Consider the following 144179-nt stretch of genomic DNA (forward strand, 5'->3'; position numbering starts at 1 on the left):
GGAGGCCTGGACTATTGAACCAGTGATATATATCTGAACTCTACCATAGTCATCAGGTAATTTAATTTCAAGTAATTAAACAAGGAACGTTTTTAAAATATCTATTCTCAGTGATTATGACCATGCAACTTTTAGGGAAGGAAATTTACTTCCTGAGAAGTCTGTATAATATGTGACTCCTTCCCCATCAATGCGGTTGACTTTTGAACTGTCCCCTAAAATGGCCAAGTGACAATCTGGGATGGAGAAAAGATATATGAACAATGTCCACACCCTGCAAACAAGTAAGTATATTTCAAAAAAACAATTCCAGTTAATATGCAATATGCCTGGAGGGTTTCAACGAGTCCTCTATTTAACATTCCTTTTCTATTTTTCCCAGTTCCAACATTCTTGAAAGCAATAAAATCTGAAGACGCTGGATCTGAAATAAAAACATAAAGTCCCTAGCAGGAGATTACTTTGCAGCTCAAAGTCAAAATTGAGTTCATTGTCATATGTACAACCACATCTATGCACAGGTGCAATGAAAAACTTACTTGCAGCAGCATCACAGGCACAAAGCACCATATTAGCAGCATTCACAAAAACATAATAAACATAAGTTATACACAATTTTTACAAGAAAGAACACAATTAGATCAATAAACTACCAAGTCCATTGTAGTACAAAGTGATCAAAGTGGTCATAGTGTTGCTATACTGGACACAATATTCAAGGTGCAGCCTCATCAAGATCCTATAACATTGCTGGGTTGATTAACTGGGAACCAATGTAGACCAGCAGGAATTGGTATAATGGGTGAGAAGAGTGTGGTGTGAGTTAGGATATTAACAGCAGAGATTTGGATGAGTTCACTTTACAGAGCGAGGTTGTCTAGGAGTGTGTTGAAATGGACCAAGAAGTATCAAGATAATTGGTGAAATAAGTGGTTTTGGTGATGGTGCGAATCCATTTTAATGGATTCAAATGGATTCACACCATCCATTTGGAGAACAATATGTTTAAATAGCTAACTGTTGACAGGAAGAAGGATAATGGCCAGAAAATATGTCTTTCAACGATGCTTGAGAGAGATGAATATTAGCCAGGTTGCCAAGGAAAACTACTATGAATATTTTAGGACATTTGAGATGGTGGCTTAATTTAGTGCCAAGCCTGGAGGATAGTAATCACCTCATTACTGCACAAAGATGTTGCCTTGATGGGGTGACCATGGTACTACTTGAACCTGGAGCATTCATCTCACAGTGAGACTGCCACCCACTGGATCACAACCTGTTACCTGTTTGGAAAACCAACTCCAATGTTATCTTGTAGTTTTTCTAGTGGCACATGATTATCACTGATAATCAGAGTTTGGAATAAGATAACTCTGTTCATGACAGAAAGGTGGAGCTGAATTAAATGACCACGTTCATTACTGGATCCATCCCTGTTAATTTAAAAATAATGAAGATTGCAAGTCACTCCTTCAAAAATATGTGCCGTGCCGTAATAAATATAAAACATGGAGATAAGTTATGTTGTTTAATCATAATCATTGTTACTATTTAATTTACGAGGGAGGAAATGGTATACAAGGTCACACAACGTGCAATGATCTAACCTACTTGCAGCTCTCTCCCTGCACAGTCCTTCCTTATTTTCTTGGAAGACAGTGGCTGTTCGATAAGCCTGATGAAAATTATTTTTGCCTATAGTAAAAATGCTGAGAATATAAAGCAGCATCTGATGAAGGGACAGACAGACTGATGTTCAGGAATAGATTCTTCTTTCTATTGTACTATTTAATTTTGTGGTGTGTGGCACGCTGACTAGTTTGGGACAAAGAAATGAAACAAGTGGAGTTAACTGATTTATGTATTAATCCAGTCCGAAAGAATGAATAATATCCCAAACATTTTCTGCAGCAACATATTATTCTGAATTTTAGATGAATTTTTCCATTCAGATCAATATTCTATGGTTAACTACTGACTTCACCTTGCCTTGTCATCTCTATAAGATATCTGGCAGGCACAGTAGTGTAGCAGTTAGCGCAACGCTATTACAGCACCAGCGACCCAGGTCCAATTCCACCACTGTCAGTAAGGAGTTCGTATGTTCTCCTCGTGTCTGCGTGGGTTTCCTCCAGGTGCTCCGGTTTCCTCCCACATTCCAAAGACGTATGGGTTAGGAAGTTGTGGGCATGCTATGTTGGCGCTGGAAGCCTGGCGACACTTGCGGGCTGTCCCCAGAATATTCTACACAAAAATGCATTTCATTGTGTGTTTTGATGTACATGTAACTAATGAGACTTCACCTTGCCTTGTTATCTCATTTAATCCTACCCTGTTTGATGTTAGGATGGTTATTTACATTGTGTGGGGTTTTATCCAGGCTGGATATTTTTATACTGAGGTACATTCTTCCATGTGTGAGTTGCTTTGGAATTGACTGTGTATTTTGTTTTAGTTATTCAACATCTCCTTTCAGCTGTGTGCAAGTATTCATGTCTGTCAGGAATCATTGACATCTGATACTTGCACTGATATTAGTTTACTAACCCTAATGAAATGAGTCTCAATGGATTCAAATGACTAATTTATCCTTCTCCTTACTCCCTTTCTTCCTTAGTTTCAGACACCATACACCCTATATTAAATGATTGTAATTAATGACTGCTTTTCAACTATGTTTTTACAGAGAGTGGTAGGTGCTTGGAATGAGCTGCCAGGGGTAGTGGTGGAAGCAGATATGATAGTGGCATTTAAGAGGCTGTTAGATGGACACATGAATATGCAGAGAATGGAGGGTTATGGATCAAGTACAGGCAGAAGAGATTTAGTTTAAGTCGGCATTGTATTTGGCGCAGACATTGTGGGCCGAAGGACCTGTTCCTGTGCTGTACTGTTCTATGTTCTATACATTTGTTGTCCCCATCTGAAGATAGCTAATGGAAACCAGAGAGTCAATTATATGTGCTTTTTTTTCAACATAATTTTCAGGATCTGGACATTACTGGTAATCCCAAATGCCCTTGAGAAGGTAGCAGTGAGCTGTCTTAGAACATAGAATATAGAACATAGAAGAGTACAGCACAGGAACAGGCCCTTCAGCCTACAATATTTTGCCAAACAAATTAAACTAGTAATTAAAAGCCTACTCAACTACTCCCTTCTGCCCAAACAAGTCCATATCCCTCAATTCTCTACACATTCATGAACTGTTTCTGTTCATCTGGTGAAAGTGTTCCCGCAGTGCTGTAGGGAAGGGGCTTGCAGGATTTAGACTCAGTAATGACTGGATGGCGTGTAACTTGGAGAGAGACCTACAGGTGATGGTGTTTCATGCGCCTGGTGCCCTCAACCTTCATGGTGGTAGAGGTTGTGGGATTGGGAGATACCATCAGACTAGTCTGGGTGAATAATTGCAGTGTATTTTGTGAATAGTACACACTGCAGCAACAGTTTGCTGGCCGGGGGTGGTGAATGGGGTGCCAATCAAGTGGATATCGTCAAGCTTCTTGAGAGCTGTTGATACTGCAAATCGAGGCAAGTGGAGTATATTCCATTATGCTCCTATTTTATGCTTTGTAGATGGTGGAAAGTCCTTGGGATGTCATGAGGTATTAAACCATTGTTGACCTTAGGAGCCAAACATAGTTTGGAACTAGTCCCAAGTCAGTGCCAATATATATCTTAGGAGTTATCAATCAGTTCAATGGTGAAATTGGTCAGTTGTTGCTGCCCATGTAGTTGCTTGTACAGAAAGTTTAGGCAATGTTTTGATTGACAGATAAAGCTTGGTCATGCTGCCAAGATTTAACAGGGCAGGCACAGTAGTGTACGGTTAGCGTAACACTATTGCAGTGCCAGCGACCCGGGTTCAATTCTAGCCACTGTCTGTAAGGAGTTTGTACGTTCTCCCCGTGTCTGCGTGGGTTTCCTCCGGGTGCTCCGGTTTCCTCCCACATTCCGAAGACGTATGGGTTAGGAAGTTGTAGGCATGCAATGGAAGAGTGGCGACACTTGTGGGCTGCCCCCAGAAAACTCTACGTAAAAGGTGCATTTCACTGTGTGCTTCGATGTACATGTGACTAATAAAGATACCTTATCTTATAACTCCCCTGCTCTTCATCAAAATGGAGTCAGAAGATCTTCAGGGTCGTCGTGAGAGCAATCAGGCTCTCAACTTAATACTACAGCATTTCCAACAGATCAGCAACCCATTAATCTTGGCTGGAGTCAGTCCAGACTAGACACTGCAATGAGCCTGTTATGAAGTGCAATTGACATGTGTGGCTTAGATTTAACTGTGTTGTTGCCCAACACAGTTTAACCTCACTAAGAAATAATTCTAAATGAACAGTTCCTTGTGAGAAACATTTGGTTAACTTTCTTGTCTTTGGTTTTTGAGCTAATGATTGTACAGTTAGGTGGCTTCTATGTAGCAAGGTGTAAGAGTATAGTTTACTGCTGTTCTCATGCAATTCAAATACAAAAATGGCATTTTGTATAAATCTTTGTAGAAGACGTCTTTAAAGCTCTTTGTTTAGAATAAAATGAGGTCATCTTTTTGAAACACAAAGGGCTTGATGCTGAGGGCTTGCTTCCCCTCGACAGTCTTGAATTATCAGTCACAGTTGGGCAGGCATGGTAGCATAGCGGTTAACATAACACTTTACAGCGCCAGCGACCCAGGTTCAAATCCGGCCGCTGTCTGTAAGGAGTTTGTACGTTCTCCCCGTGTCTGCATGGGTCTCCTCCGGGTGCTCCGGTTTCCTCCCACATTCCAAAGACGTACTGGTTAGGAAGTTGTGGGCATGCTATGTTGGTGCCGGAAGCGTGGTGACACTTGCAGGCTGCCCCCAGAACACTATGCAAAAAGATGTATTTCACTGTGTGTTTCGATGTACATGTGACTAATAAAGAAATCTTAATAAGGAATTGATCAACTGCAGGTGAGAGAAAGAAACATTTTTTTTTACATTCTCTATCTCAGGGAGCCCCGGTATGAATCTGGAATATTGTTCATAGGTCTGATCTCCCTGTCTCAGGACAGACTTAGTAGCAGTAGTGGGAACTAAAGCTTATTCAGATTAGTTCCTGGAAGATGTGGGGAAAATGAAGGATTGTCCCATGATGAAAGATTAAGCAAATCAAGCCTATATTGTCTGGATTTTTTGACGAATGAGAAGTGACCTCAATGAAGCATACACTGTTCTTACTGAGCTTGACTGGATGGTGTTTCTCCTGGTTGGGGCATCCAAAACCAGGGTTCACAGTCTCAAGATAAGGGGGTATCCATTCAGTATGAAGATGGAAAGAAATTTCTTCACCTTGAGTGTAATGAATCTTTGAAATTCGCTAGCCTGAAGAGCCGCAAAGGCTCAGTCAGTTAACTATATTGAAGACAGATGAACAGATCTTTGCATTTTAATCAAATCAGAGGTTAGGGCTGGAAAGGGGTGCTTAGGTAAAAGATGAGGTGTGATTTAAGTGAATACTAGAGGGGTTGAATGGCCTACTTTTGCCTCTTTACCTTGAGTTCAGAAGTGCCAGAATCCTGGCTGATGTTTATATTCAAGACTGAGATTGATAACTTCTATTTGGGCACAAGGAGATTCATTGGAAATATGGATCAAACAGGAATTTGGATTGAGGAGGTGGGTCAGCCATGGTCTCATTAGTTGACGGAGCAGGTTTGAGGGTACCGCTTCTTGTCTTCTTACGAAGTGAGTAACAACTGTGGTGAACTGAGTTTCACTAACTGGTTTTTCTAATTACAAATATTCACTTTTGGTTTTATCTTAGCAGGAGGAGTGCCAGTAAATTGAGTGAGACAAGACAGGTCAAGACATGCAGGCAATTAAGGAAAAGGAGGCAATGTGAAAACAAAAACAACAATGAAAGTACTTAGCAGGTCAGAGTCATAGAGCACGAAAACAGGCCCTTCCGCCCAACTCATCCATGCCAACAGTGTTGCTCAGCGAGCAAGTCCCATCTGCCTATGTTTGGTCCCTAGCCCTCTAAACCTCTCCTATCCATGGACTTATCTAGATGGCTTTTAAATGTTGCTAATGTGCCACCTCGACCATTATTTCTAGCAGTTCATTCCAAATGTGCACCACACTTTGCGTGAAGAAGCTGCCCCTGATGTCCCTTTTAAATCTCTCGCCTCTGATCTTAAACCTGTGCCCTCTCGTTTTTAGCACCCCTTCCCTGGGAGAAAGACCATGTGCTTTCACCCTGTCTATTCCCCTCATGATCTTATACACCTCTATCAGGTCAGCCTACAATCTCCTACATTCTGGGGAATAAAGACCTAGTCTATGCAACCTCTCCTTGTAACTCAGGCCCCCAAGTTCAGGCAACATCCTGGTAAATCTTTTTTGCACTCTTTCTAGTTTAATAACATCTTTATCATCTGTGGTGAGAGTAGATATAATTTTAGAGCTTTATCAGAATGTCTGTCTACAGAAGTGGGAGGAGGGGGGTTGACTTCCTAGTGTTTACAGCACTTTGTACTTCCAGATAAAATACAGAGACTTGTATTTATATCGTGTCTTAGGACAGTCGTAGACTACAGAAACAGGCCCTTTAGTACACCCTGTCCATACTGTCGGATCCAGTTATTTTTGAATCCACAGGTTCTTTCAGGAGTCCAAAGATGAGTTGAAAATAACTTGGTGCTTCACGAAGTTTTATTGGAAAAGTTTAAAACAAAGAAGCAGTCACAAAGCACATGGCACTGGCTTTACTCCGAGACAAAGGAACTAAAATGAGCTAGGGGGAGGGGAAGGAGAGCAAGAGAAGCAAGAGAGCAAGATAAGTGAGAGATAGAGAGAGAGAGAGAGAGAGAGAGAGAGAGAGAGAGAGAGAGGCGAGAGACAGACAGAGAGAAAGAGAGACAGAGAGACAGACAGAGAGAGAGAGAGAGGCGAGAGACAGACAGAGAGAGGCGAGAGACAGACAGAGAGAGAGAGAGAGGCGAGAGACAGACAGAGAGAGAGAGAGAGAGAGAGGCGAGAGACAGACAGAGAGAGAGAGAGGCGAGAGACAGACAGAGAGAGAGAGAGAGAGGCGAGAGACAGAGAGAGAGAGAGAGGCGAGAGACAGAGAGAGAGAGAGAGAGAGAGAGGCGAGAGACAGAGAGAGAGAGAGAGAGAGAGAGGCGAGAGACAGAGAGAGAGAGAGAGGTGAGAGAGAGAGAGAGAGAGAGAGAGAGGCGAGAGACAGAGAGAGAGAGAGAGGCGAGAGACAGAGAGAGAGAGAGAGAGAGAGAGAGGCGAGAGACAGACAGAGAGAGAGAGAGGCGAGAGACAGACAGACAGACAGAGAGAGAGAGAGGCGAGAGACAGACAGACAGACAGAGAGAGAGAGAGGCGAGAGACAGACAGACAGAGAGAGAGAGAGAGGCGACAGACAGAGAGAGAGGCGAGAGACAGACAGACAGACAGAGAGAGAGAGAGGCGAGAGACAGACAGACAGAGAGAGAGAGAGAGGCGACAGACAGACAGAGAGAGAGAGAGGCGAGAGACAGACAGACAGAGAGAGAGAGAGAGGCGAGAGACAGACAGACAGAGAGAGAGAGAGAGGCGAGAGACAGACAGACAGAGAGAGAGAGAGAGGCGAGAGACAGACAGACAGAGAGAGAGAGAGAGGCGAGAGACAGACAGACAGAGAGAGAGAGAGGCGAGAGACAGACAGACAGAGAGAGAGGCGAGAGACAGACAGACAGAGAGAGAGAGAGAGGCGAGAGACAGACAGACAGAGAGAGAGAGAGAGGCGAGAGACAGACAGACAGAGAGAGAGAGAGAGGCGAGAGACAGACAGACAGAGAGAGAGAGAGGCGAGAGACAGACAGACAGACAGAGAGAGAGAGGCGAGAGACAGACAGACAGAGAGAGAGAGGTGAGAGACAGACAGACAGAGAGAGAGAGGCGAGAGACAGACAGACAGAGAGAGAGAGGCGAGAGACAGACAGACAGAGAGAGAGAGGCTAGAGACAGACAGACAGAGAGAGAGAGGCGAGAGACAGAGATAGGCGAGAGAGTGATTAACAAAAAGAACACCTTTTATACCTGAGATAAGAGGTACTCCTTAGCTAACAATAGTCCAAATCAGGAAACCTATTAGATACCTGTTGCAAAACCAAGCAATGAGAAAACACGTATTCACCTTATGGACAAACCAATGAACTGAAAAGCAGTTATACCTTATGTAGCCACTTGAGGTGTATTAAACACTATAAATGTTTAAAAAAACTACTTAAAACAGTCAAATCCAACAGTACCATCTGTGCTAATCCCATTTACGAGCACTTTGTTGATGTCCTTCTATGCCTTGGCAATCCGAATGCTCGTCTCAATGCTTCTTAAATGTTGTGAGAGTCTCTTCCTCCACCACCTTCTCAGACAGTGAATTCCAAACTTCAACCATCCCTCTGTGGGGATAAAATATTCTTCCTTATAAATTGGTAATAAATTGTTGTCACATGTACCGTGAAAAAAAAGAGAGGTAGAAAAAAGGAGAGATAGGCTAGGAAAGATAAGAGGCATGGTTGGGGATGTGTTTGTGGGGATGACTTAAAGTGGGAGAATTTAGTGGGAGTGGAATGAACATTGAATTCTTCCACCTTAAGTAATCCCCACACCTCCCCCCCCACCATGCCTCTTCTTTTCTTCCCTTTCCTAACCTCTCTCTCTTTTATTTTACCCTCCTTCCCCCACTTTTTTCCCCTTACCTTTGACCCATCCCCCAGTGGATCTGCTCTCCCCTCCTCCCCTGCACCTGCCTATCACTATCTCTTACCTGCATCGACCTATCACCACCTTGTGCCCGCCCCCTTCCCATCTTTTGTCCACCTATCACTGCTCTGCTTTTCCCTCCTATATACTGGGCTTCCCCTTTTCCTATCTTCAGTCCTGAAGAAGGGTCCTGACCCGAAACGTTGACCGCCTGCTTTTCTCCACGGATGCTGCCTGGCCTGCTGAGTTCCTCCAGCATCATTGTGTTTTTCATCTAGAGTCCAGCATCTGCAGTCCTTTGTTTCTCTAGCAGCTCTACTAGCTGCAACAGTATTCTGCCCAATGCCATTTGTTTTAGATGATATAGATTGAGTGATAAATGTTAGTCAGGACATCAATAGATACACCTTTGCTCTTCTTTAGAATAAGCTCATTGGATCATTTTAAAAAGCCTCATCCAATAAATGAGTATGATACTCTCTCAATGCTACACTGATTCATTAGCCTAGATTTAGTATCCAGGTTTCAGAAGTGAGTTTTGAACCCATAATTTATAAATCATAGTTCTTGCAACTCATTTGTTACTGATAATTAATTATGGGCACACAACATTTCCTACCCTAACCTGCGTGTGATAGCTATTGAAATATTCAACTTTAGAATGTGGCATTGCTAGCAAGGACAGTGTTCATTGTCCATTGGCATTGTATCAGAATTGGCCAGTTCTGCTTCTATTCAGCCTGATTATTTGGTGGTAGGGCACTTTCTTGAACCGCCATTGTAATAGCTACAGTCATATCCAAGGGACAATTAAGAGCTAACCATGTTGGTGCAGGAGTCAGACATGGATCTGAGCTGCTGAGAAGATTCCTTTCCTCAATGGCCTTGTGAAGGTTGGGGATTAAGTCATTTCAAGAACATCATGGGGATTTTAAGCTCATGAACTCTTACCTCAGAGTTTCAAGTCCCACTCCAGAGATCTGAGCACAAAAACTAAGCTGACTCTGGTGTAGTTCTGCAGAAAGTTTTTATTTAGATGATATTTTAAACAACAGCCCTGGCCATTCTCCCTTGTGAGGGGATTATTTCAAAAAAGGCCAGAGGAATTATTCATGAACTGACAAATAGTTTTCTCTCTGTCAATACCACCGAGACAGATTACCTGCTCAATCTCATATTGCTGTGTGCAGGAGCTTCCTGTTTGTAAAGTGGTTGCCATTTTTCCTACATTGCAATAACATCTACATTTTAAAGTTTCTCATTGAACACAATGTGGTTTGGAATGTTCTGATAGAAACAGAAAACCACATGAAATAGAAGCAAGAACAGAGTATTTGTCCCCTTGAACCTGCTCCACCTTCAACAAGATCATGGTTGATTACCTGCTTCAATCACCATTTTCCTGAGCTGACCAGCAAGTCAGGCGGTGTTAATAGAGAGAGAAAAACTGAAGCAATATAGCAAATGGATAGTTGGCCACTTTCAATGCAATGGAGAAAGCGAGATATCTGAATTTGTAGAATTTGATACTGAACCCAGAACGGTGCTGCATACCCAAATGGAAGATAAGGTGTTGTTCCTCACATTTTCATTGGCCTTTATTATAATTCTGCAGGAGCCACAGGCAGATAGGCTGCAAGAGTGGGATGGAGAATTAAAGAGGCAGGCACCAGGAAATTGAGGGTTGCTTTTGCAGACTGAACAGGTGCTCAGCAAAGTGATCACACAATCTGCATTTGATTTCTCTAATGCGGAAACTTTATGATGATTCAGGGGTGTCCAGGAGCTCATCTTAGTCTGCATTTTAGGCCCATTCATGATCTTCAATGGTGCAAATGTCATTTTGAAATATTCAAACTGTAAGTGTTTTTCCTTCCTGTATTAAATCATTCCATTCAAATTGAATCTGAAAGATAGAATGTCAATACATAAATTATAGAAACATAACCAAAGAGTAGTCCCCACCTTCAAATGTAAATACACTTTATGCAGAACACTCGTTCGGAAAAGTTGCAAAGGCAATCCTTACTTGTTATGACCTTGTACCTTATTGTCTACCTGCAATGCACTTCCTTGTAGCTGTGACACTTTACTCTGTTATTGTTTTTACCTGTACTACCTCAATGTATCTGCACTGTGTAATGAATTGATCTGTACAAACAGCATGCAAGACAAGTTTTTCACTGTACCTCCGTACAAGTGACGATAATAAACCAATTCCAATATGACCTGTAATTCCAGATTCCTTAGCCAGGGCAAACAAACTCCCTATATTTTCCCTGTAGGTGATATTAAGAATGTTGCACGGTTCAATGAAGTTACCTCTCGCTCTTCAAAACTCAGATAATTCGAGAGAAGTAGAAATGCAAAAATAAAAACAAACTCAATGCATCTATCAGTATACATCCCAAATATATATATATAAAACACCGAAAAGAAGAAGAGCTCAGCACAATTTGCAGCAACCACGGAGAGCCTTCTCACCTGCATTTGCACCCAGCTGTTTGATTGACATGTAGCAGCAAGGCAGCAGGTGCGTTGTATCGGAAGGAGGCGTGGTTTGTGAAAGGCACCACCCACTCACTCCCATCAATCATAAAGCAATGGGGGGGGTAGGAAATAGGGGTGGGGCCAAATGCTCCGAGAAGCCCCGCCCCTTGCGGACTCTACAGCCAATCCAGCGGCGCAAACCCGCCGCGCGGTTTTCCATCACGTCCGAAATGGCAAGATGGGGCGGGGCCTGGGCCAACTGTCAATCGGCATGGGGGCGGGGCCTGGACCGGGGGCCGATCTGCGAGAGGACGGAACGGCGGCAGGTGGGGGCGTGGCCTATGCGAACTGTCCTGTCAATCCAGATGGGGGCGGTTCGAAGTTTCACGCGTGAGAGGGGCGGGGCCTGGAGCTGGTGTGGGGGCGGGGCCTGGTCCAACTGTCAATCAGGATGGGCGGTGGGACCTGGACCGGTGGCCGTTCTGTGAGAGGACAGAACGGCGAGGGGGGCGGGGCCTGGTCCAACTGTCAATCCGGATTGGGGGTGGGGCCGATCTGTCAGTGGACGGAACGGTGAGGGGGCGGGGCCTGGTCCAACTGTCAATCGGGATGGGGGCGGGACCTGTACCGATGGCCGATCTGTGAGAGGACGGAACAGCGAGGGGGGGCGGGGCCTGGGCCAACCGTCAATCCTGATTGGGGGAGGTTCGAGGAGTCAGGCAGCAGGGACGGGTGGGCGGGGCCGGGTTGCGGGGGCGGGGCGGGGCGGGGCCGGGTTGCGGGGGCGGGGCGGGGCGGGGCCTGGAGCAACCGTCAGTCAGCGAGCTCCTGGGCCGCCGTCATGTGAAGCCGGTTCCTCCGGCATCGCGAAGTAGGCGCCCTGACCTCCGTCTTTCATCGGAGATATTTGTTGACGGCGGCGGGGGTGGGGGAATGTCTGCCGGTCCCTGAGGCGGGGTCGTGGCGTGGAAAATGGCGGCGCTGAGGGTCAAGCTGCCGGGCTGCGGCTCGTCCGTCGATCCCGCCTTGCGGCTGCCGGCGGTGGATGGCGAGCGGCAGCAGGCTGCCGGCGACGTACCGGCGCCCCCAGAAGACAGGGACTACCAGCTGGATGACCTGGAGACGGTAGCCACCGTGGGTGAGTACCCGGCCCGGTAGTGGCCAACCCTCTTCCCCAGGGATCCGGAATTGTGCTCTGCCCCACTCCCATTCCCCCCACTCCCTCCTCCCCTCCTCTTCCCCATTCCCCCACCCCCTCCACCCCTCCCCACCCTCTCCTCCCTCCCCTCCCCACCCCCTCCTCTCCTCCCCATTCCCCCCAACCCCTCCTCCCCTCCCCAGCTCCCCTCCTCTCCCCCTCCCCCATTCCCCCCAACCCCTCCTCCCCTCCCCCCAACCCCTCCTCCCCTCCTCTCCCTTTCCCCCATTCCCCCCACCCCCTCCTCTCCCCCCTCCCCCATTCCCCCCACCCCCTCCTCCCCTCCCCCATTCCCCCCACCCCTCCTCCCCTCCCCCATTCCCCCCACCCCCTCCCCTCCCCCATTCCCCCACCCCCTCCCCTCCCCTATTCCCCCCTCCCCCATTCCCCCCACCCCCTCCCCCATTCCCCCACTCCCTCCTCCCCTCCCCAGCTCCCCACTCCCTCCTCCCCTCCCCCATTCCCCCCACCCCCTCCCCTCCCCATTCCCCCCACTCCCTCCCCCATTCCCCCCACCCCCCTCCCCTATTCCCCCCACTCCCTCCCCCATTCCCCCCACTCCCCCCCTCCCCTCCCCCATTCCCCCACTCCCCCCCTCCCCTCCCCCATTCCCCCCACCCCCTCCTCCCCTCCCCCATTCCCCCCACCCCCTCCTCCCCTCCCCCATTCCCCCCTCCCCCCATTCCCCCCACCTCCTCCCCCCCCACCCCCCCCCACCTACCTCCTTCCAATCAGTTGCCTCCCATCCCGTGACCATTTTTGCAATTAAAAACATATCTGCTTACAAAATGCAATTTCTCCATTGCATTCAGCGAGGTGCATTAATGCAACCTCTGCTTGTTCATAGTTTTTCTTTCGCTGCAGATCTATTTTTCTTAAAACAGCTGTTAATTACACTCTCTGTCAACATTGGAAGTTTGTGCAAGTGATGTGTGTTCGATCGTTCTACTTATTATTAAATATCTGTTATTGCACGTTTGTATAAACTTCCCATATTTATCATGAGGTGTTTTAATTAACCTGTGCACGGCAGTATTTGTTATCAATTACTTGCACAGACTTGTTCTAATCAGGTACGGATGTATGTTTGGTGTTGGGGAAAGATGGCAAATCTTTTTGTGTTCCTGAACTTTGTATGTCGTCTTGGCTTTCCAGTCAAATTTATGCCATCAAAGTGACTGCTTTCTTTTCGGAGAGCTGTTTCTGCATTGATGGGCTTTATGGATGCAATGCAGCCATAAATCAAAGTGGCTTTAATTTGATCTTTACGGGAGATCGGTTTTTGATGCAACGTTTCCGTTGTCGCGGTTGTATGTTTTAAGCTTTATCTTCTTCCTTTTTATTCGTTGAATGTGATGCTAATGGTGTTTTATTAGAAGGGCTCACAGACGTGGAAGTAGCTATCGATCTCTTTTGGTCATTTGTAATAGTAGATATCGTGAATTACTTGGGTATTTAGCATAATCAGTGGTGTAATCAGTATTATGCCCAATAATATAGTTCGTAGAAAAGTCATGCTATCAGTTATTTTAATTGTGGGGCAATGATGGATTGGATTTGTCATGATCCAACTGAAATCATTGGTTTCTTTTTCGAGCGCACCTTAATTACGACTTTGGCATTTGTTCAATTGTAATCCCGTTTACTTTGAAGGTTAAAGTTCCTCGGTGTCATTCATTTAATTTTTTTTAGCTGAATTTTAATGGGTGAATTTTAAAGAGCATATTTGTTTTTGTAGAGCAGTTTTTAACCGTTCCGGAAGGATGAGGGGGAGATCTCATTGAAACCTACCGAATACCTAAAGGCCTGGATAGAGTAGACATGGAGAGAATGTCTCCATTAGTAGGAGAGTCTAGGATCCGAGGGCACAGCCTCTGAATAAAAGGACGCCCCTTTAGAACTGAGATCAGGAGGAATTTCTTCAACCAGAGGGTGATCAATCAATGGAATTCCTTGCCAAGGAGGGCTGTGGAGGCCAAGTCATTAGGTGTATTTAAGGCATAGATGGGTTCTTGATTGGTAAGGAGGTTAAGGCTTACGAGGAGAAGACAGAAAAATGGGATTGTGGAAAAAAATCAGCCGCGATTGAATAGCGGAGCAGACTTCATGGGCCAAATGACTTCTGATCCAAACTTCGTGAGCTGTTTTGGGTGATTTATTACTCATTGGATGACATATTGCCACAAGCATATCATCAGTTGGAACTAATGAAACACGTTAGAAATGTTGAATGTTACCTTGTGTAATAATACAAATTTACTTGATTATGGGATATGAGTTAAGGGAGACCAATCCGCTTTTCCGCTTTTATTGCTACTGCATAAACTGGCTACAATATTGTGAATTTGCGCAAGTTGAAGTGTTGAATTTTATGTTTGTGTTTATTGCAGCAGTTGAGATTTAACTAGATGAAAAGATCAGTTAAAACTAATTTATTCTGTTGCAAGATAAAAACTGAAAATGCTGGAAATACTCAGGTCAGGCTGTGTCTGTGGGATGAGAAGCAGAGTTACTGTTTCGGGTCAATGGCACTTTGTTAGAACTGGGGAGGAGATGAAGCTTGTTAAGTTGCAGGGAGGGTGGAGGGAGGATGTCTTTGATAATGTAAACCTGGGTGACCATGGGGTTAAGTGCTAAATAAAGTTATCCTGGTCAGTGAGTGAATGGGAGCAGTTAGAGTGAGAATGTGGACAAAAGAACATAGGACGTGGACAGAGAACATTTTCTGTTTCTTTTAGACTTCTAGCATCTGGAGATTTTTATCTTTCACTGTTCTGTGGCAGTTAGCTTTGCAAACTAGGAACTTGGAGCTTTCCTCCAACTGGAATTTTTTTTGCATTGTGTGGGTTGGTTTTGTGTGTGTTTGAGTGTGTGTTGTATCTAATTTAGATCTTGGAGATTTTTAATAAAATAGAAAATGCTGGAAATACATATACAAAGTGAGAAACAGTGAACATTTTCAGGTATCTAATTTTTACGTCAGATTACGTGAATGGTCATGGATCTGAAAGTGTAAATTAGTTTTTCCCTCTATAGATGCTGCCTGACTTGCTATGTCTGCATTTCCTGCATTTTCTGTTTTTGCTTCAGATTTCCAGCATCTGGAGTTTTATTTTTGCATTTTGATTAATTATTATTAATTGAATAAAAACTGTAATTGATCTGTTGGACCACAAAAAGTGAATATTTATTTACAGGGTGAAGCCAAGGTTAGTGTCAGGTTATCAATGATGGCCCACTATGAATAACTTGCTGTCTAGACTTGTGAAGTTTTGTTTCTCTGTGATCCAGCATCCAAACATGGGTTGCAGCCTTAATGTGGATAAGGGCATCCAAAAAAAGTCAACAATTACAGGCGTTAAATTGAATCACCTAATTTGGCTAATTTTGTATTTCTGCTTTCTTAACTTGATTACTGCAAATACATCAGATACCAGATGGAATTTTACTAAATGCTTCCTAGCCAGAATGGTGCTCATTTTTCATTTGCAATAACTTTCAACTAACATGGTTAGTAGACAATTCGATGCTGTCTTCACTGAGTTTTCATTTAGTGAAGAGGACATCAAAGGTTTTCTGATAACCTGGCATCTTATTGTTCAGGAATCCTGATGGTCCTGAATCTGGCTTATTCATTGGTTTAGAAGGTGAGACTGGTGTTCAGAATGCACTTGGATTGTGTGGTTGGGGTCAGGATCTGGATTGTGGAGCAGGTGGTGTCCAGGAGTTGAATGTGGGTAGGTTTGCAGCTGAAACCGGGATCTGAAGTGCTTATAGATTTTCCACTTCATTTAAGCTCATGGGGTAAACTGGAAAAAAATTATTATACTACTGTGCAAATGCTTAAAAAAAGAACTATTAGGAGCAACTTCCAATTATCTGGAATTTCTACTGGTTTGAGACTACCAATATCCCAGGGGTGCCAGATTATTGAAGTTTTACTATATTGGTTGTGATTATTGTATGCAAAGTCAAAGTTGAGTTTATTGTCATATACACAAATACATGTATGCACAGGTGCAATGAAAAACTTACTTGCAGCAGCAGCATCACAGGCACATAGCATCATACAAGTAGTATTTACAAGAAAAACAAACATAGATGCAATTTTTACAAGAACACAATTAGAATAAAAAGTCCATGTTAGTGCAAAGTGATCGGTGGTCATAGTGTTGCTAAACTGTAGTGATTAAGGTTGTGCTGGTTGGTTCAAGAATCGAATGGTTGAAGGGGAATAGGTGTTCTTGAACCTGGTGGTGTGGGACTTCAGGCTGTCATGAGAACATGTTGACACTAGCTTTCTTCACTTGTTAACCCAAGAGCTAACAATGGGCTATCAGTTCTGAAAATGGTATTCTGTATCCTAATACAATAAAAGAATTATTAGACCTTGCAAAGCATTTACTTTATTTTGGCCTGTTGTAAGATGAAATTTTAACTAAAACCATTATGTACTAGGTATCTCTGTTAAGAATCTGAAAACATGAGTTGCATTGTATTCAGGGGACATGGATCATACGTGTGGGAGCATATGGTGTACTTCCCAGTACCCATGATGATGGTGATTCATCTCTTGAGGATTTCGAACATTTTGACCCAGTGGTGAGAGGAGCAGCTGTGCAGTTGGACAGAATGATGATGGAGGGGATGGTGCTGCTGTGATTTTAGTACTGTATGCCACTGACCAATTTAAGTTAAAAGCGTTGTATGTTGTCTATTTTTTTTTTTAGTGTGCTTGCTTTTTGTCAGGCTTGTCTAATAATCCTGAATTTATTTTTGGGTTACCTTGTGCAGTGTTGTCTCATTTGGTAGGTTTATTTCAACAGCTAAATAAATGGTAGCCTTACCTTTATCCCCCTGTGCCTGCACCTCAACAAGTTCTATGCCTGCCATGACGCTGAGCTCTTCTTCTGCCGTCTCCAGGCCTCCTACTTCGGCTAGGATTCCCCACCTATGGCTGACCCCTTCTCCCTCCATAAGCCCTCTTCCTCTTCTTGGACACCTCGTCCTGGCCTTCTGCCCGCTGTAGATCTCTTCATCTCTAACTGTCAACACGACATTAACCGTCTCAACTTCCCACTCTCGTAACCCATTCCATCCTCACCCCCTCTGAATGCACTGCTCTCCACTCTCTCCGTACTAATGCTAATCCTATTATCGAACCTGCAGGCAAAGGTGCTGTTACATTGCCGAGGCCAGACATCAATTCTCGGACACCTCCTCTTACCTCAACCATTGTCTCCCGCACTATCACTGACCTCATCACCTCTGGGGATCTCCCCTCTAATGCTTCCAACCTCAGTTCCCTTACCCTCCTGCGCTGTCTGTTTCTACCTCCTACCCAAGATCCACAAACCTAACTGTCCTATTAAGCCCATTATTTCTGCCTGCTCCTGCCCCATTGAATTCATGTCTTCATATCTTGACTCTATTCATCCCCCTTGGTCCAGTCCCTTCACACCTACATCCTTAACACTTCATGTGCCCTCCATCACTTCAACAATTTTCAGTTCCCCGGCCCTGACTGCTTCATTTTCACTATGGGCGTCAAATCCCTGTACACTTCCATCCCCCGTCAGGAAGGCCTTAAGGCTCTCTGCTTCTTTCTTGACAACAGACCCAACCAGTTCCCCTCCGCTGCCACCCTCCTCCATCTGACAGAACTGGTACTTGCCCTCAACAACTTCTCTTTTGGCTCCTCCCACTTTCTCCGAACTAATGGTGTAGCCATGGACACTTGTATGGGCCCCATCTATGCCTGCCTTTTCGTCGGGTATGTGGAACAGTCCATGTTCCAAGCCTACACCAGTAACGTTCCCCAACTCTTTGTCTGCTACATTGATGACTGCGTTGCGTCTGCTTCCTGCACCCATGCTGAGCTCGTCAATTTCATCAACTTTGCCTTCAACTTCCACCCTGCCCTCAAATTTACTTGGTCCATCTCCAACACTTCTCTCCCCTTTCTGGATCTCTCCATCTCCAGAGACAGATTAACCACAGACATCTTTTACAAACCCACTAACGCCCACAGTTGTCTTGACTACAATATTTCAGTGAGATTAAATTTTCTTCAGCTGATTTAGTATATCCCTTTCTGACTAAGCGATATCAGAGCATTGATAGTTTATAATAATGTAGGCACATTAACAGTTTTTATACCATGGAGCATAAGTGCCTATGAAATAAAATATCTAAATTATTAATGTTTTCAAATACACTTCAATAAACATCACTACGTTATTAATGAAGTTCTCCTGACAAGTCCGAGATGATACATTTTGGGAAGTCAAATAGGGTAGGACATGTACAGTAAAGGTTAGTGGACTTGAACAGAGAGACTTTGGGGTTCAAGTCTGTAGTTCCTGAAAGTGGCAACAGAGGTTGATAGAGTGGTAAAGATGGCATATGGCATGATTGCTTTCATAGGTTGAGGCATAGAATATAAGAGTTGGGATGTTATGTTGCAACTTTACAAAACACCTGTTCGGCCACACTAGGAGCATTGTGTGCAATTTTGGTCACCACACTATCATGGATGTGATTGCACCGGAGAGTGCAGAGGAGATTCACCAGGATGTTGGCTGGATTGGACAACTTCAGTTATGGGGAGAGATTGGATAGGCTGGGCTTGTTTTCCTGGAGTGAAGGAGGCTGAGGGGGGACCCTGATAGAAGTATATAAGATTATGAGAGGTGCGGATAGGGTAGATGGTCAAAATCTTTTTCCAATTGTCACAAACCAGCAACAAAAGAAACACACTGAGCATGATTCAGCGTTAAAAACTATTTTATTAATCACTACTTATGATAATACGTAAAATAAAAGTAAAAATGTTAGTATGTTAGAATTCAAGAATGTTAAACCTCGAACGTTAACCCCAAAACTAAACTCTTCGTGTGTGTGTGTGACAAAGTCCAAAACTCCCAGTTCCTGAATGGTTCTTAAAGTTCAGTTCCGCAAGCCATAAGGTGAAACATGAGCAAGGGCTTCTTCAACAACCACCGTTGTCTGAAGATAAGATGTAGATGTAGAAAAACATAGAGTACATACGAAATCCAAATGTTCCACGATGGAACCCAAACGACACTTCAGTGTTTACTCGGTAGTGACTTCCTCACCCCGAAAAGCATCCGAACCGTGGTCGTCCACATACAAATACCTGTTTCCTTCTACAGGTCAGCAACAAAGTGAACTCCACCGGATTACTTCCAACTTCCATACATGGATTTCAGTGGCAAACACAGTTATTGTTTCTCATCCATCGATAGAGAAAACAAGCAGGCTGGTGTCTCTCTCCCTTCTCTCTCTCTCCTTCTTCTTCTTCCTTCTTCAACAACGTCATTACGTCCTTTATCTTCTATTGACGTAAGCACACCCCACACACACATACACACACTCTCTATCTTAAAGGGACTTTCACTGAGTCCGTAACACAATGGTGAGTGTTTTCAAAAACACGAGGGTATAGGTTTAAGGTTAGAGTAAGGAGTTTCAAAGAGGGTTTAAGGGGTAAGCTTTTTACACAGAATGGTTGATATCTGAAACTTGCTGCCAGAGGAGATGGTGGAATTGGATATAATTATTATGTTAAAGAAGTACTTAGGCAGACATTTAAGTAGGCAAGGCATAGAAGGATGCAGGCAAATGGGATTAGTGTAGATGGACAAAATGTTTGGCCTGGACATGGTGGGCCGAAGGGACCTTTACTGTGCTGTATAACTCTTGATTCTTTTCTTGCAGTGATATTATTCCCAACAAACAACAACATTGAAAATTATTTGCATATTCTAAAAGTTTTTAATTTGTACTGAATTTATGAATTGATGTGGAAATTTTAATAGATCTCTTGAGACATTGGTTATCTTTTGCTGCTTTCATGTACAAGCTGTGGCACATAGTATATTCTGCTTTTGTAGGAGCAGGGGTTGGCCATGTGGCCCCTTAAACCTGTTGCACCATTCAGTAAGATTATGGCTGATCTTGGCTTGTGCTCCACTTTCCTGATTTGTTTCCTATAATCCTCGACTCTTCTATAGTCCAAAAATCTGTCTTTGTCCTTGAATATATTCAATGATCTGGCTTTCTTAGTTGTCTAGGTAAAGAATTCCAAAGATTCATGATCTCTGAGAGAAGAAATTCCTCCTCTGTTTTGAATAAGTGACTCTTTTGTTTCGTAAAGAATCAGAATCAGGTTTATTATCACTGACATATGTCTTGAAGTTTGTTGTTTTGCGACAGCAGTACAGTACAAGACATAAAACTGCCTATAAGTTACAAAAATAACCAGTGTGAAAGAGGAATAATGAGGTAGTGTCATGGACCTTTCAGAAGTCTATTGGTGGAGGGGAAGAAGCTGTTCCTGGAACGTTGAGTGTGTCTTCAGGTTCCTGTACCACCTCCTTGATGGTAGTAACGTGAAGAGAGCGTGTCCTGGGTGGTGAAGGTCCTTGATGATGGATGCTGCCTTAGGCACCGCCTCTTGAAGATGTCCTTGATGGCATAAAGGAAAACATCGTGTAGATAGTTTTTGGAAAAGATGCATTTACGTGTATTATCACCAATTAGTTACTGATAGCTGGCGTACTGCTTTGCCTCAAATTAAGGTGAGTTATTGTATGCTTGTATAAATTTGCCTTTCATTCTTCTAAACCCCACTTGGTATATGCTCATGCTTTCTTAGTAAGGCATTCCATTCATCACAGGAACCAACCTGGTGATGTTTTGACTTGCCTTCAGTGCAAGCCTATCCCTTAAATGAGGAAAACAAAACTGGCTACATCAAAGATGTATATAGTTGCAGCAAGACTTTACTACTTTTACGTGCCAGACATTCTGCAATTAAGGCTAATATTCTAGTGGAACAGTGTTTCTGCAACCTGGGCTTTTAAGACCAGAATATTTAATTACACAAATGATGTCAGTTTAATTGTTGGCAGTCTACAAACTGGTTGCTTCTAAATTTCCCTCGAGGTTAAAATGCAAATTGTTCATTGGAAATGAAAGAACATATAAAATAATACAAAATTAGCATCTTTCTCTGGATTTGTAGGCACTCGGCTCTATATCTAATGAATATTTAAAAATACATCTGTGGTGATTGATGGGTTTATTTCAATTATTCTGCATCTTTTGTCTTTTAGTTCCCTGATTGAAACAGTAAAAGAGTGAGGAGGCATCTTATCTTGAGGTGCAAAATTGTTTCTCGGGTGTTTTTTTTTAGAAAAAATGAATATTTATTGCCAGTGCTGATGTTGAAGTTGTTGACTGATCACACTTGATCAGATTATCTAAATATTTCCTCTGTTTCCTCCTACCTCATTAAATATATTTAAGATAGGTTTTTGCATAGTAGGGGAGTTAAGGATAATGGGGGAAAAAGCAGGTTGGTGGATCTAAGTCCACAGCCAGATCAGCCATGATCTTATTGAATGGCGGAGCAGGCTCGACGGGCCAGATGGCCGACTCCTATTTCGTATGTTATTATGTTTATGTTCAATAAAGCTGTGACTAATTGATTTTGAAAGTATGACATTTCTGACTTTGATATCTTCAAGATCCTTAGAGCCATGACGGGGTAGATGTCGAGATTCAGCCACTAGTGCATACACCCCAAATGAGGGGACATGGTCACGAGATTGGGGGACAGTTGCTCGGGGCTGAGTCCCCTACTCTTCCACATAAAGTTTGCATTATTTGCTTGTTGGCGTTATTTGCTGGGTTTACATTATGTAGATAATCTAGGTATACATGTTTTTAATTGTTTTGTGAATAATGCAGTTCATAATTTGGATATTTAATATTAATCAGCAGATCATGGAGATTGCTCTGTTATACTGAGTAAATTATTGACAGTATTTTTGGGTATTAAGATTTTATATTCCAGTTTTCTGTTAGGTGACTGTAAAGTATAGGCATTGGACCACATGCTAATTGGTTCCTTAAAAATATGTATACTTCATACATTATTCAGTTTGAACTGAAATAGCTCGTTAAAATCTCTGAGATCATATTTTAAAACATTATTTTTGCATCATGTCCCATTTAAATTGGGAATGTTTTGCCTTTTGCGGGTGTTGCATGCAACAAAAGTAAATGATTTGCAAGCTTTGCCCCCAACCCACCAGCCCCTACATTAGAAGACTGTGGGATCTCCTACCCATATAAAGAGTATGATTTTTCACTTATCACTAGCCCTTCTACCTCTCTTCAAACACTGGAAAAGTATTTGTAATCAATCAGCTCTTAAAAGCATTCCTTCATGTAGTGTTCTTAAAATGAATCTGTCTGCTGCTGGAACTGCTGTACCAAAGGATGCTTTCAAGATTCAAGAAACATTAACTGTCTTTTTCCACTGTGCCCATGTTGCCTGTCAAGTACTGATCTATATTGATCCATGAGTGTTTCCACCATAATCTATTTTTATCTTTGGAAGGTTTCAATGCTGTTGAATGTCCCTGAATTTTCACAAACATTTACAAAAATTACAAAAAGATCAAAACAATTTGCTGAATATTTTAAACAAGTATTTTTAAAAACAATTTAAAAGCATTGAAGCAAAATTCAAGTTGTCTTTTAATTGGCTAGGTTCCTTTTGGATGTTTCCCACCATTCAAATGAATGGACTTGTTCTTCCTCTCATTCTACCTGGGGCACGTTCAGTTGGCAGATTCCCCAACATGGCATCTGGAGAATTGCAACAGGTTTCATACTCTGCTGCTGAACCCTGTGATGAGTCCAGCAACAGAGCACAGATGGGAAATCACTGTCTAAGGATCACGACCAAGTTCCAGACTTCAGCTTTCATGTGAGAATCCTGAATTTGATATTACTTACTGATGAGTGCCAGTAGTTTGGCACAGAACTGCTGACATTCCCCAGCAAGTTCCAGGCTGTCATACTGGCAGCAATCGCACTCAATAACATCATAAAATGCATTTGTTTGCGGTATTTGCATGTGATTGCAATCAGAAAATAAAACATGAGCTGTCAGATGACATTAAAGAACATGCTTATTTAAGTCCCTTCTCTTCTCTCCTCTCCTTCCCTCTTTGTAGATCGAGGATGACTTGCTTCCACTCCAATTCTGGGGTGACTGATGAGACCACTGGGATCTATAGACTGTTCTACTGATGGGACAAGTACCACCCCATGGGATGGGTTAGTGGGCAGTTTGTGAGGTAATGTGGTGTTAATGTTGGGCTTCCATGTGCTCCCAAATCACACATGCTATGTTCTCAGTGCAATCCCAAATGCCTTTTGTCCACTTTATACAGTCACAGGCTAAATTTACTAGGAACCTATAAAGATGCTGCAATTGGTTCAAAGACCCTTTGATAGCATCCTTCAGTCTTTTCCTCTGGTAATCTGTCCCCTTGATAGAGCTTGGAATTGGGAGGCTTGTGATGGGCTTTCAAACAATATGGCCTTCCCAACAGAACCAAAGGAGTGTAATTAGGGCCTTGGTGCTAGTAACGTTGGCTGGTATAGAACAAAACAGTACAGCAGGAGAAAAGGTCCTTTGGCCCACGACGTCTGTGCCGAGCACAATGCCATATTAAACTAATCCTTTCTGCCTGCACCTGATCCATATCTCTCCATTCTTTGCATATTTATGTTCCTATCCTAAAGCCTCTTCTGCTTATCTGCTTCCACCTCTACCACTGGCAGCATGTTCCAGGCACCTTGTATACAGAAAAAAGCTTGCCCAGCACATCCCCTTTTAAACTTTCCCCTCTCACTTTAAAGCTATGCCCTCTAGTATTCAACATTTGTACCGTGGGAGAAAGATTCTGGCTGTCTACCCTATCTATGCCTCTCATAATCTTATAAACTTCTATCAGGTATCCCCTCAACCTCCACTTCAGAGAAAACAATCCAAGTTTGTCAAACCTCTCCCTATAGATAATAGCCTCTGATCCAGGCAGCATCCTAATAAACCTCTTCTGCACCCTCTCCAAAGCTCTCACATTTTTCCTATAATGGGGTGACCAGAACTGCATGCAATACTCCAAGTGTGGCCTAACCAAAGTTTTATACAGCTGCATCATGGCTTCCTGACTCTGTGCCCCTAGCGATGAATGCAAGCATGCCATATGCTGCTTTTACCACTCTATCTACTTGTATTACCACTTTCAGGGAGGTAATACAAGAAGTACAGAGGGACCCCAAGATCCCTCTCTACTGACAGCTAACCTTGCAAAATGCTATTTCCATAAAAGTAATAAAAAATTTTTTTTTAGGTTGAGACAATATGCTGAGAACTTCTTTTAAAAAGAAAAATTAAGTACTGTGTAAAATTGAACAAATCATGGTGGCTGACATTCCTTGGTAGAAATGTTGGTAGGGTAAAACTTCTGTTAGGAGTTTACCCTTCTGAACATCCTACTGGTTTCCATTCTGTAATGTAATTCTACATTTACTGGACCTCTTTTCCTGCAAATAACTTGCTTTTCTTTCTTTAAAAAAGCAAAGCTATAATTTTGTGTTCCAGTGAGTTCTTCTCCTCTGTGGTTAAGAAGGCATATGGTGTATTGTCCTTCATCAATCGGGGAATTGAATTTAGGAGTCGAGAGGTATTGTTGCAGCTATATAGGTCCCTGGTCAGACCCCACTTGGAGTACTGTGCTCAGTTCTGAAAGGATGTGGAAGCCATAGAAAGGGTGCAGAGGAGATTTACTAGGATGCTGCCTGGAATGTGGAGCATGCCTTATGAAAGTAGGTTGAGGGAACTCTGCTTTTTCTCCCTGGAGCGACTGAGGATGAGGGGGGACCTGATAGAGGTATATAAGATGATGAGAGGTATTGATCAGGTAGATAGTCAGAGGCTTTTCCCTAGGGCTGAAATGGTGGCCATAAGAGGACATAGGTTTAAGGTGCTGGGGAGTAGGTGTAGAGATGATGTCAGGGGTAAGTTTTTTACTCAGAGTGGTGAGTACGTGGAATGGGCAGCCAGCAACGGTGGTGGAGGCGGATATGATAGGGTCTTCTAAGAGACTGTTAGGTAGGTATATGGAGCTGAGTAAAATAGAGGGCTATGGGTAAGCCTAGTAATTTCTAGGGTAGGGACATGTTCGGCACAGCTTTGCGGGCCAAAGGGCCTGAATTGTGCTGTAGTTTTTTGAAGTTTTTTCTATGTTTCTATTTCAGTAAAGTTACACTATTTATTGCCCTCTCAAAAATACCTTTGGTGATAAAAGCCTAAATTGTGATCTATCCCATTTGTATAGAGCCTGACAGAACTTCCTGAGGAAAAGTAGGTAACGATGCTATCTAGTTCAAAGGTGGATTATTTGAACAAAAGATGTTGATTCTCTTTTCCCATTATCTAATTCTGTTATCTTTAATTATCAGCACCTCAATAACTTCCCCTTGCTGTACAATAGTAATCTTATTTTCATTTCAGTACACGCTTGGTGGAGTAGTGGATAGTGTGCACCTTGTACTTGCAGACTAGCTCATGCATGCTTATAAACAGAAAATAAGAGCAGGAGTAGACCGTTCACCCTTTTGAGTCTTCTGCAACATGATTACGGCTGAACAACTATCACAATACCATATTTTGGCTCTCTCTCCATACTTGTTTTGCTCCTGCAAACTTTTTCCTTGATAAAAATATTCAGTGACTTGATCTCTGCAGTCCTCTTTGGTTGCAAATTCCAACTTCTAAGTGATTTTTTTTTCTTATCTCAGTCTTAAATCTCCTGCTCTGTAACCTAGACTGTGACCCTTTGATCTACACATCCTGGCCAGGGAAACATTCTCTGTCCAATCCTGTCAAAATGTTAAGTTTCAATTAGATTGCCCCTCGTTCTTCTAAACTCTAGTGAATCCAAACAGTTGACCAAATATTTTCTCGTATGGCAATTCCACTATCCCAAGAATAAGACTAGTGAATCTTTTTTGGCAAGAAAGCAGACCAAAATACTTGTGGTGACAAGGCCCCAGATAATTGTAGTATGACATCCTTGCTCCTGTATTCAAGTTGACCCTTACAGGAAGAGGATTTGTCATTTGCTTCCTTAGCTGCTTGTTGAACTAACATGTTTGCTTTCAGTGACATGGACAACCAGGTCACTTTTTGCAGAAAAACTTTCCGATCCAACACCACTTAAATAATGCTCTTTCATTCTGTCTTTCTTGCTGATAAGATAAGATGTTTATTAGTCACATGTACATCGAAACACACAGTGAAATACATCTTTTGCGTAGTGATTTTGGGGGGCAGCCCGCAAGTGTCGCCACACTTCCGGCGCCAACGTAGCATGCCCATAACTTCCTAACCTGTACGTCTTTGGAATGTGGGAGGAAACCGGAGCACCCGGAGGAAACCCACACAGACACGGGGAGAACGTACAAACTCCTTACAGACAGTGGCCGGATTTGAACCCCGGGTCTCTGGCACTGTAAAGCATTATGCTAACCACTATGCTACCGTGCCTGGATATGTCACATTTATCCGTGCTATATTGCATCTGCCAGATTTTTGCCCACTTGCTCAATCTGTCTAAGTCGCCTCTTTGCATCCGTCTCAAAATTTATAATCCTTCCATGTTTAATGATGCCGGTAAACTTTGAAATATTATATTTGGTTCCCTCTCAAAAATCATTGATAACTACTATGAATACTTGTGACCCAAACACAGAACCCCGTGGTACCCAAATTAAATGCCTGCCACCTAGAAAAAGACCCATTTATTCGTAGCTATACACGCAAAATGCTGGAGGTGTGTTGCTCCAGATTTCCAGCATCTGAAGTCTCTCTCGTGTCTCCATTTATTTGTGTGCTGTTTACTATTTGGAAAAAAAACTTTTCAGTCCATGCCAATACATCACCCAAGTACAACATTTTAATTTTGCACACTAAACTTTTATGTAGGACTTGATCAAAAGCCTTCTCAAAATCCAAGTACACCCACTTGCTGGATCTCTCTTGTCTATTCTACCTATTATGTTCTCAAAAATAAACAACAGTGTTCCCAAACCTGATTTCTCATTTAGAAATCCATGTTTATTTTTGTTGAATTCAGTGGTTATTTTCTGAGGTGCCAATTTTAATTTCTGGCTAACAATCTCTAAAATAAAGCAAAGGATGCTGCACAATCCCACACGATTGAGTCAAAGGTTTTTGTGAGGTCATAGGAAAACGTGTCTACAGGCCATCCCTGGGTTATGACTCCCCAACTTATGGACACCCTTGCATAAAAACAAACTTCCATAATATTATTAAATTCAAAAGTCTGACATAGGTACATTTGTTCCTATGAATTTCCTTCACTTTTAGTAATTTTCTTATTAGTCTAGTGTACTTATGCCATTCATTACATTACTGTGGATGTATGGTTACCATATTGAGTGATTTTTGTGTAATTTCTGACTTGTGGACAAAATTGACCCATGGATGTCTGTACAAACGGAACCCGTTTGTTATCCGGGGTCAGCCTATAGTGATTGATGCTGCTCCCTGTATTTTCCTTTGAGTTGTTGTGTGATGAAGATGGTGTCTGTTGTGCCTCTGGGTGGATGGATCAATACTTGATTTGTGGAGGAGGCAATTGAGGAGGAAGGTGATGATGATTTTCCCTGTGGCAGAGAGAAGGGAGACACTTCTGTAGTTACCACAATCAGATTTGTTTTCTTTCTTGAAAATGGTCACAATTTAAACATCTCTGAAGTCCCTTGATGTGTTCTTCCTAGATATGTGAATTGATGACTGAAGTTCTTCTCAAACAAATTATGGAATTTCACGAGGGATACAGTCTGCAGTCAAGCCCTTGTTGTTTTTCAGTTAGCATCTAGCCTTATCAATGACTGACCTTATAGGAACAGTGGTGAGAAATGAAGAATGTACTATTAGGCTATACCAGTACACTTAACTGAAATGGATTTTGATACTTAGTCTAAAGTCTCTCGGTTACTGCTTCCTATGCTGAAATCAATATATTTAATGGTCATAGTGCCATGATCTTTAAAATGGTGATCAACCATCTACCTCCAAGGATTCAATGCATACTTAGTGCAAGTTCTCTATTATAAATTAAACCATTTTTGTCTACATTTTGCAAACTTTGGCCAGTTTCTCCTATGTTTGTGCTTATAAGATTGAGTAAAATAAGTTTCAGTTTCTTTTAGGTTGGGTTTTGTTGTCATAAAACAGAATATCAAGAATAGAAACTGTTTACTAGTTTTATGACCTTATAGATAGAGACTGGATATGATTTTTTTTGATGCTTGGAAGTTAAAATGTGAAGTGACATTTGCAGCAATTCCAGTGTTTCTGATATAAATGCATGGCTGTGGCTTGAATGCTGGCCACTTGTAAGCAAAGTTGATTTTACTTGAATATTTCAATTTTGTATACGGTTTCAGTAACTGCAGTAGATGTAATTTATCTAGTCTTTGAGAAGGCCTTTGCGTGCAGCTCCAACAACACTCAAGAAGTTTGACACCAGACAGAACTCGGCAGCCTGCTTTATGGGCACCCATCCACAACCATTTGTTCACTCCACCATCGACTCTCAGTAGCTGCAGTTTGTACCATCTGCAGTAACTCAGCAAGACTCATTAGACAGCACCTTCCAAACCCACCACCTCTACCAGCTAGAATGACAAGGGCAGGAAAAGCAGAGGGACCTGGTAGTTGCCCTCCAAGCCACACGCCATCCTGACTTGGAAATGTATCGCCGTTACTTCACCGTTGCTGGGTCAAAATCCTGGAACTCTCTCCCTAACAGTGTTGTGGGTACACCCACACCTCAAGGACTACAATGGTTCAAAAATGCAGCTCACCACCATCATCTAAATGGCAATTAGGGATGGGCACTTAAATGTTGGCTCAGTGCACAAAGCCCATGTTCCTTGAATGAATAAAAAGAAGTACTCTGTAATAGGCAAATGGTTGAGATCAAGGAATGTGGATTCATGATACAAGTAACAGAATGGATTGCCAGCTGGCTTCAAGATAAAGCTGAAAGTACGGGTAAAGGATAGCTATTCACAGTGGAAGATGATATTAGTGGTGTTCCACAAGGGTCATTGCTGGGACCACTACAGTTCACGATTAACGTCAGCGATTTAGACTGAAATCAAAAATGCAAATTGCAGGTGATGCCAAATTATGGGCAGTGGTCAATGCTGGGGAAGATGGCAACAAATTTACAGACATTAGAACTTGCAGAATGAACAAATGGTCAATGAAGTTGAACACAGATAAATGCAAGGTTATACACTTCGATACGAAGAATAGGGAAGTCACAATCACTTGGGAGGTGCAGGCCCAGAGGGGTAATGAAGCAAAGGGATCTCTGAGTACAAGAGCAATAATCACCAAAAGTTGCACCAGCAGATTAGCAAGGCTATAAAATAGAATCCACTTTATTATCACTGACATATGTCATGAAACTTGTTGTTTTTGTGGCAGCAGTACAGTGCAAGACATAAAGGCATAAAAAATTACTATAAGTTATAAAAACTAAATCATGCAAAAGAGGAATAACAAGGTAGTGTTCGTGGACTGTTTGGAAATCTGATGGCGGAGGGGAAGGAGCTGTTCCTGAAATGTTGAGTGTGGGTCTTCAGGCTCTTGTACCTCCTCCCTGATGGTAGTAACGAGAAGAGGTCCTTAATGATGGACGGCGCCACCTTAAGGCATTGCCTCTTGAAGATGTCCTCTATGGCAGGGAGGGTTGTGCCCATGATGGAGCTGACTGAGTCTACAACCCTCTGCAGCCTCCATACCAGGTGGTGATGCAAACAGTGAGAATGATCTCCACTGTACATCTATAGAAATTTTCAAGTCTTTGGTGACATACCAAATCTCCTCAAACTCCTAACAAAGTAGAACTGCTGGCATGCTTTCTTTGTGATTTCATCAATGTGTTGGGCCCAGGATAGATTCTCTGAGATGTTGATGCCCAGGAACTTGAAGCTGCTTACCCTTTCCACCGCTGACCCCTCAATGAAGTAAATGAAACACAGGAATTTATATCAAGAAGGATGGAGTTCAGAACTAAGGTTGATATTAGAAATATGAGGTATATCAGAAAAGGATGAATGGTGTATATCTGTTCTCTTGAGAGAAGAAAGCAAAAGGATGACCAGACAGGCCTTAAAAATGGGTGTTGAAAGAGGGATACAGAAGAAGAGTGTATTCAGAGGTCATCATTATAACATAGTCACCAAGAAACCTTTTAATTAAAAAGTAGTGAGAAAGTGGAATTTGTTGCCACGGGAGAGTGGTTGAATTGAATAGTATAAAATTCATTTAGAAGAAGAGTATCGAGGATTATACTGCTAGGTTTTGAGGAAAGGCTTCAGTGTAGCATTAAAGATGGAATTCACTGGTTGGGCCGAATGACTGGTTTCTGTGCCATATATCCTACATGACCTTAAGTAACTCTTTGTAACACTCTTACCACATTCCAAATACTTTTCTGACCAGTGAAGTAAACATTGCAAACAGAGTTAAGTACAGACTAGATTTGCCGCTGCCTTCGGTAAGAAGTCCTCTCCTCCTCCTCATGACCTGATCTCCCACCTCCAGCCCTCTTCTTCCACCTGGACTCCCCCACCGGGCCTGTTACCTTCCCTGGACCTATTCATAGCAACATCAGCAGTCTTGACTGTTCTGTTCCGTTCATCCAACCTTACCCCTTCTGAACGCTCTGCTCTCCACTCCCTCTGCATCAACCCTGATGTTGTCATCAAACCAGCCAATAAGGGTGGTGCCATGGTAGTGTGGCGTACTGACCTCTACCTTGCAGAAGCCAGATGCCAACTCTCGGAGACTTCCTCCTTCCTCCCCCTGAACCATGACCCCACCAAGGACCACCAGGATATTATCTCCTGCACCATCCTCATCACCTCAGGAGATCTCCCCCAGCTACCAACATGATAGTCCTGCAACGTAAGACTGCCCGCTTCTATCTCCTCCCTAAAATCCACAAGAAGGACTGTCCCGGCAGTCACGGAGCTCGTATCCTTGTACCTGGACACTACCCTGTACCTGTGGTCCAATCCCTTCCCACCTACATCCATGACACATCACATGCTCTCCAACTCTTCCATAGCTTTATTTTCTCCGACATGCACTATCTCATCTTCACCATGGACATCCAGTCCCTATATACCTCCATTCCCCATCATGTTGTCCTCGCCACCCTCTGCTTCTTTCTTGACCAAAAACAGAACCAGTTCCCTTCCACTCACACTCTCCTCCACCTGGCTGAACTTGTCCTTGCTCTAAACAACTTCACTTTTGATTCGTCTCACTTTTTACAGATCCAGGTGTAGCTATGGGCCCCAGCTATGCCAGCCTCTTCGTTGGCTATGTTGAACAGTCTCTATTCCAAGCCTACTCTGGCCCCATTCCTCAACTCTTTCTCTGCTATATCGAAGACTGCATCGGTGCTACCTCTTGTACCCGTGCGGAATTCAACAGTTTCATAAATTTCGCCACGAATTTTCACTCTGCTCTCCAATTCACTTAGACTGTCTCTGACACCTCTCTCTCCTTCTCCTTTCCATCTTGGGAGATTCCTTATCCACTGACATCTTCTACAAACCCACTGACGCCCACGGCTACCTCAATTACAGCTCCTTCCACATTATCTCTTGCAAGGACGTGATCCCTTTTTCTCAATTTCTCTGCATCTGCACCCATGATGAGGCTTTCCACTCCAGGACATCCAAGATGTCCAACTTCTTTTCTAACTGTGGCTTCGCTCTGACAGTGGTCGAGAGAGCTCTCACCCATATCTCTGCCATTTCTCACACCTCTGCTCTCACCCCCACTCCTCCCAACAGAGATAGGGTCCCCCTTGTCTTCACATTTCATCCCACCAGCCCACGTATCCAACATATCACTCCGCCACTTCCGCCATCTCCAATGGGACCCCACTACCAAGCGTATCTTCCACTCCCCACCCCTTTCTGCCTTTTGCAGGGATCTCGTGCTCTCGCTCGCTCTGCGACTCCCTAGTTCACTCCTCCCCACCCATGCCACTCCCATCCCAGGATCTTTCCACTACCCCTGCCATAGGTGCCACGACTGCCCCCTACATCACCTTCATCTAGGGACTCAAAACAGTCCTTTCAGGTGAGACATAGATTCAACTGCATCTCTCTTAATATCATCTTCTGCATTTGGTATTCCAAGTGTGGCCTCTACGTTGACGAGACCAAACGCAGACCAGGTGACCATTTCGCAGAACGCCTGTGCTCTGTCTGTAACCACGATCTGCATCTCCCCGTTGCTGGTCATTTCAACTCCCCCTCCCACACTATCACTGATATGTCAGTCCTCGGCCAGGAGAATTCTAAGCGCAAACTGGATGAACAGCACCTCATTTTCCATCTTGGAACCTTGCAGCCTAACAGCATGAACATTGAATTCTCCCACTAAGTAATCCCCACAACAACCGCACCCTGCCCTCCCCCCCCCCCCCCCCCCCCCCCAGCATGCCCTTCCCTAGCCTCCCTTTTTTTCTTACCCACCCCCCCCCCCCTTTATTTTTTTCTCCTTACCTTTGAACTCATAAACTTCTATTAGGTCACCCCTCCTCCCCTGTACCTGCCTATCACTATCTCTTACTTGCATCTACCTATCATCTTGAGCCCACCCTGCCTCCCCTCTTCTGTCCACCGATCATTGCTCTGCTTTTCCCTCCTATATATTGGGTTTCCCCTTTCCCTATCTTCAGTCCTGAAGAAGGGTCCTGACCGGGAACGTTGATCACTTGCTTTTCTCCACAGATGCTGCCTAGCCTGCTGAGTTCCTCCAGCATCATTGTGTTTTTCATCTAGATTCCAGCACATGCAGTCCTTTGTTTCTCTTTGACTAGATTTATGCAGCAAAATTCAGATCAATAGCTGCATAAAGAAGTGATGGCATAGGTCATGGACATGTGGCATTGGTAGTCCTTAGCAGCATTGTACCTGGTGTGGATTTTTCCAAAGTTTTTAATGTTTTGTTGCAAGTACTGTTGAGTTAACCTAGCACTGAAAATCATCAATAAAACTTTGTCAAAAGAAAACAAATAGCTACACCTTTAAAGGTAATGCAAGGCTTCTCTGTGTTGGAAAAACTGTCCAACTTGAAGTAACTGCAAATAAAATTAGAAACATCTTGCTGCAGACTTGAACATTGTGGATTTTAACAATCTGGCAAATTTGGGTAACACGTTCTGTGTCGATGTAATTTTAGTGACTGATCTTTCTTGTGCTGTTTTGTAGGGACTGGAACCTTCGGACGAGTTCTGCTGGTCAAAGACAAAAAGACAAGAGAATATCGTGCTTTGAAAGTGATGAGCATTCCTGATGTAATTCGCCTTAAACAGGAGCAGCACGTACACAATGAGAAAAGCATACTAACGGAAATCCATCATCCATTTCTTATAAAACTGTAAGTAAGCTTCATGTTTTTTCCTATTTAAATGTTACACTTAAATATTACTGCACTTAAATATGGTACTTGGGATTAATTTCTGCCCTCTTGTTTGCAGTAGCACACTGTCGTGTAACAGCACACTTGTGCCTTTGTATTGCCTATAGGTCCTCCCCAGGTTATGACAGGGTTCCGTTCCTGAAGACTGTTCATAATCTGAACAGTTCACAAGTCAGAGATGCAATAGTTAAGTAAAAACATTAACGCAGCCAAGGGCAAAGTGTAGTTGAACCAGGGTGTTAAACTCAACCATTCAGATATTGCTGCAAGCAGAGTTCCCACACGGCAGAAGATGCCTGCAGCAGCTGGCATTTCAATCCTACCGGTCTCCCAAATGTTCGTTCTTACGTACGGGCTATACGGTAGTCCGTAACCTGTGGAGGACCTGCGTCGGGTTGGATGTGTTGTAGCTGTGTCAGCTCCTGTCCTTTGGATTACAGACCAGGACATTATTTTCATTTGAATTTTGCTCAAGGCCACTGATCTGTGATTTAAAAATTGAACATGTACATTTCAACCCCAGTATATTTGGGGGTTTCATTTTATCATTTGATATATTCAGTGATAAATCATTGGTTTTGCCTAATGGTCATGCTCCTTCCTATCTAACCTTTTATTGATTTTTTAATCACAGGTACTGGACACATCATGACGAATGCTTTTTATATATGCTAATGGAATATGTGCCTGGAGGTGAACTGTTTTCTTACTTGCGTAACTTGGGACGTTTCAACAATAGTACTGGACTTTTTTACTCTGCAGAGATTGTGTGTGCAATGGAGTATCTACATGCCAAAGATATTGTTTACAGAGATTTAAAACCTGAAAATATTTTACTGGACAGAGATGGTCATATAAAACTTACAGATTTTGGATTTGCAAAGAAACTTGTTGACCGGTAAGTCCTTTTGCTTAGCTAATTGATTTTAAAAGTGGACAGTGAGAGGTTTTTTCCCCAGGGTGAAAATGGCTAACACGAGGTGATTGAAGGAAGGTATGGGGGGGATGTCAGAGGTAAGTTTTTTTTTACACAGTGGTGGGTGCGTGGAACGCACTGCTGGCAGAGGTGGTGGAGGCAGATACATTAGAGATATTTACGAGGTTCTTAAATAGCCCTCCATTTTTCTATCATTTGTGGCTGTGTTGGAGTGAAGAGTTGGGAAGGGTTAGATTGAGTAGGATAACATGTCGGCACAATGTTCTGGGCCGAAGGGCCTGTACTGTGCTGTAAATGTTCTATGTTAACCTTGATATTTACTTAGAATCTAGAAATGTTTTCTCCAACCAAGCAATTATTATTGTTTTTCTGTGGAGAAATAAGTTCTTGAATTTCAAGATATTTTAAATCTGAGGAAAATGAGAATTGACAACTTTTTTAGGAATATTGGTGGTCTAATGTCTAGAAGGTTAAAACAGGATCTAAATCAACTGAGAAAGTGGGTGAGGGAATGGCTGATAGAATTTAACTCTGACAACTGCAAAGTGATGCATTTTAGAAAGTTAAACCAGGTTCAGTCAGACATGTGCACGTATGCACACAGTGAGTGGCATGACCCTAGGGGAGTGTTAATGAATAGCAAGACCTTGGGGTACAAATACATAAATTGGTTTATTATTGTCACATGTACCAAGGTACAGTGGGAAAACTTTTTTAATATAGATGGTGGTGAAGAAGGTGTATGGTTGCTTTCGGCTGAGGCATTGAGTTTAGGTGTTGGGGCATCGTGTCACAATTGTACAAATTATTGGTTAGGCTGCACTTGGAGCATTGTGTGCAGTTCTGGTTGCCATGATCTAGGGTGGATGTGATTAAGCTAGAGATTGCAGAAAAGATTTGAAGAAATGTTGCCTGGACTGGAGGGCTTGAGTTACAAGGAGAGAATGGATAGGCTGGGACTGTTCTCTGTGGAGCAAAGGAAGCTGTGGGGTGACCTAATAGAAGTTTATGAAATCTTGAACGTCAGAGGTGATCACCATCTTTTTCCTAGTGTAGGGAGGTCTAAAACTAGAGGGCATAGGTTTACGGTGAAAGGGGAAGGATTAAAGGGAATCTGAGGGGCATGTTTTTCACACAGAGGCTGGTGGTTACGTGGAGCAAGCTGCCAGAAGAGGTGGTAAAAGCAGGTACAAAATGTTTAAAAGACATTTGGACATGTGCAAGGATAGGAAAGGTTCAGAGGGAAATGGGCCAGAAGCAGGCAAATTTGATTAGCATAGATAGGCATCTTGGTCGGCATAGACGGGTTGGGCTGAAGGGCCTGTTTCACTGCTGTGTGACTATGAAGCTGTGAATCTAAGTAATTGGCATGGGCCTACTGATTGGATAGCTTTGTAGAAACAAAAAATCTGATTTTTTTTGTTTTGTAGTTGCATAGTTTGGCTGCCAAAAGTTAACATTGATTTAAATTCAAACTAAAACTCAGTAATAAAACCTTGTATTTTTTTTCTGTTGTTACTTGAAAGTGAAACTTCAGTTATTCATCTGACACTTTTCCATTCTGATGTTTTAACACATTTCATTCATTAGTTCCCATCAACATTTGTTAACCCCTTTTTTAAAAACCTTTCCCTGTCTTGAGTAAATATCATCCCTTGCTGCTGAATTTAACAGGCTTGGACAAATTTAAGTTTTAGTTCATTGTTTTGTTGACTAAGGAAAAGGAATGTTGATGTTTCTGTTTGGTCCTGATTGATATAAAGACTGCTGCTGGAAGGCACTGTGGGTGCTATTAAAAGATAAGATTTAACTGTTTTGACTGAAAACATTATTTTTCTAATATCTACCAATTAGTAGATTGGATTTATGAGAGGACAATGATCAGGGTTAATTTTCTGAAGAGTGTGCTGAGGAGGAATCTTGGTAAGTGGCAGAAACTGAATTAATTACTGGGATAAAGCAGTGGGAATGTAAATGCTTAGCATTTACAACTTTTATAGTGCATTTGTTTTTTGAGAAATGTAAACATGGGTGATGAAGGGCTTAGAATAGTGTTCAGATGTGTTTAATCACATTTTAAGCAATAAATAAAATTGAGCAATGTTCTTCTAGATATGTACTCTGAATACTCATTTTCAAAGCACGTGTGTTCTCAGTTGCTGAATTGGTGTGTAAGACTAGTTTAAAAATTTGAACATTTGCAAGAAAACACAATTAGCATAAAATGATAAGAAATCCTGGATTGTGTCAGCTCTACAGCACGAGAACAAACAAGTTCCAATAATAACTTGCAACTTCAATGGAGCACCTTGCAACAAGGTTGGGTGGCATCTGACGTGTGAGTATGTTCTTAATAGTCATTTGGATGAAGGTACAGTGCGGCCGATAATTTACTCATTCACGGGATGTGGGAATCTGTGCCGAGGCCAAAGCTATCTCTAATTGCCCCTGGCTGAAGGGAACTGCTAAGTCATTTTAGAGTTCAGATAAGTGTCAGTCGCGTTGCGGGTGTCTGGAGTTGTGTAGATCATATTGGGCAAGGATGCCAGTTTTCTTTCCCTGAAAAATGTTAGTAAACTGATGGGTTTGTAAAACAGTCTAGTAGTTTTATGGTCCCATTACTCATTGAGCTTATAAAGAAACAATAAATCTGTGCAAACTAAGAATAAAGTTGGGAATCTAAATTAAAATATATGACAGTCAATGGCCAACATTTTTAAAAAAAAACATAGTTTGCAAATAATATATCCCTTTTATGGCAAAAAAAATGTGACAGGGTTAGTATTCTAGATATGACTATCGAGAGAAGTTATGCTATTGGATCAAAGGAAAAAGCTTTGGCTATTTACTGTATTTGGGTATGTTTGCAAAAAGCAGGAAAATTGAGGGTTTGAGCAAATTTCAGGATATTACAAAAGAGAACCCATGGCATTGATTAGGAAAGGCAAAGTAGGAGAATAATCTAGTGAGAGACATCAAGAAAAAGACTAAAATTTCAGATATGTGAAATGGAAAATTAGATAATGTTACTATGTTTCTCTTGTAGATGGAAAGGGAAGAAATATTAGTGGTTAAGTGGTAAGGAAACTTAACACACTTTTTGTGTTTGAAGATGCAGAAAACCACCCGGGTGGGGGAGTGGAAAACTGCAGATAAGTGTGAATCAAGAACTCAAAAAAAGTTAGCATTATTTTTTAAAAATGTAGTGAAAACTAGTTTTGGAACTAATGGACGATAAATTCCTAGGCTTCATGACTTTCATCCTGGGATTTGATGCAGGTGGCTATGCAGAAAACAGAAGCACTGATTATCATTTTCCAAAATTTCATAGATTCAAGAATTTGAGAAAGTTCCCTCTGATTGGAAGGTAGCAAAAAAACCTTTCTATTTAAGAAGGAAGGGGGGAAAAGAGAGAGAGAATAAGGAACATTAGATTTGTTAGCCTGATATTTGTACCAAGGATAATGCTAGAATCTATATTAAGGAAGCTTTACTTAGAAAATAATCTTGGACAGAGTCACAACCATGTTTGTTAAATCTTGGTTTTTTTGAGCTTGTAGCTTGGAGAATGGGCACAGGTAAACCAGTAGATTTGGATTTTCGGAAGCCCTTCAGTAAACTGCCAGAGTAGAGGTGGTTAAACAAAATTTAAAATGTGAGGTATTACAAGCACTATATTGATGTGCAATGAGGATCAGTTAACTACCAGAAAACAGTAGGAATAAACAAGTCATTCACAGTTTGGAAAGCTGTGACTGTGACAAGGGGTCTGAGGAGACTTGATTGCTGAGTATATTCAAGAAAGATTAATAGATACTTGAAGGTTATGGTGTTGGCAAAAGGAAAGTAGCACTCTGATAAAAGATTAGCCATAATCTTATGGTGAATCAGGCAGAAGGGGCTGAACAGTCTACTCTTGCTGCTTGAGCAGTAGTTAGATTATCATGTACACTGTTGTTTATTGCTGTGGGAATCCATTTGAAATGGCAGGAGCAGGTCACTCAGCCCCCGTTGCCTACTCTGCCATTCAGTTAGATCTTGGTTACAATCAGATCAGCCTCAATTGGGCATTCCCATCTAGCCCATGTAGCATTTCATCCCCTTATCAAGACTTGCTTTATCTCTGCCTTAAAAGTATTTAGAGATTCTGCTTCCATTGCTCTTTTGAGAGGAAAAGTTCCAAAGACTTGCAATCCTCCAAGATCAAAAGATTTCCCTGTCTGTCTTAGCTGGGTGACCCCCATATTATTTAAATAGTGACCCCCTACTTCTAGATCTTCCCACAAAAGGCAGCGGTCTATCCTGTCAAGACCACTCGATTGATTACTCCTCTGTACTCCAGTGATGCAAGCCTAGCCTGTCCATCTTTTCCTTGTAAGACAACCTGCCCCTTCCAGTTATCAGTTTGCTAACTCCCTTCTAATCCTTTTTACTAATTCATAGATCTGTGCCTCCTAGTTATTGACCATACTCTCCAAAGGGAAATGGGTCAAAGGCTTTTAAAAGACCTAAAGGATATCCAGAGTAGATTTGGTGGAATGATGCCAGCGGCTGGGATGTATATCTGATTTTATTTCACAAATTACAGGATGTATGACACAGAAACTGGCTATTTGGCATAACTAGTCCATGTTGTTGCTCGTGCTCCTGTTGAGCTTCCTGATTTCATTCAGTTAATTCTATCAGCATAACATTTTTCTCCCTTCTCCATGGTTGGCTTGTCTGGCTTCCTCTTAAATGTATCCATACTATTCACTTCAACCATGTCCTGTGGTAGTGAGTTCTACATCTCACCACTCTTTAGGTAAAGAAGTTTCTTCTGAATTTCCTCTTGAATTTCTTGGTTACTATTTAATATTGATGGCCACTGGTTAGACTCTTCCCCATAAGTGTGAACATTGTTATCCACTGTCAAAACCTTCAGTTTATAGATCATATTTAGGCCACCCTCTATCTTCGTGACACAGGAAAAGCAATTTATTCACTACTCCTTCCAAATAATATGTGTACCGTACCCTCACTTTTCTTGTATCATCCTTGTAAATCCTTGCACCCGTTGCAGTGCCTCTGTTATTTTGTTAACGTGAACAGAACTGTAAGTAGTTCTCCAAGTGTGGTCTAACCAAGGATCAGAACAAGTTGAGCATAATTTTCAATTCTGTCCCCTTGAATATAAAGACTAGTGCTTGGTTTGCTATCTTTTTAATAGCCTCATTAACCTATGACACAACCTTTAGTACTTGTAGATCATTTTGTCCCTCTGGCCCACCTACTTTGCACCTTCTAAGTAGTAAATGACCTCCATGTTCTTCCTACTAAAATGTATTATCAGTGTGGAACACCATCTGCCAACTATTTGACCTTTCTGCCACATTTAATGTCCAATTTGTAATTTATTTGCAGTCCTCCTCAATATTGACTACCCTCCCTGTTTGACAATATCTGTAAATATTTTTGCAAAGATAGTTAATAATGTGGTCTTTAAAATTCCAAGAAGCTGAAATAAATAACGTGACAATGTTGCCATGGTCGTAACATTACTGATGTAAAATTGTTGGGATATTTAATGCATTGCTGTAGTGCGTGACGAAGAAAGTAATTGCATGTCTGAAGGAAAATGGATTAATATTTTCATCAATGGAAGAAGCAAAGGGAAACAGCACAGGAGCAGAACATTGAAATAAAATTTGAATTGGTCTTACAAAACCAACACTGAACCAACGTGTTAAATAGCCATAATTTATACAGTAATCTTTGGCTATCTAGTGGAAAATTATTTGAATTTCATATTGATAAAACGAGAAGAAAAACCAGGGACACACCAGATTCTGCAGATGCTGGAATCTGGAGCAACACGCAAAGTGCTGGAGGAACTCAGCAGGTCAGGCAGCATCTGTGGAGGGAAATAAACAGTCGATGCTTCAGGCCAAGACCCTTCAGGACTGGAAAGGAAGAGGGCAGAAGCCAGAATAAAAGATCAGGGGAGGGGGAGGAGCACAGGCTGGCAGGTGATAAATGAGTCCGGGTGAGAGGGGGAAGGTAGGTGAGGTGAAGGGGGAGATGTAAGAAGCTGAGAGGTAATGGATAGAGGCAAAGGATTGAAGGAGGAATCTGGTAGGAGAGGGCAGTAGACCGTGGAATAAAGGGAAGGAGGTGGGGAATAGATGGGCAGGTCATGAGGGCGGGGGAATGAGAAGCGATGAAGGGGCCACAGGAATGAGGGAAGACAAAGGTGTGGGGGGGGGGGGGGGGGGGGGGTGGGAGGAGGGAGGAAAAACCAGGGCCATAAGATTGGCATTAGGCTACTTGACCTCCTGGAGTTTCTTCTACCTTTTTAATAAGATCATGCATTCTAACTCCTTCCCCTTCATACCTTTGGTTAATAGAGGTCTTACTAATGCAGGATTTAAAATTATCACATGGCCCATTTACAAATGACAGTCATGGAAGAGTTCAAAATTTCTGCCCTTCTCTGCATGTAGAACTATTCCTTAACTTCATTAATAAAACATGAAACAGTACAGCACACGAACAGGTACTTTGGCCTACCAAGTCTTTGCTGACCATGGTAGCACATGTAGAAACACAAACACACACACACATACACTCTTCCCTCCCTGTTCATGTGTCTCAATCTTACTATCCTATTTTCTTCTAACACCTCCCATAGCAGCAGGTTCCAGGCACCCACCACACTCTGTATTTTAAAAAAAAAACTTGCCTCTCACATCTCCTCTTTTAAACTTCCCCCCCTCACCTTAAAAATATTCCCTCCAGTATTTGACATTTCCACCCTGGAGAAGAAAGACTCTGAATATCTACCCTGTCTATGTATCTCATAATTTTATAAACGTCTATAAGATTGCCCCTCAGCCTCCACTCTAGAGAAAACTATTCACATTTGTCCAACTCCTTCTTATAGCTGATACTCTTGTTACGGACTCAGTGAAAGTCCCTTTAAGATAGAGAGTGTGTGTGTATGTGTGTGTGGGGCGTGCTTACGTCAATAGAAGATAAAGGACGTAATGACGTTGTTGAAGAGGTTAGAAGAAGAAGGAGAGAGAGAGAGAGAAGGGAGAGAGACACCAGCCTGCTTGTTTTCTCTATCGATGGATGAGAAACAATAACTGTGTTTGCCACTGAAATCCATGTATGGAAGTTGGAAGTAATCTGGTGGAGTTCACTTTGTTGCTGACCTGTAGAAGGAAACAGGTATTTGTGTGTGGACGACCACGATTCGGATGCTTTTCGGGGTGAGGAAGTCACTACCGAGTAAACGCTGGAGTGTCGTTTGGGTTCCATCATGGAACATTTGGATTTCGTATTTACTCTCCCTATGTTTCTCTACGTCTACGTCTTATCTTCAGACAACGGTGGTTGTTGAAGAAGCCCTTGCTCATGTTTCACCTTATGGCTTGAGGAACTGAACTTTAAGAACCATTCCGGAACTGGGAGTTTTGGACTTTGTCACACACACACACGACGAGTTTAGTTTTGGGGTTAACGTTCGAGGTTTAACATTTTTGAATTCTAACATACTAACATTTTTACTTTTATTTTACGTATTATCATAAGTAGTGATTAATAAAATAGTTTTTAACACTAAATCATGCTCAGTGTGTTTCTTTTGTTGCTGGTTCGTGACATCTTGGTGAACCTCTTCTGCACCCTCTGCATAGGCTCCACATCTTTCCTTTTGAGTGGTGACCGGAATTGAACACAATACTCCAAATGAGGCCTAACCAAAGTTTTGTACAGCTGCAATGTGACTTACCGACTTTTATATTCAACACCCTGACTGATGAGGCAAATATGCCGTATGACTTCTTTACCACCCTTGTGTTGTCACTTTCAGGGAGCTATGGACTTGCACCCCAAGATCCCTCTGTGCTTCAATGCTCCTAAGGGTTCTGCCATTTACTGTACACTTTCCCCATGTATTTGACCTTCCAAAGTGTAACACCTCTCACGTCTGGATTTAAACCATCTGCCATTGCTCTGCCCACATTTTCAACTGGTCTGTATCTTGCTGAATCCTTCTACAATCTTCCTCACTCTCCAACTATGCCAGTTTTTGTGTTGTCTGCAAACTTACTAATCAGCCCACCTACATTTTTGTCCAAATATATATCATAAACTGGTCCCAGCACTGATCTTTGTGGAACATCACTGGTCACAGACCTCTAGTCAGAGTAACACCCCCTCCAGCACTACCCACTGTCTTCTATTGCCAAGCCAAGTTTGGATCCAATCTACCAAGTCTCCAAGGATTCCATGTGCCTTTTACAACCTTTTAAATACTTTCTGAAGTGTAGTCTCTGTTGTAATGTTACAAAATGCTGCAGTCAGTTTGTCCCAAGTAGCACCATGATAATGGAGGAATGATGATACTCTGTGGTTCACTGGCGTGTCAGGCTAGATTTTTGATCTCAAGTCCCTGGAGTGAGACTGAATCCACAACTCTGACTCAGAGACGAGAGTGCTGTCAACTGAGCCATTTAGTACAATGTACAGTTTAGTTTTAAGTGAGACTTGATTTGTCGTTGATCAATATTTTAGCTGACTAGTATGTGCTTATTTATAAAGTTGTCATTTTAAGTCCCAGATCAGATACAAATATCAAATTCAGGTGGTTGTTGTCAAAGGCACGGTCTTTTGAATGGAGCATTTAAACTGATCTCTTCTGCGGTCTCAGCTGAATGCAGTAGATCCCATGGTACTTTGAAAGGCAGTGCTGTTCTCCCTAGTGATACTATTATCCCTCATTATATAATTCTGCGTCAAGATTAAGAAAAACAGATTATTTGATCGTTATCCAACTGTTGTTTTTTGTAGCCTTGCCGTGAAATTTGATGTTTTTTTCTGGATTAACCACTCATGAAGTAACTAGCCCTAATAGGCTATAAAGTGCTTTGTAATATCTCGTGATTGTAAAATTTGATCCTTTTGTGTGATACTTGAATTGCGAACCTGTTCTCTACAGCATACATTTCCCATTGTAGAGTATATTTATTCCTTGCAAGTATTTTGCTATAAATTAATAGCACTGGGAATTTTTAGTAAGATTCCCAATCTAGTTTCTGGCTTTCACACCAAGCTGCTGAAACAATCACTACCATTGTAGCAATGAAGGTATTCTACCAGGAGTACTAAACAACTGAACACTTACTAATTTCTGCTTGCTTTTTTTTTATTTGAGAGTCTCTGTGGCATACCCTATGCACTGCAAAAAAAAATTTTAGTTTTAATTTCAAAGTGAAAACAAATACAAGAATGTGGTTAATCTGTTGAAAAACCCACAAGGATTCCAAGCAATTTGTTTTCCAGCACTTAATATTCATGGTTTCTATTTATGCAACGCAGCTCTATTTCTCATTGATATCCTGTCCATATTGGATGTTTGATCTGGAAATTTGCATAAAAGTTGTTAACCTTTATTCTTTATCAAATCTTCTGCACTATGCATCTGCGAATGTAGGTGTCTGTCCAACCAAATTTGATGCTCTAAGTACAGTGAAACAATTGATAATCCAGCATCCTCTGGGTTTTGGTGATGACAGACTGGCAGCCTTTCTGGACCATTAGATTTTAGTCCTATTTATACCCCTAGCCTGTTCTAATTCACTTTCTTTAGTATAATGAATTTTTCAGTGAACCAGGTGAGTTTAAAGAGAGCAAAGGAATCAAAACCCGGTGAGTTTAAAAGGAACATGAGAAAGGGGCCCTGGTAAGAACCATTGGGGTTTCCAAACAATAGGATAGTGGATTATTAGAGTTTTGCAGTTTAGTTGACTAAAGCTCATTCCTGGACAGGTTGCCTCATTTCTGTTGTATGCTACTGAAACACCTGCAAGTTGTTACGGTTCTTCAGTATTAGTGTTATATTGTGTGTCATTCAGAAGTGCATTCAGTAGTGTTGTTGTTAATTTTAGTGTAGTATGCCTTTTTGATGGGGAATAAATGCTTTCATTTTGGTGAACAATCAAGTAACCTGTTCATTACAAGATCATTTTTTTTTGTTAACTGCATACATTTTGGGTACTATATATCTTGCAATCGTGTATTTATGTTATCTGTACGTATCTTATTGCAAAGTTTCTAATGTTGTTGGAATTCTAAATCTGCTGTAGTTGAACTGACATTGTTGTACCTTTAGTATTTGACACTTACAGAGCTATTACCCTTCCCCACATATCATTTGATTATTTTTGTGATCATTACATTGATGCAGATGAAGATATCTAATCATACCTCAGCTTTTACAATGAAAATGCTACTTTTCTAATATTCAATTAATCTACTGTAAATATTTTTTTCCCATTAGGAATTCTAGGTCCATAACCCAGCAGGTCATGAATGCCAGCATGAATTTGTGACTTTATCCCTTCTTATTGGAAAAGGTATGCCACTGCTGACTGACTCAAGTTATGACACAAGGCTCCTTTGTCGAACTTGTTTATTCTGAAGATTGTCATTTCCAGACCCACTGTCATTCACCAAGCTTCAAAGCAACAAATAAGGCCAAAGGAGAATTATAATACAATTCATCCCTGGCCTGATTCGTAACTGGAAACAGACTGGACCTCTTTATGACTTCAGCGGCAGAGTCAACGAGAAGAGATGTGATTAGCAAAAACAAGCAATCTAGAAATTAACTCCAACAGAGTCTTGTTGACAATAATTAGAGCACTATCTTGTAATCAGCACCTTGTTTTGTCAGAAATGTATACAATGCTTGTGGCAACACCCTCAACATAGGACATTGATAAAAGTCAGTGATAACCTGATTCTGATTGACATCTGCTGGATAATGTTATTATTCAACCTAGGGACCAAAGGATATCTGTATCACCCAAGCCATGACAGTCCTGAGGACTGGTGAGCCAACCACCTCCTGATACAATTCATCATCTCCAGCAACATGACCCCTAAATGGCAACAGAAACATTTGCTGCAGGAAAGTTTAATGTTGAAGGACTCAAAGATTCCACAAAATTCTGCTCAATCAGTTCCTCTCAAACACCCTGATGTCTGGCAACTAATGGGGACTGCAGTCTGCCTTGAAGTCCATCACAATCAGCATCCATGAAGAGACTCCTGGGTTTTCAATCAGAATACACAAAGATAGATTTGAAAATAACCAGGAGATCTAGGAACTAATTGAGAATGCAAGGCATTCTTGGACTCTTGCACAAGCATGTCTCTTGGGGAAAAGTACCCAGATCTACAGACACCTAAAGGCCAAGGCCCAATTTAAAAAAAAATTATAACCTGAAGAACAGATGGTGGGTAGGAATAACACAGGAAAGCCAGCAAAAGCCAATAACACCTTTTTATTTCTGGATTCTTCAGTGCTTTGAAGAGTGTTTATGGCCCAAACCCAAGGATAATATCCCTCTAAAAGCCAAAATGGAGGAGAACTTATCAAAGACAGGCCATTAGCACTGACTTGGATCTCTTTAGCTGAGATATTTTGATGTGAGTACCCTTGACTCTGTACAGTAGAGTCGAGCAGAATAAAATCCCTGCTGAAGTATTGAAACAGGTGGAGAAATACTTCAGTCTGCCACAGCAAAAGTCACTGCAAGGAACCTTCTCAATCTCTTGCTCCAAGTGGCTGACGAGCTGTTTCCCAAAAAGAGGTACAATGGGAATGATTTTTCACATGACAAATCGAAGGAAAAATGTGAAGCAGAGCACCAGCCACCATGCATGGTATTTTTCAACCTCACACAGATGCCTTTGGCCCCTTCATCTTAAAGGGATTATGGAGAACACTTCACAAATTTAGCTGTCCTCAGAAATGCATTGTTATTTTATATCTGTTTATGATTTTGCAAACTGAGTCCATGCTAGCTTTCTTTAGATCAAGCAGTCCTGTTCCCCAGCTCTTTCTGTAGTCTTGCAAGTTTATTTCTCTCAGTGCTAAGGCTTGCATTTGCCATTTGCTGCATTTTAAAAAAAACTTCTCCCTTGTATTTTCTTCACCACGCCTCACCACCACACCCCAAAAATCTGTCTAGAATGTTAAATCTGTGTGCCTAGTCCTTGTACTATCATCTTAAGAGCACATATCTAAATTTCTGCTAATCTTGTTTGTACCACTGTCAATTTCCTCAACTTCCTTTCGTCTATTTAACTTTATTTTCAAATTTATACCATGTCCTTTACCTTCCTATTCATGCAATTCCAACTGCTGAGCAATACTCAAGTCTTACCTCTAGTTTATCTTGGGTGCATCCTTAATTTCTATCATTGCACCATTTGTGGCCATGCCATATTTACAGATATTCCTGCATGTTGTACCTTGAGGGCACAGTTTGTGAATCAGAGTCAGTGACAGAAAATGAAAATTCTTTCAGTAGATTGAAATTATGGGGAGTGTTCAGGTAGTGAATGGAGGATGTTCATCCATATGGAGCATGCTGTTAACGTGATTGAATGAGCATCGTAAGCTTAACAAGTAGGAATAGAGTGAAACAGTATTAAGATTGGAAGTGTGGACCAGTTGGTAGAGAATGCATTTGGACTCTGAGCCAATCTGGAGATGCAAGGAAGGTATAGGACTCTATTTCTGAACTAACTGAAAGAAAAGGAACAGTTATGCATCGAAACTGTAGCCTATTCTGCATTTTTTATTGTGGACTCTGAAATCTGGATCCTTGGCTATGAGTACTGTTTTAAAAAAAAAATGGAGGACAGAAATAGAGCAAACAGCTTCATGGACCTGTTGAGTAAAATAAAGCACTTTGCTTAACAGATCCATACAGGTATTTGCTCCTTGTGAGCCCCCTCCCATTCAAACTCATCTAGCTCAAAGCACAATCCCCTATTCCCTACTGTTGGGTAAGGGGTTCCAGGTTTAGATTCCATCAGCAATGAAGGGATGGCCACTTGTTTCATGTCAGAATGGTATGTGATTTGGAAGAGAATTTGTGGATGGTTGTATTCCCATATGCTGCTACCTTCCTCTTCCTTGCTGCTAGAGGGCATCCTTTGGAGATGTCAGCAGAGTGGTCTGGGGAAGTAACTGTGTTGTGTTTTGTAGATGGTACACAGTGCAACCATGAGTGTTGATGGATGGGGTTCCAGCCAAGTGGGCTGCTACGTCATTACTGAATGTCATACTGATGCTGAAAGACCTAGATAGAGTGGATGTGGAGAGGAGGCTTCCATTAGTAGGAGAGCCTAGGATATGAGGGCACAGCTTCAGAATAAAAGGACTTCCCTTTAAAATTGGGATGAGGAGGAATTTCTTCAGCCAGAGGGTGGTGAATCAGTGGAATTCATTGCCACAGAGGGCTGTGGAGGCCAAGTCATTGGGTGCATTTGAGGCAGAGATTGATAGGGAAGGGGGTTGAGGGTTGCATGGTGAAGGCAGGAGAATGGGGTCGAAAAAAATCAGCCATGATTGAGTCTACTCTGCCATTCAATGTGTTGAATGGTGTAATAGGGCAGGCATGGTAGTGTAGTAGTTAGCGTAATGCTGTTACAGCGCCAGCAACCCAGGTTCAATTCCGGCTGCTGTCTGTAAGGAGTTTGTACGTTCTCCCTATGTGTCTGCGTGAGTTTCCTCCGGTTGCTCTGGTTTCCTCCCACATTTCAAAGATGTATGTGTTAGGAAGTTGTGGGCATGCTATGTTGGTGCCGGAAGCTTGGTGACACTTGTGGGCTTCCCCCAGAACACTCTATGCAAAAGATGTATTTCACTGTGTGTTTCGATGTACATGTGACTAATAAAGAGATCTTAATTGTGCTCCTATGTCTTATGGTCACGAAGGGGTGTCAAGCTGCTTGAATGGTGTTGGAGCTCCAGGCAAGAGGAGACTCCTAATGTGCCTTGTTGTAAGTGGAAAGGATTTATGATGTCAGGAGATAAGTCATTTGCAGCAAGATGGCCAGCTTGTGACTTACTCTTGTTATATGTGGCTGGTCCAGTTGAGTTTTTGATCACTGGTTACTGCCAGGAAGTTTATGATAGGGGACTGGTAGTGGCATTGAACATCAGAAGTAGGTGGTTAGACTCTTGCTTTATGGAGATGGTCATTGCCTGCCACATTTGCTATATGAATGTTACTTGCCACTTCTCTGCACGTGTATTAAGGGATCAGCGGTGGAAAGGTTGAGCAGCTTCAAGTTTCTGGGCATCAACATCTTGGAGAATCTATTCTGGGCCCAACACATTAATGCAGTCATGAAGAAGGCACGCCAGCGGCTCTACCTTTTCAAAGGCAGTACCTCAAGAAGGCAGCAACCATCACTAAGGACCTTCACCATCCGGGACATGCCCTCTTCTCATTACTACCATCGGGGAGGAGGTACAGGAGGAGCCTGAAGACCTACACCAAGCGATTTAGGAACAGCTTCTTCCCCTCTACCATCAGATTTCTGAACGGTTCATGGATCCATGAACACTACCTTGTTGTTCCTTTTTTTTCACTATTTATCTACTTACTTATTTTGTGATTTATGTAATTTTGTCTTTGCGCTGTACTGCTGCTGCAAAACAACAAATTTCACCGCATATAAGACAGTGATAGTAAACCTAATTCTGATTCATTGCTGCATACGGACATGGACTGCTTCATTTTTTTTCTGAGGAGTTGCAAATAGAATTGAACACTGCAATCATCAGTGGACATCTGTACCTTTTTATGATGGATGAAAAGCCATTGATGAAGCAGGTCATTGTTGTTTAATTCTAGGTGTTGAACTGAGGATGATTAACCTCCATTGATCTAATCTTTTTGAGCAAGATGCAAGTCCAACCATTGGAGTGTTATCCCCTTGATGCCCATTTACTTCAGTTTTACCAATGCTTCTGATGCCACACTTAATTAAATGTTGCCTTGATGTGAAGTGCAGACATTATCATCATTCCTGTGTGATGCCTTCCAAATGTTCCTCATTCAGCAACCTACACATTCCAGGATCTCGGGAGGAAGTTGAGTTTGATTGTCCACTTGGAGCATGAGGCAGGGCTCAGTCAAGAATGCTTCACCCTTGTCTTTAACACTCGCATGCTGGGCCCTGCCATCATTGAGGATGCTAATGTTCTCACTGCCTTCTCCTTCCCATGAAATATTTGATTTCCTACCATTCACGGCTAGGTACTACAACACTTGCAGTGCTTTTTAAACTGGAATGCCATTGATCATGTGTCCCACTCAAGGTTTTTATCATGAGCTTTTGGGCAAATAAATGCTGAGGGGCAAATAAGATTAATGTGTTACCTTTTAAGCTTCCTGTTCAAAACTGCTTTTGCAATATACTCAAATCAACAGGACATTAATCATATTCAAAATGCCTGGGTTTTGAAATGCTGTGATCTTAACAAAGAATCAACCATTCACACTTTAACTTTGTATTGGGTCACATTGGTTTTAGAATTCTCATTGCATTCATAACTTTCTCACCTGTTTCATCAATGGCTTTTCATCTGTCGTAAAAAGATAGAGATATTCACTGATAATTGCAGTATTCAATTTCCCTCCCTCCCCCCACCCCCACCCCAATAATCTCCTTTAGGTCCCTCCTGAGAACTACAATTCTGGCCTCCTGTTTCCATCACATTTAAATTGGTTCCCTCAGCTGCCTGTTCAATGCCTTTTTAAACTGATCTTTTCCACCTATGTGACACTAGGAAAGAGATGTTTAAATTTCCTCCAATTGATTTGAAGTGTCTTATGAATATTGTTGTCACAAATACTTTTCTGACTAAATTGTGAACTTGTTTGAAGGCTTGGGCACATTAACCAAAAGAATCAAAATGTGCCCATGGGAACAAAACAGTTTGGTTCTAATTTATTCTAAGTTTTTAAATTTAATAAAGAATAGACTGGTATTTAGAATTAGACATTTTGTTATTGGTTAATAGATCGTACAATTACATCATTTGCACACTGCTATGCTTTACCCCAGTTTGACAGCAGTGAGCTGTTGACTCCTGTCATCATAAAGCAGGTACAGATGTTAAAACAGTACAAGTTGTGTAAAATTAGTATTTATAGTACTTGGTTGCAAAATACTTGCTCAAGATTATGTTCTATCAAAATCAGTTACAAAATTCATAGGAAATTTCATGTGGAGTTGGAACTGGTAAAGTAACCATGTTTTTACAACAACCTGCCCCAGTTATAACAATGTAAGTAACCTGGCAATTTGTGACAAGCAAGAGATTCCCAATAACCTGCAAGTCACCATGTTGCTGGCCAATGTTATTCTGACATTCAGTTTGAGCATGTTATCCCAAATTCTCCCTTTTGTCTTTGAAGTAATCATTGCATTTGTACTGTTAAAATTAAGTTTACTGCAGAAAGTAAGAGTTGATGTTTACATTAAGGGCACCGCCGATGAGATTCCTTCTCTTGTAACATCACTTTTCAACCAAAAGGGAAATCTTGGTTTCAGAGCTTTCATCTTTCCCTCTGAATCTTTGTATTCAGTCATTTTCTCCAAATACATGATCTAGTTTTAATATACTCTGCTTAATTTTTCCATCACTTCAATTTTTTTTTGCTTTAATCTTAATTAACACATGGTAAAGTGATAAGCTGCCAGCCCCATCATTCTCAGATTGTGTCGTGCAGTTATCAATTTGCATTTCTGGTCCAAAATGTATTGTGTTGAAAGCTGGGGACAAAAGTTAGCTTGGAATGTTGTGTTCCAGCAAATTTAGGACCATTATTTTGGAATGATTTGTCTTGAGTTCAAGACCAGTCAGTTCTAAAGGGTCCTGACCTGAAATGTTGACCGTCTGCTTTTCTCAAGGGATGCTGCCTAGCCTCCTGAGTTCCTCCCACATCATCATGTTTTTCATTATTTTTGAATGATTTGTCTTGAGTTCAAAGGTGAATCCAAATATGTGACCAAGAGAAAGTCTAGCATGCAGATTGAATGCTTTTTCTTAAAATGTGTGAACTTTTCTGCGTCATAGCAGTAAAATTATAGATGCTTATGCAAAATATTACAACCCACTCCACTTTACCTTTTGAGGGATCATTCTGTGTTGACAGTATAGTTGAGAAGTCTTATTATTTGTTGAGATCTGCTCTGTAGATTACTTAACGTTCTGTATCAAAAGGTACGTTTCAGCTGAGGGAACTATTTTGATAGATGTATGGGTAATTAGATTAATTACCCACTGTAAATTGTCCCTAGTATGCAGGTGAGTAGTAGAATCTGGGGGTGATTAAGAGGAACCTGAGAAGAACTGGGATTGGTGTAGCTGGATGTTTAATGGTTGGTGCCAGAGGTCCCATTTCTGTCTGACACCAGGATTTGATGTTGCAAGTCACCTTAATTGTGAACATGCACTTTACTTATTCTAACACCAGAGGGTGATATACTCCTCCAGTGAAGACAGTCTAGAGTTGGATTATAAGAGCGTCACCCATAAATATAAAAATTCCCATGTGTTGTGATTGTTTGTCCTCTAATTTAGATATTTTAGTGTATTTTATGCTGAAAATTACTATTGAAGTCTCAGCCAAGGACTAGAACACACACACGCACTTTTTAAGTATCATCATGACCATGCTTAAACTGGTAAATACCTTTTCAAAAAAAAATACATGTTCTTTTAAGTATTGTGCCTAGTTAAAACCTCATTATACATGTATTTATATTTGGAAAGCATGCTAGATCTTGTTTAGAACAACATTGTTCAGTACCTGAGGCAGAGGTGGATAATGGCGGAGGTGGGGAAAGGGAATACAATTCTTAAATGTTTTGGGTCAGGGTTTAGCTAACATTGATCCATATGCAGTTTCACTAACAGTAGAACAAGTCTAGAAACAGACTTCCAAATATCTAAGATGTTCTCTAGTAAGTTCAGGATTTTTATTAATTGTCCTCTGATAGCCCAAAAAAACATTTTTTTAAGCAAAAGATATCAATAATCTGTAATATCCCTTGTTAAATGTTCAATCCACTTCCTTTTCCAAAATATTATTTCTCCTAATAAATAGCCTCAATTATATACATGCACTAAACCATCCTCGTTATGCATAGTTATGATTAACTGACAGTTGGTAAATAATATCTGCATGTAATATTGAGTTAACAGCTGTATCATATCTTCTATCATATTAATAATATATTCTTCCCTACTAGAAAACATAAGCAGGCATCTTAGTTCATGTATTAGCTCTGTACTCTGGTAGAGTACTACATTTACTCAGTGACTTTAACAAATAAACAATAGTGTATTGTATTGCATGTTAAATCTGGATTGTTTTTGATGTTTAGTGTTTTTGTGCACTGCATTCAAGTTCAAGTGTCGCGATAAAATATTGTGACTCGGTTGTTGCCTGAGGCTGCAGTTTGTGCCATCCTGTTTCTCATAATAGACCAGAACCGATTTGACCATTGCTGACCTCTTTGAGCTATTAGTTCTTAAAAGCTGAAAAATGTAGATAACTGAAAAATACACATTCAAGAGGGAGCAATTTCAGAAAGCCAAGATAAATGCACATTGGCTTAATCTGATGAATTCAGTGCTGTAAAACTCAAAGTTTAAAAATGGGGAATCTTGTAGTTTTTCTTATAGTTTATACAGTTGCATCTGTCACTTTGTAATTGTGCATAGTTTATAAAATTTTGAATTATCATTGATTTTCATAATTCACTAAACTTTAAGGTTTCCAGTAAGGAGCCACATCATTCAAGGAAACTTGACAATTATCAATGTATATAATTTTTTTCTTCACTGCTCACCAGCTTTTCTTGAAAAGTAATTAATGCTGCATTATGTTGTCAAACTGTTTGCCACCTTGATGTGTTCAAGAAGCACTCATTTAGGGATGCATTTTATTTATGAATCATAGTATAAAACAGTACAGCACAGAAACAGGTCCTGCGGCCCATGATGTTGTGCCGAACTGATTAAGCTAATAGTGCCTAATTAAACTAATCGCTGCCTGCATGGTCCATATCTCTCCATTCTCTGCAAAATCATGTGCCTATCTAAGAGCCTCTTAAACGTTTCTATCATATCTACCACCACCACCCCTGGTAGCGCATTCCAGGCACCCACCACTCTTGTTTTTAAAAGAAAACACTTGTCCAGCGTATCTCCTTTGAACTTTTCCCCCTTTCACCTTAAATGCATGCCCTCTAGTATTAGACATTTCGACCCTGGGGATAAAGATACTAGCTGTCTACTCTATCTATGCCTCTCATAATTTTATATCAGGTCTCTCCTCAGCCGGTCCAGAGAAAACAATCATGGTTTGTCCAACCTCTCCTTCTAGCACATGCCCTCTAATCCAGGCAACATCCTGGTAAATCTCTTCTGCATCCTCTCCAAAGCCTCCAGATCCTTATAATGGTGCAACCAGAATTGAATGCAGATGCAGCCTAACCGGAGTTTTATAAAGCTGCAACATAACTTCCTGACTCTTGAACTCAATGCCTACATATGATGGGACCTTTTACAAAATATAGGTATACTCTATGGAGGGAAAAGGATTTTAGAAAATTTTGAGCAGTCATGAAGTTGCAGTCATTTGGAACTCCTGGACTTGTACACATGATTTTTTTAAAATAAAAACTTTGTTGCTTCCATTGCATTCCATGTTGTTGTACTTCCCAGCATCTCTTGCCTGTGTATGTGGAATCTGATTTGCATGCATAGAAATGTAAAGCATTTAAAACTTATTAAATTTTGTGATCTGGGCATTGTTGGCAATGCAGGCATTTATTGCTAGTTTCTGTTTGCCCTTGAGAAGCTGCTGGTGAGCTGCCAACTTGAACTGCTGCAGTTCTTCTGGGGAAGATATGTCAACAAGGGTGTTAGTAGTGAATTCCAGGATTTGGTCCCAATGACAACGGATGGAGAATATATTTCCAGATTGTGTTGATGTGCAACGTTGAAGGGAACCTGCATGTGGTGGGCTCATGATGCTGCTGCCCTTGTTCCTTCCAGATGGTGGTTGCAAGTGTGGAAGCTAGTGTCAGAATAGCCTAGGCAAGTAACTGCAGTGTGTTTTCTTGATGTATATATTGCATGTACATAATGATGTACATAATGCCCCTGGGCATTAGTGATGGAGGTAATGAATGTTTATGGTGGTTGATGGGGTGCCAATCAAGCAAACCGCCGTGTCCTTGGTATCAAGCATCTGAAGAACTGTTGGAACTGTCCTCATCCAAGCATCACACTGACATCCTTTCCACTTGATAGTGGAAAGACTGTGGCATCATGAAATAAGTCATTCACTGCAGCCTCTGATCTGCTTTTGTAACTGTCGTATTTATGTAGCTGGACCAGTTGATTGTCCCTTTAGTAGTGACATCCCCTCCCTACCAAGGATGTTGATGGTGGGGAACTTGGCATTTTAAGTGACTGGGCTCTCTCTTTTACAGATGGTCATTGCCTTGCACTTCTGCGACACAGAAATTACCTGCCATTTATTAGCCCATGTTTGTAAGTTCTCTAGGTTTTGCTCCATGCAGACATAAACTTCGCTGAGTAGTTTGAAAATGTATTTGAACTTCAGTGAACATCCCCACCTCTGACCTTATGAGGGAAGGAAAGTGATGATACATTAGCAGAGCAAGTTCGGACCTCTGTGCCTTCTCTGAGAATTCCATAAAGGTGGGGGGGGGGGGGGGAACCCATTGTATAGAAAGAAATCAGTAGTCAATGGGTCACCCAGTTATTTCATGATATGCCACCTAAGCAAATATAACCTTCCATTTTCAGTACATTTTCAAGGTGTCAATGTATTGAATACTGTGTAAACTCAATTACAGAGTGAAACCTGGGTATTTTAAAAAAAAAATCTTAAATTTTAATAAAGAATAACTTTCAATTTTCTTAGGGGGTACCCCAGGATCAGGGTGACTTGTTTCCTTGAGTTCAGATGTGACTGATGAGAGGTTAAGTATTTTGAAGATGGTGAATCTGTGGAATTTGTTGCCACAGAGGGCAGTGGAGGTCAAGTCATTTTGGGGGTATTCAAGGCAGAAATTGATAGGTTCTTGGTTGGTAAACAGGTTAAGGGTTGTTGGGGGTTGGGGGGGGCTGTGGAGGTAAGAGGGAGAAATCAACCATAACTGAATAGTGGAGCAGACTCTGTGGGCTGAATGGCTCCTATATCTTATGGTCCATCCACCATTTTTTTTTGTGTGCTTCTGGTGCATAGACTTGAGATCCTCAACACCATCCCAAATATTCTAACACTTTGAGCAGTCCTGGGCCTGGGATTTGCAGGAAAAAGAAGGAATGTTGCATTTTTTTTCAAGGAAGTTTTGGGAATATCTTAACTTTTCCCTCTGTTGCCCTTTTAATCCACAAGAGTCTGGTGTCAGGTGTGTGGTTGATTTGGCAGCTATCACTAAGGACCCTCACCATCTGAGACCTGCCCTCTTCTGGTTACTACCATTGGGGAGGAGGTACAGGAGCCTGAAGACCCACACTCAACAATTCAGAAACAGTTTCTTCCTCTCTGCCATCAGATTCCTGAACAGATCATGAACACTACCTCATTATTCCTTTTGTTTTTGAACTATTTATTTATTTTTGTAATTTATAGTAATTTTATGTCTTTGCAATGTACTGCTGCTGCAAAACAACAAATTTCATGTTATACAAGTCGGTGATAATAAATCTGATTCTGATTAAATGGAGCTAACTAAGTGTAACTGATGCCTTAAAACTGGGGATTTTAGCCTAGGAGAATTCACTGAATTTGGTTTGCTAATCCTTACTGGAGAATTGGAGGATTTTGCAGCAATAGTGTCTAATGCTTTGAGGTTCCTAATGTAGGTGATCCAGCATATAGGAGGGCAGGGATCACTGCTGCTGATAGACCATTTGTTTTGTATTGGGTTTTGATCCTTAAACATCCTTTTCTTCAATCAACCAAAGACATGCTAGTTCATTGAAGTTGATAGTGAATTTCATCAATGTCCATCTCCATTGAGAGGTGGCTCCAAATAAAGAAGAGGTTCACTGTTTCCAGAGTCTCTCCATACATCTCTATTGCCAGAGGCCAGTGTTGTACAGAGGGGGCAGGTTAGTAGAACTCCATTGTCTTGCAGGCATTGAGTGTATGTGCTTCAGTGAGCCTATCAGTGATAGCTTGGCCTCCAAGCATATATAAATGGTAGCATTGCCTGCATATTGAACATCGTCAAATTAGGAAGTACATAGGCATTGAACCCCATCTACTGCATCTAATTTGATAAATTATTGAGACTGCAGCATGAGTTCCTTGATTTTTTTTCCAACATGCTCTTCATTGAATGTATTTTAAAAAGTCAGTTTTGTATTTAAATACTGAACTAATTGTATTCAGTATTTTGATCATTATTACTGACAAAACCATTGTTATATTTACTCAAGTTCTCCCTCAACATAATTCTGATTTTTTTTGCCCTTTCTAGAACTTGGACACTCTGTGGTACTCCAGAATACCTTGCACCAGAAGTCATCCAGAGTAAAGGTCACGGAAGAGCTGTGGACTGGTGGGCATTAGGTGTGCTGATGTTTGAAATGCTTTCAGGGTAGGTCCTCAGATTTTTCAGCTGACTTTTATAAGCATTGTTACTAAGGTCCCTGATTTTTATTGATGTTGCTTGGCAAAACAGAATCTTGGGGTTACTTTAAAAGTCACCTTTCCGAAATAAAAAAAATTACTGATAAACCTCCTTTGCACAGATTATTGGTACATTTGCTATTCCCACAGTTGGGATTCAACATTATTTCTCCTAGTGGTATGGAGTAAGAGAACTAGTAGAGAATGTGTAAATGAAAATGATCTTTTTCAAAAAACTACAAAACAATATTACTAACAAGTAGTGTTGTTTTAACAAGAAGTAGTTGTTGAAATAGTTCTGCACTTTACTGTAATATTTTTATCCATCCTTAAAGTGAAAGGAAGAAGTACTGAATCCCAGCTTTGGTCACCAACTCTCCACTCCCCCGCCCCCCCAAAACCATAGGTGAAGGCAAGATGGGCAGCAAGTGATCCTCTTATAATATTTTGAGCACGATTATTTGTTAGAATTTTAGAATTCAAAAATAACAAACAGGAAAAATGCTGACAATGGTACCCACACTCCTACCCATTCCCTTACCTCCACCAGAAGTTTCCCTTCCTATCACATATACCTTTTACATTCATCACGTTTTTTAAATGTAAGGAATAGGAGTAGGCCACTCGGCCCCTCGAGTTTGTGATAACATTATGGCTGATTCAACCTTGGCCTACACTTTCTGCTCTCTCCCCATACCCCGTAACTCCCTTGTAAGTCAAATGTCTGTCGATCTCCTCCTTGAATATATTCAATGATCTTGCCTCTTCAATTCCCTGGAATAGAAAGTTCCAACGATTCATGAGCCTCAGAGAAATTCCTCCCCATCTCTGTCTGAAATAGGTGACTTCATATTCTGAAACCATTTCCCCCTATTTCTAGGCACATCTAGTAGAGGAAATATCCTCTCACCAATCCCCCTCAGAATCTTGCATTTCTGTAAGATTACATCCTGTTTTTCTTGTAAACACCCTGTTTGCTAGAGCTGAGCACTTGCAAATTTGTCAAGCATGATTTCCCTTTCATAAAATCATGTCGACTCTAGCTTTTCTTAACATTACCCCCTCAATAACAGGTTCCTGAATTTTCCTGATGACAGATGTTAGACTAACTGGCTTATAGCACCTTGCTTTCTGTTTTGTTTCTTTCTCAAATAGTTAAATTTGGGACCTCTCCAGAATCTGCGGAATTTTGGTAGATTACAATCCACACGTCTACCATCTCTGCAGCCACTTCCTTTAAAATCTGGAATGCTGACCCATTAGGTCAAGGAGATTTCTAAACTTTTTAAATTTTGGCTACGGATCTTCTGGTTCCATAAACTGTAAATTTGGTTGTTGCTTTTCATTTCTTCTGCTTTATAGATATTCTTGTCTTCATTTATAATCAACATGTTATGCTATTTTACTGTAATGGTGATTTGTGCTTGTCTGTATTAAGTGGAAAAGTATTTGCTCGGTTAATGTGTTGTAGTGGGAATAACTTCAGCTGTCAATTATAAAAATTCACTAAACCACTGTAATAAAGGTTAAAAACATTTTTGGACTGGTTTAGGACCTTCAGCTCTCCATTTCATGTTTATACATTTTGAATTACCTCAAATATTTGCTAAAGCATGCCTAATTGCATATCAGTCTGCTTTTGTCAGTATAATTCAGCTTGTGCTGACAGACCTGGTGCTTTGCCCAAGAATCAATTTTTCATATCCAGACCTAAGCAACATGGTGGCACTCTAACAGATCTATAGATCCTTATCGAACGTGCATGCACAAGTCTGTTTAAATGAGAGGCATGAAAAATAATAGTGACTAATTTTTTTTCATTTTTCACCCCTCATTTCTGGAGTGTAATATATTTGGACCCAATTATAGAACTGTTGCAGGCAGGATCAATTCAGCATTGGTTGGCAATGAAGGCCAAGATATTTATTTTGTAAGGCTTAATTTCCTCATTTCCAATTGTCATGAAAGAGATATGACAGGAGTTTGAGGGTGGTAATTTTGATAGCAAGTCATAACAAGCAGGAAAATATTATACACACAGACTTGGAATCTAAACGATATAGATTTTGGTTATTTTCACTGTTTTAGCATCTAAGTAAACCTCAGTGCAAGCTTTAAACTTGTTTGCATCTTAAATTTTAAATTATAATACATAGTAAAGAAAAATGATTGTTAATGCCACAGATCTGATTAATAAGCTAATTTGATCATATGCCTTAAACTCCGATATCACTGGGAAAAATAGCAAGTAGAAATCAAAACATTTTTCTCGTTATTAGGAAATGAAATACTTCTGGGGAATAATTGCAAGGAATAATGACCAATATGTTGGATGCAAGTGGTACTCTCTAGTGTTTGATCCTGGCAAAGTATTGATTTTTCTTGAGGTACAGCACTGAGTTCTGAGTTTTTGATTTGTTTCTGGTAGCTTTGACATTTTCTTGGTTTCACCACCATATAAGGCAAAGTCACTGGATATTCTAAGATTTCAAACTCTCAACAATTGCATTTTCTGATCCTCATAGTTTTCCCATTTCAGTAATGAATGTGCATTTGCCATTTAGATTAAATGTACAACTTGTACAATTTACACTGTGTACCTGTACAAGTCTTCACTGAGCCAATGCACCCGCTGCAAGTTGTTGCTGTAACTTAAAGGAAAATGTTCAGTTTTGCTTGACAACTTTTAAAGGAGTTTAAAGATGCAGAATGCCAAGGTTGAAGAATGATTCATTTTGCAAATAGTGTATGCATGAAACTTTCCCAGAACAGATACTGTGAAAAGGGACATGGATGTTTAAAACCTTCTGTGCTTTGGCTCTAAGGTGTGCCACTAATCTTAAGCTTGATTTGGCCTCATCCTTTACCTCCAAGGAATATATTTTAACTACAGCATTGAAACATTTTTACTACCTAAACCAAATTCCCTTGCATCTTTTGTGAATGATATTGTGAAGTTTTGCAGATTTATGGCAATTTGGTTCTATGGCCTTCTGCTCACCAAGTGATGGGTTGTGATTTCCCAAACATGTCCCAATCTGTGGATTTGTATTTAGTGTAGAAAGGAGGAAGAAAAGAGATTTTATTTCCAATGGAAGTTCAAGCAGCCAAGGTGTAAAAGATATTATCTTACCAAGTTGCTGGCAGGAGTAATGAACAGTATTTAACTTTTCAAAAAGAAGACTGTTTACTGAACTTACATAAGGTGGCAGGGAAGACATTATGTAAAATGGACTATTTCCAAATCTATAAACATGCTATGTTATCTGATACTGTAAAACTTAATTTATAATCCACATTTTTGTTCTTTTTTTCTTTTTATAGTTATCCCCCATTTTTTGATGACAATCCTTTTGGAATTTATCAAAAGATTCTTGCTGGAAAATTGGACTTCCCAAAACACCTCGATTTCTATGTGAAGTAAGTTTGGTTTAACCATCTGACAGCTGGAATATTACAAGATAATTATGAATTGTTTGTGATAGCATACAGCTGTTAACTCAAATTTTCTCCAGTATTTTAGCAGGAGCTCTGTGTGAAGAAGTTCCATGTAGATTTGATGTATATATACTGCTTTGACATAGCTTTTACTTTTATTTTTGGGGTCAGATCTTGATGCAAAAACAAGTTTAACTTTAATTCATTAATTTATATACACTAATCAGTCAGTCAGGGAAAGACTTTTTGTTTTAAATTGTATTCATTAGATTGATCTTTGGAATGAAGAGGCCACCTATGAGGAGGGGGTCAAAAAAACAAAAACTAAGAATAGAGATTGAAACGCATGGTTTTCTAAGGGTTTGATCGTACAGTTGGGGAAATGGAAATGAGAAACACTTTCACTCAAGTTTATGAATCTTCTCTAATGTCAAGGATTATGGATGCTCAGTGGTTGAGCATATTCAACTATGATCAATAGACTTCTGGTCAAGGGAAATCAAGAGCACCTGCATTAGGATGGGGAAAGTAGTAGATGATGAGTCACAATCTTATGTCAGCAGATTCAAAGAGTTATTTAGCCTATTGCTTCTGTTTCATTTCCTGTAATTGATATGCCATAAATTGGGAATATTCTGAATTATCAGGTCTATTTATGCAACACAGTAATTTTGTTTTGCATAAAGAGTACCTTGCCCTCTCTCTGAAATACTTACTGTATTTAATTAAGTGTCCATTTAAATCACTGTTGAATGGGGACTGGATTTGAAAGCTACTTAACAAAAGGATCCTTTTATATTTTTACATTTGAGGAGTATGGTCTTTGCTGCAAAGGCATCATTGGTCTTTGGTCACATTGTCTGTGTGAACTGCCACATTATTGGATGAGGAAATCCAAAATTGCAACCCAATGGTGGATATTAATATAACACTAATCAAACATGGCTTATAAAGGAAATGATATGAACTTGTCAATCACATTCCAGCATATTGTCAAATAGAAAAGATTTTTCTCCCTCTTTGTTTGAAATCTGCATATTATTTGGCACATTCACCTAATCTTAATTCAACCACTTCTGCCACTCTTTCTTTTTCAAGCCTCAAATCTCTTTGGTCCTGCCGTTCACTGCTATCCCAAATGGTCCATAGCCCTTGGTCCCAGGCATCTGCTTGCACTTCCAGCCAGTTATGACTGAAATGTTTTTTGAGCTGCAGGATTCAGCATATGCAGGATGAAACCTTTCTATATGATCTTTTTCCAATATTCTGCACATGTCCTGTAGCATCACAAGATTTAACATTACCAATACCTGAAGCTGTGGCATCTCAGGAGCAGACCCACGGTTTGCTTCTGCTTGCATAGAGATAGCACAATTTCATGAAAAAGGTTGCTTCTGTTAAATCCCACTCTCCTGTTTAGTCTCTGCAGTGTTTCTCATCTCTGATTGGAGCCGAAAGTTAATTCTGATTCTTTTCTGGCTCCATTCTATTGCTTTGACAGCTACTCTGTCTTGGTGACGTCACTTGATTGCAGGAGTTGAGCTGTTGTTCAAACAGAACACTATACAGTTTTAGTATGATCTTGTTAATTTGCAAGTTTGGCCTTGCAGTTTAGCAGTCTATAGGTGTGACTGATTATGAAATTATCTTCCTGCATTCTTTGAACTGTTTCTTCTGATTGACAGGTCTAGAACCAGAAATCAAAATAAGGGGTTGGTCATGCAGGATAGAAATGAGGACAAATTTCTTCACCCAAATTCTAGTGAACCTTTGGAGTTTTCTATCCAAGAATATTGTAGAAGCTGAATATATTCAAGACAAAAATTGGTGAATTTTTGTATATTAAGGGAATCGTGTGATCTGGAGTTGGTGCAGGAAAGTGGAACTGGGATAAATTACTGAATGGCAGAGCAGTACTGGTGGGCCAAATGATCTATTCCTGCTATTTATTATTTGCACTTCGATTAAAGCTCCTTTGCAGATATGTTGCTCCTTTGTGGGTTAAGTATGATGAGCATCAAACAACTTCTCAATTTCTTTAACTGTTTCTACTCTATTGATGGACTTTGGCCATTATCCCTTCATACATGAACTATCCTACACTTTACTACATTCAATTTAATTTACAATTGTTCTGTTCAATTTATGTCTAACCTATTTTCAGAATTTCTGAGCCTCTAACCCTATCCTTTAGTCATATCTTTGTCACCTCAATCTAGTTTTCCTTATTCCCTAGGGAAGCTTCTATCTACGAAATATGACATCAGCTCATTGCAGTTTTACAGTTGGTGCTTTATTCCAATCATTACTTGTACTGTTGCAGACAGACTTGGTTCCTGGTGCCACATAGGCTTTGAATTTTAATAAAACCTTCATGACCTTGGCCCTTCCCATCTCTACTCCTCTCCGTTGCTGCTTCCGACATCCTCTTACACTCCTCCTCAATAATCTTATCTCCAGCCTCTTTCTCCTACCATTGTTGATAATATTCAACTGCTGATTATTTTGAAATTTTCTCCCCAAACCCCTTTGCTTAAATTTTCTCTTGTCCTTTAAATCTTCTTTTAAAACCCATCTGAGGTTTTGATCTCCCATTGCTCTTTTTAATATCAGTTTTAGTACATTGCAAATCCTTTGCTTTTTTTTCTATATTAAATTTGCTTTATAAATGCAAGCAGTGATGAGGACCTTCACCAATCCAACCCTATATCATTGCTTTCCCCTATTCTAATTCTCTATCTTTTCACTTTAACAGTCTCACTCTTTGTATTTCTCCCTGTGGATGGAAGCAGGTGTCCCTTCATTGTTTAAGATGGTGGTGATTATATCTCCATTTATGGCGGCCACCTTGTAGAGTATAGGTACACATCTCTCCTGATTAATTAGTTGGAAGAGGATATAGGCATGTTGAGAGAATTACTGAGAAATGCAGTCTGCCAGAACTAGCAGAAAAGCCCATTTTCCATGTCGTAAAGAATCATGAAACCAAATTCTGCAAGAATTTGTACACTTGGGTGGGACTGAGAAATACATTAAGTTTTAAATTTGTTTAGACAGGCTCTATTCTGTTCTGAGTAACAGCAAATCCAAAACAGTGACAATTTGGCAGAAACTTGAATAGTTTCATAAAAAAAATGTTGGCTCAGTAAGAACGTAGCACACCTATTTTGTTAACTGTCTGGAGCTTTAGGATGCATCTGATCTTCAAATGGCATGGGGAATGCTTGAAATTTGCTCCTAGGTGCCACTTTCAATAATTTGAAATATAATATGAAGTGCTAGATCCTTTTAATCCAAATGTTGTAACTGTTTTAAGTAAAATTTGTATTTGTACAATCCCATTAATTTGAACAGTCCCTGATTTAACTCGTTCATTGCACTGAATGCAAACTAATGTAACTAAATTTTAACATTTACTGTGTTCTAAATTGATGGTCCAGAATGGGATTAGTTGATCAAGTGAAAAGGATATTGTTATAGTCACTGGATTACTGAAGCAAAATGGGCTGATTTGTTTTTTTTTTAAATTATACAAAGTATCCCTTAAGATGCAGCATCCACTTGTTTCCAAGTGATTTTTGGGGGGTGGAGGGGTTTCGTTCCCTGGATCTGATAATGCATAATGTTAGTCAATCTGTGAGGAAAACTTTCTGATATCAGTCCTGATGTTTAATAAATTTTATACTACTAGTAAGAGTTGCTTTTATCCTAATCTTGCAATTTGTTTTGAGCAATATTGCAGGGTTTGGTCTATCCAGACCATTGACATAGTGTAAGATCAGCTGTCAGTTGCTATCTATCAAGGTTAGAGTTCTGACTTGATTTGTATTAAGGCAATTGTTCTATTTCCATTTACTAGTTAAAAATAGGTTGAGAGTAAAATATGGCTATGTCTGTGGTTAGAAGAAACACTTTAAACCAGCAGAAATATAGAAGACTTTAATGCATTTTTTTCTCTATTACTAGTAATTAGGAATATTTGTTGCCAATGGCAACAGTTCTATAATGGATCCATTCAGAAGTCTGTTGCCTTCTGTAAAACCATGGGCATTTACTATGCAGTTGAATCCTTGTCAAATTTTGATTATTGTTTATGTCGAATAAGAAATGCTCCAGGCAAGAAAGTATTCATCTTGCATTTACTGTCTCTCAGATAAATCTTAAAAGGCATTGAGATGGTTTTCAAGGCAATTCAAGTGCTTGACTTAAGACGTTCCATTTCACATATCTCCCACGTGACCATTTTCTAAATCTTGAGTTGAAATTCCTCTGTCCCCCTGGAATTTTTTTTCTTCATGTTTTAAAATGTACGTGTCAATGACAAGACTGGTATTTATTATGGCTCAATGTATTTTTTGTTTTGCATGGAGGTTTTAATTACTGCAGATTTTTTTTGTAAAGAAAATTTGAAGATTATAATTTGAACATGAGGCTTTGGCTTCAAGGTTAGTGCGTCAATCGTGCACTTAAAAGTAGAATTTTAACTCTCTACAAAGTCTCTATTTACAATTAGCAATAAGTTTAACGTGGTAACATTATGTAGCTGTTCCAGTAACTTTCATGACTGTATGTTGAATCATAGTTATTATAATATATTATTCATTATATTATAAATCTTTTTAATGGGCTTTTTAAATGCCCTGAATCTGAACTCTTCCATATGTGAGCTCAAGCTGTATCTTGACATATCAGAATGACGGCTAAGTTAAAGTTTAAAATCTTCAGTCAAGCTTGTCAACTATAACAACTCACCATAGCTATCTTGATAACCATCTCATTGCCCCTTAAGATTTATCTGATAAACAGTAAATGTAAGATCAATATTTATCAGAGAAAAGGTTAAATAATACTGAGTTAAAGATAATATGGGAAACTGAGTGACTGTTTTTGAAAACTATGATGAATTGGGGTTTTCCTTCCAAAATTATCTACTCCACTCATGAAGATATTTTTATTTATTCATTTGTCAATGTATGTGTTTCAATGGCAAGGCGTGGGCAAGGGCTATGCTGTTGATTCATAATTTGGTGAATTTTGTGAAGCCAACGTTAGCGGTAACTTTCCAGTGCTTTGGGGTGCCTGCTGCTTTGTAATCCAGATTGGAAGGTAGTGGTAGTGATCAGGCCAAGAGTCATGAGAGTTCTATTTAGCAGTGCTTCTGTAGCCAGCACTGTAGTTATAAAGTCATGTAGCGTGGAAACAGACCCTTCGGCCCAACTGGTCCATGCTGACCATATTGCCTACCTGAGCTAGTCCCATTTGCCTGCATTTGGCCCATATCACTCTAAATCTTTCCTATCCATCTATCTGCCCAGATATCTTTTAAAAGTTGTAATTGTACCTGCCTCTACAGCTTCCTCTGGCAGCTCATTTCATATACCCACCACCCTCTGCACAAAAAAACTCCACCCTCAGGTCCCCTCTAAATCTTTTTCCCCTCACCTTAAATCTTTCTCCCCTCTTTAAATCTATGCCTCTAGTTTTGGACTTGTACTCTGAGGAAAACACCTTATTTATGCCTCTCATGATTTTATACAAGGTCACAGCCTACCTAGTCTCTCGTTATACCTTGAGCTCTAATGCGGAAGCAATTTTGAGTCCACTGCACCATGTGGCATGTTATACCTTTATATCAAATAATAAGGGAAAGTGACTACATTCTTTATATAAAGGTATTTCAAACGATATACCACTACTACAAGCAAGAAACCACTTTGCAGTATATTCACCATCTATATTGGTTTATAAATTTGCATATTCTGCAGCAAGGTGAAATTAAGAGGTACTGCATGATCTTTCTCATGGTCAATGGCAGCATCTTAAAATTAACACCCTTTTTCCTCCTTCCCGTTAAGCCTAAATTTAATGAAAGCTAATTGCAATGTCCTAATTTGCAGTTCTTAATCTCCTTAGCTTTGATAGCTTTCTAAAGATGAACTCTTAATCTCTCAACCTACCTCATCAGGCCCTTGTACCTTGTACAACTACCCGCACTGCACTCTCTCTGTAACTGTAACACAATGTTCTGCATTCTGTTATTGCTTTTCTTTTTATACTACCTCGACGTACTTGTGTTAGGAATGATCTGTCTGAATGGCATGCAAGCAAATCTCAGTACATGTGCCAATAATAAACCAATTACCAGCATTCTGATGAGGTAGACTAAAGGAAGTATAGAGGCAGTGATGTAGCTTCATTTGGTGCTACCCTTTATTTAGATTAGCTCTGTTATAAATCCATTGGTTAGAATAACAACTTGAATGCCATCATGAAACAAACATTAGGTGACAGTAATTTACTGTGGGCAGCTAAATCTGAGGAGAATACTCCACAGTCCCTCCCAGTGATGCAGTCAAAGGCTTTAGTGTGGTCAGTAAAAGCCATTTACTGTAGCTGATACTGCTCAGAGTTGTTGTAGAATGAAGATTGTCTACTTCATTCATTGTCCTTGTGCTTTAACTCCCTCCAAGGTATTTCCTTTTCCCTAATCCTTAACCAAGACATCTTTGCTCTAATGTGGGGCTCTTGATCATCCTCAACTTTTGTTTGTTTTACAATTGATTATAATGTCTACAGTTCTTCTGTGCTGGCATTTCCTCCTCAAACCTCTCCACCTCTGCATTTTAAGTTGCTTCTTGAAAACACCTGTCTGACCAAGATTTTGGTAACCTGACCTTAATATCTCATAATCTTGTATATAAATAAGAGTTTTTAGCTGTGCTATGTAAGTGAATTGTTTGTCCAGGAATCAGATCGTATGGCACATTTTTGTATGCATTGCACTGCAGTTCAATTTCAATGAAAAATAAGGGACACAATGAATTGCAAAGTGATTTTTTTTCTTCGCCCTTCTCCACTGAGAAACCAGAGGAATGCAGTGGTGTCAAACATGAAATGTATGCCTAATACTGCTTAAGCCACTTTCATTCACATGTCACCCATGCAATAGCTATTCACACAAACTTGGTTTGACTTTCCCAACTCCAAAGCTCAGAACCTTCACCTAACCTACCAACCTCAAGCCAAAGGTTCTGAAGAATGCCAACTAACACACCTTTACATAGGCTGAACAATTTCTGGAATTGGAATTGGTTTATTATTGTCGCATGTACTGAGGTACAGTGGAAAAACTTGTCTCTCAAACCATTCGTACAGATCAATTTGTTACGCAATGTATTGAGGTAGTACAAGGTAAAACAATACAGAATGCAGAGTAAAGTGCAACAGCTACAGAGAGTGCAGTACAGGTGAACAATAAGTGCAAGGTCATAGAGTACTACAGCACAGAAACAGGCCCTCTGGCCCATCTAGTCCATGCCAACCTGATCTTCTGCCTAGTCCCATCTACCTGCACTGGACATTATCCCTCCAAACCCCTTCCCTCCAAACCCCTTCCATCCAAACCTCCCTTAAATGTTACAATTGAACCCGCATGTAACACTTCTACTGGCAGCTCGTTCCACACTCGCACCACCCTCTGAGTGAAGAAGTTCCCCATCAGATTCCCCTTATATATTTCACCTTTCACCTGAAACCTATGTCTTCTAGTTCTAGTCTCACCCAGCCTTGGGGGGACAAAGCCTGTATGCATTCACCCTTCTATACCCCACATAATTTTGTATACCTCAATAAGATATCACCTAATTTTCCTGTGCTCCAGGGAATAAAGTCCTAAACTATTCAACCTTTCCCTATATCTCAGGTCCTCAAGTCCCAGCAACATCCTTGTAAATTTTCTCTGCACTTTTTCAAGCTTATTGATATCTTTTCTATAGGTAGGTAACCAGAACTGCACACAATACTCTAAATTTGGCCTCAACAATGTCTTGTACAACTTCAACATAATATCCCAACTACTGTACTCAATACCCTGATTTATGAAGGCCAAAGTGCCAGAAGCTGTTTACACACCTACCTACCTGTGAGCCACTTTAAGAAACTATGGATCTGTATTCCCAGATCCCTTTTGTTCTACCGCACACTTCAGAGCCCTACCATTCACTGTGTAAGTCATACCCTGGTTTGTCTTCCCAAAGTGCAACACCTCACACTTGTCTGCATTAAATTCCATCTGCCATTTTTCAGCCCATTTTCCTAGCTGGTCAGGATCACACTGAAGCTTTGATAGCCTCCCTTGCTGTCCACTATACCCCCAATCTTGGGGTCATCTGAAAATTTGCTGATTCAGTTTACTACATTATCATCTAAATCATTAATATAGATGATAAACAACAACTGACCCAGCACCGATCCCTGCTGCACACCACTCCAGTCACAGGCCTCCAGTCAGAGAGACGACCATTTACTGCCACTCTCTGGCTTCTGCCACTAAGCCAAAGTTGAATCCATTTGGCTGCCTCATCCTCAATGTCAAGTGACTTAATCATTTGGAGCAGCCTCCTATGAGGGACTTTGTCTACATGGGCTTTAGCAAGGCCTTTGACAATGTCTGCTGCCTTTCCCCTCATCAACCTCCTTGGTAGCCTCCTCAAAGAACTCTATAAAGATTGGTTAGACGTGACCTACCACGCTCAAAGCGATGTTGATTATCCCTAATCAGGCCCTGTCTTTCCAAATACTTGTATATCCTGTCCCTTAGAATATCTTCTAATAATTTACCCACAACTGTCCCAGGGGATTTATCTACCTTCATTCACCTCAAGACGGCCAGCGCCTCCTCTTCCATAATCTGGATACAGTCCCTGACCTCACTACTCTTTTGCCTCAGTTCTATAGTCTCTGTGTCTGTCTCCAGAATAAATATGGATACAAAATATTCATTTAAGATCTCCCCCATCTCTTTCAGCTCCATGCATAGATGATCATGCTGATCTTTAAGAGGACCAATTTTGTCCCTTGCTACCCTTTTGCTCTTAATATAGCTATTGAAACCCTTGGGATTCTCTTTCACCCTGTCTGCCAGAGCAACCCCGCGTCCTCTTTTTTGTCCTGATTTCTCTCTTGTGTGTTCTCTTGCAATTTTTATACTCAAGTACCTTGTTTAATCGTAACTGTCTATACCTAATATGTGCCTCCTTTTTCTTTACTAGGGCCTCAATATCCCTCGATAACCAAAGTTCCCGAAACCTGTTAGCCTTGCCTTTTATTCTAACAAGAACATACAGATTCTGTACTGTCAGTATTTCACTTTTGAAAGCCTCCCACTTAGCAAGCATCTCTTTGCCAGAAAACAGCCTATCTCAATTCACGCCTTCCAGATCCCTTCTGATGCCATCAAAATTGGCCTTATTCCAATTTAGAATCTCAACCCGAGGACCAGTCCTATTCTTCTCCATAATTATCTTGAAAATAATGACCACTAGATCCAAAGTGTTCCCCTACACACACTTGTCACCTGCCCTGTCTCGTTTCCTAAGAGGAGATCCAGTATCATGCTCTCTCTACTTGGGACCTCTACATAATGAGGGAACTTCCCTGAGCACATTTGACAAATTCTATCCCATCCAATCCCTTTACAGTGTGGGAGACCCAGTTAATATGTGGAAAGTTAAAATCACCTACTATCACAATCTTATTTTTCTTGCCACTGTCCGCTATCTCTACAAATTTGTTCCTCTAAATCCCGCTCACTATTGGGAGGTCTATAATACAATCCCATTAACGTGGTCATCTCTTTCTTATTCCTCAGTTGCACCCATAGTGCATCAGTAGATGAACTCTCCAGTATGACCCCTCTGAGCACTGCTGTGAATTTTCCCAGACGAGTAATGCCATCCCTTCCCTTTTAATACTTCCCTCTCTATCGTGTTGAAAACAACAGAAACCCAGAACATTGAGCTGCCAGTCCTGCCCCTCCTGGAACCAAGTCTCATTAATGGCCACAACATCATAATTTCACGTACTGATCCATGCTCTGAAGTTCATCTGCGTTACCTACACTCCTCGCATTGAAATAGGCGCATCTCAGAACATTAGTCCCACCATGCTCATCAATCTGTCAATTTCTGTCTCTGCTTGTAGGCTTCACATCTACTTTCCCCACAGCCACTCCACTTGCTGCCCTTCTTCTCTAGTTCTCACCCTCCTGCAATTCTAGTTTTAAACCCCCAAGCAGCACTAGCAAACCTTCTCGCAAGGATATTGGTCCCCTCCAGGTACAAACCGTCCTGTTTGTACGGGTGCCCACCTGCCCTGAAAGAGAGCCTAATAATACCAAAATCTGAAGCCCTCCCTGCTGCACCATCTCCTTAGCCACATGTTAAACTAGACTAGCTTCCTATTTCTTGCCTCACTAGCACATGGCACAAGTAGCAGTCCCGACCACCACCTTGGAGGTCCTGTCTTTTAACTTAACACCTAACTCCCTGAACTCGCTTTGCCAGACCTTGTCAGCCTTTGTGCCTATGTTAATGGTACCAACGTATGCCACGACCTCTGGCTGCTCCCCCTCCCCCTTAAGAATGCTGTGGAATCGATCCAAGATGTCTCTGACCCTGGCACCTGGGAGACAACATACCACCTGGGAGTCATATTCTCGTCCACAGAATCTCTTATCTGTTCCCATGAATCTCCTATCACTATTACATTCCTTTTTCTCTCCACCGCACCACCCCCAACCTCCCCCCCCCATTCAACCCTTTCCCTTCTGAAAACCAGAAACCTCAGTGCCAGAGACCTGGCTGCTGTTGCTTTCCTCTGGTAGGTTATCCCCCACAACAGTATCTGAAACGATATACTTGTTATTGAGGGGAACAGCCACAGGGGTGCCCTGCACTGACTGCCTATCCCCTTTCCATCTCCTGACAGTTACCCTGCTACCTGTATCCTGCAAACTAGGTGTGATTGCCTCCCTGTAACTGCCTCAGTGTAGAGTTTATCATCTCTTCAGTTTCCTGAATGATCTGGAGTTCATCCGGCTCCCTAACATCGTCGTTACAAGGTAGATTATGAGGTCAAGAGTCCATCTTATACTAGGGAACCATTCAGTAGTCTTATAACAGCAGGATTGAAGCTGTCCTTGAGCCTGGTGGTATGTGCTTTCAGGCTTTTGTATCTTCTATACAATGGGAGAGGGGAGAAGAGAGAATGTCTGGAGTAGGTGGGGTCTTTGATTATGCTGGCTGCTTTGCTGAGGCAGCGAAAAATATAGACAGAGTCCATGGAGGGGAGGCTGGTTTCCGTAATGTGCTGAGCTGTGTCCACAACTTTCTGCAGTTTCTTGTGATCCTGGGCAGAGCAGTTGCCATACCAAGCCATTGTGCATCCAGATAGGATGCTTTCTATGGTGCATCAATTAAAAATTGGTGAGGGTTAACAGGGAAATGACAAATTTCTTTAGCCTCCTGACGGAGTAGAGGCACTGGTGAGCTTTCTTGACAGTGGCATCTACGTGTTTGGACCAGGACAGGCTATTGGTGATGCTTACTTCCAGAAACTTGAAGCTCTCGACCTCAGCACCATTGATGTAGACAGCATGTGCATCACCCCCCTTCCTGAAGTCAATGACCAGCTCTTTTGTTTTGCTGACGTTGAGGGAAGGGTTGTTGTCATGACACCATGTTACTAAGCTCCTCCTTAAGGAGGCCATCTCCTGTTTAAACTAATAGCAGTGCTCTTTAAAAACGTATAAGAAACACTTGCTCTCTCATAATAAAAAGAGAAATTTTATCCCCCTGCTTGTATATCAATCCAGGTTAGAATTTTTCTTTTGCTTACTGTTTTTTTTCACAAATCTGGATGCTGTGTATATAATTCAGCATTCAAGAAAGATGGTTTATTTTAACTCCTGTGCTGCTGCTTGTTTAATGTCATTTTTACAAAAGCCGTGGCCTTGTGGCTTGCAAAATGTTCATGCAAAAGTAATTCAATGCATGCTTGTGAAACTTTTTACAGATGACTGAATTTTTGCAGGTATCCACATGTGTAGCTACTTTGAATCATGGTACTGGCCCTATTGTCTTGTATGTCATGCTTTCTCAGTTGTGCAGTCTTTCTTCTTAAACTTTGTACATGAAGAGTGTTCTGCTTTATAATAATTAAGAATGCAATTTGCGGATTTTAGATTTGAAAGTTTATACAGATAAATTCAGTTTTCTTTTAAATAACAGCTACAACTTTGTCACACTGTATAATTGCTTGCCATATTGTGGAACATTAGTTCTGGCAAATTAATAGTATGTTCCCTTTAGTTCCACGTTATTTTTGTGCCTATAATAACTGGAAAATGCCTTTTGCATGACAGAAGATTTAAGATGACATCTTCATGGTTATGAATTTTCAGTAGCAGACAGGAAACACCATGCCCCTTTTTCCATGGTAAAATTCAAGCGCTATGGACATTAGCTGCGGTTGTAATGGAATCAAAATTACTTTTTTTCCCCTTTGCAGTTTTTTTCCATGGATATTTCATGGGATCTTCCTGCCATGGTGCAAGTGCTAAATGCAGAGCTTTTTTAAATGACTGGTTATATTAAATATCAGTTTTACTTTGACTTCCACAACTAGATCATCCAATGTAATCGGTGTATAAGTGTCACAGAATAACCAAACAACTTTTGCCTTTTGCTCTATTTCTGCTCCACATGTCCTTTCTTGTAGCGTTTTACTTTTGTCACTTTTGATTCTACACTGGGCACCTTAACAAGGACTTCTAGGAAAGTTTTTTTTGTTTAATGCTATCATTACAGATAATATTATTGGTGAGATTATGCATGCAAAGTATCATTGTTTTCTTTGTCCCCTTTTTTTACACGAGTTTTCCTTGTATCGTTCTAATCAGAATCAGGCTTACTATCACTGACTTGTATGACGTGAAATTTATTGTTTTGCAGCAGCAGTACAGTGCAAAGACATAAAAATTATTATAAAGTACAAAATAAAATGCAAAAAAAAGGAATAATGAGGTAGTGTTCATGGACCGTTCAGAAGTTCTGATGGTGGAGGGGAAGAAGCTGTTCCTAAATCGCTGAGTGTGGGTCTTCAGGCTTCTGTACCACCTCCCAGATGGTAGTAACCAGAAAAGGGCATATGCCTGATGGTGAGGGTCTTTAGTCCATAAAAAATATTGCCATAACAAGAGGCTAGTAATCCTTCCTGCCTTCTCTCTATACTTAATGTATGATTAATTATCTGATGTCTTTTGGAAGTACTATATTTTATCAAAAAATCAATTTTCCAGTTCTGCAGCTCATGTATATGTCTGATAACTCTGATTTTGGTGCTTATTTTGAGATTGCAGCTATCGCAAATTATTTCCATTCATTTAATCTTTTTTCATTATATAAACACAAGTTTCCACCAAATGCAATTTTTCACCATTTCAAATAGTATGGCCTCAGATCATCTATTAAACCAGATTCCCTTATAATTCTGCACTACCCTTACTCAAGGGCTGTTGTACTCCCTTCATTGTTAGGTGTAAAATGGTGTGCACTCTGTGACCATGGTGTTAAAGTGCTACATTGTCAAAGGTGCTATCTTTCTAGATAAGATATTAAGCTTGAGCAAATGATCATAAAAATCTCAACTTTTTTTTAAACCAAATATGAGCTTTGCTTCCCATTATCCAGACAAATGTGCATTTCTCAATCAACTTCACCAAAATCAGTATTTCATCTTATTGCCGTCTGGCAGAACTTCCCTTAGCATTAATCAGTTGTTATTTTCCTGGAGAAGCATTAACAGTACTTTGCATTCATTTACTGTAAAGCACTTGGGAGTTGCCTGATGATTTGAAAGTGACTCTATATGCAACATAATTTTTAGCAAATTAACAGGTATACAGTAAAAGGTCTGGTTCTATTTTTAATGTGTGATAAAGTGAGCAGTTTTTCAACATTGAATCTTAAAGATTGTCAGAGCCAACCTGTGGTTAGTACTGATATGAAATCTTTCTCACATCGGTTGGGTACTAGAAAAAGAGCTCATTGCATTCTACCGATCCATTAAAATCAGTTGATTACATCAGTATGTGGGACAGGAGCACCTGAGAGAATATCACTTTGTGCTCATCTTAGTGAGCACACAGTTACTTAATTGAAGATCAATTTCCTTTTACTACTTTTTTTTACCATTAATAAATTCAGATGGGTTTACTCTGCTAACTTAAATTTTAAATGCAGATGTAGGTGCATCTTGTACTGTGGATTTTTAGGATCTATCTATAAATTAGTTAGAAATTGATCATATTTTGTGTAAGTAGCATACAAATACTGAAGGAGATGCTTAGTTTTACTTTACTGAAGGAAAACGTCATTTACTAAAGTAAGATCTTACCAAGAGGCAGATAATGTGCAAGAGCAGGAAATGTGTTGTTTAAAGTCATGAAAGTTTGATAGAACATAGAACATTACAGCACAGTACAGGCCTTTCGACCCACAATGTTGTGCCGACATTTTACCCTGCTCTAATATCTATCTAACCAATCATTGATAATGATTTGTTGAGCTTAGAACCACAGTGCAGTCAGGTCTGAGGTGTCTATTCCAGATTGATGTCAAATGAAATTGTTATACAATGCTTTTGGGCATAGTTATGGGGAATAGATGATGTTGAACTTTTTTTTTCAAATTTTTACTCCTGAAAATTCAGACACTCGTGCATTCAATTATAACTTTTTTAAAAAGTGTTTATTTAAAAAAAATTGAAAGCTACGTTGGCACTTTCCACCTTACTGTAGATAGTATTGCAACCACACCAAATATTCTTAGGTAGTGAGGGGAGTGTTAGAAAGTCATGCCATCAGAAATAAAAGAAATTTAATTTTTGTTTTATTTACAGCATGGCAACAGGCCCTTCCAGCCCAACGAGTTTGCTCCGCCCATTTTAAACCCCCATATTAACCTACCCATACGTCTTTAGGAGAGTTTTGTTTCTGATGGAGAAATCCAGCTCGTGATGGATTATGTTAATTCAATATTAAGCCAATCAGGAGAGATGTCATGAAGAGTTTCTTCACAAACAAGTCTACTTGACAACTATTCTACAACACCTCCCCACACCCCACCCAACCATTAACATACTACTTCCAATCCTTCTATCAAAAAGGTGAAAGCTGAATCAATTTAAGTTTAAGGCAGAAATTAATACATTTTTCCGAGCTGATAGTTCACCTTGCAGAGGTGCACTGAGTTCCAGGAATTGAAGCACTGACTCAATGGCACTTGAGCAAACTGGATCAAGGAATGTCGAGTAAAAACAAACAAGTGGATAGAGGTTTAAATCATCCATGATGAAACAGGATGAAATGTTGAATGGCTGAGTTGTGTTCCACTTGTCACCAATTTCCTTCTGTGCAGTTTTAGAAGCTTGGGTTCTTGTGAGAATCTCCAGTCTGCACGAGTTTCTTTGCCTCGGCTAATGTTTGTTAAGGAAAGCATCACTGGAGACCTGATATTTTCAAAAGGTGTAACTACTTCTACCTCCTAGGCAGACTAGTTTGTGTAAAACCACAATTTCAATTCTTTCACCATTCTTTCATTTGTTATTCCCAATATTGTAATATGTGCTGCTTTGTGGGCATTTTGGAAAGTTTCAATGAATTTATTCTATTGGTTTTACATATTCAAGAGACCTTTTAATACTTGCAGTCCATTACTATCTATGTAATGTTACATGTAACTTATATTTTGTGTTTCAGAGACCTTATAAAAAAGCTTCTGGTTATTGACCGGACAAGACGATTAGGGAATATGAAGGTAAGTAATAAATGCATCGATAGAAACTACCAAATCACATTATTTTCATCAAATTTTATTTGAAACTACAGCCTTGGAGATTGTATAATTGATGTAAACTGCATTGAGTGGTTTTCCCATTCTTTACATCAGAGTTTCTAATTGAATATATCAATATTGTTAAAGGGCATTGCATTGTCTAAATTACTTCATTATCGTAGTGTACATCGTTAAATTTCTATTTTCTAATGCTTTCATTTTAATTTATTTAACTAAATCTGGAAATGAAAAAAAACACTGGTAATGGTGAACTGCACTGATTTAGAAGGTTCCTTACCACTGTCAACAGGGATAATTGGAATTGACCTTCCCTGCAAATGGATTTTTATAAAATAATAAGTCGAATATCTTAATGAAGACCTCATATCTTTTTATCTTTAAGAATTCATTGCAAAGCAGAAATCAGCTACGTAATTAGTCAAACGGAATTTTAAAATTTTGTATGTTTTTGCACTAATGGAAGCAACCGAAATATCGTGGATTCTGAAAATTTGAAATAAGCAGAAAATGCTGAAAAATAAGCAGAAAATTCTATGGAGAGGGTAATAACATTTTAGGTCAATGACTTTTCATCAGATCTTAGGCTGATACTTATTCCATTCCTGCAATTTAAGGAATATACAATATAATCCACAATATGAAGCTTAGTACATGTGGAACATGTCTAATTAAGTAATTGAGAACTGATGCTAGTACAGTTGTATATGAAATTCCTGTTGAGATGTTGGAACTCCATAAAGTTCCCTATTTAAACAATTTATTCTTTGTCCAATTTAACTAATAGAGAAGTAATATTTTATTAGTGTTCTTGTTGTAATTAGGCCAAAGGCAACTTATCACATCTGTAGGCTAATCATCTATAAACTGGATGACCAATTCCATTCAGGCATGTGTTTGCTGCTGAAGGCACAAATGACTGTTCAGCCAAGCTTTCTTCTGGAATCTGAAGTTCATTGGTCAGGCTGTGTTCTCACTTATGATTATTAACACCCTTTGAAATTTACTTCTAAGTTGAAGCCTTTTTTTTTTGCAGAAATATTGTTGTTAACAATGAAATCTCTATACTATTTGAGAAGTATCAGTAATTAGTCATTAATAGAATACTTAGATGAGTTATGTACGTAGCTTCTGCTTGTTCATTGAGAGTAAGTCTAAACTTTTCAAGTTACAAATTGAACTGTGTAGCCATATGTTGGTTAACTGATAAATATACTAAAGCAAACTGTTTAAGAGTTCTGAGTTTTACTTTTAAGCTAAAAATCGGGCATCTTCCAATGCAAATTCATACTGTTTCTAACTTGTTCAGGATCTCTGTAGAAGTTATTGCGGTATGAACTGAGGCTGCACTTAAGTTGGGTGGTTCTATTCAAAGAAGGTGCACACTTTGTAATTTTTCCTTTAAACTAAAGTGTTGGGTTTGATAATTTTGGTCATACAGTGGTGATGGCCTACTGTACAGGGCAAAATTTCATATCTCACTCATTTTGACAGATTCCACACAAAGCTTGCCTAGCAGTTTGCATAATATTTATAGTTCTTTTTATAGGCCCAGTTGCTTCTGAAGTGAAGTAATATATCCTAAAGCTCTGCAAAGCTTAATGCATCTGCAAATCATTTAGCTATGCAGCAACAACTGGGATGTTAGATTACTGGTACAGCCTCACAGTGGAGTATTCTTATTCATAAGAGAATGTAGTTTCAGATAAAGTGGGTTATAGGTCAAATGGCTGAATGTTATGGGCTGTTTATATGAGAGGATAGCCCAAGGTACCATTTGTTTTTAGTTAATGTGGCGACACTGCAGTTACCCAAGTTACAGAGCGATACTGGGGTAGAAATTTGTCTTGCACTTGCATTGAAAGTAGTGGCTATTAACATCAATGGATCAGAACTTGGGAACTGGAAAGCAAAGGGCTGTGGCTGATGTATTGCACATTTAGCTCAACTGACTGAGAACAAATTCTACCCTGGTGTATCCAAAGTTCACACAGACTGAGTGAATGAATGATAGTTGCAATTAATTTTAGCAGCAAATTGCATGCCAGATTTTTTTCTTTAGTTTTTAATGTATAAATACCTTATTAGGTCATTAATTTTTTCATTGCTGACTCTTGGTAATTTGTGGATTTTGTTTTGTTCTATATCAGTTTAATTTGACCATAAGACCATAAAATATAGGAGTAGAATTAGGCCATTCAGCCCATTGAGTCTGCTCTGTCATTCAATCATGGCTGATTTTTTTCAACCCATTCTCCCACTTTCTCCCTATAATTTGTACATAAGAACAACACTAGTGTGCGCATATGTCCAGAAATTCGAGCTGAAAACAAAATTAAAAAATTAAAGCAATTTTAATGAGAATGAATATTTATTCCATATCTCAGATTTTTTGCAGTGATTTATGCATTCTGTTGGGGTAAATTTTCATTACCTGAACTGCTGTAACATTGGTATTGGTTTATTATTGTCACTTGTACTGAGGTGGAGTGACATTGAGTTAGTACAGAGTGCATTGATGTAGTACAGGTAAAAACAATAACAGTACAAAGTGTCACAGCTACAGAGAAAGTGCAGTGCAATAAGGTGCGAGGTCACAACAAGGTAGATCCTGAGGTCATAGTCCATCTCATTGTATAAAGGAACCGTTCAATAGTCTTATCACAGTGGGGTAGAAGCTGTCCTTAAGTCTGGTGGTACGTGCCCTCAGGCACCTGTATCTTCTACCAGATGGAAGAGAAGGGAGAATGTCCTGGGTGGGTGGGGTCTTTGATTATGCTGGCTGCTTCACCAAGACAACGAGAGGTAAAGTCCAAGGAAAGGAGGCTGGTGTCCATGTATAACTATTGCACATTCTGATTTGGTAACTAGGTTTAGATGTATCCCCAATGCTTAAGTAGAAACCATATACAAAACTTATCCTATGACCCATTAAAGTGTAATTCACAACGTGGTTTGTACATCTCTCCTCCAATTCCCACAGATCACCAGATTGACATGCTGTAAAAATCTGGTCAGGATGAAATTTAACTATAAACTGTTACCTCAACCCATATAACCAATAATTAACCAGATAGCTTTGTGCACCTGTTGAATGCACAAAATTATTAAAAGCTAATTGTTTGATGCTTGCAAGATTAGTGATTTTGTAATATTAGTGCAATTATACTGTCTAGTGAGCGATACTCTTAAATAAAAAAAAATCAGTGAAAATATGTTCACAATGGTGTTATGAGGGGAAAATATACCAGGTGTCCCAATGTAGCTTGCAATGAACATTGATCAGCAACAAGAACTTCTATTTGTATAATATCTTCAACATTGCAAAGTGTTTCACTGTGTTAGCAAAACAAAACTTGGGCACTTGATAAGATATTAGTCCAGATTTGATCAGAGAGGGTTTTGAGGAGCATCTTCAAAGAGGCTGCATGATTTAGGAAGGTGATTCCAGAAAGGTCTTTGATAGCTAAAGTCATGTGTACCAGTGATGGTGTGAATAAAATCAGGGATAACCATATAAAGGATTAGAGAACTTCAGCTATCCTGGAGGGTTGTGAGGTGATAGGTGATTGGAAATCATGAAAGCAAGGTGATGAAGAGCTTTGAAATTGAGGATTCTAGTTTAAACTTTGGGTGTTGCTTAACAGATGCCTACATAAGTCAGCAGCCTTTAATTTTGAACAATGGTTGAATATGGCTTGAGTGAAAATCCAGAGTGAATGACCTTGTATCCAAAGCAGAATGAGGTTGGTCAGGAATGCAATGGAATTTAAGTCTGGAGATATTGGGAATAAAAATCGAAACAGGAACCAGGTCAGGTCATTAAGACTATTTAATCCATTTTCTATAATGACAATACAGATATGTGATCTGATGTTCATTTCAGGGTCAGTCATAACACCAAGGTTGTGAGTAGTCATTAAGGCATTTGCTAGGAAAGCGTTAGAGAAGATGGAAGAGAACAGAGTTTGTGACACTGTCTGATGACCTGAATGTGTAACTCAAAAGATTATTGAAAATCACTTCACAATTGCCACCAGGGGAAAAGAATATAGAACATAAAACACTACAGCACAGTACAGGTCCTTCAGCCCACTATGTTGTGCCAACATTTTATCCTGCTCTAAGATTTATCTACCCCTTCCCTCCCACATAGGCATGTGAATGATAGAAAAATGGAGGGCTATCTAAGAGTCTCTTAAATGTCACTAATGTATCTGCCTCCACCACCTCTGCCGGCAGTGCATTCCACGCAGCCACCACTCTGTGTGTATATAAAAAAAAGTACCTCTGTTACCCCCCCCCCCCCCCCCAACCTTCCTCCAGTCACCATAAAATTATGCCCCCTCATGCTAGCCATTTTCACCCTGGGAAAAAGTCTTTGACTGTCCACTCGATCTGTGCCTCTTATCTTGTACACCTCTATCAGGTCACCTCTCATCCTCCTTTGCTCCAAAGAGAAAAGCCCCAGTTTGCTCAACCTATCCTCATGTCAACAGTGAACTTGAATGACTGGTTCATAGGCAAGTCCAGAAATCACAATGGCATGGTGAAGGATTCAGCAGCAGATGGGCTGAAACAAGCAATATGTGGGAGGAGAAGGTGGAGAATGTACCAAGTCAGAAAATAAAGCTTTGTTTACTCAATCCTTGGTGTGAGTTTTGGATTGCGAGAGTGAGCAGAAGATAAATCTCTGGTTTGTATTTGTATGGTTAGGAAGCCATTCAGCTTAGAAAATAAACCTGGAGCTTGTGTAGCATCAAGCATTGGATGTTTTAGGATAGTTTATATTCACTGATTTAATTTTAACAAAGTTCAGATTCATATCAAATTCTTTGTTCTTTTATCTGTGCTTGTTGAGCTGACTTCTGCAGGGCAAGTTGAAAATAGTATTTTTTTTCTCTCTCCTTCCAACACTCTACCCCTCATAGAACCATACAGCACAAAACAGGCCCTTCGGCCCACCATGTTCTTGATCTGTTTTATATTTTAAAAAAAGACTTTTGATGAAATAAAGGCTATCACTTCAAAAGTGTGAACCAATGATTCACATGAATTTCAGAAGTTTAATTTATTTGACACAAGCAGGTTTTTAAACGCAATGACTGGTACTTCTAGGATGAGTTTTGTAATATTTTTTAAACTTTGTATGTGTAAGCTATTTAGTACACTCCAGGTTTTTCATCTCTTGAGGAATCACAGTGAAAGTTTGCTTCATTTATTAAGCTAATAAAACAGCCCACTCATGCCCTATATGATGTAGCTTGAAGTAGGAGTTAATCTAGCAATGAAAAATTAATATGCATTTAATGTTTAACAAAAATTATTCTTTCACTTTAGTCAATTATTGGCATGAAATTAGAGTAGAAAATAGTGAATGGGAGGGGGAAGAAACCTTTAGAATGAAAATTTTGTGTGTTTCTCCACCAAAGTAGATACTCCCTCGAAGTTACTACAGTTCAGCTTACAGAAATTTGGCCTAACAGAATCATTATGCAAAAATTTGAGAGATTGAATAAAATTTGCTCTCACGGACTTCTTGCTTGTAAAATGAATATAAATTAACAATCCTTTTTTTCCACTCATTTCTTGACAGATTTGCAAATGGAAAATCTTGATATGGGCTATTTTGTAGGAACACAATACCCACACCTCCTCCTCCACCGCACCCCCCCCCCACCCCCACCCCCCATGGTAACTTGGGGAACGTCCTGTAGGTAACATTTTGTAAAAGTACTCTAAATCCACTATTGCTAGTGTATTCGCAAAAATTTACCTGTACTGAAAGGACAGTGATGTAAATGTTGTAGTTTGTTGTGTTATCTTACTTGAACCAGTAATTGCTTCCAGACTCTTAGATAAGCAAGAATGCTGCAATTCATAAACTCATTTACATGATTATATACTAAATGTTGTTGGGTTAATATGGAGTCTTGTTATCTAATATAGACATGCCACATTGTAACGTAATTGGGCATCCTGTGGTAGATCATGGAACCTCAAAGATGAATATTTTGTTTGAATCTGAAGCATTACTAAAGTTGTACCTGCTTGAGCCCTAACTAATTAGTCAATTGGACTACGATGAAAAGATGCTTCATTTATTATGAAAGCACATCATCTGTTATTCAGGGTTCAGTTTTCTGTTTGCTGCTTCAAAACTCTTTAATACAGAGAGTAAAAGAGATTTTTCACTTTGGTGTACACTAGGAGAAGAAATCAAGGAATTATGAAAGTTTGATATTTTACAGTATTTACAGTGCAGCAATGCACCATTCATTTCATTGGTTAATAAGGGTGCACTGATCATTTTGCTTCATATTCTGTTTAGTCTTGATCTGCTTTTCTGGTGGGAAAATCCACAATTTCAATTGAATTTTCTGTACAATGGGATGGGACCTTTTTCATTCTCCTGCATTAAATTAATGTTTTCTCCGAAAGACAATCTATCTAACTATTCAGCGCTCCTTTAGTACAGACCATGAAAATTCTGTGAGGAGTAGACTGTATGTATAGTCCTTGCACTGGAACATTTCTTTAATGTGAAAGCTTTTAATACGAGCAAAAGTATTACCACTGAGCCCTATTAACTCTTGGCAGTTCTGTTGTATGTTAAAATACAAGTCAGTATTGTTAGTGTTCTGCTTTGAATTTATTACCCGCTGGAGACTTGAATTCTCATCCACTCTTGCCCTGAAATGGAAGACTGGACTTGCTTTGCTGCTTTTATAACAGTGAGTGTCATAGGTATTCAGGGTGTTTTCACCAGATGGGTTTGAATAAAGACATCTGTTCATTCCATTTGATATAATCTCTCTACCATGTGAAGACTGCTATCTTCTCATTAAATTAGTTGTTAAATGACTCTAATGCTCAGATCTCAGCCTCACTTCTCAGTGATTCTTTCCAGCTATTTGTTCATCCATCGTGTCAGCAAGTATCATAAATTTGACCATTTGTAGCCTTGGTCTTCAAGGATATCTGGAATTAGTATTTGGGTTTTGTCTCCCTTATCATGGAAAGAAAAAGTTGTATCACTCTTCAGTGCAATAACTAATCAAGTTGTTTCCCATAGCTCATTCTTCAATAGGAAGCTAACAAATTACGACTCTGGAATCTATCCACCATACAGTGCAGTGGACCAGCCAAGCCTGCAGCACTACTATGCTTTTACTCACTCACTGAAACCTGTAATCCTTAAGGAATAGGAATTCTAAAACTACTTCCTGTTCGTTTTCAGAATGGAGCAGATGATGTTAAGCGTCACAGATGGTTCAAGTATGTAGACTGGGAAGCAGTGCCTCTAAGAAAACTAAAGGTGAGCTGTCATACAATATTCCTGAAGCAAATGAAGTTTTGTGTATTTTTGCATTTTGCGTAATAGCAGCAATTAAGCCAAATATTAAAATCGTCTAAGGGCTTTACCATATACGAATCATGGTTGACTATTGTTACGTACCAGCAACAATAGAAACACACCGAGTCATGTATAAGTGTTAGAAACTATTTTATTAATAACTACTTGTGATGATAAGAAAGTAAAAATGTTAGATATTAAACATTAACCCCAAAACTAAACTCAAAGTGTGTGTGGCAAATTCCCAAACTGCAAGTCCAGGAATAGTTCTTAAAGTTCAGTTCAGCAAGTCGTAAGGTGAAACGTGAGCAAAGGCTTTTGCAAAACCACCGTTGACTGAAGAGAAAATGTAGAGAGAATTTACAAAATCCAAATGTTCCACGACAGAACCCATACGACACCTCAATCACTGATGATCTCCATTTACTTTATTCTGAAGTATCTGCCACCCTGAAGGTATTCGATACGTGGCTGTCCACACAAATACCTGTTTCCCTCTACAGGCTAACGACAAAGTGGACTCCACTTGTTTGCTCCAAAAATCCATACGTGGATTGTGGTGACACACAGTTATTGTTCTTCATCCATTGTTATGGAGTCAGTCAGTCTCACTGAGCAAAAAAAACAGCCAGCACGTTGTTATCTTGCTGTCGTGATGACACCACACACACACTACTATACTGTACTGTAGCTTAAAGGGACATTCACCAAATAGCACCCTGATCTGTAACAGTATTTAAATTGCATGTCATGCTTGTTTATTTAGTTTTCTTAAAATTATTCTTTTATAGGTACTTAGATGTGATTAGTAAAACTGTTGTTAGAGGTGGGTAAAAGCCTTGAAAGTAATGCCCACGTCCTTGAAATGAATAACAAATTGTATCACTGACTTCTAAAGCAAAAGCCAATTCTCCATAATGAAATAACTAGATTTTGAGGTGATGAATAATCCCGAGGTTGCACCTGTCCTGATGCAGGGTCTCAACCCAAAACCCCGACAGTTCCCTTCCTCCCACAAACGTTGCTCAACCTGTCGAGTTCGTCTAGCAGATTGTTTGTTGCTCCAGATTCCACCATCTGCAGTCTCTTGTTATACCTGATGTTGGTTTGTTGCCTGAATTGAAATTTTTAGTTGATAAAAAATACAGATTAATTGAAATGAATTTCCTTAAGTCAGAACTTCTTAGAAATTTTAATTTATGCTGGCAATCATCCTGATGGACAGAACTCTTAATTATTTATCAAAGAACATGAAGATATACAAAGTACTGTGCAAAAGTTAATTTCCTGAAAAACTATTAATCATTGACTGTAGATTTTAAAAATGCAAATTAGACTGACCAGTTGATCTGGATATTCCACTCAACAGTGAAATAATCACACCAGCAGCTAGCCTCCAAAAGCTGCCCTCGATCCAGTTATCTCTGTAGTGCAGACTTGCCCATTTTAGACATTAGATGTGATCAGGCATCTTTTCAGGTGGGATGCTTGGCATCCAGCAACTGTGAGGTCATAAAGTTGTTGAGCAACCTTTAATATTGTCTTGTGGCAAAGCAGATTTTAATGTAATTATTTCCTCCCTTTTCCAGCATTCTCTTAAAACTTGCTTCCACTAAAACTTAGACCCTTTGAATTCTGAATCACTTGGGGCCATTTCATTTCATGAAAGTTGCTTTGTAAATTGTTTTTGAAATCCACCTCTATTTGGTCAGATTGTGATCCAAGCTGATTGGTAAATAGTGGTTTAATACTTCCTGGCAGAAAGTAAATCAATTATGGGGATAGGATTTGAGGAGGAAAGTCTGAATCACTTATGGCTAATCCTTTTCATGTCCGCTGTCTGTAATGGTATTGGCAAGGAATTGAAATCTGGTTGCAAAAGCAGTATTACAAGAACAAATATGATCAAATTTTCTGAAGGGGGGGGGTGGTTTCAAAACGTAGGCTAAGCTAAAAATGCACTTTCTTTCCCCAAGAGGTTTAAAGGGGAGCTGAGGGGCAAGTTTTGTTTTTGCACAGAAGGGTGGTGGGTGTATGGAACAAGCTGCCAGAGGAAGTGGCAGACGTGGTTACAATTCAGAATCCAGAATCAGATTTATTATCACTGACTTGTATGACGTGACATTTGTTGTTTTGCAGAAGTGCAGTGCAAAGGCAAGATTACTATAAATTACAAAAATTAATAGTGTTTTAGAAAAAATAGGAATGATGAGATAGTGTTTGTGGGTTCATGGACGGTTCAGAAATCTGATGGTGGAAGGGAAGAAGCAGTTTTTGAAACGTTGAGTGTGGGTCTTCAGGCTCCTGTATCTTCTTCCTGATGGTAGTAACGTGAAGAGGGCATGTCCTGGATGGTGAAGGTCGTTAGTGATGGATTCCTCCTTGAGGCACCACCGTTTGAAGATGTCCTCAATGGTGGGGAGGGTTGTGCCTGTGATGGAGCTGGCTGAGTCTACAACCCTCTGCAGACTCTTGCGATCCTGTGCATTGGAGCCTCCATAGCAGGCCATACCATAATTAAATTGCAACATTTAAAAAGGCATTTGGACAAGTTCATCTATAGGAAAGGTTTAGTGGGATATGGGTCAAATGCAACCAAAAGGGACTAGATCAGTTAGGCACATTGGTTGGCATGGATGAATTTTTGTGTTGTACAACTCTTTTGATTATCCCCTATTGGTTGTTAGTGAACCAGTTGCCACAGTCTGGAAATGGTTTCTCTTCAGTTGATCTCTTTTTTTTCAAGTTTATTGTCATGGGCAAACATACCTGGGGTATAAATGCCATGAAAATTAGATTTTTGCTGCAACAGCACAGAACATTACAAACATGACAAATGTAAATTACATAAACTTAAATTAACATAAATTATACATGCACAACAAAATAAACATAACCACATTGGTGCAATTTGAGGAAAATATAGCCTTGGGTAGAATTGAGGTTTTCCAGGTCGGTTCAAGAACCTGATGGCAGTGGAAAAGAAGCTGTTGTTGAATCTTGCGGTGTGGGTCTTCGGGCTCCTGTACCTCCTGCCTGATGGCAGCAACGAGAAGAGGGCATGACCCAAATGGCGGGGGTCCTTAATGATGGATGTGTCCTTCCTGAAACATTGCCTCTTGTGGATGTCCTCAATGGTGGGGAGAGCTGTACCCATGATGGAACTGGCTGAGTTCACCACTCTATGTAACTTCTTGCATTCCTGTAGATTGGAGTTCCCATACCAGGCCCTGATGCAACCAGTTAGAATGCTTTCCCCTGTACATCTGTTGAATTTGGTCAGTGTCTTTGACATGCCAAATCTCCTTCTACTTCTAAGAAAGTAGAGACACTGGTGTACCTCCTCATGGTTGCATCTTTGTGCTGGGTCCAGGATAGATCCTGCACGATCTTGAAACTGCTCACCCTTTGCACCGCAGACCTCTCAATGAGGACTGGTGCACATTTACCTGACTTCCCCTTCATAAAGTCCACAATTAGTTCCTTGGCTTTGCTGACATTGGGAACAAGGTTGTTGTAAAGACACCACTCAACCAACTGACCTACCTCATTCCAATACATCACCTCATCGCCATCCGTGATTCTGCCAACAACAGTGGTGTCATTAGCGAATTTGTAGATGGCGTCAGAGCTATGCCTAGCCACACAGTCGTAGGTAGAGAGAGAATAAAGCAGCGGGCTAAGCATGCAGCCCTGAGGTGCACCTGTGTTGATGGTCAGTAAGGAGGAGATCACAAATGCTGCCATGGCCGTATTGAATGGTGGAGTAGGCTTGAAAGACCTAGATGCCTACTCCTGATCCTATTTTCTTGTGTGCCTGACCTGCTGAGTATATCCAGCATTTTCTGTTTTTTATTTTGTGTATTTCCACAAGTTGGATAATCTAATTGTTTAATCAGATGAAAGGATTGGATAAGGTAGAAATAGTGAAACTGTTTCCTCTGGGATTTGAAACATCAGATCATAATTTCAAAATTAAAGGAGATCACTTTGGAGTGACATTTAAGAAACTGTAGTGGACAAGTGGAATTATCCTCTAGTTGTGGTAGCCAAATCCATTGTAATTTTCAATTTAAGATAAATAAGATCTGATGCTGCTGGATAGGGTGCAGAGAAGATTCACCAGGATGTTGCCTGGGATGGAACATGAGACAGGACAGGAGAGGTTGGGTCTGTTTTCCCTGGAGTGAAGGAGGTGAAGAGGGGAGTTGATTGAGATATGTAAAATTATGACGGCTATAGATAGGGTAGATGGAGGTGAATAAAACTAGAGGACATAGGGTAAGGGGGAAGAGATTTGGAGGGGATTTGAGGGGCACTTTTTCCACCCAGAGAGTGTACTTGGAATGCATCGCTGGAGAGAGCAGTAGAAGCAGAGTCACTAATTGCATTTAAGAGGTATCTGAATGAGCATTTGAATTGCCTAGGCATTATCAATTACGGGCCAAGTGCTGGAAGATGGGACCAGTACTGATGGGTGGCCTGGATGTGGTGAACTGAATGGCCTGTTTCCATGCTGTATGGTGCTTATAAGATGGACAGGTTTTTATTGTGTATATGTTCTTGGGAATGTGGATCAAAGGGATAAATGGATTTGAAGTGCAGATCACGTGAGATCTATTTGAAGTCTGGAATTGTTCAAGGGACTGAACCTTGCTTCCTTTCTCGTATCCCGATGTAAACCTATAAAGAATTTCTGAAAAGTCAGGACTTTTTGCACATTTTCTCCTTGAATCCTGAAAACCTTGCTGAGTGTTTTTAGCACTTTGCTTTGTTGGATTATTTATTCATGATCATCAAAACTGTTTTATCTCCCCAGGTTTCTTTTGGGTTTTACAGCTCTGCCTTGTTCTGTAGTAACAATTTGGTCTCGAGTTCCAGGATGAATTGCTATGAAGGCGGCTGAGCTAATAACATTGTACTGATCATAAATTTATAATGGTCTATTTTAATTTTAACCTGTAATTTATTTTAATCTGTAAATTTCAATGGGTGGCACAGTAGTGTAGTGGTTAGCGTAATGCTATTATAAGATGTCTTTATTAGTCACATGTATGTCGAAACACACAGTGAAATGCATCTTTTGCGTAGAGTGTTCTGGGGGCAGCCCACAAGTGTCGCCACACTTCCGGTGCCAACGTAGCATGAACATAACTTCATAACCTGTACGTCTTTGGAATGTGGGTAGAAACCGGAGCACCAGGGGGAAACCCACGCAGACATGGGGAAATTGTACAAACTCCTTACAGTCAGCGGCTGGAATTGAACCTGGGTTGCTGGTGCTGTAATAGCGTTACGCTAACTGCTATACTACTGTGCCTGCCATTGATCGGGGTTCAATTCGCGTTGCTGTCTGTAAGGAGTTTGTACGTTCTTCCCGTGTCTGCGTGGGTTTCCTCCGGGTGCTCCAGTTTCCTCCGACATTCCAAAGATGTACAGGTTAGTTCATTAACATGGGTCTAATTGGGTGACCTGGGCTAGTTGGGCCAGAAGGGCCTGTTACTGTGCTGTATAAATAAAGTTTAAAGGTTGTGGAGACAACATGCACAATTGAAGAGAAAAACCATTGTATGAATTAGCCTTCAGTTAGCAGCTTTCTACATTGTGCACTTGGGCTCCAGCAACTTGTCAAGATTAATCAAACAAAAGTTCTTCCAAATGTATTGGAACTCTTTAGCAGAAAGTGATTCTCTAAATACTCCAACTGGAGTCATTGCTTTTAATGAAGAGAGGGACATGGATTTATAACATACTTCCTTACAACAAAGTCTTTTTTCCGAGGGAAAGGGATTCAAAAACTAGAGGGCATGGGTATAAGGTGAGAGGGGAAAGATTGAAAAGGGGACCTGAGGGGCAACATCTTTGTGCGGAAGTTGATGTGTATATGGAACGAGCTGCCTGAGGCAGGTACAATAACATTTAAAATACATTTAGATATGTATATGGATAGGAAATGTTTACAGTTGGACAGATACATGGATAGGAAAGGTTTAGAGGGATATTAGCCAAATGTGGGCAAGTGGGACTAACTTAGATGGGCATCTTGGCTGGCATGGATGAGTTGGGTCAAAGGGCCTGTTTCCATGATGTATGACAGGAGACCATTCTGCCAAAAAAATGTCAATGTCGGCTCTCGCAACCAACAGCCCCTTGAAGCCTATTTTACTCAGTATGCCCAACCTGCCCCCTTATTCTCCTACAGACCACCTACATTAAGATCAGTTTACATATCCAGTTAAGCTGTCAGCACAACTGTGGGATGTAGGAGGAAACTAGAGGGCCTTGGTGAAATCCACACAGTTACAGGGAGAATGTGCAAACTCCTCACGGAGCACCGGAGGTCATAATAGAACTTGTTCACAGGAGCTGTGCATCAGTGGACTCTGCCACCTGTCACAATTTCAGTACATCTGAAAGCACGTGTGGCAAATGTACAGCAAAATTCTGATAATCTGGCATCCAGTTGTTTGGGAATTCTGATGGTTCAGCATCTCATTCACTCATTGATAATTGGTTTATTGTTGGTAAATGGTCCAGAGTGTAAGTGGGGTGAATGGTCAAAGTTGAGGGTCTAGAGTGGGCCGGAGCTGGGGTCCAGACTGTCGGCTAGATGTGTGACTTGAGCCATATTCCGAAGTGTTCATATTATTTCCCTCTCCCTTTAAACTCACTGGGTTTACTAAAAATAAATGATTACACTACTATCCAACATGTGAAAAAGTGAAACACAAGGGTTTTGGTATTAACAAACAATCTGCTGGAAGAACTCTGGGTTAAGCAGCATCTGTGTGGAGTGGGAGGAATTGCCGACACTACGGGTCATGACCCTGCATCAGGACTGAGAGTGGAGACAGTCTTAATAAAGAGATGAAGGGATGTGGTGAGATGGGGGCCAGAGGTGATTGGTGGGTTTTGGTATTAATATGAGTAAAACCCAATGCATCTGACATGCAGACTTGGTATTAATAGGAATAACATCCAATAATTAGAAAGTCTGATGGTCTAGCACTACCAAAGAATGCTGGATTATCAGACTTATTTTACTGTAACTGTTTATAAGCAGGAAACGTATCAACTAGTTTGTGCACACTGTGCTCTCATAAACAGCAGAATAATAATTAGAGAATCTATTTGTAATGTTTATGATGTACAAGTAATGGCCCAGAAAGGAAGTCTTAAAAAACAGAGCTGTGCTGGAATTGTCTACAACGACCCACAAGGGTATAAAATCTAGATCGATCCAACATTATATTTCTAAAAGGGTCAATTTTCTATTTCAGCCACCAATAGTACCGAAGCTGTCTCATGATGGGGATACATCAAATTTCGAAACCTACCCAGAAAATGAGTGGAAAAAAATTTCTCCTGTGCCTCCCAAGGATCTGGAAATTTTCAAAACCTTTTGATTATGCCACCATACACGCTAAAGTGAGTTTCTGTTATATAAGTTGTGACAACCTGCAATAATGTTTCTGTAAAGTGGTTACTTAGAACACCGAAATGGACGGTGTAACATTTTGTGATTTTTCTGTTTAAGGCCAATGTTTTTCCGTTTGAATTTTGTTATGTATTCATCATTTAACTGCAGTTTCCTGCCTTAAGTTCTAATGACAAATAGTTGCCCCATCTTAAAAACCACCAGGTGTTCTAGATAAGATTGAGTGTTAGCTACCTAGAAAAAGCACAATTGTTCTGATGCCATCAGGGGGAAATAATTTATGTGGAGAGACTGGAAAAGCAGGATTTGTTTTCTTTGGGACAAAAGTTGCAAAGGCATCTGATTAAAGGTATTTAAAATCGTGAACTGTCTAGACAGTGTGGATAGAAAGAAACCAGTGTGGAGCAAGAAGCCGGGAACATGGATTGAAGGTAATTACCAGAAGAAATGAAAACGAGGTGAGGAAAAACCTTTTTATGCAACAAGTGGTTAGGGTCTGAAATCTTGGTTTACTGAATCTTGGTGGCCAGTGATGATGGTCGCTTGTCTAATACTTTACTGGCAGCCCCAGTGATTTTTGCAGCAAGTTCTTAGTAACTCAAGGTGCTGGAGGAACTCAACAGGTCAGGCAGCATCTATGGAGGGAAATGGGCAGTCAACATTTTGGGTCCAGATGAAGAGTCTCGACCCGAAACTTCGACTATCTATTTCTCTCCATAGATGCTGCCCAACCCGCTGAGTTTCTGCAGCACCTTGTGTTGCTCCAGATCCCAGCATCTGCAGTCTCTTGTGTCTCCTTTCTTCATAACTACCTTGATCACACCAACAGCCACTGTCAGTCTTGAGTCACAGACAGCAAAGTGACCAAGAGGTGGCTATTCAGAAAAGCTCTCCATGCACATGGAGGCGATTTCAGTTGTAATGCTTAGAAGAACATGACAAGAAAGAAATTGCAGGTCTATGGGGAAAAAGCAGGGAAGTGGGAGCTAGTTGGATAGCTTATAGGTGCAATGCAGACTTGATAGGTGGAATGCTCTCCTTCTGTACAATAGCCATTCTGAATGATGTTTAATCAGAAATGGCAGTCTGTCAGAAAACCTTAACTATAACGTGCAGCAGAATAACATTGGTCATTTCAGAAAGCTCATGGTAAGCATGTGTAAATTAGTTTCTGCATTTCCTTCATTACAGATGATTTCTTCTTCCCCACAGAGGACTGAGTAGAGGTGTGACCAAGGTGAATGTGCTTAGAAGAAGAATCAGGCATCAAACTGCACATTTGTTCCTCCACTTTGATTTTTCAACGCGGCTGCCTGTGCCTGGTGTTCCCGTGCAAGTCAGCACGTTGAAAGGTTCCAGACATAAATGTGGTTTGACTTTGATATCAATCAATGTGATACAATTGAAAGATGCATTCTGAAGTCTGGAAGTCTAAACTGGATTTTTTAAACATAGAATATAATATAGATTATGTAAAAATAAATCTGAATTTTTATGGTCATTATTTTATTGCATGTCCAATATGACACCTGTTTTTAATTGAATTCTTTGATTGTCTTTTAGAAAATCTATTATTAAAAAAACAGATCCGGATTCTTTATTATTGTAAAATTGCCTTGATTAAAAAAGCACAATTACTTCCTTACAATGATGTATTTTTTTAAAAAAAACTGTTTATATAGGTGTAAAATTAGGGTCATATCATTTTGTAAATACGGATATCCAAAATGGATGCACTATGCAAATATAATTGTTTTTAAGTTTTAAAATCAGGATATGGTTTATAAGAATATGTATATAGATTTTGTTTAAAGGGATCATTCTGAATACCAGTATCTTGCCATTTTCTCTGTTTGCTGTCATACAGCAAAGTGTTCTGGAGTTATCATTGGCTCCCATCAGTTAATGAATTGTAAATTCTATTCTAGTTCTAAAACAGGTGTGCAAAGTAAATATTGCACTGTGTGTGTGTGTATGTGTGTATATATATATATGTGTATATATATATATATATATATATATATATATATAGTTGCAATGGCAAAGAAGCTTATGGCTGCTGCTTGTTTCCATCAGCATTAAATGGAAGGTTGGGGTCGTGAAGGGTTTAATTCTAAAACTTCCGATTCATTATTGTATCAGATTTTTTTTCTTAAGTGTATGTGAGTTCAGGATTTAAGCACAGAATAAATAATGAGGTTGAGGTGAGCATCAGAGCTTTCAGACTTGAGTAAATTTTGGAGAGCATGGTTCACTAAGCCTCTGTAACAAGCACATTATTCATGCTGCATCAGTATGAGTTTTTTTTTAAATTGAATAGCAGCAACACTTTAAAAAAAAAATTAGACATTACATTTGTTTTGACAATGTTTGCATGTATTCAACAGCTGGTTTAATTGATTGAAAGAAACTCAGTACGGCACTAAATTGAGGACACGTATGATCTTCCTTGTTTGTTATATCTTAATTTTTTCTGACCTCTAGTCCCTGACTATTCCTTTTATCATCTCAAACAATGAACAAACTGATACTGCTTCTCCACCAGTGCCAGTCCTCTTTAAACATGCTGACCTAATAAATGTATTTGCCTAGCAGATTAACGTGTTCCCTTTAATGCCCTTCTGATGGCCCAACTCAGCAAAAACACTTGTATGTGGACAATATCATTCTATGGCCAGCCCAGTCAGTGCACATAACACTTGTTGCCTTATTCACTGCACAGTTGACTCCCTCAGGATCAATGGCCATAAATCCCTCTCCTTTGAAAAGTGGCTCATTAGCTGAATTTTATTTATATTGCTAAATGCGCTTTATCCAACTGTTGTTTGTCATTTGATGAAGTTGATTAACTGTATGCCAGACAGATGAGAGATGCTGACTGAACACTTATAGAACTTCAAGCTGAAATTGTTATTTTTCAAAGGCATTTTATTAAATATTGTGTACTGCAAATCAATCTTATTTTTGTTGTGTACTTTACAGTATTAGGGTTTACAGCTAGCCTGCATTTTTGTTTGAACTGCTTTATTCATTGACTACTATTTAGTTGGTATTCTCTTAATATTGCTTTATAGACAATGCCTAACTTCTGTTGTTTGACAAAATAATGTAGATTAGCTACTTGATAATGTGTAAAATTTGTAAAGGAATAATTTTACTTTTAACAAGAATATACTGTACAATAGGTTTACAGATTTCCACATTTGCTATGATGATCATGACATTTAATTGTCACTTGCACAGCCTGATTACCTACAATCCACATCCTGCAAAGAAAAGCAAAAAATTGAAACCCAAATTGGAAATGGAGAGGGCCTGTTGGCAAAAGACTCGTGGTTGCCTTTTCTGAATACACTGATCTTTCGAGTTTATAAGTTGCAAAATAGATTACCACTCAGTACAGCTTAGTTTATGCAATATTTGTTATTTAAAATGTACAAATGTTTATTGTCATTAGAAACCACTTTTCACTTGTATTTGTACCAAATTACAGAAGCAAATGGGAATCTAATGATGAATTGTAATTGTATCAGAGTATTAATAATACTTCACTATATTTTGAGTTTCTTTTGCTTAGTTACAGGCTCTCCATTAATTCAGACACTTAAAACCTAATGGTGAAGTAAAAATGAGTTCTTTCAGAAGCTTGGCCTGTGTATTTACAGTTGAGAAAATAGGTAAGAACCTGCTGATGTGTGTTTTTGATCTTGGAGGTGCTAGGTGCAACCAGTTAATGACTGTTTCAATCCTGATAGAGGACCTGATAGAGGTGTATAAGATGATGAGAGGTATTGATAGGGTAGATAGTCAGATGCTTTTCCCCAGGGCTGAAATGGTGGCCACAAGAGGACACAGGTTTAAGGTGCTGGGGAGTAGATGTAGAGGAGATGTCAGGGGTAAGTTTTTTTTACTCAGAGTGGTGAGTACATGGAATGGGTTGCTGGAAATGGTGGTGGAGGCGGATACGGTAGGGTCTTTCAAGAGACTGTTAAATAGGTATATGGAGCTGAGTAAAATAGAGGGCTCTGGGTCAGCCTAGTAATTTCTAGGGTAGGGACATATTCGGCACAGCTTTGTGGGCCAAAGGGCCTGAATTGTGCTGTAGGGTTTTCTATGTTCTATTTGAGGAGGATCAAAGATGGAGCTTTTTGTACAAAGGACTTCTCTTTCTCTCCCATTCATGTAAATGTGACCAACCTACAGAATTTTCTTAACCTTTTAATTTCTGTTTTCAAAAAACTGGCATTGCATGTTGCAGTGTACACTTTTGTGCAATCATTTATGGGCCATTTTGATCATAAGGTCTGTTTAGGGGCCTATTCCAGTATCTGCAACCTTGTGTACCAAAGTCTGGTGGTGTGGCAACACTGCCCATGGTTTGTAATGTTAAAACTCCTTGTGTGTACTGGATATTACTGTTTTGTCATGTGGTTCTTTCTGGAAGATAGACTGATAAAGTACAAGAGCACGAGAAAATAAGAGCAGGTCATTCAGGCCCTCTGCCCTGCAATTCAATATGATCATGGCTGATCTATGTTGGCCTCAACTCTCTTGTGCCAGTTCCCCACAGCCCTCAATTCCTCCATCTTACAAATATTTATCTCTCTCCACCTTCAATATATCTGATGATCTGGCCCCCCACCACCCCTTGGGGCAGAGAATTCCAGGGATTTGCCACCCTCTGAGAGAAGAGATTTCTATGCACCTCAGCTTTAAATGATCAGCCCCTTAATTTGTAACCATATCCCCTTGTTCACTACTCTCCCACTAGTGGAAATGTCAATGTCCACCCTGTCATTGCCCCCTTTTGAATCATGTATTTTTGAATATAGTTATCCCTCATTCTTCTGAACTTCAAGGAATAAAGACCCAAACGGTCTGATCTCCATCCTAGAACAACCCCCTCACCCAGGAATGAGCCTGGTGAATCTTCTCCAATACCACTATATCTTCTTCTGGATAGTGAGGCCAAAACTAGTGAGAGAATTGTTCTATAATTCAAAGAAGCTTCCAGTTAAGAAAGCACACCATTCTCAACTATTTAAGCAGGCTGACTTCAGTTGTTGGACTTGTAAAGTTTCCAAAATCTAGTCCTACCTCTGTGATTGTTGTCATTTATGGGCCATGTGATTGTTACTACGAAAACTCTGCAGACTGGCTTGGGTTCCATCTGGGCAGAAATCCAAACATCAGAGTCCTTTTGGGTTTGGCCATTGGAGCTGCCAATTCAAACCTGCTGTCATCAGTCTATCTATAAGAACTTTTGGAAGCTGTTATCCTCCTGGGGTTAAGTGACTGGACCATTCCAGCACATTGTGTGAATGTTTCAGGAATTTATTAACAAACTGGATTGTCTTAAACCTCCATTCTGACAGATGGTTCATCTGGACCCAATCCACATTCTAGAAACTGGATTTAGTCCCTTGTGATCGGAATTTAATTTAAGAGTATAATTTCAATTTGCTAATTTATCCTAGTCTTAGTTGTCAGATATTTGAAGTGTAGCTGTTGACATCAAAAGCTTGAAGCAGCGTGTGATAAATCAATGTTTTTCTCCTGGATTATCACTTTCAGCACAATCTGTAAATCAAATGTACAGAGAAACAAAACGAAACGAAAGCAACAAACAAACTGCTGGAAGAACTCAGCGGCTCGAGCAGCATCTGTAGGAGGAAAGGAATTGTCAATGTTTCAGGTTGAAACTCTGCATCAGCACAGATGCTGCTCGACCCAGAGTTGTTCCAGCAGATTGTCTGTTGCCCTAGATTCCAGCATCTGCAGTCTCCTGTGTCTCCAATGCAGAAACTTAGTCGGAGCATTCTTCGGTATGAACTGATCACAATTATTGTCTCCTTGATCAGGTTTATTTTTAACCATTCTAATTATGCGAACATTTGTTTTGTAAGTCAGTTATTCAGCGTTGTACAGTCATTGATTTATTCTTTCAGTTGCTGAAGTGCAGCCAAAAAGCTAGGTTTGCCTTTCTGGACTGTTTTTCTTTGCAGCATTTAATAAACCACCATTCTTTTATTTTATTGTGTCTTTATTTTAAAGTTACTTGGAATTGTTATTTTGAAGTAGGGTTGTAATGCTACTTTCACACACATTTTGATTCAAACTACCAATTGATAGTGGATTTCTACAGTGTAATCTATTCATCTACCATGATATAAAATCAACCACTAGTGGCATTGTAAACTATTATCTGCTGTGAAGTATGTTGGTATTAGGGACTTTATGGTGAAGCTCTGTCATAGTGCAGAAACGGGCCCTTCTATACCAAGCATAGTGTACCCATCTATGCTGATCACAGTTTACAGACTTGGTTTGGAGATGGCATGGAGATTCAAGTGCTTGTCTAGATGATGTTTGAGAGTCTCTGCCTCCACTATCCACTCAATTGTTCCAATTTTCAACCTCCATCCAGGTGAATAAAATCTTGGGTTCCCTCTAAACCCCACCTGGGCCTTACCTTAAATTTTGTCCTCTGGTTTTATACACCTCTGCTATGATGAAAATCTTTCTTATTATTCACCCTATCAATGCCCTTTTTTAAAAAATTTGAATGCTTCAGTCCATTCCCCTTGAGCCTCTTCCACTGTAAGGAAAGTAAACCCAACCTGTTGTATAGCCCAGGCACCATCCTGATGATTCTCCTCAGCATAGTCTCTGCTGCCCATCAAGAGGAGAAGGTCAGTACTCATCTCTTAAATATTAATGCATATCTAATCAGTGAACAAAGAGGTGACAGCAGGTAGCTTGATAGAGCTGGTATCAACATCCTTGCAGATAGGAGTAACTTGAGTTTGGACAATACGAAGTAATATCTAATAAAAACCATAGTGCATTGGGAAATGGAACAGAATTACATAGGCCTCAGCAGTTTCTACGTTCCTAAATTAAGCAGGAATATAAATGTGGTTAACAGCAGGATAGTACCACTGGCCTAGTTTCCATAGGCCTGGATTGTTCATCTGATGCGTTCAAGTCCAACTGTGCAAGCTGAGGAGTTTACTCAAATAACTTGAAATAAATATGTCCTATGAGCAATGATGTTCATAAAATTATGAGAAAGAAAAATTCCTTTATTAATCTGACCCGTATTTGATCCATTCCATAAAATCTGTAGATCGGTGATAAAGAGGGCTTTTAAATAATAGAATCGCTACCTCATACAATGTTGGCTAGGAGCAGTCAAGTGGAGAGATAAGAAATGTTCAAGTGGATTTTCTTGTTACGTACCAGCAACAATAGAAACACAATGAGTCATGTTTAAATGTTAGAATCTATTTATTAACAGCTACTTGTAATAAGAGAAATAAAAACATTAGATATCAGATATTAACCCCAAAATAAACCTGAAGAGTGTGTGTGTGTGTGTGTGTGTGTGTGTGTGGTAAGTTCCCAAACCCCAAGTCTAGGAACAGTTCTCAAAGTTCAGTTCAGCAAGTCACGGAGTAGAACGATGAGCAAAAGCTTTTGAAAACCACATTAGAATGTAGAGAGAATATATAGAGCAGTTTACGAATTCCACAAGTTCCACGATGGAACCCATATGACATCTCAATCGCTGAAGAACTCTGTTGCTTTTAGTCAGAGATATCTGCTACTTCGAGGGCACTCGAGACGTGGCCGCCCACAGATATACCTGCTTTCCAGTACAGGTTAACAACAAAGTGAGCTCCAGAGGTTGCTCCACAAATATCCATATGTGGATTTGTATAGTAACAGTCAGAATGATTGTCCTTCACTCGTAGATACAGAGACTGGCAGTCAGTGCTACCAACTTTTACCCCTCTCTCAATCTCTCTGTGCAACTGCCAGAATATTCCAGTTATAGTTTTTTTTCATTCGCAGTAGTCGGATAAAGCCACACACACTACCATTCAGGAGTCTTAAAGAGATACTCAAGTAGCAACCTGGACTCATAACATTCATAATCAAATTTGCCCGCCCTGTATGTGTGATTTGCTGCATTGAGTGGGTAACAAATGTTGGGCATCTTGGGAATAGCGATCATTGTATTGTCTGGTTTAGATTAGTTATGAGTAAAGACAGAGCAATATAGGAAAAGAATATTTAAATAGAAAAGGTCTTAGTTTTGCAAACAGATAAGCTCCAACCCCAGATAAATTTTAGTCAAAAAGACTGGCAATATAATGGGACAAAGGGTGGTTTCTGAAGAGTTAGTTTGAGCACAGTCTGTATCTATTACCACAAGGGGGAAATGGAGGGCCACCAAAGCCAGTGCTAATGAGGTAGATTCCAGATCTGTTCTTAACTCAAAACTGGCGCCCAAAAGGTACTCTGGGAGCAACAGAATTGCATTCCATTGCAACCTTCCATCGTGTGTCAACAGATCTATTGCCCAACCAATGTAATCAAGCCAGGTGAATGTAGAAAGGCTTGTAGGGATAGTGCTTGGATTAGCTAAACGTAAAGTTTGGAACTGAAATTGCAGTACAGGTGTGCCTGTGTACTAAAGAGCAAAAGCAGCTTGCAATTCATCCTACAAACTATGGATTGGAACAAAGCTCTGCAGTTCCATTGCATCTAGTCATAAATTATGGGCAATGAGGAGGCTCCAGGGACATCTCCATTTTCATTGAAGGAGCCCCAATATGTGAGTATCAAAGAAGAGGCTGAAGTGTTTGCAATCATCCTCAATCAGAAGTGCCAAGTGGCGAATGTATCTTGGCTTCCTCCCAAATTACAAATTCAATTAATCGCACATGATTCCAAGAAATAGCTGAGTGCATTGGAGAGTGCAAAATTATGGAATCGGATAACATCCTGGCTGCAAGCACTGAAGCCTTGCACTCCTGAAATAGCATTGCCTCCAGCCAAGCTGTTACAACACTGGTCACTTCCCAACAATGTGGAAAATTGCCCAAGTATGTCCATCCAACAAATCCACTCTGGCTAATTGTTGCCCCATCTGTCTACTGGGATGGAAGGTGCCCTCAGTCATTCATTCTATCAACCAACACTAACCAACAATCTTAACACCTCTCAATCTGGATTTTTCCAGAACCACCTGGCTCCAAATTTCCCTGCAAAAAGACCAAAATGCACAAATGAGCTGAATTTCAAAAGTGACATAAAAGTGAAGGAAAAAATAAACTTCTGGAAGAAAGTGGGTTGAGCAGCATCTGTGGAAGCAAAGGGATGCTCAACTTTTCAGGTCAAGACCCTGCATCATTGCACTCTCAGTCCTCAGTCCTGAAATGTCCACCATCCCTTTGCCTCCACAGATGCTGCTTCACCAGCTGAGTTCTACCAGCTGTTTTATTTTTGCCCCTACCTTCTCTTGATATTCAATGACATTATCATTGTCAAGTCCGCCACTGGGGGTTTCTTGACCAGTGCCTTAATTGAACCAAAGAGATAGATACCAGGTGCAAAGTAGGTATCCTGCAGTGAGCAACTTACCCCTGACTCCCCAAACCCTTTCCATCATCTACAAGGCGCAAGCCAGAAGTGGGATAGAATACTTCCCTCTTGACCACAGGAGTTGCAGCCCTACAATGCTGGAGAAGCTTGACATCATCTAGGACAAATTAGCCCCTTGACTGATAATCTCATCCACCATCCTAAACATTAAGCTCACTCCACCACTAGCGTATAGAAAGAACTTCAAGATGAAATTGTTATTTTTCAAGGGCATTTTATTAAATATGTACTGAAAATCACCAATCTTATTTTTATTGTGTACAGCTAGCCTGCATTTTTGTTTGAACTGCTTTATTCATTGACTACTATTTAGCTGGTATTCTCTTAATGTTGCTGTATAGACAATGTCTAACTTCTGTTGTATGACAAAATAATGTAGATTACCTCTAAACTTTAGCTACTCGATAATGTGTAAAATTTGTAAAGGAATGATTTCCTACGCCTGTGTGTGTACAATATACAAGAGCTCTGTATTACTCACCTGGACAATATCAACAACATCTCCCAATTTCATAACCACTACACCAAGGACAAAGGCAGTAAGTGCGCGGGAGAACCACTACGTGCAGTTTCCCCTACAGGTCACACACCATCCTGATTTGGAAACATATCACTGGTTCTTTATTGTTGCTGGGTCTAACTCCTGGAGCTCCCTCGCCAAAGGCACAGCAGGAGCACCTTCACCAGTATGAATACAGTGACTGTACGCTGCAGCTCAGCACCATGTTGACAAAAACAATGAGTCTTGGGTAATAGATGCTGGTCTTGCCAGTAATGTCCACATTCCTGCACATGTGTTTATATATAAAAAAATCATTGGTATTGTTATGGGTATTGGTTTATTATTGTCACTTGTACCGAGGTACAGTGAAAAACTTGTCTTGCATGCTGATCGTACAGATCAATTTATTACACAGTGCAGTTACATTGGGTTAGTACAGAGTGCATTGATGTAGTACAGGTAAAAACAATAACAGTACAGAGTAAAGTGTCACAGCTACAGAGAAAGTGCAGTGCGATAAGGTGCAAGGTCACATCAAGATAGATCGTGAGGTCATAGTCCATCTCATCGTATAAGGAAACCGTTTGATAGTGTTATCACAGTGGGATATGTTACGGACTCAGTGAAAGTCCCTTTAAGATAGAGAGTGTGTGTGTATGTGTGTGTGGGGCGTGCTTACGTCAATAGAAGATAAAGGACGTAATGACGTTGTTGAAGAGGTCAGAAGAAGAAGAAGAAGAGAGAGAGAGAAGGGAGAGAGACACCAGCCTGATTGTTTTCTCTATCGATGGATGAGAAACAATAACTGTGTTTGCCACTGAAATCCATGTATGGAAGTTGGAAGTAATCCGGTGGAGTTCACTTTGTTGCTGACCTGTAGAAGGAAACAGGTATTTGTGTGTGGACAACCACGGTTCGGATGCTTTTCGGGGTGAGGAAGTCACTACCGAGTAAACACTGAAGTGTCGTTTGGGTTCCATCGTGGAACATTTGGATTTCGTATGTACTCTCTCTATGTTTTTCTACATCTACATCTTATCTTCAGACAACGGTGGTTGTTGAAGAAGCCCTTGCTCATGTTTCACCTTATGGCTTGCGGAACTGAACTTTAAGAACCATTCAGGAACTGGGAGTTTTGGACTTTGGTAAGGGGCCAACACAGTCCACAATCACCTTCGAAAAGGGCTCATCAAAAGCAGGAATTGGTTTCAAAGGAGCCTTTTCATTTAAATATGTTGTTAATTCAGCTGGAACACATCTTTTAAAGTCTTCCACCAGTATCAATTCTGTCAATTTATCATAATCCCCATCTACATTTTTAGCCAGGCACCATCGTTCAAAACATATTCTCTTTCCATTGGCAAATTCCATATAAGTCTGATCTGCAGATTTCCTCAAGTCTCTGAATTTTTGTCTATAAGCCTCAGGGACCAATTCATAGGCCTTCAATATAGCTTGTTTTACCTTGGTATAATCAGCTGCATCCTCAACAGACAAAGCAGAATAAGCTTTTTGAGCTTTACCTTTAATCACACTCTGTACCATAAGAGCCCATCCTTTCCTTGGCCAGTTTGAACTCACAGCAACCTTTTCAAAATGTTGGAAATACTGATCAACCTGATCTTCTTCAAACGGAGGGACTAATTGAACCTCCCTGCTGGCTGAAAAACCATCATCAGAATCAGATTCCGAACTCCTACGCTTCATTTGTAACTCATGCTGCCTCTTTTTCTCCTCGTTATCCAGCTCCATCTGCTTCATTGCTAGATCAGCTTCTATCTTCATCTGAGTTATCTTTTGTTCAGTCTCTAATTTCTTTTGTTCGGCCTCTAATTTCTTTTGTTCTCGTTCAGCTTCTATCTTTAACTGGGTTTGTTCTCGTTCAGCTTCTATCTTTAACTGGGTTTGCTCTCGTTCAGCCTCTATCTTTGCCAGCTGCACCTGTGCCTCAGAAATTGCTATTTCACTGCCAGGAAACTGTTTTAACACTTCCTTCTCAAACACCTTCTTTTCCACATAATGGCCAGCTATCAGTCTCTGAATATCTGCCTTTCTCATAGACTGCTTTACTTCTGTAAGGTTTAGCCTTGTAGCAATCTTTATCAAATCATCCTTTTTCGCCACCTCCAATCCCTTTTGGGTTGGTGACTCCAAAAATGCCTTAATATCCATTGCTGCTGGTTTCCACACACACAAGCCAATTAAAAAAGAATTTATCAGACCTCCCTCAAAAATCTTTAGATTGAATCTCGAACAAATCTCGTCAATCTGGGGAACGATCCCAGATGACACTCGTTAACCTTGGGAACTATCCCGGACGAGCCCCCAATTTTGTCACGAACCAGCAACAAAAGAAACACACTGAGCATGATTCAGTGTTAAAAACTATTTTATTAATCACTACTTATGATAATACGTAAAATAAAAGTAAAAAAAAATGTTAGTATGTTAGAATTCAAGAATGTTAAACCTCGAACGTTAACCCCAAAACTAAACTCTTCGTGTGTGTGTGTGACAAAGTCCAAAACTCCCAGTTCCTGAATGGTTCTTAAAGTTCAGTTCCGCAAGCCATAAGGTGAAACATGAGCAAGGGCTTCTTCAACAACCACCGTTGTCTGAAGATAAGATGTAGATGTAGAAAAACATAGAGAGAGTACATACGAAATCCAAATGTTCCACGATGGAACCCAAACGACACTTCAGTGTTTACTCGGTAGTGACTTCCTCACCCCGAAAAGCATCCGAACCGTGGTCGTCCACACACAAATACCTGTTTCCTTCTACAGGTCAGCAACAAAGTGAACTCCACCGGATTACTTCCAACTTCCATACATGGATTTCAGTGGCAAACACAGTTATTGTTTCTCATCCATCGATAGAGAAAACAAGCAGGCTGGTGTCTCTCTCCCTTCTCTCTCTCTCTTCTTCTTCTTCTTCTGACCTCTTCAACAACGTCATTACGTCCTTTATCTTCTATTGACGTAAGCACGCCCCACACACACATACACACACACTCTCTATCTTAAAGGGACTTTCACTGAGTCCGTAACAGATAGAAGCTGTCCTTGACCCTGGTGGTACGTGCCCTCAGGCTTCTGTACCTTCTACCTGATGGAAGAGGAGAGAAGAGAGAATGACCCGGGTGGGTGGGGTCTTTGATTATGCTGGCTGCTACACCAAGGCAGCGAGAGGTAAAGACAGAGTCCAAGGAGGTTTGGTACATTGTTACATGATTTGGTACATTGGAATTGGAATTGGTTTACTATTATTATCACTTTTACCGAGGTAAAGTGAAAAACTTGTCTTGCATTACATTCATACAGATCAATTCATTACACAGTGCATTGAGGCAGTACAAGGTAAAACAATACAGAATGCAGAGTAAAGTGTCACAGCTACAGAGGAAGTGCAGGTAGACAATAAAGTGCAAGGTCATAACAGGGTAGATTATGAGGTCAAGAGTCCATCTTGTCATACTAGGGAACTGTTCAATAGTTTTATAACAGCAGGATAGAAGCTGTCCTTGAGCCTGGTGGTACATGCTTTCAGGTTCTCTCCTGTTTTTGTCCTTCACTCAAACTAACTTATGAAACGTGATTTTGGTGGGGCAATTCTGTAAAGCAATGATCAAAGCAACTAAATCCATCCAGGAAACCTTTTGATCTATATGCAGTTATCATCTGTTTGTTTATGGTATTTACTTATTGAAATAGTGTATTAGAAAATTAGAAATTATTTATTTATTCATGCCTAATTTAAGAAAGTCTTGCATTTATATAATGCTTTTCACATCCTTTCAAGATGTCTCAAAATGTCTTACAGCCGATTATATATTGTTTGAAGTGTAGCCAGTGTTGTAGTGTAAGCAATGTTGTAGCCAATTAACACACAGTAGGCTCCCAGAAATAGTGAATGGATAATGTCCAGATAACCTGTTTTAGTGATGCTGGTTGAAGATTCTGTATTGGAATGTACCCTGCTCTTCTCTGGAGTAAACCCCATGGGACCTTCTACACCCTCCTGAGAGAGTGTGTGGAGTCTCAGATTAACCCCACATTTGAAAGTTGGCTCTTCTGGCACTGCAGCATTCCCTCTGCACTGCTCTGATGTGTCAGCTAGAGCTTTGTGCTCAAGCCTCTGATTGGAACTTAAATCCACAACTTTTGGCAGTAAGTTTCTAGAAATTTTACCAATTGTCAGTTAAAGTCATGCTCCTAGGTTTGTAGTAAGAAAAAATAATTATTTCACTTTTGGATACTTTGGATTATAGTCCATCATAATGAGAGCAAAAGAAGAACTTATTTTAAAATGCGCACCGTCAGGAGTATACAGAGGCACCATATCATCTTATCCACCTGCATCACACCCTTCTACTTATAATGCACAGTAGTGCATCTAGTAGAGCTGCTACCTCACAGCCGCCAGAGACCTGGGTTCAATCCTGACCTTGGCTGCTGTCTGCGTGGAGTTTACATGTTTTCCCTGTGACTGCGTGGGTTTCCTCTGAGTGCTCCGGTTTCCTCCCACATCCCAATGACATGCAGGCTGGGAGGTGAATTGGCCACAGTAAGTTTCCCCTTATGTGTAGGTGAGTGGTATGAGTGGTAAAATCTGGGGGGGGGGGGGGGGGGGGGGGAATGTGGGAAGAATAAAATGGATTAAGGTAAGATTGATGTAGGTGGGTTGTTGATGGTTGGCACAGACTCAGAGGGCCAAAGGGCTTTGTTTCATTTTCTATTATCTATGACTCTGTCAGTTTGACTCCAGTGTCACTGTTGGAAAGATAGAAATAATAAAGCAGAGCTGCATTAATTGTCTCTGGATTTTGTCATCAGGCCAAGACAATGCTTTGAATTCTTAAAGCACTTGTAGAGCTATTGTCAATAGTTTCCATTTTGCATTTATATACTGCCTTTTGCATCCCTTTCAGAACTTCTCAAAATGCACTAGAAACAATTAAGTACCCTTTGAAGTGCAGCCGTTGATGTAATACAAGAAATTTTGCAGCCAATTCATATGGACCATGCTCCCAAAAACAATGATATGATAATGTCCAGATAATCTGTGGCGGTGAAGTTTCCGAATTGTAGCTAGATATTGCGTGAGCTGTGACGTAAGTTTAGGTTGGTGCTAAAGACCTTGCACCAGTGGTCAACCTAGAGTTTCAGCTCAGTGCTGGAATACGTAGGCTCACTACCCACGACCAGAAGCCACATCAATCCATTCATCTCATTGAGCAATGTTGAAGCCATTTCATTCTACTCCTTTTGTACCATGTAACTAACCACTAACTGCATTATTGGTATCTTTTTAAAGCTGTTCCTTAGAGTAAGGGAAAAAAAATCTTAGTTCTATCATTCAGGAGGTATGTAGTCATAAACTCAACACTTCTGTGGCATCTCCTCTTAATTAATTCTGCATCACTGTCTCTGAGCAGTGTAAGACTAATATGTAACATAAGTAGGTGTGTTTCAAATTAAAACCTATCCTGGCTCATTTTTCTGACAGGGCATTTTCCTCAATTGCCTTCAGGACAGGATTTTGATTGTTTGGAATAGATTAGATTGATTACCATGATTAACAGGGGAACCTCTGCTGTTTATTGTATTTAGTTTCTACAATTAGTGAAGATTAGCTCTGCCTATTAAGAACAGCTTTATGAGAAACTTCTTTCGAACTTTCGCCTTGCACTAAACTACAGTAATTTAACAAAAAAAAAGATATTAGTATGCTACTAATTTTAAAGAAATTATATCCTCATAAACACGCTGCTTCATTTTAATTTTATTATTTAACTTGTCTTCTGGTATCTGAGATCTTTGCCATTAGTAAATTATCCAGGTTGTATGTACCAATCCTGTAATCATGAATGTTTCAATCAGGTCACTTTAAGAACTCAGCTTCCTTAATATTTACTTGACAAATTCCTAGTACCAGGATGTTTCTTGTTTCCCTCCATTCTATCATTAGGTAGGCAAAATTGCATACAGACCTCCAAATGAAGGCTTGTTGTAAAGTAATAGCTGTTGACTATCCTTATTGTATCATCTCTAGTTTAAAATTTTTCCTGAGATTTGGCACAAGAGTCATACAGTAGTGCAGTACGGAAACAGGCCCTTCAGCCCAACTCGTCCATGCTGACCAAGGTGCCTTCCTGAGCTACTCCCAGATTTAAGATTAAGATTTCTTAAAGATTTCTTTATTGGTGACATGTACATCGAAACGCACAGTGAAATGCATCTTTTGCGTAGAGTGTTCTGGGGGCAGCCCGCAAGTGTCGCCACGCTTCCGGCGCCAACATAGTATGCCCATGACTTCCTAACCCGTACGTCTTTGGAATGTGGGAGGAAACTGGAGCACCCAGAGGAAACCCACGCAGTCACGGGCAGAATGTACAAATTCCTTACAGACAGCAGCTGGAGTTGAACCTGGGTCGCTGGCGCTGTAATAGCATTACGCTAACCACTACACCACCGTGCCTGCCCTGTTTACTTGTGCAGTAGTATGTATGTCCAAGCCACTCAATAAATCTACCCATTGTTCTAAGGCAACTGGTCTGTGAAAGTGCCCCTCAACATATGTCATCTGATTTATAGCTATCATACACCAGAGCAGTTAAAAGTAATGACCCATTATTCCTCATATAAAATAGTTGGAACACTCAGCAGGTCAGGTAGCATCCTTAGAAAGAAAAACAGAGATAAAAGATCATTGCCATGAAATGTTATCTCTGGTTTTCTCTCCCCAGATGCTGCCTGACCTGCTGAGAACTTCCAGATTTTTTGATTTTTCTCTGAAGTTCCAGTGGCCAGAGTGTTTTGCTTTTGTACCACAACTACCAAAGCTAGGTTGATGAAGCTAAACCAAAGCAGTTGTAACAAAGGCTACATGTTTTAATTACTTGATGGGAATTTTTATGCTTAAAGTTGTCCCAGTTATTTTAACTTGACATTGTTATTTGAAGATTGCTGGTGCAGCAGACATTTATATAAGAAGCTGCAGAGAGTAGTGGACTCAGCCCAATACATCACGGGTGCATCCCTCCCCACCATTGGTTGTATCTACATGAAGTGCTGCCTCAAAAAGCCAACATCTATCATCAAAGGTCCCACCATCTGGGCCATGCCATTTTCTCACAGCTACCATCGGCAGGAGGTACAGAAGCCTGAAGTCCCACACCACCAGGTTCAAGAACAGCTACTTCCCTTCAACCACTCGGTTCTTGAACAAACCAGCACAACCCTAATCACTACCTCAGTACAGCAACACTGTGACCACTTTGCACCACAATGGACTTTGTTACTTTTTTGTTCTAATTGTATTCTTTCTTGTATAATTTTGTATAATTTCTGTTTAATTTATGTTTTTCTTGTGAATGTTGTGACTCTAATGCTATGTGTCTGTGATGCTAGTGCATCACAGTTTTTCATTGCACCTGTGCATTAATGTACTTGTGCATATGACAATAAACTTGACTCAGATCATTACTGACCAAAGCATTCTTATTTCAGAATTACTTCATTTATTGAATTTAACATCTCCAGCTGCCTTGGTGGGATTTGAACTCAGGATCAATAGTTCCGGCCTCTGGATGCTGGTTCAGGAACCGCCTCACCCTACGAATACAATGCGAGGGAGTTGGACAAAGCCTCTGTAAAGCTAAGCATCTCTCCACTGCTATTTGTATTCCAACTCAATTAAAATAAAGGCCAATATTCCACCTGACTTTCTGATTACTTTCTGCACCTGTGTAGCAGCATTGTGTTCAGATCTAAGACAGGATAATGTGTCACCTGAAAGTGTTCTCACTGTGTACATTTTGTGGAACATTTGGAATTTTCTATTCCTACCTGTTCAGAGAAAAAACAAATTCTTCTTCCTTAGAACTGCATGCTACATTGTCACTGTGACAGCCGGCCAGATACTATTTTTGCCAAATCAATTACTGTAAGGTGTCTTCACGTTAGCATTGCTACAGAGCAATGCTGGCTTTGTACAAGCATTAAAGCAAAATGACGCTGATGTGTAATGCACTTCATATCTTGCTCCTGTTGTGTTGTCTTATTTAATCCAGATGTCAGGTTCAGGTCACATGTACAATAGGGCTGCAGAATCATTGCAAAGTGGTCTCACTTCAGATCACTGCTCTAATATGGTGAATCCAACATTAGATATACTTACCCTCGATGAAACGCTTTGTTGTGAAAAATTCATCTGTCATATTAAATGCCTTTGGCAGGTTTGTGGTATGAGATTAAGCAGAATGGACCTATATTCTCCTGAGCAGCAAACAGGATGCTGGAGGAAATTAGCAGGTCGGGCAACATCAGAGTCCAAGTGCCAAATACTAGAGGGCATGCATTTAAGGTGAGGGGGGAAAGTTCAAAGGAGATGTGCGGGGCAAGTTTTTTACACAGAGAGTGGTGGGTGCCTGGAATGTGCTGACAGGAGTAGTAGTGGAAGCAGATACAATAGAAGTATTTAAGAGACCCTTAGATTGGCACATGAATATGCAGGTTATGGAGGGATATGGACCATATGCAGGCAGAAGGGATTAGATGTCATTATCTTGATTAGCTTGGCAAGACTTCGTGGGCTGCAGGGCCTGTTCCGGTGCTGTACTGTTCTGTGTTCTGTGTTTGATCTGCGAGGGGAAAAAGACAGTTGACGCTTTGGACCCACTGAGCTGCTCCACATTCCAGCATCTGCAATCTCTTGTGTCTTTTATATTCCCTTGAGTTTAGAATAATGAGAGGTGATCTTATTAAAACAGAGAAGGTTATAGAGTTATACAACATGGAAACAGGCCCTTTGGCCCAACTCGTCCATGCCAACCAAGGTGTCTTCCTGAGCTGGTCCCATTTGCCTGCATTTGACCCATATCCCTTCAAACCTTTCCTATCCATGAACCTGTCCAAATGTCTTGTAAACATTGTAATTGTACCTGCCTCTACCACTTCCTCTGGCAGCTCATTCCATATACCCACCACCCTCTGTGTCAAAAACCAGCCTCTCAGGTCTCCTTTAAATCTTTCCTCTCTCACCTTAAACCTGTGCCCTCCAGTTTTAGATTCCCCTACCCTGGGAAAAAGACTATGACCATCTACCCTATCTATGCCCCTCATGATTTTATATACGTCTGTAAGTTCAGCCTCCTTCGCTCCAGGGAAAACAATCTCAGCCTATCCAGAGGAGATACAACAGACTGTAGATACTGGAATCTGGACCTCGTTCTCCTGTCTCACCACTCCCCTTCGCTTCTCTATACCGGCCATTCCCCTCTCCACTCAGTCCTGATGCAAAGTTTCAACCCGAAACGTTGACAAGTCCTTTCTCCCCCCACAGATGCTGCTCGACCCACTGAGTTCCTCCAGCACATTGTTTGTTACCCCAGCCTATCTTGCCTCCCCCCATAACTCAAATCCTCCAGTCCCGGCAACATCCTTGCGAGTCTTTTCTTACACCCTCTCCAGCTCAATCACATCCTCACAAGGCTTGTCAGCGGAGCTGCAGTGTTGATCTTCCCCCTGGCTTCACGTGTGGAATCATTGTCAAAGTCTTAAAATAAGGGGTTGTTCATTCAGGTCAGAGATGAGGAGAAATTTTGATACCTTGAGATTGGTACCTCTTTGGGATGTTTCCAGCAGTGGAAGGGTCTAAGACCAGAGGGCACAGCCTCAGAACAGAAGGACATCCCTTTAGAACAGAGATGAGGAGGAATTTCTTGAGCCAGAGGGCAGTGAATCTGTGGAATTCATTGCCACAGACGGCTGTGGAGGCCAAGTCATTGGGTATATTTAAAGCGGAGGTTGATTGGTCCTTGATTAGCAAAGGCGTCAAAGGTTATGGGGAGAAGGCAGGTGAATGGAGTTGAGAGAGATTGTTGGAGAAAAAGGCATAACTTTGGAGACTTTTGATCTACATATATTGGCCTTTATTTCTTTTATAGCCAGGAGGGCTGTGTTGCTTAAATGGAAGGAAGTTGCTCTGTCTACTCATGTTCAATGGTAACATGATGTTATGTCATACCTAAATTTAAAGAAGACCCATTGTTCAATTTCTGATTCTAACTTAGACTTTCAAACATTGTGGGGACCTTTTTTGAACTATTTTCAAAACCTTTGATTTGGTGATTAAAGTACAGATGTCGGCTAGTATCATTATATTATAAGGGTTTCTCTTTGTCTTTCTTTCTTTACCAAACAGCTTTGGTCTTGGTAGTGGGTTTAGATTTTTTTAATAATAAAATTATTGCAATTTGATCATTATTAATTAATTATCATTTTTAATTACCATTATGGTGTACTGTGATTTTAAGTGTGATTCAAGATAATGTATTCAGTACTATTCTATTTTTTTTCTGATTCATGTATTCTGTATTCTCTATAGAACACAGAACATAGAACAATTACAGCACAATTCAGGCCCTTCGGCCCACAAAGCTGTGCCGAACATATCCCTATGCTAGAAATTACTAAGCTTACCCAAAGCCCTCTATTTTACTCAGCTCCATGTACCTATCTAACAGTCTCTTGAAAGACCCTATCATATCAGTCTCCACCACCGTTTCCGGCAGCCCATTCCACGCACTCACCACTCTCTGAGTAAAAAACTTACCCTTGACATCTCCTCTATATCTACTCCCCAGCACCTTAAACCTATGTCCTCTTGTGGCCACCAATTCAGCCCTGGGGAAAAGCCTCTGACCATCTACCCTATCAATACCTCTCATCATCTTATACATCTCTATCAGGTCCCCCCTCATCCTCCGTCTCTCCAAGGAGAAAAGGCTGAGTTCCCTCAACCTGCTTTCATAAGGCATGCTCTGCATCCCAGGCAGCATCCTTGTAAATCTCCTCTGCACCCTCTCTATGGCTTCCACATCTTTCCTGTAGTGAGGCGACCAGAGCTGAGCACAATACTCCAAGTGGGGTCTGACCAGGGACCTATATAGCTGCAACAATACCTCTCGACTCCTAAATTCAATTCCCCGATTGCTGAAGGACAATAAGCCATATTGAATTAATAAAATTATTGGAATTAGTGGAATTAATAAAAATATTGTAAAGAAAGAGAGAGGGAAAAGTAAATCAGCCATGATCAAATGGCAGAGCAGACTCGATGGGCTGAATGGCCTGATTCAGCTCCTATGTCTTAGGTCTTATGGATTCTCCATGCAGCAGGGCTGTGTGGATTCAGTTTTGCAGAGTATTTTCAAGGCAGGGATATAGATATTAAGTGATGTGGTATCAGTGGAGGAAAGTGGTGAACTGGGTAAAAGATCAGCCAGGATTTTATGAAATGAGAAAGCAGAAACAAGGGGCCACATGGAGTCCAATAATAGTGGATGAGTTAAATTAAATTGGTATATTGGTTTATTATTGTCACATGTACTGAGGTAAAGTAAAAAACTTTGTTTTGCATGTCATCCGTATAGATCATTTCATCACATCGGTACATCGAGATAGTACAAGGGAAAAGCAGTAACGGAATGCAGAATAAAGTGTTACAGTTACAGAGAAAGTGCAGTGCAGGCAGACAATAAGGTGCAAGGCCATGACAAGGTAGATCGTCAGGTCAAGAGTCCACCTTATCGCAGAAGAGATCTGTTTAATACTCTGATAACAGCAGGATAGAAGCTGTCCTTGAGCCTGGTGGTACGTGCTTTCATGCTTTTGTATTGTCTGCCCAATGAGAGAGGGGAGAAGAGACAACGTCTGGGTGGGGGGAGGGGGGGGGGTCTTTGATCATGTTGGCTGCTTTACCAAGGCAATGAGAAGTGTAGACATAGTCCATGGAGAGGAGGCTGGTTTTTGTAATGTGTTGACAGAGGACACATAGGGTGCAGTGTCATAGTGGATAACTTACTAGAGTAGTATCCAGGAATTTGGACCATTGATCCAGAGGTGTGAGATTGAATCTCACCATGACAACTAGGAAATTTATATTCAGCTAACTACATCTGAGTTGAAATTCTATTGTCCGTATCAGTGATCAACTAACTAGTGAACTATTTTGAAATCTCATCGGGTTCACTAATATACTTCAGGCAAGGAAATCTACCTGGACCCATTTCTGTTCTGGTCTGTAGGTAACTCCAAATCCATAGAAATGTGGCTGACCTAATACAGGGGGTAATTAATGATGCACAAGATGTGGTCAGCATGGACTGGTTGGGCTGAAGGGCCTGTATCCGTGCTGTATTGCTCTGTGATTCTCTTTACTGATATTGACTGGAGGGATCAAATTCGATGCAATCTTTGCCAAAGGAAGAGAACAGGGGACTGGGATTAGCTGGATTGCTGTTGTATGTCCTTAGCATTAAGGCAGCATTTGAACAAGCATGGTTTAATGTCAATGGGTATCCCAGGGAAAACACTTCAATGGCTAGAGTCATACCTATGATACATTGCAGTTTAGAAGGTCAATCCTTCTGTACATGTACTTTGCTTTTATTATGCTTAGAGGTATTATATCTGTGACTTTTCTTATACTGTTCTCAATACTTATTTTAAATGGAGTAAGTGCATCAGAACCTGAATGAGCACATTAAATTGTTCTGCATTGTGTAAACAGTCAAGGGATTTACTTGCCCTAACTAGAATGGTAACAGTATTTCAGGCTTTTTTTAATCAATTGATTAGGAATTGAATTGGAATTGTTTTATTATTGTCAATTGTACCGAGGTACAGTGAAAAACTTGTCTTGCATATCGTTCCTACAGATCAATTCATTGGGGTAATACAAGGTACAACAATACAGAATGCAGAGTAAATTGTCACAGTTACAGGGAAGTGCATTGCGGGTAGACAATAAAGTGCAAGATCATAATGAGGTAGATTGTCAGGTCAAGAGTCTATTTTGTCATACTAGGGAACCATTCAATAGCTATAACAGCAGGATAGAAGCTGTCCTTGAGCCTAGTGGTACGTGCTTTCAGGCTTTTGTATCTTCTGCCTGATAGGAGAGGGGAGAAGATAGAATGACCCTAGTGGGTGGGGCCTTTGATTATGTTGGCTGCTTTACTGAGATAGCAAGAAGTATAGACAGAGTCCATGGAGGGCAGGCTGGTTTCCATGAAGTGCTGGGCTGTGTCCACAACTCTCTGCAATTTCTTGCGGTCCTGGGCAGAGCAGTTGCCATACCAAGCTGTGGTGCATCCAGACAGGATACTTTCTGTGGTGCATTGATAAAAGTTGGTGAGTGTCAAAGGGGACATGCCAAATTTCTTTAGCCTCCTGAGGAAGTAGAGCCGCTGGTGAGCTTTCTTGGCCACGGCGTCTACATGGTTGGGCCAGGACAGGCTATTGGTGATGTTCACTCCTCGGAACTCGAAGCTTTCAACCCTCTCGACCTCAGCACCATTAATGTAGACAGGTGCATGTGCACTGCCGCCCTTCCTGAAGTCAATGACCAGCTCTTTTGTTTTGCTGACATTGAGGGAAAGGTTTTAGTCATGACACCATGTCACTTAGCTCTCTACCTCCTTCCTGCACTCCGACTCATCATTATTTGAGATACGGCCCTCTACAGTGGTATCATCTGCAAACTTGTAGATGGAGTTAGAGCAGAATCTGGTCACATAGTCATGAGTGTATGGGGAGTAGAGGGCTGAGGATGCAGCCTTGTGGGGCACCAGTGTTGAGAATAATCGTGCCAGAGGTATTGCTGCCTATCCTCACTGATTGGTCTGTTGGTCAGGAAGTCAAGGATCCAGCTGCAGAGGGAGGTGTCAGAATTTGGTGATGAGTTTGCTTGGAATTATAGTATTGAAGGCAGAGATGTAGTCAATAAACAATAGTCTAACGTAGGTGTCTTCACTGTCCAGATGCTCCAGAGATGAGTGTAGGGCCAGGGAGATAGCATCTGCTGTACACCTGTTCCGACAGTAGGCGAATTGCAGTAGGTTGAGGTTTTCCAGGAGGCTGGAGCTAATGTGTGCCATAACCAGCCTCTCAAAGCACTTCATGATGGTGGATGTCAGAGCCACCGGTCATTAAGGCATGTTACTTTGTTTTTCTTAGATACTGGGATGATAGTGGTCTTCTTAAAACAGATGGGAACCTCATATTGAAGCTGGGAGAGGTTTAGAATTTCTGCAAATACCCCTGTCAGCTGATCAGTACAATATCTGAGGATGTGGCCAGGGACATCATCGGGGCCGGATGCTTTCGCTGGTTCACTCTCTGGCAGACTGATCTTATGTCTTCAACGGTGACCATGGGTTCAGGTTCATTGGAGGCTGTTGGGGTGGGTGGTGACATACCAATCTCCTTCTGTTCAAAACGTGCAGAGAATGCATTAAGCTGATCGGGAAGCGACTTGTAACCCGTTATAGCACGTCATGCCTGTCACAACTGACGGCTGGTCTGGGACTTGATTTTGGACTGATATTGTTACACTTTACACTTATGTTATTAAGCTATTATGTTATTAAGATTTCTTTACACTTATGTTATTAAGTTCTGAGTATACTGTTAAACCCTCCTTTTCTGTTTGGATTCTGAGAGATACTTTGCTAACAATCCCTTCTCCCATAATATGATTTTGGAAATCCATTCACAAGACATTTGTAGATCAGCATTTATTGCTCATTCTGAATTACACTGAACTGAATGGCCATTTCATTGGTAGTTAAGAGTCAACCAGTTTGCAACATCATTCGAGAAGGAGACTATCTCAAAGTGTCTAGTGGTCACTGAATCCAGAGTGAGGAACTCCTTGTAAAATGTATCCATCAGGTAAGGTAATACTGATCATTGCACAAGCATCTTGCATCTTAAAGCAATAACTGTAACACTATATATTGCTTTTCCCTTTGTACTATCCTGATGTACTTATGTTTGGAATGATCTGTCTGGATGGCATGCAAAACAAAGCTTTTCACTGTATCTCAGTACGTGTGACAATAATAAACCAATTACCAATTAAATTGCCATGGACTTGATCCCTTGGTGCTTTTTGGTCCTCCACATTAACTCTCCCATTAGTAATGTCAATGTTTTGTCAGTGCGCTATGCCTGGCCATTGTTCCACACACATCATCAAGTCAGCTTTGTAGAGGTATAAGTCAGTTACTAAATTACGTTCATAAACAAAATTATTTCTTCAGAATCATCCAAAGTTTGGGATGGCATCGTACAATTTGTTTCTGTTTGTTTGTTCATGACATATAACTATTACAAAACTTAATGAGTGCAGTCTCCCAATTTACCATTGTGGAAAACTCCATCTGTATTAACTTATTTAACTTTCATGAAGCAAACTTTCCTGATGGAATAACAAGAACTTCACGTACATGCTCTGTGCAGAACTGCTGCTATATAAATTGTCGCTGAAAGCATAGTTCTTTCAACAATCACTCAGTTTTTCCACTTTTATTTATTGTAGAACGTGGGTGCGGTTAGCCATAATTTATTGCCCTTGAACCCAACAACTTGCCACTTCTGAAGCCCATTAAGAGTGAATCCCCATTGGAGTCACTATAGACCAGACATGCAGATTTCCTTTCCTGAAAGGCATTAGTGAACCAGATGGATTTTTAATAACAATCGAGTAAATTTCATGGTCACAATTATTAACTTTTTATTCTCAGTTTATTTATTTTCCAGGGTGTGTTTAGAACTTAGATCTGTGGGCAACTAGTTCAGCCCTCTACATTCTAGACTAGTAATTTAACCACCAATTCCTTGAATTTGTCACTGGTTAGGCTGGGGGACAACTTGAACTCACAGGTGTATATCAAGTCAAGTTTTGTCATGTACACAAGTACGGTGAGGTCCAGGTACAATGAGAAATGTGCTTACAGCAGCATTACAGGCACGTAGGTAAAGACAACACACAGAACATAAATTATACATAAATTATAAAAGACAGTGAAGAAAAAGGACTGTACAAAACAAGACATTATTACAAAAAACATAATCAGAGACAGGTCCATGCTGGTGCAAGAGGTGGTCCATAGTGTTTCATTGCTGAGGTTGTGCAGGTTGGTTCAAGAACCTACTGGTTGTAGGAAAGTAGCTGTTCTTGAACCTGGTGGTGTGGGACTTCAGGCTTCTGTACCTCCTGCTTGACGATAGCAGCGAGAAGAAGGCATAACCCGGATGGTGGGGATCATTAATGATAGATGCTGCCTTCTTGAGGCGGCGCCTGCTATAGATGCTGTCAATGCTGGAGAGAGCTGTGCCTGTGATGGACCAGGCTGTGTCAATGGTCCAGGGTCCTTATCCACTAACTTAATAACTATGCAATAGTATCCCTCTGTGCTTAATTCTAAAAACATGAATTGACATTTTTGTTACATTTTATTATCACAAACAGTACATAAAACTAAAGTTGTGAGTTCCTTATTTCCACAACCTCCTTTTATCATCAACACCATTTAGTGCAAGATGCATACTCTTACCTTAGAACCTGAACAAAACGAGCAACTTGATTTATCTAACTTCTTTCATGTGGGAGATCTTCACAAAGTGGGGAGATAATTGTCAACATGAGGGAAGAGTAAAAGTGTGCAGGAGGTGGAAAAGAGAGGGTTCAAGAGCCCTGGAGATGGAAAAGATTTACAGATGAAAGAGTTTGATTTCTGAAGAATCTTGAAAGAAATTAAGAAGAGAGGCTTTAGGGAGTATGGTCCAAGAAGCAGACTGCGGTAATGGATTGTTTTGTTGAAAACTTATTGCTTCAGCATTGCATTCTGCTTCATCTCTTCATAATATTATATTTCTCATTCTGTGTTGTCCTGGCTCCTCTATAAAGAATTCTGTGAATTTCCTTGATGTTACAGATACAATATGAGCACTTGTTATGATTGACGTTATTACTCACGTGTTTACCTTCAACAGAGGCATGCCTTCCAAATCAAATGACCACAGTTAAGCTGAATAAAAGTATCACCGATCACCAGTCAATGCCCAAAGTCTGTGGGGCCCCAGATGTGAAAGAGTCACTTAGACTTGGCTGCAACTTGCTTGCCATCAATTTTTGGAGCCAGACAAAGGTCTTGGAGATGGACAAGGGGGTGAATAATGTGACTAATCTCAGCCTAGTTTTCCTCATTGCTCACACTGTCATGTGAATTAAGGTTCCTTAGAGATAATACTTAACAGAATTAAACATACCAGACTAGTATTTTCCACATACACCAACAGAGAACGTCTACAGCTGGATGTTCAAGGCTGTTGAAGATTAGGACAGATGCCAAGTAGTATTTTTTTTACAAAAAGATCCACAGCTGTAAATGGTTTGAAGTTCAGACGACATTGAGGAACAGCTGGATATTGTAATTGGAAGACAGTAGCTGTGGGGCTGAAGGGCCATTCATTTATCCAAGCCCATCATGTATTGTGGTATCAGGAGATCAAAAGGGAATTTTCAAATCCACCGCCAACAATAAGTTGATCCTTAGCCAATGTAAATTGATCACTGTGGATAAAAAGATTAACTTTAAAAAGATTAATAGTTTAAATGCCATAAGAGCAAAAATATAAGTGTTCCAATAAGGATGCATGCTTTTGCAGTTGTTCTCTGTGATGTGAGACATGTGATGTAACATAATGTTGGAAACAGGCCAGAAATGTGTCCATCTTCCTCATAACTTCTGTACTATCACCTAATGGGGGTCTAGAAGGAATTTTCCAAAATTTTCCATTTTCTGTTTGTCCCTAGATTTAATTCTATCTTTCCTTTGTCCTTCCCAAGCCATTGATTGAGTGAGGGGATAGGAAATGTGAGAAGTGGCCATCAATGATGCTCTTGAGACCTTGAGTGTGGAGTTGGCCTGATATTGTGTTCGGTTCTGGTCGCCCCATTATAGGAAGGATGTGGAAGCTTTAGAGAGGGTGCAGAGGAGATTTACCAGGTTGCTGCCTGGATTGGAAAGCATTTCTTATGAGGATAGGTTGAGTGAGCGAGGGCTTTTCTCTTTGGAGAGAAGGAGGATGAGAGGTGACTTGATAGAGGTGAACAAGATGATAAGAGGCATAGATCGAGTGGACAGTCAGAGACTTTTTCTGAGGGCGACAATGGCTAACATGAGGGGGCATAATTTTAAGGTGATTGGAGGAAGGTATAAGGGGGATGTCAGGGGTAAGTTTTTTACACAGAGTATGGTGGGTGCGTGGAACACACTGCCGGCAGAGGTTGTGGGGACAGATACATTAGGGACATTTAAGAGACTCTTAGATAGACACAAGAGTGATAGAGAAATGGAGGGCTATGTGGGGGGGGAAGTGTTAGATAGATCTTAGAGCAGGATAAAATGTCAGCACAACATTGTGGGCTGAAGGGCCTGTACTATGCTGTTGTGTTCTATGTTCTATGTCCTATGTTCCTTTCCTGTTTGTCACTTGCTGTATGCTTGCAAGAAGATACATTCTGGTTAACAGATCTCACAGCTGCTGTGTGGAAAGGAATGTGACGGTTTGATTTAAGGTGCCTTCCCTAGGATGATCATCACTTTGAAGATCATAGATTGGATCTCCCCAACCCCACTTTTCCACCAGGCTCAAGGAAAGCTTCTATCCTGCTGTGATAAGACTATTGAACAGTCCCCTGGTATGATAAGATGGACTCTTGACCTCACAATATACCTTGTTGTGGCCTTGCACCTTGTTGTCTGTCTGCGTTGCACTTTCTTTGTAACTGTAACACTTTATTCTGCATTCTGTTATTGTTTTCCCTTGTACTACCTCTATGTACTGTTGTAATGAAATGATCTGTATGGATAGCATGCAAAACAAGATATTCACTGTCCTTGGTACATGTATTGGTATTGGTTTATTATTGTCACTTGTACCGAGATACAGTGAAAAACTTGTCTTGCATACCGATCGTACAGGTCAATTCATTACACAGTGCAGTTACATTGAGTTAGTACAGAGTGCATTGAGGTGGTACAGGTAAAAACAATAACAGTACAGAGTAAAGTGTCACAGCTACAGAGAAAGTGCAGTGCAATAAGGTGCAAGGTCACAACAAGGTAGATTGTGAGGTCAGAGTCCATCTCATCTTATAAAGGAACCGTTCAATATTCTTATCACAGTGAGGTAGAAGCTGTCCTTAAGTCTGGTGGTACGTACCCTCAGGCTCCTGTATCTGCTACCTGATGGAAGAAGAGAGAAGAGAGAATGACCCGGGTGGGTGGGGTCTTTGATTATGCTGGCTGCTTCACCAAGACAGCGAGAGGTAAAGACAGAGTCCAAGGAGGGGAGGATGGTGTTCATGATGCGCTGGGCTGTGTCCACAACTCTCTGCAGTTTCTTGCGGTCCTGGGCGGAGCAGTCGCCATACCAAGCCGTGATACATCCACACAATAACAAACCAATTTACTTAATTTTCGGGGGGTTATGAGCAAAAGGTTAAATAAACTAATGTATTAGAATAACATTATTAATGTGAATGTCTTCATTTATAGGTTGGTTAATACATCACTCAGGACATCTTAGTGTAAGAAACTGAACAACGTTAAGATGCAAGAGTCCTGTTTACTTTGTGATGTTTTACCAACAGTGGGAATGTTGAACCAGGCCGATACGGATGAAGGTGTCAGCAAAATTGATGAGTTAACATTTATATACATTACCCTCCAACAAATCTCAAAGATGTGAATAATACATCAAAATGGAGGGGATTTAACCAGAAGGAAACAAAAATCAATAGATTATCAATAAAATTGTATTGCTTTAATTATAAAGTTCATCTACATGTGGTGAATGAGGGCCATAAACTTGGCTATCTGGGACAAGCTATTTGAAAGTATTGACTGTTTTTGAGGCAAGGTCAGAGCCAGTCAACAGCAGCTTCAGCCAATCCCAGAGCTCATGGCTACCACTTCCATGTTAGATAGGTTTTACAATTTGGTTTGTGTACCGATCACCAATCCCAACTTGAAAAATTACCTGGACGATATAAAGGGAAACATAAGCACTTCCCAAGAGATATGGAGGTAAAGTGGATAAATGGTGTTGGGGTTCAGATCAGCCACATACCAGCGGAATACCAAAGCAGGCCAGTAATTTGTGACAGTCTATTGGACTTGGAATTCAGAGGTATAGACAGATTAATAATCTATAGATATCCCCTTTACAGCTTTATAATTTGAATTCAGTTTAAAAATTCTGGGAATTAAATGTATTGTAAGTTGTAAGTTGGTATGATTTAAAGCAACCAAGAAGTCATTTGCTTGTTTTAAAAACTAATTCACTCATGAATTAGTGAAGTGGCTGGTGAAGTGGACAACCCACGCTAATGTAGTTGACTTTATCAAGCTGTGTCCACAACTTTCTAACTGCAGAGAGTTGTGGACACAGCTCAGCACATTATGAAAACCAGCCTCTCCTCCATGGACTCTGTCTACGTTTCTCACTGCCTCGGTAAAGCAGCCAACATAATCAAAGACCCCACCCATCCCGGACATTCTCTCTTCTCCCCCCTTCCATCGGGCAGAAGGTACAAAAGCCTGAAAGCACGTACCACCAGGCTAGAGAAACAAAGGACTGCAGATGCTGGAATCTAGATGAAAAACAGGCTCAAGGACAGTTTCTATTCCCACTGTTTAAAAGACTCTTGAATGGACCTTTGGTACAATAAATAGACTCTTGACCTCACAATCTACCTCATTATGGCCTTGCACCTTACTGTCTACCTGCACTGCACTTTCTCTGTAACTGTAACATTATATTCTGCATTCTGCTATTGTTTTCCCTTATACTACCTAGATGTACTGATGTGATGAAATGATCTGGATGGCATGCAAAACAAAGCTTTTCATTGTACGTCAGTACATTTGACAATAGTAAACCAATTTACCAATTTAGAAGTTGAGGGGCCATCAGCACCTTTCTAGAGCAGCTAAGGATGGGCAGTAAATGTTTTCTTGGCACCGACTCCCACTCCCCTAGGATGAAGTTTATAGGTTCCCTTGATCCCAATGTTCCCATATTTAGTCTTCAGCCAGTTAAGATGCAGCCTACTCTTACACTTGTGTGGGCTATGGAATTTCCACATAATCACAGTTTGTCCCACCGCAAAAGTCCAAGTTAAGTAGTTCAGTGTCAGCTGTGAGATGTGCCAAGATCCACATCCAAGTATGCTGGAATTCATCCAGGACAACTCCAGCCAGTCCACTGGATATATTTGGTTGGCAGCCATTTTAATTCTCCTGCCCATTCCCACACCCGACATGTCTGTCCTCGGCCTCCTCCACTGCCAAGTTGAGGTTAAATACAAACTAGAGGAACAGCATCTCATGTTCCACCTGGGTGATCTTCAACCTGGCAGCATGAACATTGAATTCTCCGACTTCCAATATCTACTCCACCTCTGTCCATTTTCTCCTCCTTCCTGATCCACCCGGCCCCCCATCACCCTGTCCCTTTCCCCTCCTCCACCTCCTCCGTCTGCCCATCGCCCACTCATTCCTATCCTCCGCTACGTCCCTCTGCCCTCCCCACCTCCCCCCTTTTATTCCAGGCTCCATTGTCCTCTCCTATCAGGTTCCATCATCTTCAGCCCTTTGTCACCTCCAGCCACTGCCAGTTGTACGTTGGAGTCAAAGATCCATTCAATGTCTGTAGGGTCAAATGTGTACCGTATCCAGAGGAACGCCCTTGACAGAGACGCATGATTGGATCCACAGTCTGACTTTTCACCTGCTCTTCCAGAGTGCTCACTGGCACTATTAATCATAGTAGTCGAAGCCAACACTGAGCACAGAAACAGGCCCTTCGGCCCATTGTGTCTGTGCCAACCATCAACTTTCACACAAATCCTACCCTATCCCATTTTATTTACTCCCTCCATACCTCCCAGATTCTCCCACTCACCCAGGGCAATTTGCAGTGGCCAATTAAACTAATAAGCTGCATGTCTTTCGGATGTGGGAGGAATCTGGAGCACCTGGAAGAAAGCCATGCGGTCACAAGGAGGATGAGTAGGATCCACGAAAACAACACCCGTGGTTGGGATTGAACCAGCGTTGCTGGAGTGCCGGTCAGCAGCTCTACTAGCTGTGGTGCTGTGCCACCTCACAGGTGATGCTGAGAGAAATGCTGACCAGTCTAATGAATGGTTAGTGTTAGCAGCAAGGTATGTGGCATAATAAACTTTAAAGCGGGCAAGGTTGGAAGGAGGAAATCTCCAGGACACCAATACACATCCACAAGTTAACACGGAGCCTTGGCTATCACTAAGCTGGCATGCATCAAGGAAAGGAACTGGAGTTTTTAAGTGTAAATATCACCAACAATTTGTCCTGGTCCAGCCACATTGACTCTACAGCCAAGGAAACACACCAATGCCTCTGCTTCCTCAGAAGGCTATAGGCATTTTGCAGGTGTCTCTGTTGACTCTTAGCAATTTTTACAGATGCACCATGGAAAGCATCCTATCTGAATGCATTGCAGCTTGGTATGGAAACTGCTCCACCCAAGACAGCAAGAGATTGCAGAAAGTGGTGAACGCAGCCCAGTCCATCATGCACAGCAGCCTTCCCTCTGCTGACTCTGTCTACACCTCCTGCTGCCTCAAGAAAGCAGCCAACATCATCAAGGACGCCACCCACCCCGGACATCCTCTCTTCTCCCCTCACCCATCAGGTAGAAGATAGAAAGGCTTGAAAGCACGTATCACCAGATTCAGGGTCAGCTTCCATCTTGCCATTACCAGACTCTTGAACAGATCTCTCATACGCTAAAGATGAATTATTGATCTACCTCATTGTGGTCCTTGCACTTTGCCTGCATTGCACTTTCACTGCAAACGTAACACTATTTTCTGCATTCTGTTTTCTTTTCACTACCTCAATGTACTTATGGAATGATCTGTCTGGATAGCATGCAAACAAAGTTTTTCACTGTACCTCGGTACACGTGACAAGAATAAACCAATTACCATGTATTTATGTATGGCATGGTATGTCTGGATGACACGCAAACAAAAGTTTTTCATTGTATAATGTATAATTTAATTATACGTGTGATAATAATAAACCAATTGACATGTGACAAGAATAAACAAATACCAATACCAATGGAGAGAAGTGTCTTAAACCTAGGAGAACAGGTGGTACAAGAATAACAGATCCATGGCCATTGTTTTCTGCAGAGCCTTTTGCTTCAGTAATGAAAAATTGAATCTGACAGGAGTTTGGAACCTATCTATACATCCCTCTGGGCTCCACAACATCCTGAGTAATTTATTCAAGGCCTGGGATGGAAATACAAACAGCTTAGTGGTTGTGTTTAACATTTTACCATACACTCTAGATTATCTAAGAAATCAAAACCTTTATCCAGAGAAATGAGTCCATCTGAAGAAAGGAATGGGAGAAATTTCGAAAGCCAACTGGTGCAATCATTTAACTGGAGCTTTAGAAGTTTGCAAAGCCAAGACATATTTCCTGAAGTGCAACTGATATATGAAAAACACCCTTTAGGAATTAAAGGTGTGACCAATAATTTTACTGCCAACATTTTTGATTAACTTGCATAAAATTGCACTTTAATAAATGTCAGCAGACTGTAAAAATTGACAAAGGCCGAGCAAGTTAAAACTGAACAATGAGTGAGATTCAACACCTTTTTTTATTGCTGCTTGTATTCATTCTAAATGAGGCTTGGTGTTTGATGATGTCCTTCACCTTTTATGCCGTAAATCATTTCAAAAGGACATTTAACGTTGACAGTCAATGGTGGAGAGTACTGTGTCCAGTTCTGCTCGCCTCATTGTAGGAAGGATGTGGAAGCGTTGGAGAGGGTGCAGAGGAGATTTACCAGAATGCTGCCTGGATAGAGAGTATGCATTATGAGGAGAGACTAAGGGGCTTTACTCTTCGGAGAGAAGGAGGATGAGAGGAGACATGATAGAGGTGTACAAAATATTAAGAGGAATAGATAGAGTAGACAGCCAGTGCCCCTCTCCCAGGGCACCAATGCTCAATACAAGAGGGCATGACTTTAAAGTAATGGGTGGGAAGTTCAAGGGAGATATCAGAGGAAGTTTTTATACCCAGAGAGTGGTTGGGGCATGGAATGCGCTGCCTGGGGCGGTGGTGGAGGCAGGTACATTGGTCAAATTCAAGAGATTACTAGATAAGCATATGGAGAATTTTAAAATAGAGGGATATGTGGGAGGAAGGGGTTAGATAGTCTTAGGCGAGGTTTAAAGGTCAACACAACATTGTGGACTGAAGGCCCTGTATTGTGCTGTATTGTTCTATGATTCTATGAGAGCAGTGTATTGCTGGTTCAGTGAGGAACAGCAGTGTATTTTGTAGAGGGTGCACACCATAGCCATAGTGTGCTGGTGGTGAGGAAGTGAACATGTTAGAGTGATGGATGAGGCACCAATCATATCGTCTGCTTTGTCTTGGATCATGTTGAGCTTGGTACAAGTGGAGAATATTGCATCAAACTCCTGATATGTGCCATATAGTCAGTGGAAAGTGTTTGAAGATTCAGGAAATGATTTACTTTTAGATTTTCAGATTTTAGATATCTTTATTAGTCACATGTACGTCAAAACACACAATGAAATACATCTTTTGCGTAGAGTGTTCTGGGGGCAGCCCGCAAGTGTCACCATGCTTCCGGCACCAACATAGCATGCCCACGACTTCCTAACCCATATGTCTTTGGAATGTGGGAGGAAACCAGAGCACCCAGAGGAAACTCACGCAGACACGGGGAGAACGTACAAACTCCTTACAGACAGAAGTGGGAATTGAACCCGGGTCACTGGCACTGTAATAGTGTTATGCTAACCACTACACTACCGTGCTTTCCCTGGAGTTACCAAGCGTTCGCCCAGTCCAAAGACCAACAAAAAAGTCTTGCTTAGAGTGTAAATGAGGTGAGATACACAACACACTTGGCCACAGTGCACTTGGTCTAGAAAGGAACACAATGGTGGAGAATACAGTTATCAGGTGTAAAACAGGATTGGCCTCACTTTTATTGCTATTTCTCCTCTCCTTACATTTCACATCTGTTGAAAACTGTTAATGAGCAATTAATTTCATCTACTATATATTTCTGTATCAATCTTTTAACTTGGGAATATACCAATGTGCATTGTACATTTATAAATATTCAATGGCCTTATATGCTTTGTGTGTGTTGTTGCATTTAACACTTCCAATAGCTGCATTCATGTATTAACGTAACAAGTTAGCCATATAATGATAAATGATGAGGAGCTGGAACATAATATTTATATCCTACAAGAATGCTGAAAGTAGCTAAATAAAATTTTGTTGAACTGAAGGTTAAGTAGCTTTATATGACTTTTTGGGAAAGCGCTGGATACTGTTAATCGTTCAAAACAATGATAACACAAAATGATGATACAAGAGAGTTGACATGGTTTCATGAAAAGGAAATCATGTCTTTTAAAACCATGGAGTTTTCTGAAGCTTAATTTGCAGAGTAGTATCAAGGATGTTGATAGTGGGGACACCGGTTTCTCATGTCATATTCTCATACAAGATGGAAAGGGCCATTCGACCCATCGAACCTATACCAGCTCTCAGAACAATCTCATTCCCCCCACATTTCCCTGTAATCTCTCTTTAATACTCTCTCCCAATACTCCTGCCACTCACCCACACTGAGGGTGATTCACACTATCTAGCTTACCGACCAGCACGTTCTTGGGATGCGGGAGGAAACTGGAGCACCAGAAGGAAACCGGAGCACCAGAGGGAAACCCACCTGACCACAGGTAGAACGTGCAAACTCCACACAGGGAGGACGCAGGGCGAGGATCAAACCCGGGCTGCTGGAGCTGTGAAGCAGCAGCACTAGGTGCTGTGTCACTGTTTTGTTAGTAGTCCCACTGAATATTATGAGATGGTGGTGAGACTCCCTTTGGCCAAAGATGGTTGCTGTCTGTAGTGGTCTGTTTGGGTAAAAACATTAAAATCTGATAATCTGATCATGAACTCAACCCGAAGATTTAGAAGGGTTAGAAGGTTATGGACTAAACGCTGTCAAATAGGACTAGCTTGGATGGGGCATCTTGGTTGGCATGGACCAGTTGGGCCGACGGGCCTGTTTCTGTCCTATATGACTCTGTGACTAATTCATTTGAGACCCAATCCAACTCATATAGTTGGTCTCATCGGGCAAGTACAAATTGCTCTAATTTTCTGGAGCTACAAACAATCTGCTGGGGGAACTCAGTGGATCAAGCAGCATCTGTGGGGAGGAAGGAACTGTCGACGTTTTGGGTTGAAGCATCAACAATTTCTTTCCCCCCACAGATGCTACTTGACCCTCTGAGTTCCTCCAGCAGATTGTTTGTTGCTCCAGATTCCAGCATCTGCAGTCTTTTGTGTCTCAAATTTTCTGGCACTTGCTTGTTCCTTGACTTTTATCTGCCCAGGTCTGAATATTATTGAGCTCTTGACCCAGGAGGGAGATGTGTCCCAGCCTTATTTCAACAGGAGCACAAGGTTGCTGATTTCATTTCCAACATGGATTGATGAATCATCAGATACATCTGCACAAGTTCTAACTAGTACTTCTAGGTCTTGAACTGCCTACTGAATGTAATGGGACCTGTGGTGTCCACTCAAAGAAAACCATTCAAGGTATGTAAGTTCTGCTCAGATGATGCCAGGTAGCACTTGCCGGCTCCACCAAACAACCAGGGAATTGCTCTCCGTTCCTCTCCCCTCCCTCACCTTTTCCCATGGTTCATTCCTCAGCCCCTCTCCCTCCAGACTTTGGTCAGCCTGAGGTGCATGGAGTTTGTATGGCCTCAATATATTATACCATGGAAGGAGGCCAATCAGCCCATTGGGTCCATGCTCCCTCCCAGGAGATCAATCCCATCAGGTCCGTAGCTCTCTCCTTATTTCCCAGTGCTCCTGCAATTTACCCTCTCTTACACATGGTCATCAGTTCCCCTTTGATTCTTCTTACCATTAACTGACACGCGGGTGTAATTTAGAGTAACCCATGAACCTAACAGCCTTTGGGATGCAGGAGGAAACCAGGGAACTCAGAAGAAACCCACACAGTGACAGAGCAAATGTACAAACTCTGCACAGGAAGCACCTGGGGTCAGGATCGAACCTGGCTCCCTGGAGAGGAGGGGCAGCACCACTATCTACTGTGCCCGATGTCCAAGCGATACATCGGAATAAAACATAACAAAGCAAACTAAGGCACAAGACAAGATGACTTTGGTGGACTGGGAAACTACATTAAAAAGGCCTGACAGTAAACAAGCAATGGCTAACATACAAAGAATTAAAACATAGCTTACAAGCAAAAAATAATGAGAAGTATTCCAGTTATGACTATCAGGAGAAATTAAAGATAGAATTAAATCAAAGGAAAAGGCAAAACGTTGCCAACAAAAGCAGTTAGCCTGAAGACTAGGAACATATCAGACCTTCATAATGTAGGACCCAAAGAACTGATAAGGACTGGGAAAGCAGAATAAGAGAGTAGTCTCGAGAGAAACATTACAACAGACTGTAAAAACTTTGAGATAAGTAACAAGAAAAAGATTAGCTAGAGTGAATGTGCTTCCTTACAGGCTGAGACAGGCGAAACTCTTATCCATGAGGGATAGGGGCATGGACTTCCTGCAGATAACATGGATTACATTATGATCCTCTCCTGTGTACCCAATGCACTGTCCAAGTACAATAAGTATGCTTATCACAGAGTCATTGAATTGTACACCACAGAAACAGGCCCTTTGGCCCAACTGGTCTATGCAGACCAATCCATGCTAATCCCATTTCCTGCATTTGGCTCATATCCCTCTGTTCCTTTCCTATCTGTCTAAATATTTTACAAACGCAGTGATTGTATCTGAATCTATCACATCCTCCGGCAGCTCATTCCATACACCCACCAACCTCTTTGTGAAAAACTTGCCCCTCACATCTCCTTTAAATATTTCCCCTCTCACCTTAAACCTATGTCCTCTAGTTCTAGATTCCCCTATCCTTGGGGGATAAAAAAGGACTGAAGATCTTCCTTATCTATACCCCTCATAACTTTCTAAACCTCTATAAGGTCACCACTTGGCCTCCTGCACTCCAGTGAGAAGAATCGCAGCCCAGCTAACCCTCCCTTATGACTGAAGCCCTCTGTTCCAGGCAGCATCCTGGTGAAACAAACAGTCTGCTGGAGAAACTCAGCGGTTCGAGCAGCATCTGTGGGAGGAAAGGAACTGTCGACGTTTCGGGATGAAACCCTGCATCAGGACAGAGAGTGGAGAGGCGAGATTGCCAGTATAGAGGGGAGAAGGGGAGTGGCAAGAAAGGATTCTGAGGTGGTTGGTGGACTGCATTGGCAGTATCTTCTGTCAACATCCAGGTGAATCTCTTCTGCACTCCTTCTAGTGCTACCACATCCTTTCTGTAGCAACCTGGGTTCAATTCCGGCCACTGTCTGCGTGGGTTTCCTCTGAGTGCTCCGGTTTCCTCTCACGTTCCAAAGACGTAAGGGTTAGGAAGTTGTGGGTGTGCTATGTTGGCGCTGGAAGCGTGGCGACAATTGCGGGCTGCCCCCAGAACACTCTACGCAGAAGATGTATTTCACTGTGTGTTTCAATGTACATGTGACCAATAAAGAAATCTTATCTTATTTCCTGTCACGTGACAATTACTTTCTATATATAGTTATAGCAACCTGTATGAATCAAGCTGTTTACCTCATTCTTGACACATTGACCATTACCACACCAGTGGCTTTTGACAATGTTAGATGAACATCACAAAGTTTTAATAAATTAAGTGGGTTGTGTAATATTACTATTCTAAACTATCTTCTATATCACTCACGGCAGATGGAATATAATGTGGAAAATGTAGTCACCCATTTTGGTAGAACAAAGAAAATGACAAGATGTTTTATAAATTCTGAGAGACTGAAAGGTGTTGGATTTCAAAGAGACTTGGATGTTCTTGTACATGAATCACCGAAAGCTAACCATCAGGGTGGCATGGTAGCGTAGCGGTTAGCGCGACCCTATTACAGCGCCAGGGATTGGGGTTCGATTCCCGTCGTTGTCTGTAAGGAGTTTGTACGTTCTCCCGTGTCTGTGTGGGTTTCCTCCAGGTGCTCCGGTTTCCTCCCACATCCCAAAGACGTACAGGTAGGTTAATATGGGTTTAAAATGGGCGGCGTGGACTCGTTGGGCCAGAAGGGCCTGTTACCACGCCATAAATAAAATTTTAAAAAAAGATACAGCAAGCAGTCGGGAAGGCGAATGATATGTTAGTCTTTATTGCAATAAGCACGGGGTAGTGTGAAGTGCTACACTTCGGGAGATTGAATTTGAAGGCAGAATACAAGGTTAATGTCAGGACTCTTAGCAGTGTGGAGGAACAGAGGGATCTTGGGGTGCATGTCCATCAATCCCTCAAGGTTGCCATGCAGGTCGATAGGATTGTTAAGAAGGCATATGGAGTGTTGGCCTTCATTAGTCGGGTGTTGAGTTCAAGAGCCAGGAGGTGATGTTGCAGCTCTATAGAACTCTGGTCAGACCACACTTGGAGTATTGTGTTCAGTTCTGTTCGCCTAATGATAGGAAGGATGTGAAAGCTTTAGAAAGGGTGCAAAGGAGATTCACCAGGATGCTGCCTGGATTGGAGAGCATGTCTTATGAGGATAGGTTGAGTGACCTTGGGCTTTTATCTTTGGAGAGAAGGAGGATGAGAGGTGATTTGATAGAGGTGCACAAGATGATAAGAGGCATAGATCGAGTGGACAGTCAGAGACTTTTTCTCAGTCTGACAATGGCTAACACAAGTGGACATAATATTAAGATGATTGGAGGAAGGTATAAAGGGGAATGTCAGGGGTAAGGTTTTTACACGGAGAGTGGTGGACGCATAGAACACACTGCCGGCAGAGGTTGTGGGGCCAGATACATTAGGGACATTTAAGAGACTCTTAGATACATGAATGATAGAACAATAGGGGGCTATGTGGGAAGGGTTAAATAGATCTCGGAGTAGGATAAAACATCGGCACAACATTGTGGGCCGAAGGGCCTGTACTGTGCTGTGGTGTTTTATATTCTATGTTCTATGTATCACAATAGAGACACTTTGCTCCAATAACGTGGGGCCCTGGTGAGACAGTATCTGGAATATCGTACACAGGTCTGGTCTCCCTACCTCAGGTTTTATACTGGAGGACCAGCCTGGGTTTCTGTGCCCCAGTCTCTTGAATGGGAAATGAATTTGGAACCCTTTGGTGTAGAGGTGATGGTAATTGGTAATTGGTTTATTATTGTCAACATGCACCGAGATACAGTGAAAAACTTTTGTTTGTAGTGCAACTGAGGCACGGTTAACACAATTTGTTGATGAAATTTACAGCATTATAGTGGAGTCCAGTGCTCATTTCTTTAGATTTTAACATACTGCTATGTCTCTGGAGTATTAAGAGGCTCGTCCGGGATTTTAACACTATATAAAAAAAAAACAATTTTGTCACAAACCAGCAACAAAAGAAACACACTGAGCATGATTCAATGTTAAAAACTATTTTATTAATCACTACTTATGATAATACGTAAAATAAAAGTAAAAATGTTAGTATGTTAGAATTCAAAAATGTTAAACCTCGAACGTTAACCCCAAAACTAAACTCTTCGTGTGTGTGTGTGACAAAGTCCAAAACTCCCAGTTCCGGAATGGTTCTTAAAGTTCAGTTCCGCAAGCCATAAGGTGAAACATGAGCAAGGGCTTCTTCAACAACCACCGTTGTCTGAAGATAAGATGTAGATGTAGAAAAACATAGAGAGAGTACATACGAAATCCAAATGTTCCACGATGGAACCCAAACGACACTTCAGTGTTTACTCGGTAGTGACTTCCTCACCCCGAAAAGCATCCGAACCGTGGTCGTCCACACACAAATACCTGTTTCCTTCTACAGGTCGGCAACAAAGTGAACTCCACCGGATTACTTCCAACTTCCATACATGGATTTCAGTGGCAAACACAGTTATTGTTTCTCATCCATCAATAGAGAAAACAAGCAGGCTGGTGTCTCTCTCCCTTCTCTCTCTCTCTCCTTCTTCTTCTGGCTTCTTCAACAACGTCATTACGTCCTTTATCTTCTATTGACGTAAGCACGCCCCACACACACATACACACACACTCTCTATCTTAAAGGGACTTTCACTGAGTCCGTAACATATTGTACTATCTTCCTGAGTGTGAGTAAGATAAGATATCTTTATTAGTCACATGTACATCGAGACACACAGTGAAATGCATCTTTGTGTAGTGTTCTGCAGGCAGCCCGCAAGTGTCGCCATGGTTCCGGCGCCAACATAGCCTGCCCACAACTTCCTAACCCATACGTCTTTGAAATGTGGGAGGAAACCGGAACACCTGGAGGAAACCCACACAGACACAGGGAGAACATACAGACTCCTTACAGACAGCAGCCGGAATTGAACCCGGGTCACTGGCGCTGTAATAGCTTTATGATAACCGTTACACTACCGTGCCTGCCCACAGGCAGCAGCAGATTTAAGAATCCCACCAGCTCCGCCTGTTATAGATTGTGGTTGAGCTTTCTGTAGTTTCCTTTGGCTTCTACCATCAAACACCAAGAGCTGAGTAATGTGATTTTCTGGTGGTCCAGTCAATAGTTTGATAAAGCTGAACTGACTGAGAGAAGCAGGAACTTGGCTCTCTGAGCTTCCAGACTATGTCTGAAGCTGAACACGAGAGTTATTGGAGATGTATGCACACACCATTGAATAAGTTAAATAACCTCCTTCCTCGAGAATTTTTTCCTTTGTTTCCCTCCTGGAGATATGAGGGTTTCCTCCTTGGATACACAGCTGCCTGTGGTCTATCTGAAAAGTGATAAATGTCATGGTCCAATTATTTGTCACTTTAGCAGGTGAGCATTGTACACAAATTGACCAAGCCCCTATGAATTCACCTGATGTCCAAGTCAGTCATTCTTGCATGTTCCATTAGCCATTGCCTCACACTTCACCCTGAGTATGGAAGTTGGCCCTTCGGCCCACTGAGTCCGTGCTGACCATCAAACACGCGTTTATGCTAATCTCATCTTTATTCTCCTCATATTGGTATTGGTTTATTATTGTCACTTGTACTGAGGTACAGTGAAAAGCTTGTCTTGCATACCGATCTTGCATTACACAGTGCAGTTACATTGAGTTAGTACAGAGTGCATTGAGGTAGTACAGGTAAAAACAATAACAGTACAGAGTAAAGTGTCACAGCTACAGAGAAAGTCCAGCGCAATAAGGTGCAAGGTCACAGCAAGGTAGATTGTGAGGTCAGAGTCCATCTCATCTTATAAAGGAACCGTTCAATATTCTTATCACAGTGGGGTAGAAGCTGTCCTTAAGTCTGGTGGTACGTACCCTCAGGCTCCTGTATCTGCTACCTGATGGAAGAAGAGAGAAGACAGAATGACCCGGGTGGGTGGGGTCTTTGATTATGCTGGCTGCTTTACCAAGACAGCGAGAGGTAAAGACAAAGTCCAAGGAGGGGATGCTGGTTTCTGTGACGCGTTGGTCTGTGTCCACAGCTCTCTGCAGTTTCTTGTGGTCCTGGGCAGAGCAGTTGCCATACCAAGCCGTGATGCATCCAGATAGGATGCTTTCTATGGTGCATCGATAAAAGTCGGTGAGTGTCAAAGGGGACAAACCGAATTTCTTTCATCTCCTGAGGAAGTTGAAGCACTGGTGAGCTTTCTTGGCCCACCAACTTCCTCCAGATTCTACCACTCATCTATACACAATGTCTGCTAACCTGTATGTCTTTGGGATGTGGGAGGAAACGGAAGGAAACCCAGATGGGGAGAATACGCAAACTCCACACGGACAGCACCCGAGGTCAGGATTGAACCCAGGTTGCTGGGGCTGTGAGGCAGCAGCTCTCCTGGCTGAGCCACTCTGCCACCCACTCCAAGCACTTCAGTGCAAAAGACCAGACTGTAATGAGGGAGAAAGCACAAGATCTGAAGTGCTGTCTTTAAAAAAAGTATGCAAAAGATCCCACGATACAATTTGAAGAACAGGCAAGTTCTTCTCCAGCATTTTTCCTGACACATAGTTGGAGATATAATTGTGTGGGTGGAGTCAGAGGTGGTTTAAGTGGAGCAGAGACTAGTTTGGCTGAATGGACTGTTGGAATGTTGTTAATTCTATTGAATTTCTTATTTCATTTCCTTTCATCAGAAATAGTTTTTATAGTGCTTCAATAGTAGATTTTTTGCAATAGAAGACCACTAGGTATCGTTGTATATACATAACATACCAGTTAGGTCAAAAAGGAATCCATTTCAGAAAGAGCCTGAGGGGTTTAAAAGGGCCTGTTAACCATCAAGCAATATTTCAGATGACGTCTTCACATTCAGAAACCCAAGGTTTCAAGACTATTTTCAAAAGTTATCTGGTGCAGTTATCAAAATGACTACTTATCACAATATGTTGGAGGGAATGCAGAGGACATTCACCAGGAGGTTGCCTGGCATGGATTGTTTCAGCCATGAGGTTATACTGTAGCCGGTGTGTGTTGTCCTTGGAGCCTGGGAGGGGCATCTGATAAAGGTGTACAACATTATGAAGGGCATATATAGGGTAGAAAGTAAGAAATCTTTCCCCTTAGCAGCAGGGTCTATGACCAGAGGGTATTAAGATAAAGGAAAAGGAGACTTCGAGAGGATTTAAGGAAAACTTTTTTTTTAACCCAGAGGCTAGTTGAAATCAGGAACTCACTGTTTGAAGGAGTGGTGGAGACAGATACTCTCACATCATGTGGTTTATTGGTTTATTATTATTATTGTCACAAGTACAATGAAAAACTGTTTCTGCATACCGGTCATACAAATCAATTCATTCCAACAGGTAGTACAAGGTAAAACAATAACAGAGTGCAGAATAAAGTGTTACAGTTACAGATAAAGTGCAGTGTAGGTAGACAATAAGGTGCAAGGCCATAACGAGGTAGATTGTGAGGTCAAGGGTCCATTTTATCGTAGTAGGGGACTGATCAATTGTCTTATAACAACAGGATAGAAGCTGTCTTTGAGCCTGGTGGTACATGCTTTCAGGCTTTTGTTTCTTCTGCCCGATGGGATGGGGGAAGAAGAGACAATGTGCAGGATGGGTGGGGTCTTTGATTATGCTGGCTGCTTTTGTGAGGCGGCAAGAAGTGTAGACAGACTCCATGGAAGGGAGGCTGGTTTCCATGATGTGCTGAGCTGTGTCCACAACTCTCTGCAGTTTCTTATGGTCCTGGGCAGAGCAGTTGCCATACCAAGCCGTGATGCATCCAGATAGGATGCTTTCTATAGTGCATTGATAAAAATTGGTGAGGGTCAAAAGGAACATGCCAAATTTCTTCAGTCTCCTGAGGAAGTAGAGGCGCTGCTGAGCTTTCTTGGCCATGGCATCTATGTGGTTGGGCCAGGACAGGCTATTGTTGATGCTCAGTCCTAGGAACTTGAAGCTCTCAACCCTCTCGACTTCAGCGCCGTTGATGTAGACAGAAGCATGTGCACTGCCCCCTTCCCTGAAGCCAATGACCAGCTCTTTCATCTTGATGACATTGAAGGAAAGATTGTTGTCATGACACCATGTTACTAGGCTCTCTATCTCCTTCCTGTATTCCGGCTCATCGTTATTTGAGATACGGCCTACTACGGTGGTATCATCTACAAACTTCTAGATGGAGTTAGAGCAGAATCTGACCACACAGTTGTGAGTGTATAGGATCTAGATGAGCACCTGAAATACCACGACGTAGGAAACTGAGCCAAGCACTGGAACATGGGATTAGAATAGATAGGTATTGAATGGCTGGGATGGACGGTGTACCAAAGGACCTGCTTCCAGGCTCTGTGACTCTAATGACTGTTTGGAGCATTGAGCTACCCCCAGAAAAATCAATGTATTGGTATTTGGTATTGGTATTGGTTTATTATTGTCACTTGTACTGAGGTACAGTGAAAAACTTGTCTTGCGTACCGATCGTACAGGTCAATTCATTACACAGTGCAGTTGCCATATCAAGCCATGATGCATCCAGATAGGATGCTTTCTATGGTGCATCGATAAAAGTTGGTGAGTGTCAAAGGGGACATGCCGAATTTCGTTAGCGTCCTGAGGAAGTAGAGGCACTGGTGTGCTTTCTTGCCCGTGACGTCTATGTGGTTGAACCAGGACAGGCTGTTGGTGATGTTTATCAAGGTCACTAGAACTGACTATTTTGTTTTGCTGTTTTTGGGGTCTTTGCTTGTCCACAACCTTCTCTACAAAATGGTAGTAACTATTTCACTAGCTATAAGGTTTTGGCACTTCCCAGGTTGTGTAATATGCCATATAATGTGGACCTTGCTACAATGGATTCCTTCTTCTGACTCAGGAAGGCAACATCCATCATTGAGGATGCCCACCTTTCAGGCCATACCCTCTTTTCAATGCTGCCATCGGGCAGGAGGTACAGGAGCCTGAAGACCCACACCTCAAGGTTCAACAACAGCTGCGTTCCCACTGCCATCAGGTTCTTAAACTGACATGAAAAACCCTGATTCTACCTTGGACTATATTTCCCTCAACTTGCACTAATGTTGTCATGTTTGCTTTTGTTTATTCTGTCCTGTATGTTATGTATAATTTATGTTAATTTAAGTTTATGTAATTTATGTTTGTCGTGTTTGTAATGCACTGTGCTGCTACTGCAAAAAGCTAATTTTCATGGTATTTATACCCTGGGTGTGTGTGCTCATGACAATAAACTTAAAATTGAACTTGAACTTGAAATTGAAATTTGAAGTGCACTACCACCCTTCCTCTTGGTACCACAGAGCATGGGGAGGACCTTAATGAAGGGGGCAATGGTTGAGGCATAATGAAATCTCACCATTTCTGGCCTACACATGACTCTAGACCAGCCCATGTGCAATATTAAGAATTGCAGTGGGATCTTGATCAACTGGGTAGATGGGCTGAGGAATGGTAAATGGAATTTAATTCAGATAAATGCGAAGTGTTACATTTTGGTAGGACAAATCAAGATATGACCGTTAAAATGAATGGAAGGGTCCTGGGTACTGTTGTAGAACAGAGGGACTTTAGAGTACTGGTGCATAGTTCCCTTAAAGTGGAGTTACAGATAGACAGGGCTGTGAAGGAGGCTTTTGGCACGCTGGTCTTCATCAGTCAGAGCATTGAATAAAGAAGTCGAGAGGTTATGGTGAAATTGTGCAAGACGTTGGTGAGGCCACACTTGGAGTATCATGTTCAGTTTTGGTCTCACTGTTATAGGAAGGATGTGATTAAACCAGCAAGAGTGCAAAAATGATTTACAAGGATGTTGCCAGTACTTAAGGTACTGAGTTACAGGGAGAGGTTAGGCATGCTGGGCCTTTACTCCTTGGAGCGTAGGAGACTGAGGAGAGATCTCATGGAGGTATATAAAATCATGAGGGGCACAGATAGGGTGAGCGGTCTATTTTCCAGGTTTGGGGAATTGAAAGCTGGAGGACATAGTTTTAAGATTAGTGGTGAAAGGTTTTAATAAGAACCTGAGGGGCAACTTTTTTACACAGTGGGTGGTAGATATATGGAACCAGCTGCCAGAGGAAGTGGTTGAGGCAGGTACATTAGATGCATTTAAGAAGTATGTGGACAGGTATATTGATGACAAGAGTTTAGGGGGATATGGGCCAAGTGCTGGGAAATGGGATTAGTTTGAATATACACCTTGGTCAGCATGGACATGTATGGGCCGAAGGGCCTTTTTCTGTGCTGTACAAGTGTATGACTCTGTGTGGTTGAAATGCCCCAGCAAGTCATTCAGTTCAAGGTTATTAGGATGGGCAATAAATGCTGGCCTTACCAATGATGCCCAGCTCCTGAAAAATAAATAAATAAAACAAAGCAGAAAAGATGCAATTAAACAAAATCTGGGCTTTGAGTGGGTACAGTTGGAGGAGGTTCAGATGGAGCAGAGACTAGTTCAGCTGAATGAACTGTTGGTACGTTGTCAATTCTATTTAACTTCTTACTTCCCTTCCTTTCACCAGAAATACTTTTTATAGCACTTTAATAGCAGATCTCCATCAATGCAGGACCCAAGTTGTTTCCAGTCACAAACTATTTACAAATCAGAGCACAATACTGTGCAGGATGTTATGAATGGGCCTGGAAATCTAATTACTGAGCATAACGACAATTTATTTTGTGACCAAGGTCAGACGTGAGTCACAAATTATTTGAGCCAACATTGACTACAACACTGCAAAGGGGCATCTGTTTCTTGCAGAGTAAAATGGCAATTGTTTGAGCAACAATTTGAGATTACTGATGAGGTGTTACAATTGCAAGGTGATGTCGATTCCACTTTCAGAAGGGTTTATAGTACAGTTTGAGCTTGCTTGTAATGTGAATGTGAGTTGTGCCAGGGACTCATTCAATTAGTGTGCTGTGTTTAGAAGTCCCATACACAATAGAAGCAGCAACCTCAATGACTTGTTTCTTTGATCAACCTTGTTTTCTCATTTCATAATTAGATGGGTGTTGTTTTTCTGGATAGACAATATTGCTGTAAGAGTCTTGAGTTCACAATACATGTCACAGCCAATGTTACAGAGCTCCTGGCGAGCTGCTCTTGCTGGTACATAAAAAAATGAGTCCCTCTGTGCAGAAAAGGAGTCTAAGGATCGAGCAGCACCATCCCATCCCCCACAACCACGCAGGCACCTGCACTCCCTTCCCCCACCCCCCCCCAACCCCGTCATTTAGCAGCTGACTTAAGTTTGCCAGCCATTGACAAACATATGAGCTAGGAGCAAGCGTACTGGGGCCCCTTGAGATTGCTCTGTCATTCAAAGAGATCATGGTTGATCTGATTGTAACGTCAGCTTTGCATTCCCATTCACCTTTCACCCATTTGCTTATCAAGAATCGAGCTAGTTCCAGCTTTAAAATATTCAAAGACCGCTTCCACCACCCTTGGAGGAGGAGAGTTCCAAAGACTCATGACCCTCTGGGAGAACAAGTTTCACCTCAACTGTCTTAAGCAGGTGACCCCTTACTTTTGAACACTGACCCCTAGTTCCAGGTTCTCCCATGAGATTAAACTTCTCCTTCACACTCACCTCTCTGAACTGTCTCTAAAGCATTAACATTCTTCCTTCAATAAGAGATCAATGCTGTACACAGCATTCTGGATATGGTCTCACAAAAGAAATATATAACTGAAGCATTTTTAATTCATTCAAGGGATGTGGGCTTCATCAGCTGAGCCAGCATTTAATTACCCTTCCTTAATTGCCCTTGAGAAGGGGGTGGTGAGCTGCCTTCTTGAACCAGTACGGTCCTTGAGGTGTGGGTATATACACACAGTGCTGTCAGGGAACGAGTTCCAGCATGTAAACTAATCTAATTGTAGTTTTCCTGAAGATGGAGCAAGTGTGGAACAGGAGATCATCAGTGGGGAAGTGGGAGAGAGACAAAATAGAGGATTGTAAGGACAAGGCAAGGGGATCTGAGAGGGAATTTCAAGAGAGAGAGGGTGAGGGATTGGGGGGAAGTAAGTAGAGAGGGGAGGGGGTGGGGATTGGTTTATTGGTATTGGTATTGGTTTATTATTGTCACTTGTACCAAGGTACAATGAAAAACTTGTCTTGCATACCGATCGTACAGGTCAATTCATTACACAGTGCAGTTACATTGAGTTAGTACAGAGTGCATTGATGTAGTACAGGTAAAAACAATAACAGTACAGAGCAAAGTGTCCCAGCTACAGAGAAAGTGCAGTGCACTAAGGTGCAAGGTCACAACAAGGTAGATCGTGAGGTCAGAGCCCATCTCATCGTATAAGGGAACCGTTCAATAGTCTTATCATAGTGGGGTAGAAGCTCTCCTTGAGCCTGGTGGTACGTGCCCTCAGGCTTCTGTATATTCTGCCTGATGGAAGAGGAGAGAAGAGAGAATGACCTGGGTGGGTAGGGTCTTTGATTATACTGGCTGCTTCACCAAGGCAGCGAGAGGTAAAGACCAAGGAGGGGAGGCTGGTGTCCGTGACGCGCTGGACCGTGTCCACAACTCTCTGCAGTTTCTTGCGGTCCTGGGCAGAGCAGTTGCTGTACCAAGCCATGATGCATCCAGATAGAAGGGTAGGTGATCAGAAGAGGAGTAATGCTGCAAAAGCAGAGAATGTTGGAAATACTCAGCAGGCCAGGCAGCATCTGTGGAAGGTGAAACAGTTAACGCTTCAGGTCTGGGACCCTTTATCATAACTTACAGAGTGTCTGAACCTGAAAAGTTAACTGTTTCTCCTTACCCAGATGCTGCCTGATCTGCTGAGTGTTCTCAGCAATTTTTGTTTCGATCACAGAATTCCAGCATCTGCAGTTGTTTGCTTTTCTTGAGATTTTCTTGATGTATGGGTGTCCCAACCAACCAAAAGTTAGAATCTATCCATCACCACATCATTGTTTGAACTGAATGGTGCCAGATGTGTAGAAATAAGTACAAACGAGGCATGATCCGTTGACTCTCAGCAATTTTTTATTCATGCACCATAGAAAGCATCCTATCCGGATGCATCATGGCTTGGTATGGCAACTGCTCTGCCCGTGATTGCAAGAAGCTGCGGAGAGTTGTGGACACAGCTCAGCACATCACAGAAACCAGCCTCCCTTCCATGGACTCTGTCTATACCTCTCACTGCCTCGGTAAAGCAGCCAACATAATCAAAGACCCCACCCACCCCGGACATTCTCTCTTTTCCCCTCTCCCATTGGGCAAAAGATACAAAAACCTGAAAGCATGTACTCCCAGATTCAAGGACAGCTTCTAGCCCGCTGTTATAAGACTATTGGACAGTACGATAAGATGGTCTCTTGACCTCACAATCTACCTTGTTATGACCTTGCACCTTATTGTCTACCTGCACTGTACTTTGTAGCTGTTACACTTTATTCTGCATTCTGTTATTGTTTTACCTTGTACTACCTCATTGCACTATGTAATGAAATGATCTGTATGAATGGTATGCAAGGCGAGTTTTTCACAATAATAAACCAGTTCCAATTCCAATTTCAATACCTATGTTGGTGACCAAATACGAGCTTGCCTCCCAAACTCTACTACCACCCCACCCTCTTAAAAGATGATCCTCATTAATTTTTGCTGTTTAACTGCTATGAAACACATGGGGCTAGCTCACAATACAATAAGATGTGGAAACCATTGGCAGGTGGAAACATTGTATGTTGACGCTGCTATTGGCTGGTGTTTCCCTCTTATAACTGCTCTTTTCCTCCTTGCCAGCCCGATTTCATCAATGTGTAAATGATGAATGTTAAAGCCATTTTTTTTTCCATTCACTGCTTGTTTACGAGCTCGAAGAAAATACTGAATCATTCTGACTGGTAGAAACACAAATGTATTCAGTTAATTAAATGCCATTGGGTTGGCAACTCTCATGCCAAGATAAATCAAGTCTGAATTCACTGCCGCAACAAGACATGGGCTTAAATTAATGGTGGGAGACTATTGACGAGGAACACAATATTCTTTAGACCAGAGGCAGATCAAATCTTTGGTAAGCAAGTTTGAGCCACAAATGAAAAGTAAAACTTGAGGTTGCTAGAGCTTTTAAAGGCTCAAGAATAGGCACACCCACTTCTTGAATTGGTGCAGTTAATCTGTTAATTATTTGACGTAGCTAAGATGTTTGAGCCTCCTTTGATATTAAACTTTAAAATTGTCATGCTTGTTTACAAATCCCTACATGCCTTGTCTCTGTAATGCCCTACAACCTACAACCCAGTGCCACAACATGACCCTTGTGATTCTGTTTTACATTCCCAATTATGAACACTCTCCTCTGCCTTCAGCTACTGTCCCCAATCTTTGAAATTTCCTTCCTAAATCTCTCTTTTGCTGTCTCACACTTCTTTTAAGATATTCCTTAAAATCAGTTTAACCAAACTTTAATCACCTACCCCAGGCATGGTAGTGTAGCAGTTAGTGTAATATTATTACAGCGCCAGCGACCCGGGTTTAATTCTGGCCACTGTCTGTAAGGAGTTTGTACGTTCTCCCCGTGTCTGCGTGAGTTTCCTCTGGGCGCTCCGATTTTCTCACACATTCCAAAGACGAACGGGTTAGGAAGTTGTGGGCATGCTATGTTGGCGCCGGAAGCAAGGCAACACTTGCGGGCTGCCCCCAGAACATTCTAGGCACAAAGATGCATTTCACTATGTGTTTCGATGTACATGTGACTAATAAAGATATCTTATCTTATCTTATCTGATATCTCTTACTTATTATTTTATAGGGATTAGAGGTGACCCTATTGAAGTATATAAGATTCTGAAGTGATTTGGTAATTGGTTTATTCTTGTCACATGCACCGAGATACAGTGAACAGCTTCGGTTTCCACTCCGTCCATCCAGATTGTCATCAGCGATATATAGTATACTAGACTTTGACACTCACACTTGTTCTCAAGCAATCTTTATTTTACTTGGGCACAAGGATAACAGTCCAGCCCCTGTCACCGAACTATTCTAAAGTTTGAATAAAGAGATGCCATTTTTATATAGATATTGACTAGTTGGATACAGATATTGACCAATTGGAAACCTTGTGTAGGTTCAGATCTCTTATCTGTATAATCAATCACCAATCATACCGCGATAATATGCTTCAGAACAGACGAGGTGGCCGAGAGGTTAAGGCGATGGACTGCTAATCCATTGTGCTTTGCACTCATGGGTTCAAATCCCATCCTCGTCGTGAGTGTTAGTTTGGGTAGCAAGCTTTTAACGCATTCACTTAAACACTTCCAACACTCCAAATTTTGAGGGCAGGCATTGTTGTGTAGCGGTTAGCATAACGCTACTACAGCATCAGCGACCCAGGTTCAATTCCGGCCGCTGTCTGTAAGGAGTTTGTACGTTCTCCCCGTGTCTGCATGGGTTTCCTCCGGTTGCTCCGGTTTCTTCCCACATGCCAAAGGTTAGGAAGTTGTGGGTATGCTATGTTGGTCCCAGAAGTGTGGTAACACTTGCGGGCTGCCCCCAGAACACTCTACATAAAAGATGTATTTCACTGTGTGTTTCGATGTACACCCGACTAATAAAGAGATCTTATCTTATCTGATACAAGAGTTAATAGCTAATAAATCTACAAGCTAATGGCCAATAATACCTTAGGATATTAATTGTCCACTGGTTAGTATGTGTCTTGCATCCTTCGTTTGCATCCTTATCTTGTCTCGGTTTGCCAAATGGCCTCAGGTCCCATGCTGTGTAAATCGGAGCTGTGCTCTCAGGGACCCTTCTTGCCTTGGTTGACTGAACACTGTCTGTAGATTATTTCTGCCTGCACGTTATCTTAACCCTTGTCTTGCCACAGCATCCACAAGATCACTCCATATATAAGTATATTGAGGTAGTCCAACAGAAAGCTTGGTGACATGGTGTCATGACAACAGCCTTTCCCGTAATGTCAACAAAACAAAAGAGCTGGTCATTGACTTCAGGAAAGGGGGCAGTGTACATGGACCTGTCTACATCAGTGGTGCTGAGGTCGAGAGGGTTGAGAGCTTCAAGTTCTTGCGAGTGAACATCACCATTAGCCTGTCCTGGTCAAATCTCGTAGATGCCACGACCAAGAAAGCTCACCAGCGCCTCTACTTCCTCAGAAGGCTAAAGAAATTTGGTATGTCACCTTTGACACTCACCAACTTTTATCGATGCACCATAGAAAGCATCCTATCTGGATGTGTCACGCTTGGTACGGCAACTGCTCTGCCCAGGACCACAAGAAACTGCAGAGAGTTGTGGACACAGCCCAGCACATCATGGAAACTAGCCTCCCCTCCTTGGACTCTTGTCTTTACCTCTCACTGCCTTGGTGTAGCAGCCAGCATAATCAAAGACCCCACCAACCCGGGTCATTCTCT

The 144179-nt window shown here is 41.0% G+C and overlaps 1 protein-coding gene and 1 non-coding gene across 4 annotated transcripts; both read left to right on the top strand.

Moving 5' to 3' along the window:
* Nucleotides 1–12037: 12037 nt before the first annotated feature.
* Nucleotides 12038–97275, top strand: prkx (protein kinase X-linked). 3 transcript variants are annotated; one of them, XM_052026080.1, is made up of 10 exons: nt 12038–12363; nt 33652–33820; nt 34497–34760; nt 37051–37137; nt 57192–57311; nt 60668–60763; nt 76380–76437; nt 83714–83791; nt 91111–91258; nt 92460–97275. In XM_052026080.1, the coding sequence occupies exons 1-9, from the start codon at nt 12198–12200 to the stop codon at nt 91234–91236; spliced, it is 1164 nt and encodes a 387-aa protein (XP_051882040.1). In that variant the 5' UTR covers nt 12038–12197; the 3' UTR covers nt 91237–91258; nt 92460–97275. The 3 variants fall into 3 exon arrangements, with proteins under 3 accessions (XP_051882040.1, XP_051882041.1, XP_051882042.1); XM_052026081.1 differs by having other exon boundaries at nt 92481–97275; XM_052026082.1 differs by lacking the exon at nt 37051–37137.
* A 45651-nt stretch (nt 97276–142926) lies between these two features.
* trnas-gcu (transfer RNA serine (anticodon GCU)) lies at nt 142927–143008 on the top strand. Its single transcript has one exon. It is a non-coding gene; the product is annotated as a tRNA-Ser (tRNA).
* The last annotated feature ends 1171 nt before the right edge of the window (nt 143009–144179 follow it).

The sequence above is a fragment of the Pristis pectinata genome, chromosome 11 (genome assembly GCF_009764475.1).
Source record: "Pristis pectinata isolate sPriPec2 chromosome 11, sPriPec2.1.pri, whole genome shotgun sequence".
In the NCBI taxonomy this organism is placed as follows: Eukaryota; Metazoa; Chordata; class Chondrichthyes; order Rhinopristiformes; family Pristidae; genus Pristis; species Pristis pectinata.

Bases quoted from the DNA above. Each gene is read 5' to 3' on its own strand.
- prkx (XM_052026080.1), top strand. From the start codon at position 12,198: ATGGCGGCGCTGAGGGTCAAGCTGCCGGGCTGCGGCTCGTCCGTCGAT. The intron at 34,761-37,050 runs GTAAGTCCTTTT...GGATTGTGTCAG, and splicing joins GCAAAGAAACTTGTTGACCG to CTCTACAGCACGAGAACAAA. The intron at 57,312-60,667 runs GTAGGTCCTCAG...TTCTTTTTATAG, and splicing joins ATGTTTGAAATGCTTTCAGG to TTATCCCCCATTTTTTGATG.